The sequence below is a fragment of the Trematomus bernacchii genome, unplaced genomic scaffold (genome assembly GCF_902827165.1).
Source record: "Trematomus bernacchii unplaced genomic scaffold, fTreBer1.1, whole genome shotgun sequence".
Classification (NCBI taxonomy): domain Eukaryota; kingdom Metazoa; phylum Chordata; class Actinopteri; order Perciformes; family Nototheniidae; genus Trematomus; species Trematomus bernacchii.
This window is the reverse complement of record NW_022988043.1, coordinates 16,849,291-16,993,469: the sequence shown is the minus strand read 5'-3', so window position 1 is coordinate 16,993,469 and position 144,179 is coordinate 16,849,291. Positions and strand designations below refer to the sequence as shown.

General features: G+C 39.3%; 1 protein-coding gene across 1 annotated transcript; it reads right to left on the bottom strand.

Annotated features, from left to right (window-relative positions):
- Window positions 1-26,096: 26,096 nt before the first annotated feature.
- smarca2 (SWI/SNF related, matrix associated, actin dependent regulator of chromatin, subfamily a, member 2) lies at window positions 26,097-97,985 on the bottom strand. Its single transcript, XM_034117689.1, has 34 exons — window positions 97,868-97,985; window positions 95,964-96,221; window positions 95,121-95,250; window positions 94,509-94,901; window positions 93,583-93,684; window positions 91,336-91,585; window positions 90,114-90,240; window positions 89,020-89,193; window positions 88,495-88,668; window positions 87,801-87,971; window positions 85,258-85,305; window positions 81,939-82,069; window positions 81,072-81,129; window positions 80,703-80,812; window positions 79,987-80,131; window positions 72,667-72,830; window positions 69,144-69,210; window positions 68,945-69,055; window positions 66,521-66,763; window positions 65,256-65,369; window positions 63,878-63,982; window positions 62,564-62,650; window positions 62,046-62,092; window positions 59,621-59,787; window positions 50,830-50,993; window positions 49,168-49,395; window positions 48,782-48,859; window positions 47,488-47,706; window positions 44,536-44,759; window positions 40,196-40,301; window positions 39,440-39,541; window positions 38,221-38,353; window positions 34,898-35,031; window positions 26,097-28,142 (listed from the first exon to the last, which is right to left on the bottom strand). Exons 2-34 carry the CDS (start codon window positions 96,189-96,191, stop codon window positions 28,113-28,115), a joined length of 4,764 nt encoding a protein of 1,587 aa, XP_033973580.1. The 5' UTR covers window positions 96,192-96,221; window positions 97,868-97,985; the 3' UTR covers window positions 26,097-28,112.
- Window positions 97,986-144,179: the final 46,194 nt, after the last annotated feature.

Sequence of the window (144,179 nt, the reverse complement as noted above, 5' to 3'; positions counted from 1 at the left end):
TTTCACAGTCCTCATGTGATGTATGTGAACTCTTCCTTCTGCAAACCCCAGAGGATTGCAGGAATGCAGATAGATGGTTGCCTACATGCCTGCTGAATATTTAGCCAAGTGTGTGGGAATCTGCAACAAGAACTTCTGTCTCAATAAACAAAGGCATCCAGAAAGATTCAGCCGTCTCTCCCGATTACAAAGATTACCATCTTTGAATGGCGGCATACAGACTCGTGTTTTGTATAAAGTCAAATCACGACCATGGCCAACACCTCGTCATTGCTTAGTTAAATGTTCCCTTTCAAATAGAAACTCCATCCTGTACAAACAATCTCATCAAAACCGTCACCTCTTATCCAGAGTGCTATTAGAATTTAAGTGGATTAAAGTCCTTTTTTTTACTGTGGATGATGGACTAAATACTTGTTCCCCATTCACAGCAAATCTAAATGACAATCATCAAGGTGAAGCAGCCGTCTGAACACTGATGTTACCCTCCTTCAAACAAATGAAACCTTCACTTTCATAACTGTTGATGACTCACTTCTGATTATCACATGCACATCACCCTTCTACATTTTGAAAGGATGCTAATTGTTTCTAGATTTGAAGAATCTATTTAGATTTCAACAATACAGTACAAGTAATTTGATTTGATTCATTTGATTTAATTTTTGATTTAACTAACTTTTTGTAGTCTGACCATAATAATTTCAGCAATTATCCAGACAGATTTTTTAAATCAAAACCCTAGTTGCTGAATCGCACTGATTCATTTCGCAATGGGTCAAATAACATCTTCACTTTTTCGGTTGGATCAACAATATCCACCCTTTATTTATGGATGGCTCTTTTCTACTTTTGCCCTTTACAATTTACCATTAGTGGTGCCTTCCTCCTGCCCTTGCTGCTGCGCTTCAGTGACTGCTGGTGGAGTCAGATACAAATCCCAAATTGCTTAATATAATAATATAATGCCCCTTTAAGGAGTAGTCATCCTGTGTGAGAGTTCTGGTGAGGGTGGATTTAAATCCAGATTCACTTCATAATTGAGTGATCGACCTGAATTGGAGGTGATGCACGACCAGCTTCTTTCAAAATCGATTCCAGGTTACTGCCCAAGTTGATTAAGGGTATTTGTCTCTGATCTGCCCCACAGCTTAATGCTAAGTTATTATTGAGTAATTATTAATATCTCCGCCTGGTGTGTGTACTATACTTTAAAGTTGTCATGGCATTTAAACGACCGGCACACACATAGCAACATTAAGATTAATCTAAAGTCATGTAAAATATTCATTGTCCCTTTAGTTCTGTTTCGGTCTCTACACCTTAAGGTCTCCTATTATGCTATTTTTAGGCATATATTATGGGTCTCAGATATATACAAATATTTAAAAAACAGATCATGCATGTTAGACATCCCTCATATCCCTCTATTTAAAGGGGACCTATCATGCAAAATGCACTTTTGTACGTCTTTTATACATGAATATGTGTCCCCGGTGTTCCAGGGAACTCACCAAGTGTCAGAAAACACAACCCTCTCTATTTTCCTCCATACCCAAATCTCTAAAAAAGGGGCTGCAACGGATCTGATAAAAACTGATCCAGATTTGAACACTGTCCTGACGTCAGGACGGTGGCGCTACGGCTATTGGGCCAACTCCACCAATCAGGAGGAGACAGCCACGGCCATTGCCGTTCGAAAGCGCTGGAGACGCTGTAGTACATATGCCAGGCCTGTAGATGGTGCTGTTCTCACAGAATCAACCCTTGCAAAAACAGAGCTAGAAATTGTCAAATTGAGCAAAATGAGGCATGGCTAAAATGCATGATCTGTTTGGTATTTTGAAAAAAAAAAAGTATAAATATGCCTTATATAGGTATGGTCCTATACTATATTATTCAAATATAGCATGATAGGTCCACTTTAAGCTCTGTTAGAGAATGGCTGATGGGTCCTTAGCTTGAAAAACATAAAAGAGGAGGGGGAGCTAATGCCTGCTCAGAATTCTACTGGCAGATACTCAGCTAAATGCTCCTGTGATTAAATGCCATATCATGTTCCAAACCACATCAAGGATTATTTCTGAAACAGTATGGAGCTCAAACGCTTTTTCTCTTGCGGGTTTACCACAAGGTGAGTTATTTTTTTAATTTCCTGCTTTTTTTAAACATACTCTCTCCAGTACAGGTTAGCTCTGAGTGTTAGCGATGCTTGCTAATGTAAACAAAGACCATATTACGTCCAAAACACGTCGGGCATTGTTTCTGATAGCAATGTTTCTGATAGGGCCGTGGGTCCACATTTCCGATATTACATCATATCGGACGCAAATCTGGATCAGCTCCGTTGTACCCCCGTTTTTAGAGATTTGGGTACGGAGGAAAAGAGAGAGGGTTTTGTTTTCTGACACTTTGTGAGTTCCCTGACACATCAGGGACACATATTTATGTATAAAGGACATTAATAAGTGCATTTTGCATGATAGGTCCACTTTAAATAAAATCTCCCTTTAGCTGCTAGTGTTACGACTGGGGCACACACAAAAATGATAGGACCCAAATGCACGACTCCAGACAAAAGATGATTCCAAAAAAGGATTTACTTGTGGTGATTTTACAAGATAATACAAAAACGCTCAAAAGACTTCTCAAAAAGCTAACCTAAATTCACCGTAGCACAGAACACAACTGGCTGACAGGCAACACAAGAATCAAAACGATCTGGCACTTGGCACAGAGAAAACAGGGAATAAATACACACACAAGGGACTCCACAGGTGCAAACAATAAGGGCGGGGCAGGTAATCAGGTCAATTGGCACACCTGACCAGGTAGGAGTCAAACTACCTGAAATTAGAGAAGAAACTCACAAAGTAAAACAGGAAATGACAGACAACAAAAAAGGGTTGACAGACGCGGACTTGACAATATGAACTAAACAGAGAAATAATACTAACAAATCTGGCGAGACACAACAGTACCCCCCCCTCTACGGCCGACTCCGGACGGCCCAGAGTCCTGTGGATTTAGCCTGAAAAAGTCATTTATCAGGCTCTGATCCACAACGAAGCTTGCTGGTACCCACGACCGATGTTCTGGACCATATCCTTTCCAGTCTACCAGGAACTGTCGGCCACGTCCTCTCTTCCTGACTGCTAGCAGTTTCTTGACGTCGTAGATCAGACCGCCGTCTAACATCCGGGGGGGAGGAGGGGGCTTGGATGGAGGAACCAAACGACTCTCACGAACCGGTTTGACTTTAGCAACATGAAAGGTAGGATGAACTCTCAGGGACCTGGGCAGGCGCAGGCGAACAGCCACCGGGTTAATAACTTTGGTTATGGGAAACGGACCCACAAACCTCGGAGCCAGCTTCCTGGAGGCCACACATAGGGTTAGATCTCTCGTAGATAGCCAAACCTTCTGCCCGGGTCTGTAGGCAGGTGCAGGACGACGATGTCGATCTGCTGCTTTCTTCATGCGAGCAGCACTCTTCAGGAGAATCTGGCGGGCTCCTGCCCAGACTCTGCGACACCGCCTCACCAGGGCATGTGCTGATGGGACAGTCACTTCCTTCTCTACTTCTGGAAAAAGAGGAGGTTGGTAACCATAGGCGCAGTGAAACGGGGAGAGACCCGTGGCAGATGTAGGTTGGGTGTTGTGGGCATACTCCACCCATATCAGCTGTTTGCTCCAAGTTGTGGGATTCTGGGACACCAGACACCTTAAACACGTCTCCAGTTCCTGGTTGATCCTCTCTGATTGACCATTAGCCTGTGGGTGGTAACCAGATGTGAGGCTGGCAGTGGCTCCTATCAGGCTGCAGAATTCCTTCCAAAACTGGGAAACGAACTGCGGCCCACGGTCTGACACCACATCTCGAGGAAAACCATGCAACCTGAAAACATGAGATAAAAGAGCTTCTGCTGTCTCTTTAGCAGAGGGCAATTTAGGCATGGGGATAAAGTGAGTCATCTTGGTAAATCTGTCAACAACAGTGCAGATGGTGGTGTTACCTGCAGAGGGCGTCAGTCCAGTGACAAAATCCAGCGAGATGTCAGACCATGGGCGGCTTGGAATGGACAAAGGTTGCAGTAGACCCATAGGAGACTGGGTAGAGGTCTTATTCCGAGCACAGGTAGTGCAGGCTGCCACATACTCAGTTACCTCCTTCTCCATTTTAGGCCACCAAAACCTTTGTTTTATCATGTACATAGTTCTTTTAATACCTGGATGACATGTTAGTACAGATGTGTGAGCCCAGTGAATCACGTCAGAGCGGACAGATGGGGGAACAAAGAGACGGTTAGGAGGACCTCCGCTGGGTACAGTTTTTCCCTCTAATGCTCGGTTTACCTTAGCCTCAACTGGCCATGTCACCCCTCCTATTACCCGAGTGGGTGGTAGAATGGATTCGGTCTCCTTGGAAAGGGCCTCTGGGTCAAAAAGCCTGGATAACGCGTCAGGTTTGGTGTTCTGTGAGCCAGGACGGTAGGAGAGAGTGAAGTTAAACCTATTGAAAAATAAGGTCCATCGTGCCTGTCTGGAGTTTAACCTCTTAGCCTTGCGTATGTACTCCAAATTTTTGTGGTCTGTCCACACAATAAATGGCTGTCCTGCCCCCTCTAGCCAGTGCCTCCACTCATCCAGTGCTACCTTCACGGCTAATAACTCTCTATTGCCTACATCATAGTTTCTTTCAGCAGCAGACAATTTACGTGAAAGGTAGGCACACGGATGGAGCTTACTGTCTTTCTCTGCCCTCTGTGAGAGGACCGCCCCGATGCCCTCGTTGGAGGCATCCACCTTCACCGTGAACTGTCGTTGAGGATCCGGGATGGTAAGTATTGGAGCTGTTGTGAACACCTTTTTTAACTTCTGGAAAGCTTGGTCTGCCTGTGGAGTCCACACAAACTGAACAGAAGGAGAGGTGAGTACATGCATAGGTGCGGCAATAGAACTAAAATTCCTAATAAACTTCCTGTAGAAGTTTGCAAATCCAAGGAACTGTTGGACTTTTTTCCTGGAAGAGGGTGTGGGCCAATCAGCCACAGCGCTCACTTTAGCAGGATCCATCATTATCTGGTCAGGACCCTGGATGAAACCCAGAAATGAAGTGGAACTGACGTGGAACTCACATTTTTCAGCCTTTACATAAAGTTGATTGTCCAACAACTTCCTTAATACTTGGCGAACATGAGGAACGTGTGAATCCTCATCACGGGAAAAAATCAAAATATCATCAAGATAGACAAAAACAAAATGATTCAAAAACTCCCTCAACACATCATTTATGAGAGCCTGAAAAACTGCAGGTGCGTTTGTTCGACCAAAAGGCATTACCAAATATTCATAATGTCCGCTTGGAGTGTTAAAACCAGTCTTCCACTCGTCCCCCTCCCGTATCCTTACCAAGTGGTAAGCGTTAAGCAGGTCTAGTTTTGAAAAAACTCTAGCACCTTTCAAAAGTTCAACCGCTGAGGCCATAAGCGGGAGGGGGTACCTGTTTTTGATGGTTATGTCGTTTAGGGGGCTGTAGTCGATGCAGGGTCTCAGGGATCCATCCTTCTTCTCGACGAAGAAAAAACCAGCTCCGGCGGGAGATGACGAGGGACGGATGAGGCCCGTTTTGAGAGAGCCGTCTATGTACTCCCTCATAGACTCTCTGGAGCAGAGAGAGAGTACAGTCTTCCCTTGGGCAAGGGGGACCCAGGCAGGAGATCGATGGCACAGTCATAGGTGCGATGAGGAGGAAGGGATGTCGCTTTAGTCTTATTGAACACCTCCTTGAGATCTCGGTAGCAGCTGGGCACGTTCGAAAGGTCGGGGAAGTCTGAGTCTTGGCTACTTTCATCTTCCATGTCAGTGTCTATAATGGGCTCTCTCACAGTTTCAGCAGTTTTTTCCCTGAAACACGAATGAGAACAGTCGCTTCCCCACCCCAAAACTTTACCAGTCCGCCAATCAATGTGAGGGTTATGTCTACACAACCAGGGATAGCCCAGAATTACTGCATGTTGTGCAGAATCAAACAGATGAAAAGTCATATGCTCTGTGTGTTCATGATCAATAGTTACTTTAAGAGGCATGGTTCTATGAGTCACTTTGCACATGAGAGTACCGTCAAGAGCGCTAGCCTCAAGTGTCTGAGTCAAAGGCACGGAGGCAATTTTCAAACGTTTAGCTAACCCCCAGTCCATTAAATTAGCGTCAGCCCCTGAATCTACAAGTACTTTCAAACATATGCTGTGCTCATTATTACTAACCTCTACTTGGGTCATGGAACGTGAAGGAAAATCTGCGGTTGTCAGTCGGCTCACCAGCACCCTCCGTCTTACTGGTGAGCCCCGTCTTTTAACGGGCAGGCTCCCAGGAAATGTCCCTGCTTCCCACAGTAGAAACATAAACGGTCCCGGAGACGCCGCTGCTTTTCCTCGGGAGACAGCCTGGCCCTTCCGAGCTGCATGGGTTCCTCTTCTGTGGTCCACGAAGCAGGTTTCACGGTAGAGGAGGAATAGTGGGTACGAAATCCGGGCCGTCGTGGAGATCGTGCAGGAGGTGAGCTTCCTCGTTTAGCTAGCGGAGGTGACGCTTTCCTGGCTTTCTCCCTCCGTCGCTCTTGCAGCCGAGTGTCTGTGCGTATAGCCAAGGCGATCATACTGTCCAAATCCGGCGGAAGATCAAGAGGAACAAGAAGATCCCGCACACAGTCACTGAGTCCGCTGAGAAACATATCATATAGTGCGTCTTCATTCCATCCACTGTCAGTGGCCAAAGTGCGAAAGTCAATGGCGTAATCAGACACACTCTGATTCTGCTGGGAGATCTGTGTCAGGGCTCTGGCAGCTTCTCTCCCCGGTGTGGTTCGGTCAAAGATTTTTTTTATAGTCTCAATGAACAGTTGTAATGATTTACACACCGGAGAGTTCCGTGCCCACTCCGCCGTAGCCCAGGCTTCCGCTCTTCCCGTGAGGTGGGACACAATGAACGCCACCTTGGCTGAATCGCTGGGGAAAGCAGCAGGCAGGCAGGTAAAATGCAGGTCACACTGAGTTAGAAAAGGACTGCAATTACCAGACTCGCCTGAGAACTTCGCAGGAGGAGCAAGACGAATCATGGAATTTGGCACGAGAAAATCAGCTGTAGTCTCTGGGGCTGGGGCAGCCACGTCGGAAGAAGCGGCGGGCACACTATCCAAACGAGTGAGTATATTATGGAACTGTTCAGCCAGACGATTGATCTGCGTCGTAACCGCACCACGAAACTCACTCTGGCTGTCAGTCAGGGCCTTCACTCCCTGGTTTATGCCCGTCATGTCCTCCTCCTGCTGCCGCAGGCGTTGAGCCTGAGAACAGAGCGCTGCTCTCAGGGTTTGAAAGTCGGCTGAGTCCATTTGTTGGCCAGATCGTAATGTTACGACTGGGGCACACACAAAAATGATAGGACCCAAATGCACGACTCCAGACAAAAGATGATTCCAAAAAAGGATTTACTTGTGGTGATTTTACAAGATAATACAAAAACGCTCAAAAGACTTCTCAAAAAGCTAACCTAAATTCACCGTAGCACAGAACACAACTGGCTGACAGGCAACACAAGAATCAAAACGATCTGGCACTTGGCACAGAGAAAACAGGGAATAAATACACACACAAGGGACTCCACAGGTGCAAACAATAAGGGCGGGGCAGGTAATCAGGTCAATTGGCACACCTGACCAGGTAGGAGTCAAACTACCTGAAATTAGAGAAGAAACTCACAAAGTAAAACAGGAAATGACAGACAACAAAAAAGGGTTGACAGACGCGGACTTGACAATATGAACTAAACAGAGAAATAATACTAACAAATCTGGCGAGACACAACAGCTAGTTGCTCCAATATGCTAGTTGCTAGTCGTCACATTTTAAATCTGCCATTTGGTGGTGGACTGATTTTGTAGGGTTGTACAGTTGCATTGAACTGCTGAAAGGACGTAAATGGGAGCCGCGAGAGTTTAAAAAATATCCATAATGAATAAAGATCCAGCAAATCAAAACAACAAACTGAAATCATTACAAAAGCGCTTTGATGAGCAAATATGGAGCAACTAAGGGGACGATTCTTTCGTTTGATACTTTATGTATACATGCTTTGATTCCTTTTCCAAATTCTCTTTGTGCAGATTGCGGTTTGAAGAAAGTTTATTTGTACAGCATAGTTCCTACACAAATCCAAATCAATGTGATTTACATTACAAAAAGAATAGAGAATCACAAGCAAATAGAACAAATAATTACAACAAAGTTATTACGCTGCATTTATAAGCAACTTTTAGGATGTAGTAGCATCCATGGTGCTGCCAGCCCAACAATCTAGAGCATTTATGGGTTCAAAGCCATGCTCAAAAGCACTTCAATATGCAGACAGGTGGCTGGGAACCGTAACACCAACACTGGGATTAATGGACCTGCAGTGCAGAGACACAGCAGCCATCTGTCCTGGGACTACAAAATAAAGCGTAGCCTTGGCTCGCAGTACAGGGACCTTTGGGGCAGTATTCTAAGCAGACTTCAATGTAAAAAAATATCAAAAGCCCAGATGGTGCAGCCGCAGAGAAAATGTTATCAGAAGCTGAAAGGCTGAGCCAACAGGCTGAGATCGTCTCTTTCCACAATCCAGCCACCTGCTTCGGCGGCCGCATCTCTTTCAGATGTTGAATTCCTCCTGAGCACATCATGTTCAAATGGTTGAATACAGAGACGAGTTGAATGCTGTCCATTCGGCAGGCCTCCGCGGTTAGTCGCTGCTTTTCCTTCTTCCTTTGCTCGAAAATGCTCTCTTTGTACTCTCTAGGGTGAGACTTCGGACCGAAACATGAGTTTCTTTTGCAGTTCACTTTTCATACATTGCACTTAATTCATCGACAAAAATGATTTTCAACATTTTGAAATCATATTCAGTGTAAAAAAGTGCTGGTTCAGCAGACTGAATGTAGAAATAAAATCTGTTTCAGAGACGGTCACCTTGACATTGTTGAAATAAATGTGTGCACCCTCTGAATATTTTTAAAATGTAAATGTTCAATAAGCTTAGTTTGAAAAATGTTCTTGACCTTGGGAAACAGAGATTGAACATTTTTTAAATGGACTGCATTTATAAAAAGACTTTCCTAGAGAACACTCAAATCTCCCGATGACTAACACAAGCTTTCACCTATTCACACACATGCATACACTGTTTGGCAAGGCTACCATACAAGACATTTGTGTAGACAGACAAGGAAATAATCATCCCAAGGGCTCCATCGACAAAACCAATAGGATTTTTCTTTTGTAACATTGCAGAAAAGAAGAACTGTGGCAAATACATTCCTATGATAATGACAATCTTTGTTCAGCAGGATATGCGCTTGTATTTATGCATCCACAATTATAAAAGTGATGTTAATATGTGGAAGACATATTAACATCACTTTTATAATTGTGGAGTGCAACAAATATATAATGATTTTAATGCTATAAATAAAACATATGTATTTTATGTTAAGAACAAAACTTGAAAATCCTAAAAGCTTGTGTTAAGCAGGACATCTCCTAAAAAAGGTATTCACAAAACCATTGACTTTGAAACAAGGGCTAAAGTGCTAAAATGTTAACTGATTTCCAGTTCAGTCATTCCTGAACCACTTTATGATCAAGATTCTCTTGAAAGGGGTCACTTAATCTCTTTATGCTGCAGTCCGTAACTTTACTGTTTTTGTAATGTTCGCACATTTCATTGGGTCATTTTTGAAAAAGAGATATTTTACAACAGACTGTACAGTATAGTATACCTGCTCGAAAAGCCAGATTTTTCCATCAGGAGTAGACCCGTAAATAGAGCTAAAAGAATGTGAATATTGGACTGGAGACAGGAATAGAGTTTCCAATTTTTTTCAACATCTACAGCTGACTAAATTCCATCAAGGTCGTTATACAGTATTGCCCATTAGTTGATCTAAACATTGCTAGAGATTGATAAGCGCTTTCTTCGCAGTTGAAATGCTAACAAATCAAGGAAGATTGAAGTTTCCAATGCCGTTTTAATGGTATAAACTACATCTTTCCAGCCACAGTTGAGATATCAATGTCTGAAGCAAAATAAAAAAGTTCAGCCTGCAGATCTGAGGGTATATGTTTCAAGGAGTATGGTGTCAGAATGATGTAAGCTGTAAGTGGGTAATTTCATCATACAAGACACATACAATACTGAGAACATAAAAGCCCTTTAAAGATCTCGTTACTGCATCGTATTGCAAAGATATCAAGCTGAACATAGATATAGGACAGTGGGAACATAGATACGCACCCAACTCCATCTTCTGAGGAGGATTATGTGGTGGCTCATAGCAGCATTTAGATCTAGGACTGACGCCCAAAGATGTACCATGTTTCTCCCACAGTTTAATCTCAGACTGCCCAAAATTGCAATGTGAATGGGCCTTTCGTTAGCAAGTAAGGCATTAAGAAGCTCTGCTATTGATGTTTAAAATGTAATTGGCAGGAACAAGTTGTAGTACACAATTTAAAATGTATATTTCTTGCTTCGTTGCATTTGGATTTCTCTTCACACTTTATGTGAAGACAGTTTCAGGATGCATGTGATGAAACAATAATGCAAAGTTAAACATTCAGTGGGTGTACTTTCCACCATCGTTGTGTTCATTATCCAACAACTTCCGGAGTATATCCTTGCAACAACAAATGGATAAACCCACATAATCACCTGAGAGAAGAAATTGCCTGCCATAAGTTATTGAGGCGGAGAGGCATTGAGAAGCAAAAGTGGAAAAAAAACATAATTACACATGGCCAGGAGCTGTATAGCAGAAAAATAAATGCTGCTAACGACGACATACAATGGATTTTTCAGGTATAATGATGGTACAATTTAAAACATTAGTACATTCAGGCAGCTGCAATTTGAATTGGTCAATCATGGCAACAATCATCAAAGCTTGTTTCACTTGAGCACAGCTGGCTTGTTCTTACAGCACTTAGCTCCATATATTTCATCCGATACCAGCAACAGCAACCATTATTGAGGGAATTCCCATGAGATCTGCTCTACTTTCCGGACAAAGTAAATCAAATGCATTATTATTATTATTATTATTATTATTATTATTATTATTATTATTATTATTATTATTATTATTATTATTATTATTATTATTATTATTATTATTATTATTATTATTATTATTATTATTATTATTATTATGAAGTGGGGGCCTATAATGCTTTTTGAGGGTTGTCCCTTTCCTGTAGTGTATGTGCATGTCAATGGTCTGCAAAGGCTACATTTCTAAAGTTCCCTCCAGAGGGAGCTTGAAAACGCCTCCATTGGACACTTTTGTTTACTTTTACATTACATCACATTACATGTTACTTGTTAGACGCTTTTATCCAAAGCGACTTACATACTCAATACTGTGGACAATCCCCACAGGAGCAATTTGGGGTGAAGTGTCTTGCCCAGGGACACAACGACATGCTGACTGCAGTGGGGTTTGAACCTGTGCTCCCCTGATCCCAACAACAACGCACTAGTCCACTGCACCACAGCCTCCCTACTTCCGTAACATAGTGACATCACTGTGTAAAAATCGCATTTCTATTGGCTTGCACTCCAACACATTGTACATGATATGCTAAGGGGTGGGTGGTTGACCAATCACAACACAGCTGGGCCTGGGCTCTTGTTTCAGATAGAAAATCACTTTTTTTAACATTGAGGCGTGATAATATTGGTGCAGGATGAAACCAGTCAGAAGATAGACTACCTCTGTTAATTCCCATAATCATACAGATATTAAACACCCACCCCCACCTGTTTTCTCCTCTCCCTTTGCCAAAAGTCATACCCTTCAGACTTAATTATCTGATAGACTCCTACACATGGCAGCCTCATCCAACCGAGTTAATGGACTGCATGTGGGCGGCTTTCACACAAGCTGAAGATTGGCATTTGGCACGTATGTATGAAACTGAATGTGTATTAATACTCTAGTTTAGTGCATTGGCATGTGGAGGTCAAAGGAGTAATTTCTGGTGGTTTTGTTCAATATAAAATGTATTTCCCTGTCAATCTGAGCACCACAGAGGCTCAGTGGCCAGCAGAATCACTGATTATATCTTCACCTAATGCCATTTACTGCATTTTATAACAATTTTACTTCTAATTAAGAATAATTGCTGTATTATTTATACAATAAACTTAATGAGACCTCAAGCCTTTTTGATTTATAATGTATGTGCAATGCAATTCAAATTGATCATTTAGGAGAATATCACCTGAATATAATGAATATAATATCAATGTTTTTCATTGAAAATATATATAACAAAGCTCCAGAAATACAGTGGAGGAAATAAGTATTTGATCCCCTACCGATTTTGAAAGTTTACCCACTTACAAAGAAATTAGCAGTCTATCATTTTATTGGTAGGTTTATTTTACTGAGAGAGAGAATATCAAAAAGAAAATACAGAAATTGACATTATACAAAAGATAAAAATTGATTTGTATTTAACTTTGGGAAATAAGTATTTGATCCCCTTGCAACCAACAATAATTCTGGCTCCCACAGACCGGTTACATAAGTCCTCTTCTTTAAAAAAAAGTACTCCTAATATCAACTAGTTACCTGTATAAAAGACACCTGTCCACAGAATCAATCAATCAGATTAGGATTAGGATAAGGACCTCAGGGACAAGATTGTAGACCTGCACAAGGCTTGGATTGGCTACAAGACCATCAGAAAGCAGCTTGGGGAGAAGGAGACAACTGTTGGTGCGATTATTTGGAAATAGAAGAAAGACAAAATGAGCTTCAATCACCCTCGGTCTGGGGCTCCACACAAGATCTCGTCCCGTGGGGTATTGATGATTATGAGAAAGGTGAGGGATCAGCCAAGAAATACACAGGAGGAACTTGTTAATGATCTCAAAACAGCTGGGACCTGTTCCCTGCATCGAGGAGAGGATGTACGGGGCCATGTACCGTAAAATGTTGGCTGATAGCCTCCTTCCCTCAGCCAGGACACTGAAAATGGGTCATGGAGGGGTCTTCCAGCAGGACAATGACCCTGAACATACGGCCAAAGGCAACACAGGAGTGGCTAAAGAAGAAGCACATGTAGGTGATGGAGGGGCCTAGCCAGTCTCCGGACCTTAATCTGAAGCTTCCAGATGCCAAGCATCAGCCTCAAAGCCTTCAGGATTTGGAGAGGATCTTCAGAGAGGAGTGGACCACAATCCTTCCTGAGATGTTCACACACCTGGTGACCACCTACAAGAAGCGTCTGACCTCTGTGTGTCCAACAAGGGTTTCTCCACCAAGTACTAACACATGTTTTGCAAGGGGATCAAATACTTATTTCCCACAGTTAAATTCAAATCAATTTTATCTTTTATATCATGTCAATTTCTGGATTTTCTTTTTGATATTCTGTCTCTCATTAGTCAAATAAAACTACCATTAACCTGTTAACCCCTGAGCCTGTTTTTCAGGTCTCAGGCTCGAAAATGACATTCCCAGAACAAATGACCATATCTTCCCTTCTAAAAGGGGTAAATTAATCATCTTTTTTCTCAAAACAATGATAAACCTGTGAGTTGGATGTAGAAAAGTCAGAATCAATATAGATGTTTTTATTTTAAAGTAAATTCAGATTGAACATAGTAAAAAAATGTAAATTATAGTTTCCGTCCAAAAAGAAAACGTTACTTATAGTAAAAACCAACCTTGAATGATGGGAGAGTAGAGTGTTTCTGAAGTGAATTACCTACCCTACCTTTAAGTTCAACAGGTGGGGGTGCCAGTTGGAGCCATTGAACCATTGCAGAAGAAGAGGGTGCAATAATTTGAGATACTGAAAACAGAGCCAGTGAAAACATACATAAACAATGACGAGCACATTTGTTTCATTTATTGATTTTAGTAAAGTTCCTGCCTCCTTATTGCTGCTAACTTGTGCTAAGCATTTGATATAGGGGAGGGCAATATATGAAATACACTCGAATCCTGTCTTGTTGCAAGTAAGAACTGGGGCCTATTGCAAGTAAAAAATAATGGCATTTCTTAAGTAATTCCTGGGCATCATGAATAGAAACCTTCATGTCTTAATATATCGAGATACTGTATTGTGTGTATAAACTAGAAAATATTGATCTGAGTACTTCTCCCACCTCTGCACCCAGCCATACTGTGACCACCACACTTTGCTGCATATTGTTACCATCTGTAGGTGAACTTTTCCACCTTTGGTAAGTTTACACATAATTTATTTTCTGATTTTCTTTTCATTTCAACTCAGGATCCATTATATGCAAAGCGATTGGGCATGAAAAAGTGGATGGAAACACTGATAACCAATTAGGATTGAGGGATATAGCGAGGTGGAAATAACTTGTGTTTGTGCTAAAATGTGCTAAAGTAAAACTCTCAATAGGACTGGATGGAAAAACTTTAGAAAATTCCAACTTCATTAATCCTCATTATCATTAGATCAAATAAAAATAAATGTCCAGTATAAATCAACTTTGATTGATTGACTGTCTGAATTAATTGTGAAATTAACAGAATAACGGAAGTCTGTGACCAGACAACATGACAGATCAACTCCTTCACAAAAATGGGGGATAATAGGAAACTAATTCAACAGCTTTTGGCACAATGAGAGTATGATTCAGTGCTGTAGCAGAGTCCACCACTCCTTGTCTCTTTTCAAGGCTGTGCTCAGGGATTGTGTGGGCTGACTCCTCAAACAATATGTCTGTCTCACTTTAACACTTAAGTTTGATACTCTAAATATTTCATTTTCAGGTATATGTCAGTTATTTCATTTAAAAGTTTGGCAACAGCTGGCTTTTTCCCCCAGACCTTATTGAACCTGCAAAGCACCTGCCAGCTTACTGTACATTCAGTCGTCATCAATTCGGAGACACATAAGTGCTGTCAGAACAATTGATCACAGGCTGCATGGGGACCACTTCGGATTGGAAGATTATTCAAGTGTGAGACAAGAAAAATGAGCTAAGGGTCAAACTAGCTACAGATGCAATTGATTTCAACTTAATAGAAAGACAATTCAGTATGGGTACTGAACCCATGGACTGTAAATAAAGATGGACGACTTGACAGCTCCCCAACAGGGAAGCAGGTTGAGTATTTGTTAAAGAACATGCTTCAATTTCATTAATTGTATTTCAGTCAGACAACTCACGTGTTTCTTTAACATGTTTATTAGAAGCAGCATAGTTGAGTTTGGCGACTAGGCTCGGGCCTCATCACTCCATAGATATACATAGCACGATGAGTGATGATTACATAACTAACCCCCCCGAGCCTACAGGTGGAAGCTGGGGTGGAAGCTGGGTGGTGGTGGGGCAGGCAAGCAGCAGCGACGTGGAAGTAGCTGCAGCAATAGCAGCAGCAAGCAATGCATAGAGAGAGATCTGGCAGGTTCAATAGAGCGGCATATTAAGGAGACTCTGTTTGGTTGGTTGTAGAGTGGCAAGGGGCGTTATGTATGAATGCAGCATAAGTGCTCGAGTTGACTGCCTGAACTAGCTCGCAGGCTTCGCCCCATAAATGTTATGCTTAGTTATTGATTATTTTTAAGCCAAACACTACCATGGTCATAACACAACTCAGTACAACAGCTAGGCAGCTCTCATGCTAAGAAGCTAGGCAGTGGCTTCGGGAACGACCTCAATACGGGGGCTCAAATCAAATTAAATCAAAGCTCATTTTCAGGATATTTTGGCTTCACTTTTGTTTAATTCATTCACAATTGAATGATTTTTTATAAGTCTGTGTTGGTTTAAACTCAGACCTAAACATTTTTTGTACATGTTAAAGTTAAATGCATGAATTTGGAACAAAGATAATTTTTCTAACAGATTATCATGGTGAATTATTCGTGACTGTTCTATGAGGTGCAGAGTGTGGGAACGCTTTAAGACGGGTTTCTTTTTCTCCGAGGCCATTATGAAGAGACAGTTTAAAGATGTTACACAATCTGTTTGTTTATTGATGCAATAATAATAATCATTTTGCTGTCAGTGTGAAGAACTCAAGCTCCGAGGAGAGGCTCGTCTGATGGAAACAATGTGATGGAAGTTCACTGCGAAAAAAAGAGCTAGGTTCATTCTTGGGTGTTGACAAGATGACATAAAAGGTTGGCAAGGTAATGGAGGTAGATACCACAACACAGTTAGAATAATCCAGCTCTCCCTTAACCCTCCTGTTGTGTTCGTTTCCCCCCCCCCCTTACTTTGGTGTTCACGGTCAAATTTGACCGGTCCTGTTTGAACTGCTATTACATTAACACAAAAAATATTAATCATCACCAAATTTCATTTAACACCCTTACAAACTGTAAATATTGTATCAGACTACTGGTATACATGAACAACTGCAGTAAATATACAAAGAATAGACACTGAACATGTATTGCGTGTGCCAGGTGTGATCCATGTGGGGGGATGGGCACATACGAGCGGGAAATGTGTGTGTGTGTGTGTGTGTGTGTGTGTGTGTGTGTGTGTGTGTGTGTGTGTGTGTGTGTGTGTGTGTGTGTGTGTGTGTGTGTGTGTGTGTGTGGGGGGTGTGGGTGTGTGTGTGTGTGTGTGTGTGTTTTATCTGATCCGGATGGTTACTAATTCCTTTTCTTTATGGCGGTCATTTGGACCGGGAACACCATGGGTGTTACAAAGTTGACTAAATCATCCAAGATTCGATGAAAGTGGTGATCAGCAATTTTATATGTTCAAATGTCTACTGTGAAGGATATCATAAAGCCTTAATGTAATCGAATGTAAAACAAAAAAGTTATGATTGATGAAAGTAGTGAATCGGTTAGATTTGACCCGAACACAACAGGAGGGTTAAATGGAAGAAATCTGAGGAAACACAATCAAAATCATTGCAATGGGGAAATGAACAGATACATTGGGGAAGATTGAGGATAACTTGAATACATTTAAGAGATACAAGAACGTTCATGAAAGCTTAAGTCCTGCAGCCCACAGAGACACAGGGTGAACTTGTATGGCCTTGCACCAGGGGGTCCTTGCTGTCCTCATCCTACAACGACACACTGGTCACAAATTCTGAACCGGTCCGACAGCTCAGACTAAGAGGAGACCCGAGTTATACATCTCGGATCGCTAAAACTTCTATTTGCTCGGATGGACCACAATCCTTCAACTGATACAATTAGCTCTGGTAGACCATCGAGACCACCTCAAAACAAGAACTGCGAGCCTAAAAAATAAAGATTAAGCTCCATGGTTACATAAACATATGACCAGGATGTTATAGGATGCTCTGGTGTAGAGTCAAGAGTTCAGTACCGTATGTCTTTATTTCTCCAGCTCATGAAGAGCATCCCTGAGGAAAACGGTGAGACACTGAGGCAGTTGAAGAACAGTGAGAGGCTGATAACAGAAAAGCTTAGAGGGAAGAGAGAGAAAGAGAAAGAGAAAGAAAAGGATGAAGAAGCGCATGCAGATCTCTGCAGGACACCAAGAAAACCAGTGGGATAAAGCTCATGCCCAAACGCATCCCTGTTGAGCAGAAGATCAAAGTCAGCGATGAGGACAACATTCCTGCCGAGGATGAAGGACGAGGAGTAAAAAAGGAATCACCAAAGCATGCTGCTTGTATTGAGGATAATGTGAAGTCTTCCGTCAAACAAAAGCAATCACATTACCTACTGATAGTGTTGATGATTTATTCCAGAAAACGCTTAAGTGCATAATTAAGTCAAGACAATTCAGCAAACGTTGTTTTTTCACCAATTTGCAATAGAGTTTTGATGAAAAGATGAAATAAAGCCAGGCAGCACATGCCCTCGTATACTAACCTGCAAGATGGAAAAAACAATTACAGCAATTATACTAATTTAGGGTTTTCTCAGATGCTTTCAGGAATTTCAGTGCTGGAAGTTCAGAGGATCATGAATATATTTCAGAATCCTCTCCAGCTACCATCAGTCTGCTGTTCCTGCTGCTTGTCCCCAGGGACTGATGGGAAACTGAAGAGGGGAAGAGTGCGTGTGACACTTCAACAGGAAAACAACCAGCACTCACACGTAAGGACTGGATTTCAGTATAAGCAGAAAGATGATGTAAATCCTTGTAAAGGGATGAATTGATTATCTTAAAGAGGTAGGATTCCTTCCATCCAATTCCTGAAAACATGGCAGTCTTTAGCCCCGAGAGGGTTTCTGTGAAATGCCTCGACAACTATTGAATAGATTGCTTTCAAAATGTGTCCATGCTTTCCTCAGGAAGTAGTACCAATATCAGTGTTCTTTCAGTTTTTCATTTGGTAAGACATTATCAGGATTTGCTTGGATTTTTGTCAAATACCTTGGTTTACGAACGTGTACCTACAAGAATCTCCATCATTTAAAGGTCTCATGTCATGGCCATTTCTACTGATCATAATTCCATTGTTGAGGTCTACTAAAATAGATTTACATTGTTCAATGTTCCAAACTCACATTGGTTTCTCATACAGTATCTCTGTAAAGTATGTGTATTCACTCTCTGTCCTAAACGGCTTGTTGGAGCATGACGTCATGCGGTTCCCGGAAGAAACAAATGGAAAATGAGAAATCTCCAACGAGGCGTTCTGGGGCAGCATAGACAGGTCTTTTCTGTGTTAGAGTTTTACTCGCTACAGGGTGTACTTTGAGGGTTTGTGACTCTGCAGACCGTTTACATACAGTAAAACCTTCATAACACACAAGGGGACGGGTAATAACCGGAAAAGCATGACATGGGACCTTTAAGATGTTTATCAAGGCAAACATCATACCTGCTAAACATTAGCATTTTAGAATTGAGTCAAAACAAACCTCTACCGAAATAAAGGTTGACATTTGCTATGAAACACTTTTAAACACGTTTTTTTTCCTTTTAATAAATACATTAAAATAATAGGTTGTCACATAATATAATAACTATTTTAAGATCGATTTAGTGTCACCCTACTCAGCTGGCTGTTTGACACACCGGGCTTCTGATAAACCCGTGAACATGTGATTATATCACGAGTCGGTGAACATGTGATTATATCACGAGTGACACCGTGAGTCACTCTGCACGGGAGGCTCATCTACATCTCTTTGTATGATCTCCTGCTCTCAGTCACAATAACATAGCAGAGGCAGGAGGTGAGTGAGGGTCAGGACAAACACTGAGATAATTACAGTTATTAAGAGTATGTGTCTAATTATGCAGTGTGTCATTCAGTTTTAATGTCAGAGGTCTCTAATGTTTTTTGGACATGTGGAAAAGCTATTATATTGAGGGGAAATAATGGGGACAATTTTATTTAAATTACAAACAAACCAAATGGCATTCATTTTGACTAGGCAAAGAAGTAAATCGAAGTCCTTCAAAACCTGTGTTATGCTCTTTTGTTTATTGGGCCTACTCGAGAAATTTTAACATTTATTAATATGACCTGAACCACAGGCATGTTACATTTACAAATCAGATACAGGAAACCATACCCAGAGGTCCTGTATTATTTCAATGTTTTGTGTGTATCTTACTTATAATAAATAAGTCAATAGTAACTAAAGCGTTTAGAAAATTGGAAAGAAGTAAAAAGCTTATGCATACAGAAGCAATACAAGGAAGTATCCAAGTATTTGAGTAAATGTACCCAATTACATTCCACCACTGCTTTGAGCTTGAAAAGGACTCAGCACTGCAAAGAAAAATGAGCTTTTCCTCGATCATGCGTTAAACTGATAGTGAACCCCGGAATCCTAAGGGAGACAAAGCCTTTTCCCGCTCTTCCTTTTAAGTTGTGCAAGAGTTAGCATCGATCGGGCCCGTTTCCCGCCTTCAATGTGGACGGCTTGGATCAACTAATAATAGAGAGCACCTGGCTCTTTCATATCACCATCATGAGTCATTAGGAAGGAAAAATTCCATGAATCAGTTTGCGATTGGAGAAACCTGCATCTGCCGCTTGGAGAATGTGATGATGCAGAACAAAAAGTGACAGAAGAATAGCACAAATCGCAACTGGCACCTGACTTTTTCCAGCTGACATCTCTGGCACTCAGACAAGGATTAACATCCAATTTGCCCCTCTCTTCCTGGGCTCAAGTCTATCCCAACAGCTCGGCACTTCAAAGAGAGAGATATAAAAAAGAAAAGAGGGGCCGATGGATGGTCATTCTTCAGGGGGAATTGGCTTAGTCAAGCTCTGTTTAAAATGGCAGTAATACAAAAAGGAAAGCTGTTTTGATGTGCTGCAGAGTGTGAGGGGTCCGGCCAGATGTACAGTACGTCAGCCGGTCTTCTGCCCTCCAGTGTCTGAGCAGCACCATACAGCCCTGATGCCATAAATACAGCCTACAACCATGATACTATTATATTCAGCCCTGATGCCATAGAATACAGCCATGATTCCATTAAATGAAGCCATGATGCTATAATATAGCCCTGATGCAATAAGTACAGCCTACAGCAATGATAGCATTATATTCAGCCTTGATGGCATTAAATACAGCCTTGATTCCATTAAATGCAGTCACGATGCTATGAAATACAGCTATGATGCCATTAGATACAGCCATAAGGTCATGATGTAAAGTATGAATCTGACAGTAAACAGGTGTGTAAACGTTTTCAAGTTGAATTAAAATGATGTTCTTCTCCCATATTTCATAAGAAATCACATATTCTTGTGTGTATTTTGATGCAAGAATATTAGACTTGTTCCCATTGTAGTCATAGACTGTATCTAAGAAGACCAGTCACCATGAAGTCACCCATTGGTTTGTGGATTACACTTTTGACCTGGAAGTAATTAGAGAAGGTGGAGCTACGACACATTTAGGTGACCAAAAAAGTTAGGATTAATTTTCAAGAACTGAAAAACACCCTCAATTGCTAAAGGTTGGTGTGGTAAAGTCGTAAAGACAACCATCTGGTCATCATTGGGTGGAACGGCCCTAAAGCATTCCTTATATCTATCTTAATCTAAATGGCAAGACAGTTTATAAAATGACCATCATACTTTAACTTAAGTTTTACTCAGCAGGAAAATGTTGGTAATAAATCAAGCTCTGTCCTGGGGAGTCCTCTGGACACTGTGGAGGTGGTGGGAGACAGGAGTCCTCTGGACACTGTGGAGGTGGTGGGAGACAGGAGTCCTCTGGACACTGTGGAGGTGGTGGGAGACAGGAGTCCTCTGGACACTGTGGAGGTGGTGGGAGACAGGAGTCCTCTGGACACTGTGGAGGTGGTGGGAGACAGGAGTCCTCTGGACACTGTGGAGGTGGTGGGAGACAGGAGAATGTCAGCCAAGCTGTCCTCCCTGCTGGACAATGTGTCCCACCCCCTCCAGGACACCCTGTCCTCACTGTGCAGCTCCTTCAGCGATAGGCTGCTGCACCCCCGCTGTCTCACGGAGAGATACCGCAGGTCTTTCCTTGTCTGTGGCTCTTTTTCCTGCTGTAACTACGCACATTTCCCCTCCGTGGGACTAATAAAGGTATTCTGATTCTGAAGGAAGACATAGGGACATTTTCTCATAGACTTCTATAAAATCAGTATTAAACAAGGTTTTTGCCTTAATATATCCCCAACACAAACATCCAAATCCATGATATTACTCTGCAATCCTCTGTAGCCTGTAGGGATGACAGAGTTTGTTCAAAAGTATAGTGTACACTAAACAAACAAAAGAAAGTCAACAGGGAATACACAGTTGCTCGGCGCAGGTTATGTGAAAAAACAAGTAAACAAACCTTCTATAGCTGTGCTGGCACCTGTGCTGTAATGATCACTACACCAGAGAGCAAACGTAGGCGAACAAATAATGTTTGTTGTTTTTTCACAACTTAAAGTGGACCTATCATGCTATATTTAAATGATATATTGTAGGGCCATACCTATATAAGGTATATTTAATATTATTTATACGTTTCTGTTTTCAAAATACCAAACAGATCATGCATTTTAGCCATGCCTCATTTCGCTCTATGTGCTGTTTGCTGTCTATGGGTCTGATTCTGCTGACCACGCCCCCCTGCAGGAGAGGGGAGACGTGCTCTGATCAGCTGCTGGGCTGTCAGAAGAGGGGGAGAAAAAGAGATCTCCGTCCTCCGTGTTTTATTATATAGAGTCGTTATTCATTTGTTTTAAAGCTCAATAAATAACAAAGAAGACCTTTGACCGGCACTTTTCTAATTTTGTCCGGAAGATTTCAACTTTAACGGACATCTTGACCGGCGAAAGAAACTGAAACTGAAACTCTGCCGCACGGTCCCCTCGTTCCTTGGAAGAGGCGGAGAGGTGGGTGTTTGTCATCTGCTGGTGGACTAACCGGAGAGAATTACAGTGCTTGCCTCGACGGGGAGGGATTGCATTGAATTAAAGCAGCAGGAGCAAACGCTTGCCTCGGGGAGGGAGGAAAAAAGCCACAGCGGAGAATAAACAGAAAGGTAACCATGGTAACTATGGGCGGGAAGTCTTCTTCGCTGCTTTTGTGGCAGACTACAGCGCCACTTACAGGCCTGGCATATGTACTACAGCGTCTCCAGCGCTTTCGAGCGGCAATGGCCGGCCGTGGCCCAACCCCACATTCCCCTGATAGGTGGAGAGTTGGCCCAATAGCCGTAGCGCCACTTCTGTGACGTCATTGAAGTGTTCAAATCTGGATCAGTCTGTATCAGATCCGTTGCAGCCCCTTTTTTAGAGATTTGGGTATGGAGGAAAATAGAGAGGGTTGTGTTTTCTGACACTTGGTGAGTTCCCTGGAACACCGGGGACACATATTCATATATAAAAGACGTACAAAAGTGCATTTTGCATGATCGGTCCCCTTTAAGATATAGCCCCTTTAATATATCTTCTGAATATTGTGTAGACAGTTGTGTCAACAGATATAAATTGAAGTCTATTTTAGAAAAACATGTGTGCTCAAAATAAAAATTGTGAGAAATACCCTTCACAATAACAAAAGTGACACATTCAAATTTCTTTTTTTTTCCTAAACAATATTGAAACCAAATCAAAATATTAAATTCATTGTATTTCAATTTGGAACTATAACGTTTTTGCATGAAAATACTTCTGTATAGATAGAAATCAAAATAGCTGAAGAAATACATTATTCTGTAAATCATTTAATCTCTCCTTTGTACAGGGTTGTGTTTGTTTGTAACAATGAATAGTATGTTATAAGTACTGTATGCTTTGAATGCAACAAAGCCTATAGAACAGCACACAATTGAAATGCTATCTTAAAGTGCAAGTTCCGACACAAGAAATTCCATTTAGACTTAGTTATTGTTGTAACTCAGATATTGAAACACCAGCACATATTTTCTTTTCCTGCACTATAGTTCAAACATTTTGGGATGATTTCCAGTATTGGTTAACTTACAATGAGAAAAACATTCCGCTCTTAACATAGGACAATATAATATTTAGCCATTATTTGGGAAACAAAAAAATACTTTTGAATTAGTAATTTGATTATTTTAGAACATATTTAATCCACAAATGTCGTCTCCTCAAATGTCTGCGGTATGTATTGGGTTTTTGACATGGATCTAGATTCAAATAATCAATTGAATGTTGCAAAAGTAAAAAAGTCCAACCATTTTACCAATTTCTACACACACGTAATTCCTTATTGACCATGTGTGTTTTTTTCCCCTTTATTTGATGTTTCTGTAGTCTGTTCATAATGCCCTCACTGATGTGAACACCTTTTTCTGATTGTTCAGTAAAGTTGAAAAAAAACTTGACCTCAGCATTTGAGGCAAAAGTAAGTACTGCATTTTCACCACAATAAAAGACATTGCTGAAAGATAAAACAATTAATTACAACTTACAGTAATAGACGATCTGGAGTGTTATCCGGTTGCCGGTTCAGAAGTTCAAATGGTCTCCGGAGATGAGGCCAAATGTCTCTCCACCTGAGCAGTCCAACACCTCTTCAGAGGACCGGCATTTCCTCCGGTCCCTGCTGCTCTGTCTGACCATCAGACTGGGTCCAAGCTGACACTCGTCCGTGGTTTACTCATCTAGCAAGTTGTCAAACTAGCTTAATTTAAGAGGGACGCCATACTAGCTAAATACTTCATTAGCATCATAGCTTGGTGATAAGCAACCTTATTTAACCCTTGTGTTGTGTTCGAAAGCTGTTACCGTTCATGGTGTTCGCGGGTCAATTTTGACCCATGATTTATCTCAGTCCAAAACACTCAAAAATAATGACTATCATCCAATATTGTTTTAACTACATCATAACTAACTTATTATGCATTCATAACCGTACAATCCTGTTGTAATTTTATTTTATGGCCCCAAAAAACATTACACCACATATTTAAGTAAAACATGTGATTCAATTCACTCATTATATTCACTATAGTGAAGACAGTGGATCATTACGTTCTGACTATAATAGACTAATATTGGAATACAATCTCCCCAAAAAATCTATTGTTAGTACAGTGGATGAAGGAGATGGGGGTGGGGTGTCTAAAGTCAAAGATGAACCCTGATTGGGGCGAAATTTGTCCCCGAGTCACCCACATCAATTCTGCTGGGTCTTCCCAGACCCGAACACCAAATTATACACTTCTTTTTTTTAGAGACCTTCAGACTTGGCTAAAATGGTCAAAATCTGTTTTTGTGTGTTAATATATAGCTGTTGTGGAGGATATCATGAAGCCTTGTTCCGTTAAAAAAACTAGAGCGTAGTTATTATATAATTTTAACTTGAAACGGGTCACGGGAGACCCGAACACAACATAAGACTAGCATACCGCTACTGGGACAATTTCCAACAAGCTGCTGATAGCCATATTTTTCTTCCCGGTGTTTTGCGTGTCCCCGCCATCTTTGTTGCTATGCCTATACAACCAATTAAAACAGGTGAATCTGACTGACCAATGACCGTGACCAATAGGATACAACCATAAACAAGGTAAAAAAGACTAAAATCAAAAGGGTAAAATATAAAGGTACAATTTATATATATATATATTATTATTATTGACACATGGCTATTTAAGACTGTCATAATTGTAAATATACGAATATTATTGTATTATTTTAAGTAACTTGTTTGAGTGTATATGTATGTATATTGTCTGTCAGGTCATGAAGACTTTTCCTTTTCTCGACATACTGTTTCTAAACTCCATTATGAAGCAGCAGTAGTGTGACCGTTTTTATAACCAAACACTTAAAAACTAAACACTTAACATCACTTTTGTTACCTTTTAATTTATTTTCAATGTTTTTTTCCTCCCTCTCTTTATTAATTTCTTAAAGGTGGGGTAGGTAATTTTGGAGAAACCAGCTCGAGTGCGCTAGAATTTGAAAATACACAGCCGGAGAAAATCTGCCACTTCCTTATAGAGCCCCTCCTCCAACACACACGAACGCGCACATGACCAATGAGGGCACGAGATAAGTTTGTGCACAGATGGAAGGCTGACAGGCAGGTAGGCCATCCAGTTATTTTAGCCGGGCCGGCTAAAATGATTGGTCGTGCTTTTTACAGTATTACGGCTTCCACAGATGACATTTTTTTATGGATTTTTTGTCAAAGCACTTAAGATATTCATTGCTATCGGGATGTTAAGAGCGTATCTCGAGCTGGTTTCTCAAACTTACCTACCCCACCTTTAAGTTATAATTTCTACTCTTTAAAAAAATAAAATAATTCATGCTATATTTTAATTAAGTACTGCACTTTGGTCAACCAATGCTGTTTATAATGGTTCTTTATAGATTTATTTTGATTATATTAACAGTGTTTAGTAAGTGTCATTACTAAATACGTGTGTTTCTAATTTGATCATCTTGTCATGGAAAGGCTATTTACCTATGTGCATTTATCTGTTCAGAAAGGGAATTACAACTTAAAACTCAACTGCTGATACCTGTAGGCCCTCATCTTTTTACTAAACATTGAGAAAAAAAAGAAATGAAGGGTTTCCAGACTAAATGTTAAACAAACAAATAGAAATGGTTCCCAGTAAGAATGAAAAAATAAACAAGAACAGGTATTTTGTGCTGAAAATCGATGAGATTTTATTTGCCCTGGGCTATGACATACAACCACAAAGACACTGTGCAAAGAAAGCAAAGATTAAGTCACACTTATGAAGAGTCGGCAAGCACATGTTACACAAACAAACAAAAAATATATCTGCGTGAATACAGTATATTGCCAAAAGAGATCATGCTACAAACAACATATAAACTGGACTAAATGAGGGCTCTAACTAATACAGGAACACAAATGACCTTATTCAAAAGAAATCAATACATTGTTGAAATAAACTGTTATATTCAATGGCATCCAAATAAAATGTTTCAATCCAATAATACTGTTTTCCTTGTAATATTTTCCTTTGTTAACCAGCTTTTATAGTCTGTAAGAATCCAGCTAAATCTCGGTTCTTTACAAACTGTTTGCAACAGGAGCTAAATGTTTTTAGACACTTTATAAAGCTATATTTAGCTACGATAAATACCGGTTTCATACAATAGCTCCTTTCTGACTGAAAAAAACGTTCACAACAATTTCAAAGTTTCTGCTCTTAAACACCACAACTTGAAATCATAAGAGGAAAGGATACATGAAACAACTTCTTCTCTAAACAATGTGCCGCCTACAAAATGTAAAGTTACATTTATCTTAATAAAAGCAATTTAAAAAAAAGCATTCAGCATTTATGGTCACTTCAAGATTATATGTAGGTCAACGAGCAACAACTGACATATAGCTGTGCTGGCTGTAAGATATAGGTTAATATAGCGTCAGGAAACAGTTTACACTAAAAATATCCTTGTTGAGTGTTCGTTAAGCCCCGTCTCTCGTAGTTCATGTTGCTATGACTGTCAAGCTTTACATTTTGCGCCTTTTTCGCAGGTCGACTTACTTTCGAAATGTTGTGCTATTTTTATTTCAGGCAAAAAGCCGCTTCTCATTTTAAGCTAGCTGCCATCAATCAATCTGAAATGGCAGCTGATGCTAACAAATGTTGGCAGCTAGCTAAGAAAAATAGCCACCTTTTTTTCAGCTAACTTGTTTGAAATATATTTCAAAAGAAAAACTTAGAAAATAGTTTACATTCTCAAAATGTGCAAGTACAAATGCGACATCATGCCTAAAGACATGCCTAGAAGTTAAGCTCTTCCTGGCCTTGAAAGTAAACTACAGTATGTGTTCTTTTATTAATAATAAAGATTAAACTAATTGTAATATTATTTTATTTGTGTAGTATTTCTAAGCTGGACAGTCAAACATTTGCCGCTGACAACATGCTGTTTCTTCTATTTTGCTCTTTTATTTCTGGTTTTGGAAAGACACCCCACTTTAGACTAACAGTAGTGTCTCTCGTACCGAGTGTCTCTCGTACCGAGTGTCTCTCGTACCGAGCTTCAAAGGCGGAGAAATATAAAGCTTGACATAAAAGTCCGGTTGCTAAGCTATGATTGATCAATCGCTGGTTATGGGGAGGGGTTCAACGAACTACCAATTTCTCTGACATTTTGGCACTGCACAAGGTGAAACAATTATTCCAAAGTTAAAAAACTTGATTGATTGCCTTTGTTTTTACCACCGGTGGATATCCAAATTAGATAGGATGTCCTTGGCTTTCCATATATATTTAGTTTATAACACACTTTTTCTAATTTCGATCTGTTATTTTAATTTCAATATTTCATGTTCTAAAAGTGCAAGCAAGCAAAAGAATATAGCTTGACCAAATCTTTTTTTTTTCTTCCTTTTTTTTCATACAGAATTTAAATCGGCTTTTGAAGCAGAGTTAAAAAATATACTAAAAAATTGTCTTAAAAACAGGAATATAAGCAGATTGGTATTGCTGTAGCTTATCGAATACATGTAATACATTTCAAAGCCGGTAGGAGAAGGTACGACAAAACACACTACAAACTTACAAAGAGGACAAATGAAGTAAAAAAAAAAAAAGTACAGAATATGAACCTGAACAATGACGACGGAAGATATGTCCTCTGTGTTTATAAGTGTCATAATTAATATCCTCTTGTCCTCAGTCATCGTCACTCTTGTCTGACTGGTCCTGCAGACGAGAGAAAGACAAAAGGTATTAGAAGAGAGGGAGATTCAAAGGCTGACAAGGAGGAAGAGCAGGCGGAGGACACAGTATGCATCAGGTGCATTGTGCTTGAGAGGCGGCGCAGGTCAACAGCATTATATCAACCAAATAACAGATAAAGATCTCCAGAGAAAAGAAGTCTGAAGGTGAAGCTCTTATTAATCCTTCTCTCCCATCTAGTTTGTAGAAGCAGATGAAGAGGAGGATGAGGAAGTGGAAGGTTTTAAATCTGTGGTTAAGTTGCCAGAAAGATCTACTTTGAACGAGCAGCACACAAGACAGTAGGTCTTTATATGGATCTGTTTTACATGTTGTTTTTGTATACTTCTTTAGTTTTAATCCTTGCTCCAAAATACATTTTGGTTCACTTATACAGTGACAATAAAGGTTTCTTATCTTATGTGACAAATAATGTCAAGTATAAACTACGTTTTCAAGCTCTTTTTTTCATTTTCAAGGAGTGCAAACTTTCTTTTGAAGTGTTTTTTTTTATTAAATGTGTAAAATGATGGGATCAATGTCAGTCCCTCTCAAAACTAGTCACATTTTTTAAACTGAGCTGTCAATAAAATACTTTAAATATATTGATAGGGCTCCCACACCTCCTTAAAACTGTAATTCAAAGGCTTTCCAGGCCCAATTCTTCAAATTCAAGGACCTAACATGAAACATTTCAATTGCCCATTTTTTTTTTACGTTCAAGGATTGAAAGGACCCGTGGGAACCCTGTAGTCGGCTGATAGGTCAGTCACACACAACCAAACGGACAGATACATATAATCAAACAGACAGCGCTGAGGGCTCCAAAACCCCACAGCCACGCTTCTCAAGCTGTCAACTTTGATTCACTTTCTAGGAGAACATGGCCTCGGTTGGCGATGGTTCACAAATGTGACCGTGCCCTTACAATTCCCTGGAATATTAAGTGTTCATTAACAGGGGCATCAACAACAGTAGACCAAAAGTGTTAAGAAGAAAAATAAATTTCAGTTTCTGATTCCGAGGATTTCATTATAATGACTTGATGGACAAAACTTTTGTCTAAATATTTATATTTCAGAATTTCAAGGACTTTTTTGGCCTTTGTTGAAAAGGGAGCTATTATGTAGGTACTCTAGTACTTGATTTCCCACTTCAATATTCAAGCACTTCAAGCATTTGTGCTGTGATAGACAGCTGAGGAAATCACTCATACATTTGTATTCAAAGAGATTCATGGCTTCTGGCCACGCTCTCGAGAAGGTCTTATTTTGGCTGTTTGCATTACCTGAAACACCCTGCAGTTAACTAGCACTGCTGGCATGACGAGAAGCTGCCTCCAGCTGCCAACCTCTGCTGAATATTGATCAATTGGTATCAAAGTTCAAAGCTTAGCACTACAACAACATACTGTAGCGCTGACACTCACTGGTCCGCTTGTTGATACCTGATCAAAGTCAAAGTCAGCTTTATTTTCAAAATTACTACGTGTTATACATCCAGAAATCTTGAGATACCGTTTCCCGCAGTCTCACAAAACAAAAAGGGCCTAGATAAACGGGGTATACAAATGTTACCCAAATTGTCATTGGTCGGACAATAGCTGCTCGTGGTTTATCGATTCATAGGAAAATGTATGTCTTTGACAAAGGGTTATTTAATTGTACTGCTATTAAACACCAATTTTGAAGACTATATATATGTAAAAATCCTCGATAGGGGTTTGGGTTATTGATCAAACCATATTTTTGCAAGTTAGGTATTGGGGTTAGGCTTTTATATGGGTCGGTTGGGTGCGGGTAATAAAAATCACTCGCTGCCTCATCACATCTTGATAGGCTTTCAGTGTAAACATATCAGTATTGGCATTCGAAATGTCTGAAATTAAATTACTTAAATTACCTCTGTCTGAAATCAGAGACCAGTATACTCTGATTGGTTAGCTGGCTAGCTCTGCTGTGATTGATAAACCACTCAGAGATGTCCCGCCCCTTAGCCTATTACGTACAATGCATTGGAGCGCTAGCCAATAGAAGCACAAGTGTTGTTACACAGTGATGTCACTATGTCACGGAAGAAAAAGGAGTTCAATTGAGGTTTCAGGCAGGGAGTGTGTGAGAGAAACTCACTTTGGCTTGAACTTTGGGATTTTAGCCTTTGCAGACCCTTTACATGCCCAAAAAACGATATTATACACTACAGGAAATGGAAAACCCCAAAAAGCATGATAGGGCCCCTTAAATAAATAGCCTAACTTATTTCTTCAAAAATATGACTGCATGCAAAAACTTTGAGAGACTGTTCTATTTTTCAGTAGTTGCGTGAATAGAGGCACATCGGCCTCGAGCCTGTTACTGTTAAAGTATAAAATAAAAAGGTCAAAAATAAGTTTAACATGCTGCAAATAGATTTGTTGTGTTTATTTATAACTCATTAAGGGCTCAAGGTAGAGTGTTGTTAGTGCACTCTGTGGCTAATTCATTAATCTAGAGAAACATGGAGACTTAGGTTTGGTTGGAGAGTATCAGAATTTGAATAGACTAAGACTTTCTTCGGTGCCTTTCAACACTAACTTTGACAAAGAACAAGGACAAAATGTCCCCCTGAATTAAAAAAACGTCCCAGACTCTGTGTCATGTCACTCTTTTGATTGACATCCGCAGCTACAGTAAATGACACAAAACATCTTTCACATTTTCTCTCACTGCTTTTATTAAATCTGCAGGTCGTGCCTACAAAGCGCCCATTGAAATAAACTTAATTTGGAAAGAGAATATAAGAAATACTACATTTGTGATGTTTGCTTGTAGGTGGAACAATGATCTATTAGTAATAATTACTTGAAAATGAGTACTCAAATGGTGGTTGCCATGGCTCTAATTTCCCATTAGTGGTTTGTTAAGCAGTTTGAAGAGGAGGATAACCACAGAAGAAAGAGCATAATACAGTCAATTACAGTCACGACTGAGAGATGTGCTTTTAATGGAATATTTAATGGCCCAAAACCCCACAAGTTGTATTAATTTAACAATAAATGTAAATGTAACAAAAAGGCATAAAATCCATTAAGGGAATCATAGATTCCCTTAATGGATTTTATGCCTTTTTGTTACATCTTAGACAAATATAATTGTGTGTTGTTTTCAAGTTCATTTAATTTGTTGTGGGTCCGGGCTGTGTTATTCACTTGAGTTCCCACTCCGCTCTGATTTTGAGGATATGGGGACGCTTGCTTGTGGTTTTAAGCCGCTTGGTTGGCTTCCTGCAGATTTTACCTTCAGTGTACAGATTTCTGGGCTTCACTGACATTTACTTGAAAATCAGGCATCGGTTTTAACATGAAAAGCAATCGAGGGAACAACTGATGCCCGAGGGAACAACTGATGCCCGAAAACCGATGTAATTACAGTAATGTCAGACTTCAGCTTTTGATGGTTGCAGAACTGATTATAGAGAAGTCTAATGACAGCTAGCTAATCTTGGCAGTTGGTAACTGTTCAACGTAGTCATTATCAAGTAAATGTTCACAGCTTCCAGCTTCTCCAGCTTGGTGATTTTAACATCCATGTTGACAACCCCCAGGACAGAGGGGCTAAAGAACTGTTTTGTGTTCTTGATAACTATGGACTGACTCAGCATGTGGCGGAGCCCACGCACAATAAGGGGCACACTCTGGACTTAATTATCTCAAAGGGTCTGAATATCTCAAAGGTTGTGGTGACTGATGTTGCACTCTCTGATCATTCCTGTGTTTTCTTTGAGAGCTCTATTTCTGTTCACAAAAATGTTCAGAAAGAGGTAACCACAAAGCGATATTTAACTGAAAATACTAGGGAAATGTTTACTCATAATTTCTCATCCACACTTGCCCCTGCTAACATCTCAGTAAATGAGCTAGTAGATCATTTTAATTCAAAAATTAAAAATGTTATAGATACCATTGCTCCAACTAAGATAAAGGAAGTGATTAGCAAGAAAATATCTCCATGGAGAAAGGCCATGACCGTGAGAACAGAAAAAAGAGAGTGTCGAAAAGCTGAACGTAGGTGGCGAAAAACAAATCTCCAGGTTCACTTTGAAATCTATAAAGAGAGACTTGGCCTTTATAATTTGGAATTGAAAAACGCACGACAGTCTTTCTTCTCTGACATCATTACCAAAAACAAAAACAACGCACGTGCCTTGTTTGCTACCGTCGACAGACTAACTAACCCCCCAGTGTCAGTAGCCTCTGAATTTCTATCCACCAGGGCGTGCAATGATTTTGCCTCCTTCTTCACTGACAAAATTCAGAAAATTAGACAAGCAGTCAGTGCCTCTACATCAGGTACAGCAAATGTTTTGTCCCTATGTCCACCTAATATCAATTCAAACACCATGACACAATTCCATCAGATTAATGGTAAAAACTTAGAGGACATTATTCAACTTCTGAAATCCTCCTCCTGCTGCCTTGATATTATTCCAACAGGATTTTTCAAAGATGTTTTTCCTTGCATGGCCTCAGATCTACTTCATATAGTAAACACATCTCTTCACTCAGGTATTTTTCCAGAGGCCCTGAAAACTGCAGTCATTAAACCGCTCTTAAAAAAGAATAATCTAGATGCCTCAGTAATGAACAATTACAGGCCAATATCAAACCTGCCATTTCTAGGTAAAATCATTGAAAAAGTAGTATTTCAACAGTTGAGTAACTTCTTGCATTTAAATAACTGTTTCGATGTGTTCCAGTCAGGATTTCGTCCAAACCACAGCACTGAGACTGCTCTTGTAAAGGTCTTCAATGACATCCACTTAAACACAGACAGTGGCAGAACTTCAGTGTTAGTATTATTAGATCTCAGTGCTGCATTTGACACTGTTGACCACAACATATTACTAGACCGACTAGAAAACTGGGTGGGACTTTCGGCAACAGTTCTAAATTGGTTTGAGTCCTACTTAAAGGACAGAAAAAACTTTATTTCTATAGGTAAATACACATCTGAGTTGACAAATATGACATGTGGGGTACCTCAAGGCTCCATCTTGGGGCCTCTTCTCTTTAACATCTACATGCTACCACTGGCTCAGATAATGAAAAACAACAAAATAAGTTACCATAGCTATGCGGATGACACACAAATTTACGTAACAATTTCACCAGGAGATTATGCTCCAATTCAAACACTGAGTAAGTGCATTGAACAAATCAATGACTGGATGTGTCAGAACTTTCTCCAATTAAACAAAGATAAAACTGAGGTAATGGTTTTTGGAGCCAAGGCAGAACGTATAAAAGTTAGCGCTGAGCTTCAGTCTGCAATGTTCAAAACAACAGATAAAGCCAGAAATCTAGGTGTAGTCATGGACTCTGACCTGAGTTTCAACAGTCACATTAAAACAGTTACTAAATCAGCCTACTATCACCTAAAGAACATATCTAGGATTAAAAGACTAATGTCAAAGCAGGATTTGGAAAAACTTGTCCATGCTTTTATCTTCAGTAGACTCGACTACTGCAATGGTGTCTTTACAGGTCTCACTAAAAAATCTATTAGAAAGCTGCAGCTAATTCAGAACGCCGCTGCTCGAGTCCTCACTAACACTAAGAAAGTGGATCACATCACTCCTGTTCTGAAGTCTTTACACTGGCTTCCTGTGTGTCAAAGAATAGATTTCAAAATATTGTTGCTGGTTTATAAAGCTTTGAATGGTTTAGGCCCAAAATACATGTCTGACCTACTGCTAAATTATGAACCATCCAGAACCCTCAGGTCTTCAGGGACTGGTCAGCTTTCTGTCCCCAGAGTCAGAACTAAACATGGTAAAGCAGCATTCAGTTATTATGCTCCGAATATCTGGAACAAACTCCCAGAAACCTGCAGGTCCGCTGCAACTCTTACTACTTTTAAATCCAGGCTGAAGACTTTTCTTTTTGCCGCTGCTTTTAATTGAACTATTCACATCTTAAACTGCACTGTAACTTTTAACTTTTATCCATGTATTTTTTCTTTTAATGTTTATTTTATTATCTTTCCTTTTTAATGACTGATTTTAAATGCCATTTTTAAAATGTCTTCCATTTTTGTAAAGCACTTTGAATTACCTTGTGTTGAAAGGTGCTATATAAATAAACTTGCCTTGCCTTGCCTTGCCTTCTCAAATGTGAGGATGTGCCGCGTTTTTGCTGAAGAAACTCAAATCCTGACATGCACATTTATTGGGATTGGATGCAATAAGTTTGGGAATCTTGACAACTTTTGAAGTTATTCTCCGATCGTCTGTTCTAATAAAAAAAAAAAACTACTTTAAATATTTTAATAATCCTTAATGTGCGCTTTAAAGAGGCCCAAATTTGCTAGAAAAGAGTTCCTTTTCTTTAAAAAGAGTTGATTTTGATAGGAAAAACCTAGCTTTGAATTCACCTACTTCAAACCTATACTTTTTAACTGTCGGATTCTCCTATTTTAACAAAGATTTTGTAGATCATTTGGTAGGAAGCTCTTTTGGTGCTTCTCAGTTCATGTTCTGGATGAAACAGAGTGCTACTGTTTTCCATGTTTTTCCTCCTGCCTAAGCTGTGGTTACGAATTATATGAAAACGATTACATTTTTGAAATTGATAATCAGTGTTATTCCTATATTTTTTTGTTTCCCTGGTTGCGGTCAGAATTATATTAACATGAACGAGACCTTCTGAGTTTGAAACAGAGAAAAAAGAATCCAGTCAAATGCAGTGAGGTGGAACGACCTACATTGTCATCCGGGTCTTCGTCGCTGTCGTCATCGCTGACCACAGGCTTGGCCTTCCCTCGGCTCTGCTTCTTCTTGCCTTTGTCGTGGCTGCGCGCCTCCTTCTTCCGCTTGATCTTGACCCGCACAGACTTAGCTGAAGGAAAGAAGTAGGCATGATTCAAAGTCTTGGCTTTGTCATCGTTTGCTTATTCAGAAATCATGCTCATCCGAGTTGATATAATTGTGTCTCTGGAATCTTATTTTGAACTGAAAAGCTGCAATCTACATCAATTAGAGCTTGACAAAATTGACAGAACAAGCTATCTTTTAACCAGTTAAGCCCCAAGCCTGTTTTTCAGGCCTCAGGCTAGAAAATGACATTCCCAGAACAAATGACCATAACTTCATTTCTAAAAGGGGTAAATTAATAATCTTTTTTCTCAAAGCAATTATAAACCTGAGAGTTGGATGTAGAAAAGTCAGAATCAATATAGAATTGTTTTATTTTACAGTAAATTCAGATTGAACATAGTAAAACAAATTAAATTATAGTGTCCGTCCAAAAAAACATTACTTATAGTGAAAACCACCCTTGAATGATGGGATAGTAGACTAAAAGCTTTAGGAATCCAAACTATAACATATAATAAGTACCCTGTATCAAGATTGATGCAAAACAAGTGACATTTGACCTTTTTAGAGAGATTTAGAAGAAAAAAAAAACACATTTGGGTGGATTTGGGTTTATTTGCCGTTTCTCTGGAACCCATTGGTCGATTTTGGTGATTGACATCTCTTTTTAACCGTTAGAGTCAATAGAATCGAAGGGGAAGTTCCACATACACACACACGTTACCATTGACAAGTGAGAGCTATGCGCACGCAGTCGAAAGCAATGTTATGCTCTGAAAACTGAAAACTGAAACCTAGGCTCAAACTAGTAAATATGAAGATGGATTATCGGTAATCATTTCAAAGTGACACAGACACATTGGATTAACCTTCAGCAGCGTTTTTATCGTTTTGATGCCATTGAACACAACTTTTGATCAGAACAACAGCTAAGGTAAGAAGCTTCCTCCGTGAAGCTACGTGTTGTGATGTCTGTTTTCGCTTCCCCTGTCGCGAGTTCGGATCACCCAGTGATGATACTAATATTTCTGGAATCTGTGGAATCTCAGCTTGCTAATCGATATCTTGTTTTTGCAGATACGATAAGTAATAAGGGTATTTAAGCTGTGACTTCTGTGCTAAGTGCGATAGCATTTTTTCGCCCAGGGCTCATTTAGACGCTTCTTGTGAGACTTGTGTTTTGTTTCGGTAAAAATGGTTCGTATCGACAGGTAGCTGAGCTTCTTCTCGTTAGTTGGGTATGACACATTCATAGGTTTTTAAATATTAAGAAGCCCTCAGACGCTGTTTCTTGCAGTGATGCGTTTTTCCCCCCGCCCGTGGGGGAATGGGGCTTAACAACAGGTTAATTGATCTTAAATCATTTTTCAAGCAAAAACAGCAGCTTGTTAAATCAAGATAATGAGAGTTGTTTGACTGTCTTCATCTCATTCCTTGCGGTGCTTTTGAAGAAATTCCTGTGAAAGATCGATAGAAAGCTCCTAAAGAGCTGTAGAATTTACTCTTGTGTTCCCCGTGTGTTATAATTGTGTTCTCCTGTCTTTTACATCAGGGGTTCCCAACCCCCGGTCCGCGGACCGGTACCGGGCCGCAGAGGTGTTACTGCCGGGCCGCGAAATAGCTGTGAGTTTATCGTAATATTTGCAGAATTATAAATATATAAAAATATTTTATCATAATATTTTTTCAAAAAGTGTTTAATTTTCGCACCTATGCCACCAGTCATATTATTTCATCCAGTAGCTAGTTAATCTTTCACCAGAAAACCGTTGAAAATGGCTTTTATGATGAGGGATTCGGCGGCTCAGCCTTATAAGGTCTCCTCTCGTGCGCACGAGCTTGTTACCGGTGCGCCAAGTAGGAAGAGGAGCGCACAGGAGACAACCGTTTGATTGCAGACTGTTATGTTTATGTGGGGAAATGGTGGTGCATACATTATTTGAGATATATTTCAAACTCGGACTTCATTTTAAGGACATGTCGGCCAGGGGTGTAGAGCTATTTGTTTAAGCACCGGATTGGCAAAACAGAAGAGTAAACCAGTCTGCCTTGATCTATGAATTAATGTCCGGGACTCTCACGATCTGCTGCCCGCAGCTGCTTTATAGAAGGAAACCCTCCTTCACTTCTTAAAACGGCTGCAGCATCCGGAGGCAGCGGGACGTATACTCCGCTTCTGAGAAGTGCAGCACCAGTATGACTGTGTTTAACTTCATCAGAACAGCTTAAGAGTGACTGCAGGCTGCTACGTGTTAACCACACACACCTATACACACACATCTACACACATCGAACTGCCCGATTACTCCCCCTTTTATTAGTTTTATGAAGGAGATGTCCAGTCAGTCACCAAGGCGCATGATGTGTGTGTGTATGTGCTCTGCTCAGCTCAGCTCTGTGTGTTCGGTGTGTTTGTGTCTGTCCGACACCGGCATTTGTTTTCAAATGTTTATGAACAGTAATTTACACACATATGGCTAACTCCATATATGCGGCTGTTCCCAAAATAAATTAGTTTAATCTTAATCTCGATGTAGTGCTAATGCTGTCGGAGTGCACCGGAACGAACGACACTATCATAATATCTTCTGAAAACAAATGCCAGTGTTCATAATGCGGCTTTTCCTCGTTTTCCCAGCATTCACTGGATTATCCGTAAATCATACAAACAAAACCAAAACGTTAATTTATCTGTTTTCCCGTTTTGGTTTAAAAACTGAATAACGTCGGTTTTTTGGTTTTCCGAAAAACCAAAAAATGACACCGGTTCTTTTTTAAACTTTGTTAATATGTTTTGGATGCATATTGTTCTAGTATTTGTTCAGGCTGTTACATACAATTAGCCTCTGTTGCTACCTGCTGGTGGTGAGTAAATATTAAAATCAGTTAAAATTGACAACCGGTCCGCGATTTTTTTTTAATGTATCTGCCGGTCCTTGGCACAATAAAGGTTGGGAACCCCTGTTTTACATGATATCTTTCTTCTGGGCTACAGCCTGAAGGCAATAATAGTCCGTAGTAAAGGATGGGGGAAAAGCGTATCTCAAACCACAGCTGTGTGTGTGTGTGTGTGTGTGTGTGTGTGTGTGTGTGTGTGTGGGTGTGGGTGTGGGTGTGCGTGCGTGCGTGCGTGCGTGCGTGCGTGCGTGCGTGTGCGTGCGTGTGCGTGTCTTTGTATTTGTATGCATGGCCTCTAAACTGTGTTTCTTACCCTCAGTCTCTGACTCGTCCTCGTCCTCGTCATCATCATCTTCATCGCTGTCATCTTCACTCTCTTCATCCTTGGCAATCTTCTGTCTTGCACTCTTGAACACAGATTGAAGGACAATGGAGTCCTCGTATATCTGAGGGAAAGACAAAAAAGAAATAATGCAAGCAGATGTTCAAACAGCATGAATGACATGCTCTACTGGGAATATGGGAGAGAAGAACCTGCTCAAAGGCTGATATGATAATAAAAGAGGAAGGATTAAGAATTGATGAAGAGGAAAAGGGAAGAAGAATAAAACTAGGGGGGGGGGGGGGGGGGTTGGTACTACACACAGAGTCAATTATTAATTGATAGTTAGTATGTGACGACTGAAAGTGGCAATTCAAAACATAGGAATGAAATATAGACCATGTCTTTAAAAAAGCCTTGTATCTCCCCTGGTTGCTATGTATACAGGCTGACAAAGTCAAATCAAAGAAAAGCCCAGTCGCAGAAAAATTGAAAGAGACTATAGATTCAAAACCATCTGAACTGGAGCATGAAAATTGAGAGTTAACAAAGACAAATGTTAATTCATTTAGGTACTGACTTTCTGATTGGTTCACAATACACCTCCAAGAGTGGGTTTTTGTATATCTCCATGTGATACATACGCCTCCCAAATGTTATACGTCTAGGTGAATGTTATATGTGGGGGGGCTCTTTGTGGTATTAACCAGTACTTGCTGCCGGTGCTTGGGCCCTAATGAGAGGACTTCAATTAACGGGGCCGTATTATGCTTTTTAGGGTTTACCCTATCCTGTAGTGTGTCATCGCAGTTCTCTCAGGGGGAGTTTCTCTCCCACACACTCCCCCCCTTCCTGAAAAAGCTCAATTGAAGTCCATTGTTTAATTTCATAACATAGTGACATCACTATATAACACATGCGCTTCTATTGGTTATCGCTTAAACACATACGTGATAGGCTAAGGGGCAGGAGATCTTTAAGCGGTTCACAACAGCCAACCAATCAGAGCAGACTGGGCTCTGGTTTCAGACAGAGGGTGAAAAGAGGTGCTGCAGCACAGGCAGTATGAGAAAAATAAAGAGCTTTTTGAACATTAAAGCATGTAAACAAGTCACAGTAGAGACACTACATACAAATATGAATCTGAAAATGAGCATAATAGGGCCCCTTTAAGGAAATGTCAGTTTCACACGTGGGTTGGGGTTCTGACCTGGGATCCCTCCAGGTTGAAGGTTTGGGCGTTGTGACAAAGCAGCATCACATCCCTCTCCAGGTCTCCCACTCCTTTGTATTTATGGTTCCTCACACGATCCTGTCGACGGAGAAGACATCAGCGTGATTCACACTCATCCCTCTCAGTTTCTGAGAGCTCCCACAACCTGTGGTATTCAATGCTCAATGCAAATACATTTCAAACATTTAAATGATTACTTGTACTGAAGTGAATTATCGCTGCAACTAAGAAAGATGTTGTTACTGTTAGTCTGTTGACTATTGAGCAATCAGTTTGTCCCTAAGATGCGAGAAACACTAATAAAAACATGGTTTCATAGTTTCATTAAAAGCAGAAAGATGACTAATTAAAATAAATTGTTTTAGGACTCAAAACAAATGTACCTTGATTACAAAGATAAGGAAAACATTCAATCATTCACATTTTTGCTTAAAAAATAAACCAATTGTATACAGTTTCTGCAACCCACATACTGTATGGTAAAATATACTGTGCATCTCTGATGGTTTACAAAGATACAGTTTAAAGAAATATTATAACTATAAAATAATATTTGTGTTTGTGCTGTTCACTGTATAATAATAATAACTTTAATGTATATAGCGCCTTTCATTAAACCAAGGTCGTATATTCTGTATCATATTTCATTCTGCTCCATGACCCCCCTTGTTTTCATTATAACCATCATATCCATCATTCATAGGTTTTGCTGAGACACAGTAATTGACAAACCTTGATCTTTTTGAAGTCCACAGGTTTTCTGATCAGCTCGTAATATTCCGGGAGCTCTTTCCTGGAAGGTAACTGGACGAAGACCTCGCTCAGTTGTCTCCCTGCCCTGGTAACAAAACAACAATCACATCAAACAGCTCCAAATGCTACTCACGGCTGATTACAAAAATCAACACCACCACATCAAAATGTAAGGTGAAATGTTCCTAATAACAACATTAATACCAGTAATACTTAAATTGTGAGTCATGTTTTCTGTGAGAACCACAAAGCTTTCCTTGGTGATTACATTTGGAATAACAAGTAAAAAATAATAATGGAGCACAATTAATATTAAAGTGTTTATGCCCGGGGCCAGTTTCTATGTAGACGAGGAAAACAAAAAGCTACTGAGCAGACATAAATAATTGCAATATGGAAAGAAGACTGAGGGTAAAGTAACAACAACAAATCATAGCAGGAGTATAGAGAATTGTTCCATCCATCTATTTCTCTGGACAAGTAAATACCAAATGTTAAGACTAAATACTCTGAATACTTAAAGGAATCTGCTCCTGTCAATTGAGGGATGCTTTAAACCAAAGAAACAGCAAAGGAAAGTTATTATATGCAATTTCCCCCCAAATAATCTCATCAGAGTTCGAGAAAATGGGGAAAGATGCAAGTCAGTGAGAGGAAATGCACTTTTGTGTAATTTACATAAAATGTCTTAGGTCAATAATATAAATTGCTGCTCATCTGCACTGCTTCCTCCCACAAAGCTGTACTACGCCCACACTAAGATCTCTGCCACACAGAACCATCTGCTGCATATGATCAATGCCTGATTACATTATTAGGGGTTCAATTTGGCCATAACAGATTTCTTGCAGTTGTGCTGTGAGACTTTGTTTGCTTAAACTCTGCTTAACTAGCAACCTTGAGATGGGAAAAAACAGGAAAGGAGTTCTAATCCTTGACCAGCTGGGAGATGTTACGTGTTGAAAGGAGAGGACATTTGTTTCTCAAAGTAAAACAACAACACTGTTGTTGTGACCTTTAATATGCAGTGGATCATTTATAACCACTAGAGGGCAGAGTGTGGAGCTACAGGGAGTGACAAACAAACTTAAGGTAAATAAATTAGAGGCTTCCAGTAAATGTGGGTCTGTTACCAATGTGTGCCCACAAGATCAATTCAAACTAATCCAGACCCTACGAGGAGACACAAGGATGTATTTCTGTAATGAAACATAATCTAGGTTCTCCTATTTGTTTTCCCTCATTTTTAAAAAGCATATCCATAAACTGCACAGCTGCTACACATTTAAAACAGATATTTGTGTATACAATATAGCTGTATAACTAGATATTTCATTTTCAAGCAGATGCTTTACTTTTTACCCCACTATGTTTATTTTATAGATTAATACATTAGTTACTTAAAAAATTCAGATTTTGACTGACAATAATTAGAAAATACTTTTAAAATAGGATTATTTGGTGCAAATTAAACCATCCAACATGATATTTATGTAACTGAAACCATGAGTGGGTTAACAGAAAATGTATTGGCAGCAAATTTGCAAAGAAGTTTTTTGTTATATAAATTAATATACAAATGTTAGATTATTCATGTTTAAATATCTTTTGAGTACTTAAATACTTGTACTTGACTTTAGTACCATTCTCGATGCAGTACTTTAACTTAATAATGAGTATTTATACAGTTTGGTACTTTACTCAAGTAAAGAAGCTAAACCTTTTGCCACCACTGGACAGACCACATGAGAACACACACACATCCCAAGGCAATATAAAACAAGGTGAGAAAACAGCATGGCACAAAAGTGTTGACCTCAGTGCAACAGCACTAGTTTCTCTTTTCTATTTTACATTTTCATATTCCTTTATAAGTATATTGACCGTGTTTATAGTACTGCCACATAACCTCCAGACAAAGTCCTTGTATGTCTGCAAAACTGATTTTGACTCAAACTGATTTTCATGTCTGTAAGCATCTGTCAGAATGTGCTGTGTTTTGCACAGAAAAAATATCCAGATCAGCACTTTACAATAACCAAGGCTACAGAACATAGTTTTCTTGTAACATAAGGAAAATAGGGTTAAGTTAGAAAAGATGAATGACTGCCAAGTGTAGACCTCAGTGCATGCAAGAGAGAGGAAACTCAAAAGAAATTGTTAATTCAGATTTATTTATTTACCAGATTTTAGATCTTCCATTATTATTTATAATAATACACCCGTGTGTTCATCTTTAAAAAGAAATAGTGAGCTTTAAGAATGGACAACTGAACTGCCTACACTTTTTTCAGTGTAATCTTAATGCTGATCCCAGAGGACGTATACTCGCTGAGTGGGGATTGTGAACGCGCTGAACCCACAAAGGTGGATGAGGTGTTACAATTGGGTTATACATCTTCCATGCCTTCCAGTCCTTTATTATGACAAAAAGGATCTTAAGGAAAGAACCCAATAGTTTTCTCTCCTAAAAGACACATCGCCAAGGCTTCAATACTTATAATGGCTTGTGGAAGAAAGACGGAACAGACATCAACATCTGTCAGGAACATACTGTGCTGTATGTACACCTCAGTCAGGAAACGGAGCCAAAACAGTTGCTTAGCTCCAGAAAATATATATATCATTTTTTTGTATTCTAGGAAGAGCCAATTCAGATTACGGTTGCATTCATGTTTAACAACATGTACTCGTTTTGGGTAAATATCACCGAAACCATGAATTTCAAAAGTCCGGAAGTAGGAATTCCAAAATTCTGTCCAAGTCCAGTAACCGGAGAGGAGTGCCAGAGCTGTGAATGAGATGCTCTGGGACTAACAACCGTCAACAGGGAGAGGAAAGAATTTGACTTTTGGAAAGGCGGGTAGCATTTTCCTGGAAAAAGCTTTAGTGTAGTAGTCAGCCAGTGCATATTTGAGTAGTTGTTTCATGCACGGGTGAATATTACAGGGACAGAGACATGCATACTTTTGATATTGCACATGGTTGAAAAGGAAAAAATGCAGACACAACAGGACAGACGACACACTCAAACTTTAACTGTTGGACTGAGAGAACACAAGGATGTTTATCAAAGTGTGCGTCCCCAAAGACAAGGCTGTCTGTTCACTTATACACATATATACTACAAATAACTACTTGCTACACTCTAATCTTGGTTTTTGTGTTTAATATTTCCCTTTTATTTTGAAAAGTATTTTCTCTTTCTGCCATGTCTATTTTTACTTCCAGTCTTAGTATGTTTTCCCAGCCTTTGTAATTGTTTTGCGCTAATTCTCTCCACCTATGTAATTGTCTGATTTAAATCATCTGCTGCCCTTGGGTTTTTTGCTGCCTCCTCCAGCTGTGTCTTATCTTTGTGATTATTCTTGTGTTATGCCTGTCTTTCCTAAGACCTTTCTCATTTCTAATGTTCCCCTCCTCGACTCCTATCTTCTTCTCTGAGCAGTCATTTAAAAGAGACGTCCATTAATGATGACAGGAGGCAAAGCAGCACTCTGATGTGCAGAACTAATTTCATAAAGCTTGCTCTTTGTTTTATACACTTATACCCGCCTCCCCTCTTTCATTCTGCATTTGACTCCTGATTTTCTTACCCCCATTACACAAATGCCTTTCCTATTTAGATATATACCATAGGGACAGTAGAACTACACAGCCCCTTTCTTCCAACTTGTCAAAAGTTTATAAAGTCACTTCTTTGGGTTAATCAGTCTGTGGATGCTTCATAAGGTAGTTGGCGTTAAACGGTTGTAGGGCTAACATCAATTACATGACATGCCATCTGCCCCCAATGTCTTTTTTCTCTCTAATTTATTTATAGAGAAAAAAGATAATTAACTTAATTTCGGCTAATCAGAGTGAGAGAGAAGAGAAGAACAAGAGGATTTAGTGTCAAAGCAAAAGCACCTGTTTTACAATATTCTGGATTTATACACCACACTAATAGGGAACCTGGAAATAAATGAAACGCAACTTGTACCAAGTCTTTTTTCGGCATTAGCTCAGAAGGTAACCATCAGGATGAATTGGAGATTTATGAACATAATATTGATATCATTGTGTATCGGTTTGTGACTTTGACTTCCCTTTTGTATTCCAAAGTGTCCAATTGTTGTCGGAGCAGCTGAAAACAGCAACACCGAGAGCCCTCTGCTAAAACTCGATTAAAGTTCAGCAGATCATACTCGTTATTTTACGAAGACACAGAACTGCTGTGCTCTCAGAAACAAGATGCCAACTGCACGCTCAATGTGATGATGTGCTAGTTATAAGAAGTCAGATCTGACACCTAACACGATGTAACTATATTTGCTTACCCATCCCTGTAGTTGATGACCGTATCGATGATGGTGTTCATTTGCTTGGTGACTTTGGGGTGGTTGGGGGAGTGTTTATCAGCTGGCGGACGTCCACGTTTCTTCTTGGCCTTGGAGCCCCCTTCATCCCTGCTCGACGAGTCCTTGTCCTGGCGTCTCTTGCGTTTGCGCTTCTTCAGGCGGATCTCCTCCTCCATCTCTTCCAGGTTTCCATCCTCAACAGCCTGACGTCATCAAAATAAATAAAGAGAGAGTTAATCCTCACCCACGTCAACAGATTGAAATATGAAATGTGTGAAATCTACAATCATTACAAACCATGGCAGTGTTTTTAACTCTGACTGTCAAGCCTGTCTAGATATGTTACTTTAGCAGTGCATACACGTCTCACATGTTTTCTCCTTTTAAGTAGAGCCTCTCTGAACTGCAGAAATATTTTCTCTGTTCTATTCTTGTTTACCCTGAAACACCTAAGACAGAGTCAATAGAATGGATCGTCCAGGCCTCAGAAGTCTCTCTAGGGGAGTGTGTCACAGTCTATTTGCTGTGAGTGACCGGGCGCTATGGGCACCCCACTGTGCTAAACCTTAGCTTTACATCCAGCCATGGTAAGGGCTCGATCTACAGACCTTGGCAACAAATAGTGTGTGTGTGTGTGTGTGTGTGTGTGTGTGTGTGTGTGTGTGTGTGTGTGTGTGTGTGTGTGTGTGTGTGTGTGTGTGTGTGTGTGTGTGTGTGTGTGTGTGTGTGTGTGTGTGTGTGTGTGTGTGTGTGTGTGTGTGTGTATATATGTATACAGTGGAGGAAATAAGTATTTCATCCCTTGCAGATTTTGTAAGTTTGCCAACTGACAAAGAAACCAAAAGTCTATCATTGTAATGGTAGGTCTATTTTAACAGTGAGAGTAAGAATATCAAAAAGAAAATCCAGAAATTGACATTATATAAAAGATAAAAATTGATTTGAATTTAACTGGGAAATAAGTATTTGATCCCCTTGCAAAACATGTGTTAGTACTTGGTGGAGAAACCCTTGTTGGACACACAGAGGTCAGACGCTTCTTGTAGTTGGTCACCAGGTGTGTGAACATCTCATGAAGGATTGTGGTCCACTCCTCTCTGAAGATCCTCTCCAAACCCTTCAGGTTTTGAGGCTGATGCTTGGCATCTGGAAGCTTCAGCTCCCTCCACAGATTTTCTATGGGATTAAGGTCCGGAGACTGGCTAGGCCCCTCCATCACCTACATGTGCTTCTTCTTTAGCCACTCCTGTGTTGCCTTGGCCGTATGTTCAGGGTCATTGTCCTGCTGGAAGACCCCTCCATGACCCATTTGCAGTGTCCTGGCTGAGGGAAGGAGGCTATCAGCCAAGATTTCACGGTACATGGCCCCGTCCATCCTCTCCTCGATGCAGGGAAGTCGTCCTGTCCCCTTAGCAGAGAAACACCCCCAAAGCATAATGTTTCCACCTCCATGCTTGACGGTGGGGATGGGGTTCTGGGGTTATAGTCAGCATCTCTCTTCCTCCCAAACACGGCGTGTCAAGTTGATGCCAAAGATCTCGATTTTGGTCTCATCTGACCGCATCAGCTTCTCCCAAGCCTTCTCTGAATCATTCAGATGTTCATTGTCAAACTGCAGACGGGCCTTTCATGTTCTTCTTGAGCGGGGGACCTTCAGGCGCTGCAGGATTTGATCCATTATGGTGTAGTGTGTTAGCAATAGTTTTCTTGGTGACTGTGGTCCCAGCTGCCTTGAGATCATTAACAAGTTCCTCCCGTTTAGTTCCTGGCTGATCCCTCACCTTTCTCATGATCATCAATACCCCACGGGGCGAGATCTTGTGTGGAGCCCCAGACCGAGGGCGACTGATTGTTGATTGATGCCCATTTTCTTTTTCTTCTGTGGACAGGTGTCTTTTATACAGGTAACAAGTTGATATGAGGAGTACTTTTTAAAAAGAAGAGGACTTATGTAACCGGTCTGTGGGAGCCAGAATCCTTGTTGGTTGCAACGGGATCAAATACTTATTTCCCAAAGTTTAATGCAAATCAATTCTTATCTTTTATATAATGTCAATTTCTGGATTTTCTTTTTGATATTCTTACTCTCACTGTTAAAATAAACTTATATACTGTTCATTTATTTGTAAGTGGGCAAACCTACAAAATCTGCAGGGGATCAAATACTTATTTCCTCCACTGTATATATAAATATTTGTTGAGTTTCTTCTTGAATTAATAATACTTTGAGTACATTTTCCTAATCGTACTTAAATACTTGACTTTAGTTCCATTCTCGATGCAGTACTCTAACTTAAAATTGAGTAGTTCTACTGTGTGGTACTTTTACTCAAGTAAAGAAGCTAGAGCTTTTGCCATTGACATTTTCATATTCCTTTATAAGTATCTTGACCATGTCCTTGTATGTCTGCAAAGCTGATTCTGAATGAAAATGATTTTCATGTCTGTAAGCATCCTTCAGAATGTTCTGCTTTTCTCCACAGATCCAGATCAGCACTTTACAACAAAGGCTTCAGAACATTGTTTTTTGTAACATAAGGAAAAAGTGGTTAAGTTAGAAAAGATGAATGACTGCTAAGTGTTTACCTTGTATTACACGGCTTAGAGGAACACTCTATTCTGATTGGTCAATTTGGATTTTTCAGAGGTTTTTACCACTTGCTAACACACCTCTGTTAAGCATAACATGACCGTGGCTAAGGACGATCAAGGGAATATTTGCAGTAATATCTAATACTGATGTAAAAAAAATCACAATAACTTAAATTAAATGGCACATTATATTTCCAAAGATTGCTATAGGTAACTGCAGGGAAGAAGCGTTGCAGGTGAATAAAGACATTATGGGTTGTTAACCAATTTCACTTCAGTTACATTTATCACTATATTTGTTAGAGAAATAATAGCTTAGTAAGTATGCTCAGACTTTACCCGCAGCCACTGTTTTTCAGTGAGCGTGTCGCTGTAGTCCACGTCCCGACGGCAGCGAGACCCCCGGCCGAACATCTTCTCCTCCTCCTCTTCGTACGTGAGGCGGTCCACCTCAGCTTCGTCTCTGATGATCCAAGAAGGCAACTCGTCCTCCTCCATGAGGCGAGGCTTGCGCTTTGGGTTCCTGGCGTCCTCCCGCCGTCGGTCCATGTCAATGCGCTGCAGAGAAGAAAATACAGATGATTCAAACTGGAATAAGCATTGGATTTCTACCTTGTTGATATTAACATCACTATATGGACGCATCAAACATCAGGCCATATTTCTGCTTTAATTATAATTATAATTGAAGTTGTCTGAAGTCCTCACCACCAGCTGCTCTTGCAGTAACAAGTAGTGTACTTTTCTTACTGTCCTAATGTGCACAATGTAGTGACTGCTTTTTCGTCTTTTGTTTTCTTAGTTATGTTCTCTGTATTTTATATGTTTGTGTTATGTGTTATGTGTAACGTTGCTGCCTTCTTGGCCAGGTCAGCATTGAAAATGAGATTTTATCTCAATGTTTTTATCTGGTTAAATAAAGGTTAAATAAAAAAAAATAAAAAAAAATAAGGGTTTTGTGTTTACAGTACTTTATATGCTTTGTGTTAGAGAGCAACAGCGGGCTGTGCATATACTAATATAACTAGATTTACAAACCAGGGGATTATCTCACCGTATCTCATCACAAACACTAAGCCATGTTGTCACTTCTTAAAACACAACTGCAAATGCAACTTTAGTCTTGGTGACACTAAATGCACCTTTGGACGAAGCCCTTCTACAAGTTACAAACTTGCTGCCAGCCCTAACCTATTGCTTCCATGTATATTTAATATCTTGCACCCAGACATCATGGAGCAAGTCAATAAGAGCTGGGTGAAAAGAAATATGAGGCGACTCTGTGAGGAGACAGTGAGGCTTGAGGCTCTGTGAGGACAGCTATTTTTTCAGTAAAAAACTGTGTATACTGAGTGACATGGTGACTGAGGCCTTTATCCATGGCAATTTAGTTGTTTATTATGCATGAAGAGTTGTCCGCGGGACAAACGCGCCATTCTCAGATGCCTGAACAAAAAATAAATGTTAACCAATGAACAATAGTCTCGACATGATGGAAAACCTACAATTATTTTGTCGGTAAATGTAAGAGAACCAGCTGTCAGCGTCTCCTCTTTAGGACGGTTGCTTTTGGAGTCTTACTCTGCAATTTAAATGTCGATGAGATCTCACAGGAATGTGTGCCTTTTCTTACCATGAAGAGCTCAAATTCGTCTTCATTGCGGGCTATCATCTGGTTAAGAGTTTCATCATCGGGTATCTCATCTTCTTCCTAGTTTGGAAAAACAGCAAAACACAGGCTGAGTTAATGAATGTTTCGGCACAACAGGAGCCTTGCATGGTCAGTTCAAAACAAACTGGTCAGGTACTGCTTTATGATTTTTATCAAATACAAATTAAGCTGCTGAGATTGCATTTCAAAAACATGGAATATTATAAGTGAAGGGTGGCTACATCCCTGATCGTATCTAAAGTGCTGTGTATGCAGGAATTCAATCAAAAGCAGCATGCACCATTTAATAAAAAATGTTTAAAGACCCCTACATTTATCTTCTTATTGCAAAATAATTCACACCCGACCTCATTCTGCTCCTCAGTCAGTAAAATGGCCTGGAGGAAAGCTTGGCGCTCGTTGCCTGAGGACTTCTGGTCGAACATGCCCGCCTGGATGACCTTCTGATCCACGTTGAGTTTGTATTTGGCAGCTGCCAGGATTTTCTCCTCCACACTGTTGACGGTGCAGAGACGAAGCACGCGCACCTCGTTCTGCTGGCCGATGCGGTGAGCCCGGTCCTGAGCCTGCAGGTCCTGGAAACACGGATTAAAGAGAAATATTAGTTCATTTAAGTCGCATCAACCTAAAACACTGTCAGTAGCAGAGATGGCAAAAGTACACACATCCTTTACTCAAGTAGAAGTACAGATACTCGTGTTTAAAAATACCCTGGTAAAAGTAGAAGTACTGACTAAACATCTTTACTCAAGTAAAAGTAAAGAAGTATGGGCTTCGAAATGTACTTAAGTAAAAAGTACCCATAACTACCAGCTGTTTTAAAGAGTACCTGACCTCCCTTTATATTAATAGAACAATGATGTCATTGTTAGCTAATGAATGTTTCCATGCTGAACAACGGCAACATGACAACGTTTTCATTGGTCCCTCTTCTTTAGAGAAGACCAGGAAGTGATGGATACACGGATCGTGTTCAAATCAATACGCACGCAATGACTCTAAATAATAATGATCACGCCACCAAACACACATTCAAACTAAAGTAACGAGCCTGTTTTTAAAATGTAAGAAGTAGAAAGTACAGGTATTTGTGTTTAAAATGTAAGAAGTAGAAAGTACATGTATTTGTGTTTAAAATGTAAGAAGTAGAAAGTACAGGTATTTGTGTTCAAAATGTAAGAAGTAGAAAGTACATGTATTTGTGTTCAAAATGTAAGAAGTAGAAAGTACAGGTATTTGTGTTCAAAATGTAAGAAGTAGAAAGTACAGGTATTTGTGTTTAAAATGTAAGAAGTAGAAAGTACAGGTATTTGTGTTCAAAATGTAAGAAGTAAAAGTAAAAAGTCGTCAGAAAAATTAGTAGTGGAGTAAAGTACTGATAGCAGAAACATGTACTTAAGTACAGTAACGAAGTATTTGTACTCTACTACTTCCCACCTCTGGTCAGTAGGTACACCTTTAAATCTGCTTTGGAACTACCACTACATTCTCTAAAGTGTACATGTTTAAAATAATGCTAGTCGACAGTAAAAAAGCCATAACGAAAAAATGGTTAAGCCAAGTACCACCTACTCTAGCAGACTGATTTAATGTGATTCACAAGATTGTTGTTGTGGAAAAATGAACATTTACTCTGAGACTCAAGACAGACACATTTGACAGGTGTTGCAAGGGATGGATTGAGTTTGTAAAACCGTATAGATCAGACTTCAACTAAAAACTCTATTTGTAATGTAACCCCCCTGGTTCTCTGCTACACACAGCTGTTATTGTTGTTGTGTTTCTGTCTCTTCATGTTCGTATTTCTGTATGCCTGATTTGTAATATTTGTTATGTTGAATAAAAAATAAAAAGTAAAATGTAAGATGGCTTGTAACTCTTAACATTTATGTAAATAAAAAAGAAAATGTAAAAAAAAAAGGAATATACATTCTGTAGTCAAAAGTTCACACCATGAGCACATTATTATAACACACTATTTTTACAGTGTGTTAAACTGCGGGACGTACCTGGTGTGGATTCCAGTCGCTGTCGAAGATGACCACGGTGTCGGCGGCCTGCAGGTTGAGGCCGAGGCCCCCGGCTCTGGTGCTGAGCAAGAAGATGAAGTACTGAGATCCTTGCTCATTAAATTTCTTCAGCAGCATTGCGCGGTCGTCAGCCTTGGTGCTTCCTGAAATGCCAACCATACGTTTTTTAAGTGTGAAAAAAGTGTCAAAGCAAACTTAAAATCAAAATGTCACCCGATACCCTGCCTCATGTCTGATGAATTAAACTGATTCAGATGTGTCTGTAGGGGCATGTGGCAATTTATTACACAGGGTTCATGGTTTTGAAGTCTGATTAAATTATGCTAACTTAGAATGTTCACAGTCCACAAGTCTATTTCTAAGTTGGTTTCTAAGTGCGGAGTAGATAGTGTTCATTCTGATCACCAAATGATTCCTTCTAATACGGTAATTCATTATTTGGTTGGACCAAAATAATACTGAATAAATCAATTGAAACATTTCATGTCAAGTAGAATGACTAGACATGTTTATGTTATCGTCTGCAGAATAAGGAGTAATCCTGGGAAGAGGCCCCACTTAAAGGTAATATACAGTAATATGCTAACTTTCTTTAGGTTATACTATAACATCTTTACATGCCTTAATGTCCAAAATATATTATTTTTCTCATTACTGTATGTCTCATTCAACATATCTGTAACGCCAAGAAGTTTGGACATATTGTTAAAATGCACAGTTTTAAAATACGCGCTGTGTACTTTTTTCTGTGGATTGAGTGTTTAGCTACTTTTACAGTATTCATATAGCACCAAGACATCTGAAATATATGGAAATATCACTCTTCTCAATTTATCTTTTGTGCCTTTTCTTCCTGAAGTGTGTTATATTGTTTTTTGTCCATGTAAATGGTCTGCGAAGGCTAAAATCCTGAAGTTCAAGCCTATTACAGGCAATATTCTCATTAGGATTCTCATCACGTTATGTTTGCTGAGCATAATACCCCATACTTTGCATTTTAAACAAAAGGAAATCCTTTAAGTCACTAATGGCGCGTTTCCACTACACGGCCTCACTCGGCCCCGCTCGGTATGGCTTGGCCTCGTTAGGACTGGCTCACTTTATGGCGCATTTCCATTACAGTTTAGGAACTGGGGTAGTAACTATAGTAACGCAGTGTAGGCGGAGCCGTGACGTCATCTTCAATGAGAACCCCAGAAAAACAACACAGCCGTTAGCTGTTAGCACTCAGAGCTCACAGCTCCTCATATATGTTCAGAAACTAGACAAAAGTTAAACAAGTACACACCACAGACTGCCTGTGTCATGACGAATACAGTCGCTGCTTTATTTATGTGTGTATAGGCCGTTGTTGTGAGTGTGGACGGTCGGAGCATATACTGCGTTAGCTTAGCCGATCTCCATTTAAAAAACACGCATTTTAAAAGGTTTTTCGCCTGCCGTCTGTCTGCAGACTTGTCAAAGCATTAATTCATGGTTTTTACTAACCGGTAACAGTATGTTGTTACTTCGGCATCATTTTGAAACGTGTATTACAATTAAATCACGGTCAAATATGTCCATCTTGTTGTAGTTGTAGCCCCCTTGCCAGCGATCCTCTCTCTAGTTTAGCATACTCAGCCCGACTCAGCCTCGTTGTCTCTGGCCCTAGACCCACGATTTTATGAGGCCAGAACAACTGTGAATTAGGACCCGCCGGCCGGTACTAGGCCAAGTGGAAACGCAACCAAAGACGGGCCGCTGACGTCACAGCCCTCTTAAACCGTGCTCCGCGCTGTAGTGGAAACGCGCCATAAGTCTGGAATCAGAGAACTGAGTTAATGCATCGATTGGACTCCTTTGTTTTGTGTGACATCACTACGTAACCTCGCGCTTCCATTGGCTAGTCCTCCAACACATTGTCTGGATAGGTTAAGGGCCGGGACATTTCTAAGCGGTTGACCAATCACAACAGAGCGGACCAGCTAACCAATCAGAGCACACTGGGCTCTGGTTTCAGACAGAGGGTGAAAAGAGGTGCTGCAGCAGAGGCCGTCCGAGAAAAATAAATAACTTTTTCAGCATTAAAGCATGTAAACAAGTCCCAGTAGAGAAATACAAGAAAAATACAAACCAGAACATTAGCATAATAGGTCACTTTTGAATAAAAAGGACCAATTGTGTGGCTGCCTGCAAAGAAAAGATTCTGATGCACTTTTCTAGTTAATCACATCAGCCTAGTGAGCCTGAAGGCACTGACAGTCTGTGTTTCATTCCCAGCCAGTCTCTGCTGAGTGCCTGTTACTTTCTTTCAAAATCCAGAATGAATTCACTAATCACACATAACATTCTAAACTGTGAGTTGCTGCAAGGATGTGTGAGGCTGCATGTTCATCACAGATTTCTTTGGAACAGGTCCCTGCTCCCTTCAAACTGAAGACCATACAAGTACGAGACAAGCTCTTATTGTTTGCCATAATGTGCTTCTTTTAACTGCGAAGACAAATGCCTCAATCGTCACTCGCACACAGCAGTCAAGGGGAAATGAGGAGAGAGATCACATTGCACATTTTGTTATGTTTCAAAAACTGCACAAAAATGAATCTCCTCGGGGAACTCAGGTCTCTGATACCAGACTTAGTGGCTTAAAGGATTGTCTGTTGTTTGAAATGCAAAGTGTGGGGTATTATTCTCAGCAAACATGATGTGATGAGAATCTTAATGAGAATATTGCGTATTATTATTTTAGTCTGCGTCCATTTGAATTACAAATGAGGAATTGATCTTTTTAACACACCAAATACATAAAGGGAACAAAGAAGTAAAGTACTAACACAAGATCGGACTTAATCTCAGATAATGATCATGTTTGTCTTTGGAAGTTGGAAAGAGCTTTTAAATTCTCTAGTATTTGTCTGTTGTGTGATGATGCATTATGGTAAAGATAATTTGTGTTGTCGACACAGATGATAAACCCTCATCATCCTTACTTCCACTGAAATTGTAAGCAATAATAGACTACATGATTCATAATATAACAGTTTTCAGAGGAGCATATCCTTCGCTTCTTATGAATTTCATCTATTGCAAATATATCCTGAAGTTCATAAAGATCATCCAAATGGTGTTTAGGGCATAGACTGTATATATATATATATATATATATATATATATAAAGGTGTAGGGTCTTAACCATGGTTCTAGTCCTTTAACATAAAGGTATCTGCCAATTCCAAGGCCCATAACTATGTTTACCTACCATATTGAATACATATGTATCTGACTCGGCTCTTTCTCAGGTTTCTTCCACTTAAGTCCTGCTAAGAGGTTACCTACTCAAAATGAGGGTCTCTAAGGAGAGGGTGTACTATATAAAGCCCCTTGAGGCAAATGTGTGAGACTGGGCTGTGTAAATCAAATTGACTTGACTAGAAAGCTTCTTATGAAATCGGTGTGCCCCAGAGAAGAGGTCTCACTTTGTTTGAACTGCAGAAACAGAACTCAGTAGAGCTGTTTCTTTCTTTACAAATGATCTTTGAGAACAGGCACAAGGCATGCAGAGAACACTTGAACCAGACAAAAGAAGGCTGAGGGGGACAATACTCAGTAGACTGCAGGAGAGGAACCATTGGATTTTGCTTTATTTAAGCCAAGGGCTTTCCAAAGTCAGAGACTGGAGGCCTTCCAACACTGATACACAAAAGAGGTTTGTCCTAAAGCATTTGTTAGCTTATTATACTCTAGGAAAATGGGCGGAGAAACAGTAAAATTACCTAAAACTACTCGAAATAGGAACTTCTACCTAATAAGACACACCTTCAAGCCTTTCTATTTCGTCTTCTTTTGATAACTTATGTCATATTTTTTCACTTTGATTGAATGAGCCTCCCCTGAAACTGTTTGCGAAGTGCCCACCTTTAAAGGTCACCTATTATGTAAAATCTTTTTTCCTGTCTTTTTTACATAAACATGTCCCATGTGTTAAGAGATTTCGAAAGTTTCAGGAAAAAAGCTTCCCTCACTTTTTGTACTGATCCATCAACATAAAACCTGTCCGAAACCTAGCTGATCCGATTTTGGCCACTTTGTGATGTCACAAGGTTTTTTTGGCTTGTGTAACCATTAGCCAATAACCAACCAAGGTAACACCCCCCACCTTATCACCTGAATCTCCTCCTAGAGCACCATTGTGGTATTTTAAACCAAACACTTCACAGAGGCGCGTAGCCAGCGGCGGCTCGTTTGCATTTAAAGCTACAAACACAGAATCAGCACTTTTAGAACAGGGCTGAAACAGAGGGGGTTATGGGATGCTACAATGCATGATCTGTTTGGTATTTCGAGCCAAACACTTCAGAGACATGTTTTTTATATAACTGAGAACTATAATACATTGTTGAAAAAGAGTATAATAGGGGACCTTTAACCCTTGTGCCCTCCTCGAATTTTCAACCTTTCGACCCCTTCGTGGCAAAAATGTACACGCCCATAATAACTGCTACTAAATCATCATACATCAACATTTCTTTCTACTTTTTTTTTCATGAATCACTTAAACAACTTATAACGTACTCAAAACTACCAAACATTCAATAATTTTCTGGATTTTAACCCTTTAAATGCCTGTTTAATTATTTGAATTATTTCATTATTTATGACAAAAAACACAAAAAATTAATTTTTTTCAATATAATAATTAGTAGAGGGATGGAACTTTGGTGGTTACTAGAGTCTTGGATGTGTCAAAGATTAGCAACAAAATTGATTTCACTGCATTATTATTTTGTACGTAGTGTCAGATACTACCTCTGGACACCTTCGTGGCAAAAATGTACACGCCCATAATAACTTCTATTAAATCATCATATATCAATATTTCTTTCTACTTTTTGTTTCATGAATCACATAAACAACTTATAACGTATTCAAAACTACCAAACATTCAATCATTGGCAGGATTTTAACCCTTTAAATGCCTGTTTAATTATTTGAATTATTTCATTTTTTCTTACGAAAAAACACAAAACATAATTATTTTTCAATATAATAATTAGTAGAGGGATGGAACTTTGGTGGCTACTAGAGTCTTGGATGTGTCAAAGATTAGCAACAAAATTGATTTCACTGCATTATTATTTTGTACGTAGTGTCAGATACTACCTTTGGACCCCTTCGTGGCAAAAATGTACACGCCCATAATAACTTCTATTAAATCATCATACATCAATATATTTTTCTACTTTTTGTTTCATGAATCACATAAACAACTTATAACATACTCAGAACTAGCAAACATTCAATACTTTTCTGGATTTTAACCCTTTAAATGCCTGTTTCATTATTTGAATTATTTCATTATTTATTACAAAAAAACACAAAAAATGAATTTCTTTCAATATAATAATTAGTAGAGGGATGGAACTTTGGTGGTTATTAGAGTCTTGGATGTGTCAAAGATTAGCAACAAAATTGATTTGACTGCATTATTATTTTTTACGTAGTATCAGATACTACCTCTGGACACCTTCGTGGCAAAAATGTACACGCCCATAATAACTTCTATTAAATCATCATACATCAATATCTTTTTCTACTTTTTTTTCATGAATCACATAAACAACTTCTAACATACTCAAAACTACCATTTTCGGTTTCGATTTTAACCCTTTAAACGCCTGTTTCATTATTTTCATTATTTCATTTATCTAAAAAATGCCTCATTGACTTCCATTCAGACCACATTTGTTGATCTCATTGCCATTGCAGTATAAAACCATGCATTTTGTAATGTCAGCATTTCATTTAGAAGAAAAGTAGTGATATTTGATATTTCTACTCTATTCCAACAGATTACACCATTTTCCCACTGTAGGCCGATGCATTAAATTCTTACATTTTTGCCAGTTATATTATGGAGCCGTGTGACTACCAGGGGGCCCCGAGAGTGGTGTGTGTGTGTGTGTATGTATATGTATGCGTATGCGTGTGCGTGTGCGTGTGTGTGTGTGTGTGTGTGTATATGTGCGTATGTGCGTGTGTGTGTGTCATTTCCAGCAGCAGACTAGCAGGTCCTGCAGCATGTGACCTGGTGCTCTCAGGTGATAGAACAACATTTTTTTAAGCCTGTGCACAACCAGCACACACCTCTCCTCCCTCTCCGTGTGTGTGTGAGAATCTGTAAGCATGCACAGATCATTTCATGGGAACAAAAGGCCATCTTTTGAGGGATGTGTTTGATGTGTCTTTGAAGAGCTGCTTGATTACTCAAAAACAAAAAACAACTGTTAGTGTGTTTATGCACCTGGATGCCAAAGATAAACATGCAGTTTGACCAAGGGCTTATTTCATTAGTGAGCAGAGAAGGAGAAAGACCTGGAGCAAAGAGAAGGAACTCAAATGAAGAAGCTTTTCAGTGCAGAAGAGACTTCAGAAATAATCTTGCAGCCTTCTTCTGCCAGCGAGCTGCAGGACTCATCTGAAGAAGACACAAGGTTCGAGCTGGGGTCTGACACTGAATGCTCTCTGGGGTCTGACACTGAATGCTCTCTGGGGTCTGACACTGAATGCTCTCTGGAGTCTGACACTGAATGCTCTCTGGGGTCTGACACTGAATGCTCTCTGGAGTCCAGCATTTCTTTGAGTTCCTCTGACCCTTCATCTGAAAGTGGAGAGGACACTGAGGGTCCGACCCACAGTGAGGGGACAGAGAAGAACGGAGGTCATTCTCCCAGGAGCTGGGGAAAACCAGGGTGTCCTCACAGGTTGTGAGAAGAAAGCCCCCCGTGGTGGTGGATGGTGGGCCGGACCCTCAGTGTCCTCTCCACTTTCAGATGAAGGGTCAGAGGAACTCAAAGAAATGCTGGACTCCAGAGAGCATTCAGTGTCAGACCCCAGCTCGAACCTTGTGTCTTCTTCAGATGAGTCCTGCAGCTCGCTGGCAGAAGAAGGCTGCAAGATTATTTCTGAAGTCTCTTCTGCACTGAAAAGCTTCTTCATTTGAGTTCCTTCTCTTTGCTCCAGGTCTTTCTCCTTCTCTGCTCACTAATGAAATAAGCCCTTGGTCAAACTGCATGTTTATCTTTGGCAGCCAGGTGCATAAACACACTAACAGTTGTTTTTTGTTTTTGAGTAATCAAGCAGCTCTTCAAAGACACATCAAACACATCCCTCAAAAGATGGCCTTTTGTTCCCATGAAATGATCTGTGCATGCTTACAGATTCTCACACACACACACGGAGAGGGAGGAGAGGTGTGTGCTGGTTGTGCACAGGCCTAAAAAAATGTTGTTCTATCACCTGAGAGCACCAGGTCACATGCTGCAGGACCTGCTAGTCTGCTGCTGGAAATGACACACACACACACACACGCACATATACACACACACACGCACATACATATACACACACACACACACGCACATACACACATACACACACACACACACACACACCACTCTCGGGGCCCCCTGGTAGTCACACGGCTCCATAATATAACTGGCAAAAATGTAAGAATGTAATGCATCGGCCTACACGGAAACTTGTGTAATCTGTTGGAATAGAGTAGAAATATCAAATATCACTACTTTTCTTCTAAATGAAATGCTGACATTACAAAATGCATGGTTTTATACTGCAATGGCAATGAGATCAACAAATGTGGTCTGAATGGAAGTCAATGAGGCATTTTTGAGAGAAATGAAATAATTAAAATAATTAAACAGGCATTTAATGGGTTAAAATCCTGCCAATGATTGAATGTTTGGTAGTTTGGAGTACGTGAGAAGTTGTATATGTGATTCATGAAAAAAAAGTAGAAAAAGATATTGATGTATGATGATTTAATAGCAGTTGTTTTGGGCGTGTACATTTTTGCCACGAAGGTGTCCAGAGGTAGTATCTGACACTACATAAAAATTAATAATGCAGTCAAATCAATTTTGTTGCTAATCTTTGACACATCCCAGACTCTAATAACCACCAAAGTTCCATCCCTCTACTAATTATTATATTGAAAGAAATTCATTTTTTGTGTTTTTTTTTAAGAGAAATTAAATAATTCAAATAATGAAACAGGCATTTAAAGGGTTAAAATCCTGAAAATTATTGGATGTTTGGTAGTTTTGAGCACGTTAGAAGTTGTTCAAGTGATTCATGGAAAAAAAAGTTTAATAAAATATTGATGTATGATGATTTAATAGCAGTTTCTATGAGCGTGTACATTTTTGCCACGAAGGGGTCCAGAGGGTGCAAAATGCATCACGAGAGTATACAAAACATGTAAGAGTAAACGACATTGGATTTCAAAAATTTGACTCAAAAGAAGACTTCTTGCAAAAATCCATGCCAAAAGCTGTAACACAGCTGAAATGAACACCAAATCAAAAAAAAAAGTCAGGAAAAATGTACAAAAATGCCCGAGGAGGGCACAAGGGTTAAAACCTTCTGTTTTGGATAATATGTAGCTTAATATATTCTAGGAAAGTGGGGGAAAAAACTGCAAAATTACCCAAAACTACTCGAAATAGGAATTTCTACCTAATAAGACACACCTTCAAGCCTTTTTATTTGGTCTTCTTTTCATAACTTATATCATATTTGTTCACTTCGATTGAATGAGCCTCCCCTGAAACAGTTTGCAAAACGCCCACCTTTATAACCTTCTGTTTTGGCTGATATGTATGGATTAATTGGTAAACATGTCAGGACATTTCTAATACCTATTATCGATATTGATACATTGTAGATTTGATGATCACAGAGTTTAGAAACATAAGTAGAGGTGAGAGCTTACCGTCGAGACGTAAATACTGGAAGTTGCGGTAGCTGAAGTAGTCCTCCATGATGGTCATGAGAGTGGTCATTTGGCAGAACAGCAGCACTCTGTGATTGGTGGCAAGCAGTTTGGGCAGGATGCGATCGAGGAGCTCAAACTTCCCCGAAGCTCGATACAGTTCCAGCCTGGATGGGGGTAATGAGGTAAAACCATAGACTGGTAAAACGTGTCACACTATAACCAATACAGGCGTAATGATGACTAAAGTATGGCATCTATTTTGACAGTTTATCAATTGGCCAATAATGCCCTGAAGTTCTTTTTAGTTTTTTTGTTTGGCAACCTCTTTGATATGTTTCTGTGACATTGGTGTTATTCCATGCTAGCTTTGATCTTGGTTTTTCTGTTGAATGTTTCTTGTTATAGTTTAAATGTAATTGTGCTTTAGGCTTTCTTTTTTTGCCTTTGGAATTGTTTTGTGCTGATTCTCTCCACCTGTGTGTGATTGTCTGATTGAGATCACCTGCTGCCCTTGGGTTTTTTCCTGCCTCCTCCAGCTGTGTCTTGTCTTTGTGATTAGTCTTGTGTGTGTATACGTCCGTTTTCCCTAGTGTTCCCTGTCAGTTCGTTGTCAACGTTTCCCTGATGTGGTTCAGCCTGTCACAGTTCCTGGTTTCCTGTCCTGTTATTCTGGTTACCACCAACAGTTAGTAGTAGCTCACTTCTCTCTAACTCCACAACTTGATATTTTTTCAATTTCCAAACTTGTCTTCAGAATTAACGACTTTGCCTCAAGTCATTTTTCAGATTCCATAAAGCTCTGTCTGGAGCCACAAAATGTTTTATAGAACTTGTTTTTTAGTTGAAGCTCAATAGGTCACTCTTTCTGTCCCTAGGTCTGTCCAAAGATACCTATTTAACCTTTTGGCTGACCCCGTTTTTGCCCCCACACTTGACCTTTTGCCGAATTAAATTTGAAAGTGTGGGTTTTAAAGTGTGTTTGTGCAAATGCAAGACGGAGAAGTTGCACTAAGGATTGCAACCAAATGGCCAAAAAAGTTAACCGAGGCATAACTGCACTATTTCAGACATACTAAGATTAATCAAACAATTAAATGGATTGAGGTGGAAAAATATATTTTAATGCTTAAAATCAATGTAATTCACTTGTTTTGAATGGTTCTGTGCTGTGGTGCTGAGGTGTGTTGTTCCTGTCATCACATCGGTTTGTTTTGGGTTATATTAAAGCAATGATGCTTTGTTTGTTTTACCTATATATGAAACAGCAACCAGAGAGGTGAAATTGGAAAAAACATTACATTCAATTGACAATGGAAAAGTAATGCGTAACAGGACAGGCTATGAATAATTTAAATCTGCTGCCAAGTACCAGTAAATACTGCATAGACACCTGACACACTGGCTTTTTCACATTTCAACTTCGATTGGATACTCTTATCAGGTGGGAAACTACTGTACTGCTTCACTGAGCTTCAAACAAAGTCAAAGAGAAAAAACGTTGACTATGCCGCTGCACACAATGTTGTGAATAAATGTCAGACCTGTTGGTTGTGACTGTGTGCATTTTGTTTTGAAAGAAACACATGAAAAGATAAAACTGCATTTCTGTAAACAGCTTCTTTTTGACAGAATGTTCAGAAAGTTAAAAAAATAAAATGGAAGCCATATAAGTCTGTTTGTTGTCTGTATGCTATTGTTTGAACTGAAGGCACTGCAGAGGCTGTGTTTACCTGATACCACCAACGATATGTACTCCCCTGTTAGCATTTATTAGCAGTATATAAACATTTAATAACTGGTTCATAAGAAACTATTCTTTAAGGAAATATAAGAGTTTACTTTTGTATTAATCCCTAATTATCAATCCTTATTATGGGCACCCAGAAGTAAAGGCTGGTTTTTAAAAAAAGATAATAGACAATAAAGTTAAATTCAGTTTAGTGGGAGAACATATATATTTGTAACTAATACTGTAGGATAATAAACACTTACTTAGTGTTTTTCAAAATGTCAAATGTTTTATTGTGCCCATAAATGCTTCATATGTTAAAGTAAAGTTTTAGCAAAATACAACCAATTGTTGGAGGCTGTGCTCAGCCGGGAATCTGTTATGTTGGCATTATGTCATGGTCCCGGCTGTGCCTCTTTTCTCACACACACCTTTTCCCTGCTCCGTTTACATTTTATCGTGTTTACCTGAATCTATTATTACTGCGTTTTGTGCCTCAGGTTAATTCCCTTCCTCTCTCGCACAGCGCCTCGTCAAACTGCCTTTCTATGAAACTCAGTCAGCCTCCACTCTGACTAGTGTGATTAGTCTTCGCTTTTAACGCTTAGCTGACCAGGATTATGTTCAAGATCCTTTAACTCAGAAAATATGACAATGTGGTTTTCAAGGAGGGTGTTTTTTTGTACGACTTACCCACTGATGACGCCATTTGGAAAGCCCAAGTGCTCAGAAAAAGACTCCTACAACAGAGAATATGAAGTAGTTTAAATAAGGGTAACAACATCACATATTTAAATGTAGCTGACCTAAAGATAACCTTCCAAACTATTATCTGAGCTGTTTGAAAAGATAGAGACAGGACTCTATAAATTCAGACTGACTTTTAGTCGAATTAAATCTGTATATTTACAATTGTTTTCGTATGTAGAACTTAAAGTATAGCCCAGCAAATATCAAACTCCCCACTAAAATACAATGATTTCAGAAAAGAAAACTTTCGTGACGACAACATCCCAGAAAAAATGTTTACCGGAAGCCATTTGGATGAATTAATATGACAAATATTCCTTGAAAAATGAAACCCATATCTTTGAAGGTAATGAATATGCAATTAGCTGACAATTAGAATATGTAAATGATAGAGACATGCACAAGTGGAACCCAGTGTCATATTTTCCACTTCTTAGTATTCACAGGCTTTTCACACTCACCTCAATGTGCTGGAAGATGTAGGGATGGTTGCAGATTTTCTTCAGCTGCATGATGGTGTTCATCAGGGTCTTTGATCCTCCTTTGCCCTTGGGACAATTGAAACATATAAAATAAATGAAACGCCAGATCAAAACAATGATATTTGTCTTGATGTGAGTTTAAACTGGAAATAACAGTGGGTCTGTCAGCGTTTGTGACTGATTAACAGCTGCCTGCAGCGGTAAAACTGAAATATGAGATTGGTAAGAGTTCACCAAAATTGTTGGGGGTTGACAGCTAAAAAATAACATGAAACTGTAAAGCTCTTCAAAGTCGAGGGGAGCTAGTGATTCAGCTACTTCTTTCACATTGTCGCATAGCTTTCATGTTGTCATTTCATAGAGAGGTGCAGAATGCGTCACAAGGGCTCCCTCGATAAAAAGTGATGGGCTTTTTCCATTGGATCTTGGAGAATTGTTGCACATAAGATCTCTGGTAAACACGTTTAATATACGTAGATGTTTAGTTCAGCAGGATACTCTCCAAATATTAACAAAACGTTTATGATTTGCTAAAGAGTAAACCCAATTACTAGAAGTAAAAAGCTAACGATAGGCTGTAAACAACCTACACCGTGGTCACATGATGTGTTTAACTAACGTCACCACCTCTAAGCTAAAGACAGCTAATGGTCAGAGTGATTACGTTTAGTTGTCTCATTTAGTCACTTGGTAGCAACCGCCATTTTTGAGGACACACAGAGGCTTCGGACATTCAGGGGTGGGGTATCTACTGATGTCTTTTATGGAATAGAAACATGGACTTTAATCTATGCATTTAATCAAAAACAAGCAAAAATAATTGACTTCAAAACAAGGGAGCCAAAAGTGGTGAAATGCTAATTTCTTGATTTAAGGACTCATTTCTGCATTAAAGCAGTTTAACGTGTCTTTAATATTACTGAAGAACCTCAGAGAAAAATCTTGCAGGTAATACAGTTTTTTACCATGGTGTACTTATTGGTTTTTGGTTATTTGTTCATGTGAGCAGTGTACAAGTATACTCTTTTTCTTTCCACCTTTGCTGCTGCAATGACGTAAATGTTCCCGCTGCGAGACGAATGAAGGAATTCACATTCTGAAATATACCCTTTATCTTTAGCAAAAGCACGGGGCAACTGTATCTACTCTAACACAAGCTCCTCTGGAGTCAAACAGCAGCACGATGTAAATATCTCTAAGCCATGCTGCTCAGTTTGACACAGCATGTCACACACTGGTATTAAAACAAAGCGCAGACATGCTGTGAAGCCGGGGGGTTCTGTGTATATTTACCTTCTTGTCTTTCTCTGAGCCGTCAGTGAGGAGGATGCCTCTCTGCATGTGGCGGTACAAAACCTTCTGTATGGCAGACATGTCACATTTGACGACATACTCCACCTGTGTTGAATGACAATAATAAAGAATGCTTCAGTGAAACAGTGGTGCCTTCTCAGTGGCAAAGATGTTTGGAAGTAATTGAAAACAAGAAAAAAAGGCACATTATATACATTTACAACTGGTGCGACCTCTATAGGTCAAATTCATTTCATTTAAATTGTAAGATTATTAAGTTATTTAAAGGCTTTTTTAAGAAACTGGTTCTATTTTCCAACAGTAATTGATGTAGTTCTTCTTAACGTCAGCTATCTGTGATGCCGAAGGCAATGCTGGATACTTGTATAAGTAACTTTGTCTGTCCAATTCTCTGCCCTTTATAATTATCTTTAAAGAAAGTACACATTGATTGGTTTTGCTGCTGCTCAAAGTTCAGTTCTTTAAGTTCAAGTGAAGTTCTTAATGTCATACGCTCAGTGGAGCAGTCTTTGCCAATACAATTCTTAGATTGCAGGCTCCCTCCAACAGCGCTCTTACAGATTTGTTTAACAAAGTATCACAGAAATTCATTTGGAATTGAGAAGTTCCTACATGAAACTGCTTCCAACAAGGTCCGTCAATAATATAACTTAAGTATTACATAATTTGAGGATAAGTAACTGGGTCATGATTTCTAAAAATAAATTTCTATTTCTGTTGGGTTTTTAAAACGTAGTTTTGGCGACAGAAGCACAAGCTGAGTGCCTTCAACTCTTCAACTTTAGATTTGCAGTGCTACTGGTAGGAGAAGAATATTTATTTTTTGGGTCAATTTTCCCTTTAAGATGCTTCTGGAAAACAGCACAGCTTACCTGGAATAAACTATCTATATGAAAGCAATTAGGGCAAACAGTGTAAGGGCAAACAGTGTAACGTAGGGTCCCTTATGGTCCTTGTGGCTCAAATTGCGTGCGTCATACACCATAACCAGCCTGGGCTGACAGACCACCGAAGTGCAGCCCAAAGTATGTGAGAAGGTTTACCGTTTTAACCATTATTCAGATGGATATGAATTGTCTGGAATTACAGGAAAACAAAGGCAGCCGAATAGCGTTGGATGGGTAAATGTGCATTAATGTAATGCCAGACAAATGCAGACCCACTATTTTAATATGAATGAATGTTATGTTGACTGAAGCAGTTTGAGCATGAATCATTTGCTTCTTGTATTAAGAAAGCAGGGCCGCCAGTGGACAAATACGGAAGCAGGATTTCGTTCAAAATATCAATATCAATGATACTCAAGTGGCAGGTCGTATGTATTATTACATCAAATTACGTTAAACTGTAATCTCACCTTCTCTGGCAGCTGGGACTCCACCTCTTTCTTCAGTCTGCGAAGCAGGAAGGGGCGGAGCACCTTGTGCAAACGCCGGATAATCAGGATGGTCTCCTCCTCATTTAGGTCGACCTAGAGAAGACAGGATGAAAAGTGACAGAACATTACAGCATGTTGTGTTTTATAAACTGGGCAGTAGGATTCAGAATCACATTAACACTACATTAAAACCCCAGGACAACCTGATATACAAAGAACACATAACAATTGTTTCTCACTCACTTTTTTGGTTCTGCTCCATATTCACAATATATACTTATAAAACACCTTTTTTTTGCCTTGTTCTTTTTGTCATGTCACACAATGTATTAAGTCCTGTCTTATCTAGTCTCACCTGGTAAGTCTTGATTTACTAAATAAAAAAGCTTTCAAAAAGATGTACCCATTGATGTTTAGTACAGGTATTATACAACCCATGTTTTATAAGCAATAGGGCTAAGTATTCCCAGGGAGGCAAAACATATTTTTGAACCTGTGCAAGCTGCTTTCCTGATGGGAAATTACGTATTTTTTTAGATTTGATTAGATTAGATTCAACTTTATTGGCATAGTACACCGAAATGCAGTTTGCATGAGGTTAAAATATATGCACATATTGATTACAATATCACAGTTGTTGCAATTGTGAGGAAAGATACAGACACTTTTATATGAATATGAAATAAATGTACAAATATGAAATAATGATTTACAAAGAAAGGTGCAGGGTTAGAGGGATGTACAGATAAGATGCATGGCTCAGGCACATATAAGTGAAATACAGTTGTATAAAATATGAACACAGATTTAATAATGATGTCACAAAGCAGTGTACGGTTCAATTCCCTAGAGATCTTTAGTCAGAGTTTAAGTTTTGTCTTGTGAAACACAAAATAGTTTAAAAAATCACGTATCAATATCCTGATAAAGGATCACATCTTGTAAAAAATCTAGAATTGTTAGACTAGTTTGCTTTCAGAATCAGAATCAGAATCAGAAACAGGTTTATTACCAGGTAGGTTTACACTTACGAGGAATTTGACTAGGTGTCGTGGTGCATACATAAAAGTAAAACAACAATTAAACTTTGTGATATGTGATTCTTGTACTTGGAATAAACCCCGGACATACGAAATGAGTGTATTTGCACAAAAAATCTATATGACCCACGTCCACCTTCAGATGTTAATCTTACAGCAAATGGAACAGAGTTAAGAAAGCAGGCAGTATTTGGTCGTACGTACCCTCTCTCCTGTCATGGCGAATGGGGCGTTGAACCACTGCTCGAAGGTATTGCAGCTCTTGAAGATGGTGGGCAGCAGGAAGTTGAGCAGGGCCCACAGCTCGGGCAGCTTGTTCTGCAGGGGGGTGCCGGTGAGGAGGAGGCGGCGCGGGGCCACATAGTGAGTGTTCAACACCTGGGTCAGCTTACAGTGGTGGTTCTTCATCCGGTGACCCTCGTCCACAATCATGTACTTCCAACGAATCTGTATGAGGGAGGGGAGTTATTATACCCTTATTTTTACACTTTGAAACAGTGAAATATTTTCATTTAAAACACTATTGATCGCGAAGTTTGATTTCCTGCAACGACTACCCTCAGGGTGTACAACACTGCTGCATACAAATCAGAAGTTTCTCCTTCCCGATCTCATTTCATATGGTATTAAAAAAGTTTGAACCAAAAGTTTTTAGACAGACAGACAGACAGACAGACAATCATACTTTATTCCTCACAAGTTGAAAAATGACTTTGTCAAAAAAAAATGACATCAAATAAAGATAGATATTTAACATTTTAGAATAAAAACATATATATATACACATTCTCTAAGACCTATATTCAGAGGAGTATCTCACATTATAGAATATACAGAATAAATTAGAATACTCCCTTATATACCAATCTACTGAGCATATAAACAGAGTGTACTTAAACATTAAAACATGATGTACTGTTGCTTGAAATTAAGAGTAAAAAAGTGATTTAAACAAATAAAAACAGCAAATGTTATTATTTAGAATGAATTATTTCAGATACTTGCCACCAAAGTTTATTAGACTTACGGCAGTTTTATAAAATGTAGTTGTAATACAAAGCTTTCTGAATTCAAAAACTGAAAATTCTCCTGAAATAAAGTCATTCAAAGGTCTACTCAGTTGCCAATATTGACTGCTGAGTATAAGTCCCACTCTTCCCTCCAGAGAATACTTCAAACCATGGACTGAACAACGTGCTGTGCACACTTCGGGCATTACAATGGAAGAGGAGTCTGACAAATGTGTACGTGTGTGTCTGGGTGCTTGCTCCTTGAAGCGCCGAACAGAAACCTTTCTTTCATGTACCGAGGCACAAACACACAGTACACCAAGGCAAATATGAAGGGTTTTCTACATTGTGTGGGGAAGTTAAAAAGAATGTCTGCAGCACTGAGTGTATAAACAAAAAACAGCTCATTGTCTAGAAAATTAAGGACATATGCAGCAATGTTATTATGTCCAACATACGCCTAATGTCTTCTTTATCTCCGCCAAAGGAAGTAGTCACGTGTGAGTCATTGTGTGTGTGTGTATAAGCGAGTGTGTGTAACATCTTTGTCTATGTAAACAGCTTATCTTGCATAATACTGAGCCAATCAGCCCTAGATTTGTGCCTTAGCTTTAAATTAGCTAAGTTATCACTGTATGATCAAAATAACAAATAAACAAAACAACTGTAGTTGTGTAGTGGGCAGCTGTGGCTCAGTGGATAGAGTGCTGGACTTCGAATCAGGGGGTACCAAGTTCGAGTCCCACTGCAGTCAGCATGTCGTTGTGTCCCTGGGCAAGACACTTCACCCCAAATTGCTCCTGTGGGGATTGTCCACAGTACTGAATGTATGTAAGTCGCTTTGGATAAAAGCGTCTAACAAATGACATGTAATGTAATGTATTGCCTATTTCACTGTCATTGTCTGCTGACTATAAAACCACACACACAGCTGAATATGCAACCTGTTGTTGTTCTATCAACTCGGTAATTAAGTGGTAAGTTGGTGGTGGTTTGTTCCTCCCTAGTTTGACTAACATTAGTTTCACAGGTTTATTTTTCTGTTTCATAAGGGAAATATGTGTGAAGAGTTCATTTATTGACATTTTCTAAGTTTAGAGAGGCTAAAACAGCTGATCTCCCTGCTGAAACTACACAGCACCACCATTAGTTACAGTGCTTTTCATATACTGCCATTATACCTAACAACTCTAGATATTAAAATGGTTTTAAATAAACATTTCGTTTTTGGGACGGTTAACATTCAATGTAGGACTGTTAAATGTTTGCAGGGGCTGTTTTGCCACTAAGGTTAGATACAGATTTCTTCTGCTGTGTTAGACCCAAACAACACTCAATCTTGATTTAGGTACTTGCTCTGTTATCACCATGTCCTTGAATTCGGCAGTAAAGTGACTTTCAAAGTATTTCTGGCACTTTCCTGATGAAGTGTCAATCATTTAACCACAGATAAGAAAAGCTGTAGAGAAAACGCTTTAAGAAATGTAAGTATATAAAAGAAGATATATCTGTAATTGGTGTGGGACAGTGTGGGTTTGCATGAGTACGAAGGGAGAAAATGGCAGATAGAGTGCAGGCGAGAAATTGTAGAGCTGAAAAAAGCTTTGATCTGCTTCACCTTGGCCAGTATGTTCTTGTCCTTGATGATGTATTCATAAGTGGTCAGCAAGACGTTGAACTTCCCACTGCGAAGTTGAGGCACAAGCCCACGGCGCAACACAGGGGTCCCCTACCACGGGATAGACACAAAGAAAGTTTAGACAAAAGCAATCAAAGGGGGGGAAAAAGGGAAAGTCACATCAAAAACTGACATTTACCTTGTAAGCAACCTTAACCACAGAGGGGGACCACTTGTCAAGTTCATACACCCAGTTAGACAAAGTCCTGGGGGAAGAAAAAAAGAAATCACCACACAATTTTACACTGAAGAAAGTGGTCTTCAGTAAAGAGCCAGAACGTGTAATGTGATCACACATCAAAAAGGGGAATCATTAAAATGTAATCTAGGTTAAGACATCATTTGCTGGATAATCTTTAAAAGAAAAGAAAATCCCTTGAAGTGCAAAATATTTCAAAAGGGTCAAATAGATGCCGCTCACAATGTGAGAGGACTTTGTTTTACTTTCGGCCCCCCCAGGCAGACCAATCTCTCTCCTCATTAACTTCAATTTCCCAACACACAACTACGAGTGAAAGAGGGCGAGTTTAAGGCTTTCCTCCACATCGGTTCCCTGTGCACATTAAAGAAGAACATTTAACACAAAGGCTGAGCTCAAGCCTCTGCTGTGCACAGTTTGACTACAAACAGCGACCCCTCAGTAATGATTAAAAAAAGGGTGGTGTGCAAAAAAAAAAGGGTTCGTTCTAATCCTAGCAGTAAATTATCATGAAAAAACAAGTACTAATGAGGGGAAATGTTTAAAGAGGCTGAACATAACCCAGGAGCATTAACCCAATTACATGGTTTTTGGGGGGGGGAGTGGGGTTGAAACAAGCGTAAGCCTGGTCCACCTTGGAGAGGTGCTGATCCAAGCCGTTTGAGTTGGTTTGTATTTGATTAATTTAAATGGATTAATTGTGGGAAAACAGCAGGAGGGAATCAAACATGTTCACATTTAAATGAATGCTTGAAGGGATTCCAATATCTGTATTTAAAACAAAAGAAGGTGGGGAATAGTGAAATGAAGGGATAGCTGCAAGAACAACATTGACCTAACTTTGTGATGAAGTTTATAGGTTGGAACAATTTAATGGGTCCTTAGTTTTGCAATTTGTTTTAGCTAGAGGGTTTGCTTAAGTTTTGTGAGCACAAATACGCAGAAAACTTCCAAACTATAAGAACATGAGATTATTTTCTAAATAACTATGTTTGAGGGGTGTAGATTACACCATATTCAGAAACTCTACTCGTGTAACAAAGACTCCTGCAGGATGATGCATTATGGGTTGTTTGTAGCCTTAAAGGGACCCTATTGGGTCTTTTGGGTTTTTTTCCCTTTGCTGTAGTGCAGCGGTATTCAATAAAATGTAGAAGAGGTCCAGTTACTGAAATGTCCTCCCATCAAAGGTCCAAACAATATGTCCGTCAAATAAATTAAAACACAGTATATTCCCTTACCATACAAATGTTCCAAGTATGATACTCTTAACATACAACAAATGGTGGCACTTGAAACCAATATAAATGAAATTAGTCCTATAGCGAGTACCCTCCTTTTGTGTATCTCACCCAAAAGGTCCTCACAGACGTCTTTCTTCTCTTTGTGAAAAAATCTCAAATAGACCAGAACCTGGTTATTATCCGATACAGCTGTAGACTCATCAATGGCTAAGGATATGCATAGTGAATCTTTGCATACCTCTGAACAGCTGCATCAAGCTGTGACAGTACATCGTCTGCTCATATTTCAGATGTTCTGGTTTTTCTTGTAGCTGACATTGGGATTTGCTTGATTTTGTCACGCAATTCTTGTTTTTGTTTAGATTCAATGAATTTGTCTGCAGCGGTAAGGTAATCATTCCTTCACAACTGTCCCGCCGCTTAATATTATTTGACGTTGCCCCTAAATCCATGCAATCTTCAGTGAACAATCATTTGCACATTGCTGGGCTGTATTTATCAATGCGACGGTTTAACAACGTACAGTATAAGGCACATTGGTACTGGCTGCTGGAAGAATCAACATATATATTGGTTTGTCCATTCATTCTAAGTTCTATCTTTGAAACTCCATCGATTGAACCTGATGGTTTATTTCCGCGACATAATGACATAATTATCTTACACTTTCGCTTCTATTGGTTAGTAGTCCAACACATTGTACATAATAGGCTAAGGGGCGGGACAACTCTAAGCGGTCAACCAATCATAACAGAGCCTGCCAGATAACCAATCAGAGCAGACTGGGCTCTGGTTTCAGACAGAGGGTGAAAAGAGGTGCTGCAGCACAGGCAGTATGAGAACAATAAAGAGCTTTTTGAACATTAAAGCATGGAGACATGTCACAGTAGAGGCACATAATACAAATTTGAACGCATAACAGGGCCCCTTTAATGTCGCTGAGCTAAGAAGTTTCTGTTCATGCTGTGCCTTTTTGAGTGAATCAGCATTCAAAGTGTTTAGAAAGAAATGTTTAACTTGCAGGAGTTTTGGGTGGCTCATGTAAAATATATTGCCCCCCACAAGGAAACATTTAAAACAAGTCTGTCGAGGTCATTACTACGGAAATGGACCGGGACCAAATCATCTGTCAAGCAGCCAAGAATGAATGTACCAACTTAAGAACAGACATTATAGTAACACCAAAAAAAAGAATTCTGATCACTTCAATAAGCGGAGACAGAAAAACAAGCTACACAAATGTAAAGATAATGTAATAATTCACTAGACTATACCAGTCCAATTATTTACAAGAGAATAATAATAAGGACTCTCTTCTACTTGGAGGAAGGGTAAGTCTGAGAAACTTTCCCAGTTGGAAAATGTGCATAAAATGTTTACAACACACTGGTGTGCAATAACACTTCTTATGTGATATATGTAATCAGTAATTCATTTGTGTTGTTACTGCCACTCCACTCCCTTGACACTTCTGTTAAAGACACATCAGTGTTATGTGCAATGTACACTTTTTATTCATTTTTCTAATGTTCTTACTGGCTGCTACTTTAGCTGATTATTATGTTCACTTACTATGTTTACCATGGATGTGTACTTATTTGAATATATTTTATTAACATGAGTTGCCTCTATATTTACTTTTGTTCAATAATGATAGTCTACTTACTTTTTGTCTTCGTATCTTATCGAAGTATCGAAAACCGGATCTGATTTCGGTACGGTATACCGTAGCCACCAGTAACCGGTATTTCGGTAATACCGGGAACCGGTATGCACCCCTAAGTGTAAGGGTCATTTTATAATCCAATAATACTTGATTACCACTTAAGCTTCAGCGCCTATCATTTATATGATGGGATGTATCCGCAGCCCACTCATGTCTACAAAGAGAGTTGGTTAGTTTTTGTATTAACAGACATTAAAAACTGAAATATAGCACTGGTGAGGGAGTGAAACTCTGGTGTTTTAGAGACTGATTGTGTTTGCAGACTTTGTAGCAGACGAGTGTGCGCACCTGTAGCCTGAATCTAATTTGAGCAAACAGGTGCATCAATCAGGGGCGGGAATCCTCACTCACCTCTTCTCCATTACAGCCCTATCTTGTCATTTAGACTAATTAGGTTGGCTGTTTCAATTTCTAATATTTTCTGAAAGAAATTGTAAAAAATGTTGTACTGTTTCATAACACTGCAATATGAGAGCTGTGACGGAGTACTGACGAGAGAGGAACGATGATGAGGAAGGGCCCGTTGATCCTCTTGTGCTCCATCAGGTAGGTGATAAGGCCAATGGTTTGGATTGTTTTGCCGAGGCCCATTTCATCAGCCAGGATGCCGTTTAGATTGTTGTTGTACAGAGACACCATCCACTCCAGCCCCTGGACCTGAAAACACACAGAGAAATAGAGGTATGCCTAAAAATATGCTTGCAGAGAAATATCATTCACGCTGCTTGATTTAAAAGTTTATGTCTTTAAGACCAGAATACATTATTATCAGAATCAAGTAGGTTTACACATTCAAGGCATTTCGATTGGTGTGTATTTGTACATAAACAAACACAGTACGGAAAATAAGCTGTAAAAACGGAGCCAAAATAGGACAAGCTATAGAACTTTTTTTAAATACTAAAACAGTTAAAAAATAAAGAGATATGTTTACAAGTAAACAAATAAACAAAAAACGAAATTAAAGTATAAAAAGAGAAGGTAAAGAACCTTGATAAGGGCAGGCATGACAATCTGAATACAAATGACTCAGATGGGTCATATGCAAACGTCACTACTTCCCTCGAGTTAAATCTCTCCTGTTCGCTAAACAAATAGTGCAGCAACTAAAACATATCTTTGTTATTGATAAACCTGCTGATTATTTTCAGTTTAAATTGTTTAGTCATGATCAGAAAATAATGACAAATGCCTATTTGCTAGTTTCTAAAGCTGAGGGCGGTCTCTTTAAATGGCTTTTTTGGCGACACAGTTAATCCTTACAATTGACTGAAAAAATGAGAGTCGATTTTATAGAAATAGTTGCTGATGTATTTTACTGTTCTATGGCTTATTAATTATTGAAGAAAAAGTTAAAACTGTATAAAAAAAAAACAGAAACTTTTTGTTCCTTACGCCGGCCTTTATGTTATTGTAAAAACCTTTATATAATGGATGTCAGAGTAAGTTTTGCAAATGCACTTTGATCTCATCGCCTCTTTGGAATTGTATATCCCCAGTGATTCAAACGTGGAGGCAAAATGTCAACTGTTTTACCAATTATGTGTCTCGCCTGGGGAAAACAATCAGCAAAAAGACAGAACTGAGGAAAGGGAAGGGCGCGAGGGCACCGGCAGCCGGAAAGGGGAAGCCAACCAATTATCTACCGCATTACCAGAAAGCCTGACAGCAGGTAAAGGGTAACATTTATGAGGAATAAAATACTGTGCTATATAAATGTGAAGCTTCTAAATGCAGGTGTGTTACATAGACCGCTGTTCGCACCACGGCTTTAATCGCTGTCCATCATTTTGACGGACAGGGTCGTAAAATGTCTCTTGTAATCTTTTATTACACGTCATTTTCACTTAAATCTTTGTATGGTGGTGAAAGTAAAACATATTTAATAGCACATCATTTTTTTTTTAAATAATCAATATAAAAAACAAGCTCGTAGATGATGCTTTTACAAGGACATGGTCCTTAATGTTCATGTTAAAGAGGCTCTATAATGCTCATTTTCAGGTTCATATTTGTATTTTGATCCTCTACTGGGACATGTCTCCATGCTTTAATGTTCAAAAAGCTCTTTATTTCTCTCACAATGCCTGTGCTGCAGCACCTCTTTTCACCCTCTGTCTGAAACCAGAGCCCAGTCTGCTCTGATTGGTTAGCTGGCCGGCTCTGTTGTGATTGATCAACTGCTTAGAGTGGCCCTTTAGTCTATCACGTACAATGTGTTGGAGCCCAAATAAGAGCATGAATGTTACATAGTGATGATGCTTGACAGAAGTAAACAACGGAGTCCAATTGAAGCGTTTTCTCTCCCAGACACTCCCTCTGGAGGGAACTTTGGGATTTTAGCCTCTGCAGACCTTTTATATGCACCAAGAAACGGCTGAGCCTGCTGCCAAACTGGTGACAGGAATTACCAAACAGGGCCACTTCAGACAAAGTCATGAAGTCGGGGAACATTTCTCCCAGATGAGCGATCAAAAGTTGCCCACACTCTCTGAACATGGGTTTTTATTTCCCAATACTGCAAGCACTTGCGTCATAAAGAGGAGAGAAAAGGAGAAAGGAGGCTCCAAAGTCTTTAACGTGCCGTGAATTATTTAAAGCTACAATGGATCGCCCTCATTGTTTCAACCTGCTTAAATGACGGACGACCATCAGATTTTTTTCGTCAATAAAGTATTCGGTCTCACAGCCGACGATTTGTCAAATTATTACACAGCTGACGTCGCTCCAATTTCCCCAAAGAGCTGCCACAAGATCTCATTCAAAGCCTGCCAGGCCATAAATCAGAGGATTGCCAGGATTGGAAGAAAGGAAATGTTAGCTGCATCCAATTGCCAGTTCCCTATCTCTTGTAATACGCCATCTTTCACTGCCATCCACACTCACTGGGTGTTTCTCAATGTCGAGGACGCTTCCTTGGTAGGACATGTCCCTGCGAGTCAGGTCTTTCAGAGGCTAGGCAAGAATCCTTCCTTTCATTCGGAGAACGAAGAATGGGACCGGCTAGCAAGTGTGCAGGTGTGCGTCATATGAGAGGCCCCGCCTTAAATTTTCCGCCAAAGATTTTGGAAATTGGTCCGTGCGCAAAGCATTGTGGGGATTTTAAGACGGCGGAGGATACACTGGTGCATCCTCGAAATTTCCCGCAACGAAGGATTCTGTCCTCGGTAGAAATCCAAGGATCCTGGACATTGGAACAGTCCTTCGGCGGGATTCGATGACGTAGCATCCTTGAAATAGTGGCTCTGGAGGAGCCTTCCTCGACATTAAGAAACACCCACTGCATTAGAGACAGGATTATGGCGTCTCACTGGAAAACAATGTAGGTGCATTGTTACGCGTTACGAACAACTGTCTCTAAAAGAGAATGAGATGATTCAGCAGATGTATTTCTATATCATGTAAAATACATGCAAAATATATATGTATGAAATGAGTGATCAATTAGTCTATCAGCAGAAAATTGATAAACAAAAACTCTAGCTCTGGCGGGTATTCGTAAAAAACAAAGGAACTTTCGACCAAGAACACTAACTTTTTTCTTTTGCACAGAAAAAGGATTGTGTCCGCCATCATTCACAATGGAATAGGAAAACTACAGCTAGAAATAACAATTTGATGTGCCTGCAAGTCTTGTTTAATTGTGTATCATCATTTTAATTTATTCTTTCTTTGTATTTGCAGGGGCATTAAAAGTAATTACACCAGAGATAGCTAGAAGCTGATTTGCATCCATTGCCTGTGGCAGATTGACAAACAAACAAACCCAAAACAACAGACACGGTACGCAAAAATAAAAATCCATCCGTTTGGAATATCGAACAGAATCAGTGTGACAAATAATGTTGTGCTGACGTTAGCTTGCTTTGAGGATGGTTTTAAAAAATGTGAAGCTTCCTGATTGTTGGTGAGAATAGAGCGGTGCTGGAATGAGTACTACAACAGGGAATGAGTTAGCATTTTTGCCTTTCCAGGCCCCCTCTTCTCAAAGTCAAGTTCAAGTCAAAGTTTGGTTGGATCCCCGAAAAAAAGGTCTGTGGTTAACACAATGTTACGAATGTTTTTTGTTTTAATAGATACAATACATCAGAAAACATCCCACTGGTGAATGTCTCAAGCTTTTAATAGTCTTAAAAACACCAGATGCTACATGTGATTAAATGAGACCCTCTAAAGCAGGGCTCTCCAACACGTCGATCGCGAGCTACCGGTAGCTCGCGGGCAGCTTTTCAGTAGCTCGCCGCTCGATTATCGATTATAGCGTAGTAAGGTTGCTTATTGATTTTTCGGCCGCGGCTGGACAATAACGTTTTTTTATTTTAGAATTGTTTCTGTCACACGAATATCAAATGGTCGGTGACGCAGAGATCTAGGAACAGACGTGACAGCAGCACAGCGACACCACACACGGAGCAGTCTGCTTTCTCCACCAACACCAGTCCAGAACCAACAGTAGAATGACCCGCTCTGAATCAGGCCCTGTCGCTGCGCCTCAGAGACACACAGGGAGGGATTTGTGTTTTTTGAAAAACACTCGTTATCGTCATGTCAGGTTTTTGGTGGATTTAATCAAGTCTTGGATTGCAGAGTATGAATGTCCTCTTGCTATTTTCAGTTGATAAATACTTGTGTAAAGTTTGTGAAGGCAGGAGGAAAGCTTCCGCGATCACCGTCTCCTCTCCGTTCCTCCAAACCCCGCCCCCTCCCTGAAAATAATGAGTGACAGGCTGATAGTGACCCGATAGAAACTTTATTATTCACTTAATCACTGATTGAGATATGATGAAGCTAACTTAATCTCATACATTCATGGGATTTATGTAACAGTAAGACAGAGAATGTAAGTGTGCACCCACAAGCACTATTTTTGTTTTTATAATGCTGTTGTAAATACTCCTGTTGTCTGCTGTGTTCAGACTCAAGTCATGTGTGTGATGCCACATTCAGGACATTCAGTGTCTTTTTTTTAACAGAAGACCGTAGCTAGAAGCTGCAGCTAGACTGCAGAAGCATTAGTCTTTTGTTTTTGAGGATGGAACCATTTTCACACACAGATATAGGGAGGCTAGACCTATACAATTAATTTATTATGGTTTATAATTTAATGTCAAGACGAAGAAGAAGAAGAAAAAGATGGCTGAACAACTGTTCAGTGTCAATCCTGTGGAGATCTCCAAAATAATGTTCAGCTTAAGTCTCAGCAAAACTCACAACATTTCTGGAGCCTTGTAGACCCAGAAAACTATAGAACATTCACCAAGCAGCACTGAAAATGTCTGCTTTATTTGGTTCTGTTCTACATACCTTTGTGAAGCAGCTTTTTCTGACATGAATGAAATCTAAATACAGAACAAGACTGACTGAAGAACATTTAAATGACTCTATTAGAGTGAACCTAATGGGTACACTCCAGCATACACCTGTATGGTGGACTGCCAGTGCCATTCATCTCACTAACAAAAGAGTGAAATGCTTGTAAGGTGGTGATTAAGGACACTTATGTGAATGTTAAGTGATGTACTTATTACGTGGGCCATAATAATATGTGAGAAATCTTCGTTTTCTTGGACCTTGATGTGAAGTTAAGATTTTTGATAAGCTTTAGGTATTGCAATTTCACACGTGTACAAAAGTATAGCTTAATTCAACTGATGAGGGCTATGTGAATAAATGTAAGCGATGTGATGCAAGTAGCTCTTGGCCACTTTCATTTTTTGAAAGTAGCTCTCAGATGAAGAAAGGTTGGAGACCCCTGCTCTAAAGATATCATGCCGAACATTCGCAGCCTTTAGCTTAGCGGTTGTTATGCTTGAGGTAGTCTGTTTATAGCCTAGCGTTAGCTTTTTACACCTGCCGATTGCGTTGACCCTTAAGCTTCAATCAAAATAGTGTTGATATGAAACGTGTGTTTGCAACAGATGTTATTTTCTGCCATAGGTCAGAAAAATGCAATTGCCCTTGCAATGCTAACTTATGGTTCGGCCTACGAAAATATACACATTCTGCATTTTTCTACTACTTTAACCATGAAAGCAGATTAAGCATTTATTCATTGCACGGGCTTCCAATTCGGTTCCGAATTGATTTTAAACTCCTTTTATTTGTTTATAAAGCACTAAATGGGCTGGCTCTGGCTTATATAGCCGAACTCCTCCATCGCTACACCCCAGCCAGAGCTTTAAGGTCGGCTGACCAGCTGCTGCTGGTAGTGCCCAAGACCAGGCTAAAAACCCGAGGTCACCGAGCCTTCTCAGCAGCTGGCGCTAGGCTCTGGAATAGTCTGCCCCTCCATGTGAGGTCGGCCCAGACCCTAGGGGTTTTTAAATCAGCCTTCTAGTCAGAGCGGAGCACGACTCATGACATTTCCCTGTGTTTGATTTTTATATTTGCTGTTGTAATTTATTGTCTTCTGTTTGCTATCGCAGTAAAGTGTTTTTTATTGCATGTACAGCACTTTGGCTCGACCAAAAATTGTTTTTAAAATGTGCTATATAAATAAAACTTGATTTGATTTGATTTGATTCAATCATTATGCGCAAATTGTAGATGTTTTGAAAGATAAGTGGGTTTGTAACCTGCCTATACTTCAAGCAAAAGAGTTTATCACTTAATAACTATATATAATAACTATATATGTGACCTGCTCTATCGAAATCAGTTGCATTGACCCGAAGACACATTTTGAGTTGTATACACTGTTGGAAAGAGGAGATTCCTAGCTTTCTAATGATATCAGGATTGTTGTTGTACTCCAAATATTAAGCAAAATATGTCACATTATATAATGACTGTCACCGAGTCATCATTTTGAGAAAAACGCCTTTAAAGTTTCCTCTTCTCTGGAATCCATCCGTATTTTTGCGTTTGTGTGTATTGTTTGTTTCCCGGGGAAAACACTCACGAGAAACACCGGCTGTTGTTATGCCTGCTGTGACGTTAAATTACTTGTAATTATGCCGTTACAAGCTTCAAAACTCGCAAGCTGATCAAAACAAATCAGACTTGTCTGGTGTTGGAGTCTCTTGGCAGCGAGGACAAAGACTAACTGTTCAAGAATGGATTGAGTCTCAAAAATGTCCTTCTGCTGAGGTTGAACACAGTTTTAATTACAGGAGAAGCCTTTACGCTTCCCTACTGGTTAAAGAAACACTCCCAAAAACACTTGAACTCAGTTTGACATTGTGGCATAATTTAACTACTGTTTATGCACATGATACTGAAGGATTACAGTGATTCTTTCTCTAAAAATGACATGTGTTTTACTGAAATGTAATTCATATTTTAGTATTTCTTACATTCACATCAGCTGCCATGTCAAATTCAGTTGCACTTTTATAATACCTAACTGATGAGTCGTGGTTAGTTCTAAGAAAATAGGTGATATTTATAGAAGTAGACTGTTTAAGTTTTATTGTGTTTATTGTTTTATTTGACATGTATATACTCCCATGCTATGTCTGTGTAGCTTTCAGAGGCTAAAACTTACATTTCATTCTGATCATTTCAAATAAATAATGTTGAACCTTTAAGATTTTGGCAAAGACTTAAAATTACTTTTTTGATATAAAGCGAAGTAATAAGTTAAATATAAAATGTGCATGTCTTTGCTTCTTTTATTAAAAAGTTGTTTTGCAGAAAGTGAAAATAGCCAAAAGCAGTAACGAAATTAAAGTGTGTGTGTGTGTGTGTGTGTGTGTGTGTGTGTGTGTGTGTGTGTGTGTGTGTGTGTGTGTGTGTGTGTGTGTGTGTGTGTGTGTGTGTGTGTGTGTGTGTGTGTGTGTGTGTGTGTGTGTGTGTGTGTGTGTGTGTATACCTGGTAATGTTTGAGTGTGCCGTTGATCAGCAGCGTTGACTGCTTCTCCACCCTCTCAATGACAGCATGGGCGGCACCGTAGTAAGACGCGGTGCTGGTTTGTCCGGTAGGAACACTGTACTCATCGTCCACCTGAATGGCCGACCTGAATGTGTCATGTAAAAGAGAAGAGAATCAAAAAAAGGAAAGAGGGTATCTTTCCCTCATCTCAGTGTCTACTATTTGGACCTCTTCCCTCCTAAGCACCCGTTGGGAATATCCGAAGACTGTTATTGGTTTTGTAAAAAAATCGATCTTTTAATGTTTACTTTGATTTTAATTTATATTTTCTCGAATTAGATTTAATTGCATTTTGTTTTGTTTTTTATTATTGTTTGTTTGTTTATATTGTTAATTCATTTATATTTGTTGTATGAAACTTGAATGAAGTGTTTTTGGAAAGTGTCTTGGAGTACCTAGAAAAGCACAATAAATATGTAAAATGTGTATTCTTATTCTTAACAATAACAATAACAATACAAAGAATATCATCCTCGTCATTATTGTTATTGCTTCTTCTTATTAATCATATTATTATTATTGATATATTTTTTAATAATTCCACTTGGTAAAAACAAAAACAAATGTTTACAACAGAAACACTGAACTAACTAAGTAAGCTAAAGATTGGACTTTGGACTGACAAAGTGTGATGTATAGTAACCATAATACATTACAGAATAATATCCGTGGTATCAGCGACAAACTCCTCAATTCCACTGGGATCGATTATCTTCCTTTCTTCAATTTCTTCTTTTCTTTCAGCTTTGGCCCCCTCCTCTTCATCCTTGTATGATAAAACATGACATGAGGGAACACTTAATATATTAACAACAGCAGAGACGGAAGTAGCTCTGAAGATGATTACTGAAGTGCATACAGCTACAGCCCCCTGGTGGATGTTGATGTGTGTTCAGTGTGTGCAGTTGTTCTGACGTGGCTGAAATGCTTATTAATAAGGTTTGAATGATTTGAATCAGTGCAGCAGAGTGATGCTGATCTGACATCATCCTCTGTGGGATCTCACTAATGAGAAAGTGACTGACCTCCTCCTCAAACTCTGAGCTGCTCTCCTCACTGTCCGACCGCGGCGCCACCTCATACCTGATATATAGAGGAGAAAACCAATGGAAAAAGAAAGTACAGTTACTATATTTATTTTCTGTCAGGCACACATCAAAATAATGAACACGGCAGAATTACCAAGCAGCAATCTAAACCTGCCAGGAAAGGGGCTTTCTTACTTTATTTAGGGTGTGGAATCCTCACTTACGCTTGACATACTATATATGACTTTAAAATGTAAGAACCTCACAATTCTGTCCTTATAAACATGTTAGATCACAGCATGTCTGCAAAGATGTATCCTTATTTAAAAGAAAAAAAAGGCAAAATAGTGCCATCTGACTGAACTCACAATATTCACTCATTGACTAAAATGCCTTCGACATGCCCTTACACATTCATAAACTAAGCCTGTTTTATTTATTATAAAGAAGTTATTTTTAGGGATTTGTGCTCATTCAAAGTTAGTGTGATGAAGAACTGAAAGGCGGTTCATTTAAAAAAAATGTTATAGGCAACCAGTGCCTTTATTAAAGTGTCAATGATGAAAGGGGGAAACAGAGGAGAACACACACGGCAAATGGTCCTACGCATGGGGACCGAGCCCGAGTACACGCCACATCTACCAACTGAGCTATACAGCAGCCCGCAGTATAATAATATCTTGATTAAAGATTTATTTGTTTCCCTGAAAGATCACCAGAGAAGATCAGTATCGGCATTTGCCACATTGTTATTCTAAACATCGGTGTTGGGTATTGGCTGACAAAAGTGAATTTGTTGCATCCCTTCTAACATCCCTTTAATTTGTCAGAGGTTGACAACAGTAGAGAGTGCTTCTTCCTCACCCAGGGTTCATCTCGAGCCAGGCCTCCAGCTGGCCGGATTTGGGAGCATCCGTTCCCTGCAAAACTTTCCCGGTCTCCGTCTGAATCACTTTGACCGGCAGCTCACTCGTCTGGCTGCTCTCGTCCATAGGCTGCAGGAACAACAAACCACAAGGTGAAACATGTTGTAAACAATGTTTTTAGCATTTTAACAGAACCCTTCCATTTTCAAAACATACTTGAGTGTTCTCTAAAGCAGTGGTTCTCAGATGGGGGTATGCGGACCCCTAGGGGTACGTTGGAGTACTGCAGGGGGTACGTGAGATTTATTTTATGTTAATGAAAAAAAACAACATAAGTAATGCATTTAAACAAACTACTAATAGTAGATTAACTACTTTATTCAAAAGTTTGCAGTAATTCTGGATAATAAAATGGGAAAAATAAACGGGGTGCTCTCTTTTCCTCTCCCTCTCCTGACAGCCGGTCAGTCTCGTGCAGCTCGCTGAACCTGTACTAAGTGACCCGACAGTAAAGAATAAATATATGTATAACTAGTTTAGCTAGTTCCAGAGTAGATAAACTAGCTAAGTGTGTTAGGTCTAACTCTTAGTGTCTTTTGCTCCGCTCAACGGTCCGTCACAGCGGGGGAGCTTTGATCCAGAAGAGCTGCGTGTTTTCCGTCAGCAGCAGCTGATCTGATCTCTGATCTCTCTCTCGCGTCCGGTTATACTTCACTCGCGTTTATGTCCAAATCTATCAGATCTTGCTAGTTCTAGATAATGATATGACTGCCGGCTTATCAAAGGACCTAAACAATAAGCGTTGCTTGGCAACGGCGTGTGGCCGCAAAGTATAGCGCAGCATAGCGCAGCATAGAGTGCCACAATCATAAATCTATCGATCATAAATCTATCGATTACATTTATGATTCGAAAATTATAAAAGTAGGGTAGACATGTGGAGATTATCCGACTGAACAAAACGTGATCCGTCTCTTAAATGTGTGTCAACCACAGACCTTATTTCGAGCTATTTTCCAAAATCCTATGGAGAAATCCCATTGCTTTTTTGTCGAAGGAACCCATGCGCAGCTTACTTCCGGGTTTTAGGACACGTCACTGTGGCACTCTATTATGCATATGTTTATATGAGGGGTCAAAATCCCATGCTCATAAAATTATCATATATTTGTTTCTCTTCATTCCCCACGCCTCAAAATAAATAAATAAATAAATAAATATACCAATTTTAGGAAAAGTAACGAAGTTTGAGCAGTGTGGGTTTTATATTAACAGAGTTACACATATTTAAAAACGCGAAGTGTAATAACTGCAGTTTGCCTCATGATCCTCAGGGAAGCACAAGCCCATGTTTCTCACTAAATTGTAAGTACAACTTATTAAAAAGATCAGTTCAATGTCGTCTTAGTGTTATTGCATGATGTTGAAATTGGTTTGCCATGAATTTAGTGATGGATTGTAAACATTTGAAATGTAGCATTTAAGTGTTTCTCAGTTACAATGTTGTTGTTGTAATAAATCAGACACTGATGGTGCAGCGCTGTACTCTCCCTTTTTATGCTTTTATTCCCTAACACATTGTTTCTGCGCTGATCAGGGGGTACTAGGCTGAATTTCTTTTTCAAAGGGGGTATATTATTGAAAAAGGGTTGAGAACCACTGCTCTAAAGCATGTAAGATGTTAGGCTTTAGCATAATGAATTGAACGTCTCAGTCATCCAGACATACGAGCAATAAACTACATTATCTCAACAAATGAAGGTGAACTCTTTATTTCATAGCTGCTGATCTTTTGCTGTTTGCATGGCTGCATATGCTAAAAAACATTTTGTATAAGCAATTTATAACTTGATGTAAATATTGGATGATCAGATCGACAATAGAGGAAGTAGGAGAACATCGCCCCCTGTTGTTTCCCTGAAAAGAGGAACTAAAAGTTATAAAACAATAATCAGAAAAAGTAACTCTTTTAAATTGAAAGGAACATTTCACGTGTTCTTTGCCATTTGACAAAACCCCAGACGTCTATTTTCCTTATGTCTTTATCAAACATTTGCTCGGCATTCTTCCCCTTCTTCTTCTAGCTTAAGGCACTGGGTCTATATTTGCTGGATTGCCTTGCGTGTGAGCATTGAACTCACTTGAATCAATGTATATAAATGCTCGTTATTATTGAAAATTGGCATTTGTTAATCATGCATTTCATAATTTCAGCAAGTTGCCGTGATGATGATGAATTGATCTGGACATTTGCCGTGTTTTAAGTTCTGTTCCTAACTCACTTATTCTTGTTTGAAATGCTGCAAGGAGTGATAATATGATATCATGATTGATTAGCATGCAACATTTAGGATTTCAACCACTGAGGGATTCAATGAGTGTTTTTAAACTTTAGCGTATCTATTCCTAACAGGAGACAAAGGTAGCTCAATTAAAATCTGAGGCAGGCTGTAAGGGAGAATAAACAATGGAGTTTGTTTGTTGCATTATTTACAAGAGGTGGATTTTCTTTGAAAGTACCATCACCTGGGGTTCAGTCAGCCTTTGAAAGGATTATTATTGTTTGATATGATTTCTCTTTTCATTTCTGCCAGAGCACATTTAGAATGCTGAAGTCAAGTGCGGGTTTGGTTTCCGCAGCCGTAATAACCTTCTCAGTAAGCAGCAGAGCAGTAAATATCACCAGGAGAATACCGCGATAGTTATATATCTTCAAGAGATCCATCAATGAATCAGGTAGGAGTGTGAGATTAAAAATGCTGTTTGAATGACCTTATTACTGTTCTGTCTTCTTATAATTAAGGGGGGAAACAGAAAATTGACATTTAAACTATTGTTTTATGTTATTATGTTGAACTTGTGACTAAACAGTAGCATGTTTACACATCCAGCACAAAATGAGTAGTCATTTAGAGTTAGGTCCATCTGATGAATAAAAGACAACTATTCAATAGCTTTTAGCTCAATGTTGGTCACCACCAATTTCCACAGGAGTATCCGGCTCCTTTTCTGCTAAACACTCCTGTCTACCAGCTCGTTTTGTTACTGTGTCCATCTGCTGTTTAATGCTGAAAATGCTATGAAAGCTGTAAGAGCGAAACAAAAAAGTCAAGTTGTGGGCTAGATTTGATAAAGCTTTGTTAAAGTGGAGATGCAGATCAACAAACTCTTCTACATCGTCACATTTTTTACCTGGTTATTAGAATAAGATAATAGCAGATTCAAACAAACGGATACACAGTATTTTATGACCAAAAATGTCAAAAAAAATACAATAAAAAAAGCAACAAATAACAACTTAAAGCTCTGCAGCTCACCTCTCCATCAGGTCCAATAGCGCTGGTGCCCTCACCGTCTCCATTCACCTTCGAAACATGAAATACAAGCAATTAGCTGACATATCATATTATGGATCTCAGAGAATAACTCTGTGGCAAACACGTTTTGATACTTGTTTGCCAGAAATAAACAGCTGAGATTCATAACTTTGCGTCACCATTGCTAAGCTAACAGCGGCTAATAATGTGATGACGTTTAGTAGCCTCATGTAGTCCCTGGTTAGCAACCACCTTTTTTAAGTAAAAGCCAAATCTTCAGACACTAGTAGAGGGGTATTTACTAACGTATTTTATATCGTAGGACAAAAGGTGAACATCTTGTAAGCTTGTATTAACCACAGCCATTTTTTCAGGCATCCAATCAACAATTTAAAACATGCATTAAAAAAACATTGACTTCGAGACAGAGGAACCTGGAAGTAATAGATTCGTAACTCATTTCCAAGATTAGGACTAACGGCCCGTCCACACAGCAGCGTTAAAAAATCTTGAAACGCTTCTGCCCATTCACTTTGAATGGGGTGACGTCATTTGCCTCACTTTTCGCCGAACTGCATTGTGGGCAGGCGAGCGGAGATTTTCAGGATTTTCAGGATTCAAAGTTGAGCAATGTTCAACTTTTGAAGCTGAGGTGGAAGCGTCAGCCAATCAAATCCCGTGTATGCAAATCTGACCGTTCAAGCGCTAGCCAATCAAACCGCGTGTATGCTGGGAGAGACATACCGCAGGTCATTTCCTCATATTCCAAAAAATGGAGGAGAAATTAGCGGTAGGGAATCACCCGGTGCTTTATGACCAGTCCCTATTTACCTACCGGGATACAAACCGGAGGAGCCAGGCATGGAGGGAGGTGGCAGAGACAGTGGTAGGTTTTCGCCTGTTTGGGGAGTTTATATCCAGTTTACTTCAAACTTTTTTGCTTCGTATGTCGGGGGCGGGAGATTCATGTGATAGGTTGTTGGTGCCTTGCTCGCAAAAAATCCCCAAGCTTCAGATACGCCCACCTCCAAGATTTTTTTAACGCTGCTGTGTGGACGGTCCGTTACTCTAAAATGCCAACCTTCCCTCCATTACTCCGTTAAAGAGCAAAGAAGAGCTCTCCAATGGAATGATCAAGAATCATGTAGGGTTATGTGTTTATGTAGGTGATACTCCTAGGATCGTTATCCCACATACTCAACTGAGGTGGCAACATATGTGTTCATACAAAAGCCTTTTGAAATGAATAACATTAGTGTCATCTCAGACCAGGGGGTCAAGAAGGGCTGAGAGTCTGCAGGTGGTCGTTCCAGTCAAAGACGACACCAGAGGAGTTCACTGATTATTTCTGCCTCTCAACGAAGGTGTGAAATGATGTCGGGTAGTGTGTACTCTCACCCCACAGTGTCACTGAGTCTGACAATCACCTCAGTGTTTACTGGAAAATAATGAACCATGAGATAAAGGTGGTTATAAGGCATGACTCACACCACAGTAACACTGTTGTGGTTGGAGCTCATAGGGAGGAATTCATTTACTTTATGTAAGGACTAAAAGATTATACCTAAATCAATACACTGTGTTTTGACCAAATAGTCATTTTACTACTGGGGATGGTTGATGGGCTAGACATATCAGTAATTGGCTCAGTACGATTATTTTTGTTCATTTTTACTCATTTAATTTCCACACAAACCTGCATGAATATATCAGCAATTGCAAGTTGAACAATGTAAACACATCTTCAAACATTCTTCACTGCTTTGGTCAAGCTCCAGAAAATTATATCCTGAGTTTCGACCCATATTACATTAAAATATTTAAAGGGGACCTATCATGCAAAATGCACTTTTGTACGTCTTTTATACATGAATATGTGTCCCCGGTGTTCCAGGGAACTCACCAAGTGTCAGAAAACACAACCCTCTCTATTTTCCTCCATACCCAAATCTCTAAAAAAGGGGCTGCAACGGATCTGATACAGACTGATCCAGATTTGAACACTGTCCTGACGTCAGTACGGTGGTGCTACGGCTATTGGGCCAACTCCACCAATCAGGAGGAGACAGCCACGGCCATTGCCGTTCGAAAGCGCTGGAGACGCTGTAGTACATATGCCAGGCCTGTAGGTGGCGCTGTTCTCACAGAATCAACCCTTGCCAAAACAGAGCTAAAACATTTCAAATTGAGCAAAATGAGGCATGGCTAAAATGCATGATCTGCTTGGTATTTTGAAAAAAAAAAAGTATAAATATGCCTTATATAGGTATGGTCCTACACTATATTATTCAAATATAGCATGATAGGTCCACTTTAAAGTTTGACGTCTGCTGTTGGAAAGAGGACTTTGACGATACGATTAAAGGAGTCAGAAGGTGATGAGAGGCGCACTGTTGGTTTTGCTCTTTTCATGTTTTTCTTTCTGACTCAGAGAAGGTAAAACCTTGGGTCTTCAGAACCTAGTAGAATACAAATCAAATATCCATAGGCATTTAAAGAAACTTTCTGTGAAAAATAACCACCTGACCTTTTTCTATTCCTACCTTCTTTTTCTTCTTCTTCTTTTTCTTGTCCTTGGCAGCCTGGGCAGCTTTGTGTTCGTACACCAGGGTGGTGAGGTTAGCCACGTATTCATCCGTCTGCTGCAGCAAGTAGGCCAGACGCTTGTCTTTCTTTTGGTCGATTAGCTTTCGGTAGCCTTCCTCATCTTCTGCCTGAGTGGGGGACAGGATGTTCATTATTGTGGTGTGTTATGGACAAGTTCCTTACATCAATCTAACAAAAGCTCAAATCCATATAAAACCCACATATTTGTTCTAGTTGATCATAAAGTAGTTCTTATATTTTGATGATGAATGATTGCAATGAATTCCTCAAAATAGTGATATAAACACATTTTGGATTGGAAAAATATTTCTATTTGTAAGTTTCATTGAAAAAGTAATATGATAGATAAAGGCGCTCTATAATGCTTTTGGGGGGTTTGCAGTGACAAATAGCTTTGGTTTTATATATGAGTTGATTAAATTAATTAATGTTTAAGTTAAGATTTACAAGAAATATTTGAACTGTGTGGTAGAAAGCTAGGGTAAGAAGTGCTTTGAAACTAATGTATTTATTTAATGCTTGTCCAAGTTGTCTCTCTGTGTGTCTTTCATCTCCAAAACTCTTAGGGATATAAAGTATTTACTTCTTAAAGGTGTGATATAATATATATTTTGACTTTCAGGTCCTTACCATGAGCCTCCTCATCCTCTCCTTCTCAATTCTCTCAGTCTCCTTCTTCTGCTCCCTCTCTGTGTTGGTGTGCCAGGTGGCGATGGATCTGGTGACCTTCTGCATTTTTCCAGAAATCGAGCGGTGATACTCTTTGAAGTCCTTTGCATGCTGAAGGATGCTGTTGAGATATTCCTGAAAAGCAAGTAACAAAGTGTTAGAAGGACTTTCACAACATTGCATACTAGTAAAAATAATGAAGCATTGTGATGCCAGACTCCACTTTCTCTGTCATCACGCAGGTTTAGTTGTAACTGTCGATGTTGACTTTTAAGAAACAATCTTTCTCATAGCTGTCGTGTTTCTCTTCTTTATCTTTAGTTATCTTTAAACATCAGCTCTAAGAATAGCATTTTCAATCAAAATCTTAGTTATGATGATACCTCTTGTTTCGAGGGCATTCACACGAGACTACACAGGACCATTTATGTTTTTTGGAACCACTCCTGCTCCTCTCTGAACATGTTTACGAACACTGTGGATCACCTGGTGTTTCTGTCTGCGCTTCTTCTCCTGCTCCAGCTTCTGCTGCTTCTCCAGCTTCTCCGTCATGCGCGCCTCCCTCAGCGTCTGCCTCTTGCTGCGTCTGTAAGCCTTTGAGTTGAGGGCCGTCTCCAGGGTGGTGTCTCGCCTCATGCACGCCACCACGTCCTGTCTCAGCTGGAGATAAGCATGGATTAGATGTATCAATAATGTCAGAACTGTACATGTGAGCAGTAAACTTATATCGCAGGCAGAATTGATAAAAATCAAATCCATCAGAAGCTTATGAGACATCATTACACGTGTAATAGCCTGAGATATTCAATTAAGTTAGTTAGTAAGTTATTTTGCTTAACAAAGTTAAAGATTTAGTGCCGTGTGGCACAGAGCAAAACGAGAAACACTCAATTAAATACGGTTTCCTTTTCTACAGAGAATCTTCCAGGACATCTTCCTTGATGGTGCAGCTGGTATCACAGACAGGAAACACGCCATACTTGAATCCATTTCTTTACCTTTACCTAGATAATCTAGGAGTTCATTCTCAACTAAAGAAAAAAAGCCACATGTTTAAATAATTTCCAAGGTCAAAATTCTAATAATTTGTGTTTTCAATGACTGGAAAATGGTAAACCATTTTTCAGGTTATTTAGGATTTATGGCAACCCTGTAACTAACTATTTTATATTACGTGCATTGAGTTATTCTGTAACACAATAACACACAGCTGTAACTGCAGGGACTCATAGCAACTACGGCCAAGTAAATGAAGGTGTATAAACAACTTAACTGTCTAGATATCACTAGAATACAAATAAAATTGCATAATTGTGTTAATTACAATATTATACAGGAAAAACGAATTTGAACTATCTTTTTTACCCTTTTGTATCATAAGGAAATAAAATGTCATTAAAAGTAAACTCAGACAACTAACGCCTACTGTTTAGATTTGATGTAAGGAATCAATAGGGAACTAAGCAATGTGTCCTGACAGGGTAAATGTTGGACTCCATCAACTGTGAGTTATACATCAACTGAGTAGATGAATATTCTGAGCGGTCATGTTGAACATGAGTGGAGCCACTGCTGTGTACCTGCCGCTGGAAGTTGAGCAGACGCAGGGCCTTGAGCTCCACTGTGGCTTTATTCCTCAGGTCGGGGGCGAGAGAGCCGGGCAAACTTTCCAGCTCCTGGATTCGATGAGCAATCCGAGCCTGCAACCTGGGGAGCATTAAGACAATGGTAAATCAAACAGTAACAACCACCCTGGAGAGAAACTCACCCTTACTTATTACATGGCTTAGTTGAATACTCGATTCTGATTAGTCAATTCAGAACACGTGGCACGTTGTTAATCCAGAACAGACAGACCGCTGTCAAGGACTTATTGACCGTTGTTAAGGACGCTCACATCTGCACAAACAAGTCCGTTCGATTTAAATGTATACAGTTTGGCCGAAAAGCAAACTGCATGCATCTTTGTTCAACTTCAATTCAACAACACCGGCTTCCTTGTCACTAAAGTTGTTCAGGAGAGTCCACACACAGGTACTATTATGTAATCAGTAGTATTCTCATGTAGCTTACCCTCAATGCATACTAGCCCGAGGGGGAACATCGGACAATAATTGATAAGCTCTGACAGTATTGTTTTGATCACTCAACTGTCAGGTGCCTCAGATGTGTATCAATAAGTAAAGGCTGCTGTGTTTTTTCCCCGACAGCATGTTCAGATTGCATAAGTGGACAGACATTGTGAAGAGAGGTCAGCTTTCACATCTCCATCAGCCGTGTCTGTTTTCAGAATAGGATTCAGCCTGTGGGCTTTTATCTCAGGGGAGATTGGTCATTTGTGTGTACAGAAGCTACATCAAAGACCATATGGGCTCACAAACAAATGTTATTCACACTATCCATTTCACAGGTATAAGGATACCTGGGCGGGATGGGTACTGAAATCTGGCATTTAAAAGGATTGGTGATCTCCAACGTTAACTGTTCTTTCATCAGTTCTTTTGAGCGTTATGTTGTTATTTATTTTCACGCAGCAGCCAATACCCGTTTACGAACATAAACGTGTAAACATGTAAAAAAATCAGCATTTCCATTTGCTCTGTCTGCAGCCTCTCATTCACCCTTCTGATGTTTTACACAAGCAGAGTGCGTTAGCTCTGTTAATGGTTACTTGTAATAAAAAAGCTAACACAAACGGTCCAGATTTCTTTTGACAAGAGCTCAACGTTCTTTGTAGATCCCACCTCAGCAAAAATGCTTATGAAGTTAAGATAATAATAATAGCGTGGTAATGATAGATACCTGTACTCTCTCTCTTGCAGGATCCCCACTGGGTCCAGGCCCTGGGGCTTCTGGATGGGCGTGATGCGGTTCTGTTTCTGCATCTGGACCATGGGGGACACCTGCTGACCTGGAGGCTGGGGGGTCAGTGAACTGCCTGGCATGGGCCCGGCTGGCACAGCAGAGGCCTGGGGGGGTGCAGGGGACGGGCGTCCACTGGGAATAGGAGTGAGGTGCTTCTGGGCGTTGGCTTGATTTTCAACACCCTGACCTGGAGACCAAACACTTTGTCTGTTATTGGGTCACAGACATGGTGAAAATCTATTTATAAAAAGTAAAAAAATAACAAAACAGATGCTCCTGATGCAAGGAAAAGCAAAACACTTCCCACAACACAGATTATAGATAAGTCACCCACATTTTTTAAAACCCTTAAACCGTATGATCCTAATAATTAAAGGTGAGCTGGCAATACAGGTTTGATCTTGGAGCAATGACAATAAAGGCATGCTTTTGAACTTTTACAAAATAATGTGTTTTCTACCACCAATACAGTTGCAGAATTCGCAGGTCTACAATGGGGCTCTACGTAGACTGATCTGTAAAGGAATTATTTTTTTCCGGATAAGCAGGTACACAGCACGGAGGGTTTCTTCAGTTCAGTGGAATAAGTACCATGTATTTTCTAAAGGGGCCCTATTATGCTAATTGTCAGGTTTCGTAATTGTATTTTGAGCCTCTACTGTCTCTATGCTTTAATGTTCAAAAAGCTCTTTATTTGTCTCATACTGCCTGTGCTGCAGCACCTCTTTTCACCCTCTGTCTGAAACCAGAGCCCTGTCTGCTCTGATTGGTTAGCTGGAAGGCTCTGTTGTGATTGGTCAACCGCTTTGAGATGTCCCACCCTGTAGCCTATCAAATACAATCTGTTGGAGCACTAGCCAATAGAAGCGCGAGTGTTATATAGTGATGTCACTATGTTGTGGAAGTAAAGAAAGGAATAACATGGAGGTGTTTCAGGCAGGGGGGGGGGGGGGGAGAAAAATTCTTTCTGGAGGGAACTTTGGGATTTTAGCCTTTGCAGACCATTTACATGCACAAAAGCCTATATCACACACTACAAGAAAGGGAAAAACCAAAATGCATAAAAGGGCCCCCTTAAGACTAGCTGCACACCAGACACATACATATGATGGAAGGGGCCTTTCTCCCCCCATGCCAGGCTCCATCCAGGCTTCCCCATTTTCTTCCGCACACTCTTTAATCCAGACGTAGAGATTTTTGGATCGTTCTAAGTCGGTTCCCTCCCCTGGGACCAATTTGCCGTCACACCATTTCCAGGAGCTTTTGCCGTTTTGATTACCTCATACCTTAAGGAGTTAACATGTTATTTATTTAGTTTTAAATTGGCCCCAGAGGGAGATGAAACGTTTTTTATTGGGTTTTTTGTGTATCTCTCTTTATTGTTGTGTATTTATATTATTGAACTAAATATACATAAATATAATTAGTTAGATGGCCTGTTTCTCTTCAGTCCTGCTGCTAGCCTTAAAAAAGCAGCTATGACGAGGCACAGTGGATTTGTGAATGTGAAATGAAGTGTCATCTTTACGCCATCATCTCATTAAACTTCACAAAACCTTAAAAAGGTGGCTGCTGCTATGATTGTCTGTTTTTTGGTTTTAAAAACGTATGTATATGTGAATGCTAATTTAGAACATTGTTGACAGCCCAATATCTCTTCTACTTTGCGATATCTTCAAACCCTATTTTTCATGTCATTTCAGTGCGAGCTAGAGGATAAAAGGAATGATATAAGTTGTCATTAAAAACACTTGTTGCATTTGTTAAGCGCTAGATTTCCTATATGTAACACTTGCATATACAGATATATGAGCGCATGGCTTTTCACTTGATGCCTGTTATTAGTGGAAATTATAGTAGTCCAAACAGGAGCCCCCAGATGACTTGTTCAAATAGTTTTTTGCTCGATTTGCCTTTTTGCAGGCAGTGCTGTTATACTGCATATATGTTTAAATCAACCTTGGATTCCATCATCTTTCAGCACTTAAAGCTTCAAAGACTTCACTTTAGCCTGATTTCAAAGAGAATCTGACATGAGACCATACATCAAACATCTGAGAGCAGAATGGTCAAACAGTTCATATAATAAATGATGAATGCTTGGAATGAAAAGATGTATCGTAAGTCAAAACTAATACAGCTCACTTTGACAGTTAAATGTCCACATATGCAGGTATTACTTACCCTCAGGCCAAGGCTTGGGTCCTGTGCTTTGATTGTGTCCTTGCATGGTTGGGGTGGGGCAGGGGCTTGACTGCAGCCCACCCAAAGGTGCCATTGGCATACCTTCCAACACAAAATAAATACATATGTTACTAATTGTGAAATGAACAGATGAGACCGTGATGGGTAGGCATCTTCAGTTTGATAACACCGTTTTAATGTTTGAACAGTTTTCTGCTTCTTCAAATATTTAGAGATGGCAGCTTTTCTCCGTTTCACATTGTTAACTGAATAAATGTAGGTTTTTGGCGGTTGGTCTGGTAAAAAGTTATTTGAACATGCCATCTTAGGTTCTATAAAAACGATATTGGGCTTTTTGACCTTGACATTTTATAGACTTAACGGTTATTCAATGAATTATAGAAAATAGTAAGACTATTTTAGGGTTAACCTGACAGTTTAATCTTATTACAGTGAAGAAACCTCTAACACAGGTCATTCTCAACAAAAGGCCTCCAAACAACAGTGCAGTAATAATTCTCATGATATATGATGTTATTATTACATGTGGATTAAGGATACATCAGACACTAAAACTTAGTGCACAGTAATACCAATATCTTACATAATAATACATGTATTATTCTTCAACATAACCACACAAGCATAATGTGCATTATATCAATGGTTTACATTCTTTCTTTACACTTTTAACGGAACATAAACACTGCTATACCAGGGCATTTGTCAACCAAAGGTGTGGATGCAGTTGGATCAAAATCTTGTTGCTTTGAGATATGAACCATCTAGATTTGAAGGTCGCCTCACTCACATATCATGGAGGACACGCAGCTCATATAAGAGTGTCAGATTTGTTTGGATCCGTTGAATGGAAACACAAAGTGAAAAGATACAAGTAAACATTCTGTATGAGTGTGTCTTCTTACCTGGAGGCCTGTTGTAAGGACTAGCACTAGGTGCCTGCTGCTGCTGCTGAAGCTGCTGTTGTTGCTGCTGCTGTTGCATTGTGGGTAGAGTTCTCTTGCCCTGAACAGCTAGTTGGAGATTTTCTGGCAGGGGTTGGCCTCGGCCCAGGATCTTGTAGGCCAGGATCTGCGCTCTGAGCTGCTGCAGCTGCACCGGACTGAAGGCAGAGGGTCCGCGGCCCTGAGGGCTCATGTTGGACATGTTGGGCCCGGCTGACTGAGGGTCCGTGGGCATCATAGGGCCGGACTGGGAGGGAGGTGGGGGTTTGGGTCCCCCACCACCTCCACCTCCTGACATGGGACTAGAAGCATGCTCATGGACCCCCATTGGGGACGGATGTGGGGATATGTATCCTACAGGAGAGAGGAAGGAGTATAATGGTTTTAAATACCCAGATTAGTAACCTAAAGTCAGAGCCCAAGGGGTAGTATGATTAGTAACCTGACAGAAAAGCAGAAAAAACACAAAACAAACTGAGTTTCCTCCTATCTTTTCTTCTTATTGACTGGGTTATTTTAAGTTAATAGAGCAATACAAATTCATCAAAATAAGCTTTGCTAACAATAAGATACCTTGGCTGTGCTGGTCCATCGGACTCTGTGGGGGCCCCATGCCGCTATGCAGAGATCTCATCCCGACACCTTTCATGTGACCAAAGTGCATCGCATCTGCCATGGTCTTTTCATTCATCCCCTCCATAGACTGACAATACAAAAATACAGATTCAGGATTAAGATGTATTCATTGTATACAACAGATTCAAATCTGGAATGAACATCTACAAATCTTAAGGCTGGGATAACAATAGGCAAATCATGCTATAAATATGATTCTCTTTCTATTCATCTTAGAAGACATTACTAGGTCACACGTTTGTCAGAAGGTGCTTATTGGGCTAAAGAGGTTAACATCTGTCTAAGCTATATTTCTTAGGTGCTATATGCCAAAATTGTCGAGACACTACAGCTTAATGTAAAGAATATGAAAAAACACAGCAGCACTGGTATACTGCCACTTGTAGATTTCCACAAAAAAATGTTTATTACTTGCCTTTTCTTTTTCTTATGTATATATATTTATGTATATATGTATTTATGTGACTTGTGTGGTCAATAAATAATAAGGAAAACTGCAGCCCAAATACTATTTTTTGACTATATTATTTCTTAAAACATAACATAAACCAATAGTTCTTAAATTCAATTTAAAGAGTAACTTGTAATTGCTCTAGTGGACAAGTTATGCCTTAGAGAAATGTTCTAAATCACCTTAAACATATATTTGTTATTCTAAATTGGTATCTCCTGTTATTTATCAGGCAATATATATATAATTTGAAGTATCTGCAATAAGCAATACAGGTATAAACTAACTACTACACTGTCTTTGTTCTGTAGTAACAACAAAAGACACACCTTGTGCATAGGATACATGCCGTCCTGAGAGTATTCACTTTGTCCCTGCATGCCATGCGGTGCATTGGGTGTTCCAGGCCCAGGGCTGGGTCCCATCATACTGTGAACAGAGCCTGGGGAGGGGTCAGGTCCAGGGCTGGGGCCCAGGATAGGCCCTGGGGACAGACCTGCCCCCGGAGAAGGGCCAGGATGGGACATATCACCTGATGTGTCTAAAGGGGTGGACATCTACTGTAATGCTGGGAGCATACCAGGCAGCTTCAGGGGGGAAAGGAGGGACAAGATTTAATGCAATGCAATACAAATTACAACCATAACATTTATTCTGTAATCTAATGTTTAACTTTTGCCCTTTACATTTTTGAGTTGCATTTCATGTATGAAGAATATTATTATAAACATTTAAATAAATAAAATATGTATTGTTTGTTATTGTTTTATTATTATCTAAATGTAAGCATATGTTCACACAAATCAACAGCTTATTGTTATTCTGGCATTGTTATTATAGCCACTGCTTAATATTGGCAAAGGTATGCATATTAATACATGACAAATATTGACAGTACCTGTAGAAAGAAAGTACAAGTCTTGAGTAACAGAAACATTGAGATATAAATCAGACCTGACATACAGCAAGTATTTCAACTACAAACCTGCAAATAACCACAGTTTGAAGACATCCCCATACTGGTGTTTGATCATTCTTATTTATTATATTTTGCCATATCACACAGTACTTGGTTTTCAATTAAATTCATCTTATAATGCTATACTATCTTACACTACCCGGTACTATGTTATATTATTGTACTATATTAATAGTGTCTAATATTGTTGAACAATTGTATTATATTATGCTGTAATATGTATCATATACCATAGTATATCATTTTGTATAATGTTATTTTGGCTAATTTATTATATTAACACAGACCAATACATATCATATCACACATTTTTCTGGTTTATAATCACTTATATTGTTTAATAATTTTGTATATCTTCTTACTTTCACATAATTTTGTACTGCCTTTGTTTATATATTCAATATTTTTTATTTTACTATTTTGATGCATTTGTATTATGTTTTAAAAGATGATTTCAGGATTAAACGTATTATTATTATTACTATTATTATTATTATTATAAGTCACACCACTGTTTATTTCTCTACATCCAATTGAGCTTGCGTATTTTTTTAACATTGGTTTAGGTTAATATACCTCTTGTTAATCATTCCTCTTCATATCTATATTCATCTGTATTAATGTTGATGTTACTGATGCAACCATATGTTAATCAATAAAAAGGTGTGTGACGTGTCTTATGTAAGCTACTCATAATTAGCACACCTTTTTATACTGCGCTATAACATATATCTAAATAGGTACATAACCAATAAGATAAAGAACATACAGCGTGATAAAGTGATATAACCAGGTTGGCGTTTGTTATCGTTAGCTACTGACAAGCCCTGTACAGCTACAGTAACGTTAGCTTTCACTCTGTACAGCGTTTACTCTGATTGGATCATGGCTTCCCCAAAAACTGGTGGCCATCACGGATATGCAGACAAACCCGAATTTAGGATAAAAGTAAAGCCCCCGACGTGACCTTAGCGACCATTTAATAGAACAAAATCCACTCGAATAATACAATTAGAGGCACGCGGTGTCACAAAACAAAGCAACGAGGATGCGTTATGTCTGTCTGCTTCGCTGGAGCTCTCGGGAGCTTTGCTACCTAGCTGAGGTTAGCTAGCATGTCTACAAGCCTGCAAGCTAGCTCCGGGTTCACCATCTACATCAGCTAACTGTGTCAGAAAGTTTGGACAGTTAGCTGCACACTGAGTAGTAACATGTAAATATTTATCAAAAACAAATCGCCGTTGGTCAATTTACCTTTCGGCTGAACTGTTACTGCACACCATTAGATGAAAATATTGTGATGTTTCTTCAAAATATGACTGCTCTCCGAAAGTTCCCTCCCCCTCGATGTTGTTTTGCTGACATGTTAAAGTGGTTCTTCTGTTGCCTGTGCTGATTTGTCAATGTCACCGGAAATACCCGCCTACCTCTACAATGATTGGCTTTTCCCACGTCATTCATCCACATTTTCTTCTGTAGTCATTGCAGTAACTTTTTGCTGTAACTTTCTTTGTGGTTGAGTGGCCATAACTGTACACAAGACGCTAATCTACTCTCGTCACTGATAACACGTATTCTAATTTAATAACATGTTTCTAATACTGTGATAAGCAACAGTACACATGTGAAATATGTGTTGATGTACTGTTAATGTTAAACCCTGTCTCTGCTTTTTAAAAGTGGATAAATAATCTTATTTATTGTGTTGCTTTTACTTTCAAGTATATAGTAGCATCTGTGTTTGGGATGCACATAAATAAGAGAAACACATGTAAATGCTGACGCTGTCCACCTGTGAAGTCTCTTTGTCTGCACAGGACACTAATGCAAGTCAATGCAAGCCTCCATCTGTAATGTGTTAACAATGGCTTTAAGGAACCTGCACCTTGTTGTAACCTTGAACACATTTATTCAATACAGGCATTAAGGAATGTTAAAAAAATATGCTAAAGGATTTATTGTTCAACAGAATAATACAAAACTTGAACAGCTATCTGATTAAAATTCATTAATCATTGATCATTCTTTTTAGTCATTGTAGAGCCAACATGGTGACCATTGTGTCATTCCCAAGCAAACAGAATTCCAAACACAACTGGAGTTTAAAAAAAAAAAAAACTCAATTAGCTGTATTCATTTTGACTGTCATATCATTAATATCCTTTAATCTTTCAGCAGGCCCTGATGAAATCAATGCTATTCTTTTGCTGTCTATCAAATAATGTATCTCTTAATAAGTTAACCCAGTCTATAAAGCTTTTAAGCTCAAAGTTGTGGTAAAAATGTCATCGCTAAAGCAGCACGTCACTGATTTTACAGGTCAATATATTAATCATGAGCAATTTTCTTAACTTTTTCCCTATTTTTACACCTGGACTCTAATGTCCATACATTTACATTTTAACCTGCTTTATGTAATGTCCATATCTTGAAATGTGTACACATTAGCACATATGTAATGCCTTGTTTACATATTTAAATATAACTTTCAATACATGTTTTCCAAAAAAAATGCTATAAGTATAGTCAACTTAAGTTTCATGGTGATCTCTAACATGTTTTTATCCCATTCCCCTGCAGTGTAGTTTGATCGGTTTACATTATGCGTTATAATTTCACGATTTGTGACCTTCATCATACTCCGTACTGTGAACCTATGCTCATAATTTTATATATATTTTTGATTAGGAGAATACAGGTTGAGAAATACAATTCTTGTTTTTTTTAACATAGTAGAGTCATTTTTTTTTTTTAACGTTTTCCTTTTTACTAGTCTGAAAGAGGACATGTAATGGATGCAAATTAGCCATTGACCACCAGTGCATTAATATGCAATGTTTTTCCTGTGGGGCTTACTTACTTTGTGGACTGAAAGCATGATGTCTATTTCCCCCTTGTCAGCATCATATAGGATATACAACTGGGTTTAAATAAAAAATACAAACAAGCACTTGTTTTCAATCTTACTTTAACCCTCCTATTGTCTTCGTTTTCCCCCCCTTACTTTGGTGTTCACGGTCAAATTTGACCGGTCCTGTTTTAACTGCTATTACATTAACACAAAAACCATTAATCATCACCAAATTTCATTTAACACCCTTTCAAACTGTAAATATTGTATCAGACTACTGGTATACATGAAAAACTGCAGTAAATATACAAAGAATAGACGCTGAACATGTATTGCGTGTGCCAGGTGTGATCCATGTGGGGGGATGGGCACATAAGAGCGGGAAATGTGTCAAATTGTTCTGTGTGTGTGTGTGTGTGTGTGTGTGTGTGTGTGTGTGTGTGTGTGTGTGTGTGTGTGTGTGTGTGTGTGTGTGTGTGTGTGTGCGTGTGCGTGTGCGTGTGTGTGTTTTATCTGATCCTTACTAAATTCCTTTTCTTTATGGCGGTCATTTTGGACCGGGAACACCATGGGTGTTACAAAGTTGACTAAATCATCCAAAATTCAATGAAAGTGGTGATCAGCAATTTTATATGTTCAAATGTCTACTGTGAAGGATATCATAAAGCCTTAATGCAATTGAATGTAAAACAAAAAAGTTATGATTGATGAAAGTAGTAAATCGGTCAGATTTGACCCGAAGACAACAGGAGGGTTAAAGTTTCTTTAGGGAACTGTTAATACTCCACTGTATGTGCTCCTCCTTGCAATCCCTAAAGTGGACACAAGATGGAAGCCGTGACCAGCAGTTGCCTCAATAAGCTGGCCTGTGCAGCTCTGTGCTGTCACACAGAAGCACCTGGCAGGTAATGAATTACCACAGACATCTGAGCTCTAAACAAACTTGCCAAGTCCAGAGTGATTGAGTGCCAGCCGTCATTTACATACACTAAGTTAGAAAATCTGATGATAGCAAAGTGGAGTTTCAAAGGCAAACCATGCAAAACGATACACAGGTTTAGTCAGGCTTCATTTGCATCATTCTGATATCAGAAACTTTGTGTAGTTTTCATTATGAAAAGATAAAGCTGTTTTTACTGGGGACTTGATTGTTTATGCATGACTGAGCTATTATTTTTTCTGCTCCTGTTTTTTCCTTTCAAAGTACAGTTCATCATTTGTCTGCATTTACATAAAGTGTATCTTATCCAAATAGATAAAAAATACATATTGAGATCTGTTTTAGGACTGAGAAATGTCAATATTCAAAATGTTTCTTGGTAATCTTTACATATATTTATGATACATTTAATATTAAATGTCTTGTTTGCACCATTTTACACACCCAAACTCCACGATGGATTTTGAAACAAGAACAGGAAGTCTTCAGCTTTAAAACACACATGTGCTAATATACAATTTAATAATGAATAGAAACAATTAACCATATATTAATATTATTAATATATTTTTCGATATATATAAGATGTACAATATAAGACAAGCCCACGTTTCATGTGTGAGCCATATTCCATTATACTTTTAGAAATTGCTGCGGGACAATTACAAATGGACCACAGGCCTCATTTGCCCCCCAGGCCGTAGTTTGGATACCCCTGGTCTAGAGCATTTGTATTATTTTTTACACACCCAAACTCCACGATGGATTTTGAAACAGGAACGGGCAGTCTTCAGCTTTAAAACACACATGTGCTAATATACAATTGAATAATGAATAGAAACAATTAACCATATATTCTTTATATTGGCAATTGTTAAGATGCATCCATCTATCTATCTATCTATCTATCTATCTATCTATCTATCTATCTATCTATCTATCTATCTATCTATCTATCTATCTATCTATCTATCTATCTATCTATCTATCTATCTATCTACTATCTGTCTGTCTGTCTGTCTGTCTGTCTGTCTGTCTGTCTGTCTATCTATCTATCTATCTATCGATCGATCGATCGATCGATCGATCGATCGATCGATCTATCTATCTATCTATCTATCTATCTATCTATCTATCTATCTATCTATCTATCTATCTATCTATCTATCTATCTATCTATCTATCTATCTATCTACTATCTATCTGTCTGTCTGTTGACACTTCAATGACCTTGTAAAAGCACTCCAGCCTGACAGCCCATCATTTGAATACCTCACATCTCAAAAAACAAAGCCTCACATTAAAACTTTGATCCTAACTTCCCCTCCTCAACAATTCTGCCCTTTCTTATATGACTCCATAAAGGATGTTCTCAGGGTTCCTGAATGTAAATTTTACCCAAATAAACAAACCTAATTAACTCTGTGGTTCAAGCCGCCGCCCCCTTGAAATTCACCGAGCCAGGAAAGGGCTCGGCCGCAGTCATTTGGCAGTGAAAGGGCTAGTGGTTGTGGCTTCCATTCACCTTGAAACCCTCCGTAAAAGGCTCCGGTGAACCACTGGCGTGACATCTTATTCAAAGTCTTCAGGTTTTTTAAATGGGTGGGCTGAACAATGGATCACTCACCTACTGATGCAAAGAAGGTCCCTTGAATTGATCCTTCTTCCCTTTCTTTCTTTTTTATAAAGCCCTTTTTTTATTTCTCTCTAAAAGGGACACTTAAAATAAACCCAAGCAGAATCAAGTACTGTAACAAAGTACCTCCCTTTTTATTGGTCTGTCTTTTGTATTTTCACATTATTGTACATTTTCACTTAAAATAAAAGTGAATGATTAAAGTAAATAATTACTTTAATCATTACCTAATTTTAGCAAATACAAATGATTTGACAGCTTTAAAAGTTACTAATAACAACTTTGAAGTCTGAAAAACATGTGTTCCATCATTACTGTATGCTCCTTATTCTGGAATAACTGCATTCTTTGTAATTTTGTAAAAAAATATATTTTTTATTTATTTACATTTATTTATTCTCTTACAAAATACATCTCGGACTTCTGTACACTGAAAACAATCTTTGCACAGTATACATTAAATAACAAATAAACTACCAATAAAGGACATTATTTATTCTCTTTAAGACATTTCTGGCAAAAATAGTCTGGCATTATTTATTTAACAACTATATAGTTTAACCATAAGGTATTGAAATGTATCATATAATGTTTTGCAATAAATAATATTTAGAAGCTTATCTGTTTTAGCAGACCGAAAACAGGTCTGTAAAAAAAAAAGCATCAGACACACATTTAGACAACAGGCAGACACACACACACTTGATTTTGTGCACAGCCTGGCTCTCCAGGTGTGTGCAAACATGGGGAGTGTTATAATTAGTTTTACATGAGCCACATTTGGCAGCGAGCTGTTTGCTTTCTGCCTGTGTTATTTGAGAGTCCCATTTGAATAACCAATGTTTACATTGTGGTACACTTATTTTATTTATGAGTCAGGTGATGAAGTGAGTGTTTAAACAGGGAAGACAGCCAACATCAAAATAATAAGAGGCTCTATTTGCTATGAGTACATTCGAGGAAAGATGTTTAATCACTTTGTAAAGCCCCTGTCACACTGTCCCGAAATTGACACCAGATGGACACACGATAAAGGAAATGTTCAAATTCGGCTCTGATCGTAACAACATCGGGCCATTCGTGAGGGCATCTTAAGCCATCGTATGACCGCCGGTGGAGTTTCTCAGGCTCCGTCCCCCCTGGTGCCAGGACCAACAGATCCAGTTTTAGGCTCAGCAGCCCTGTCCCCCCCCCATAAGGCTTTGCAGTCTTGCCATGCTGTCCATTGAAAGCCAGTTGGCTAGAAAGCTGGACTTCAAGGACTTGATCAGTGACTTTGCCTGTAAGAAGGCTATGGGCTCTTGGTGAGTAAGGCTGAGCAAGGGCTCGTAATAACTGTTAAAGCGCAAGGCTATGGTAACGATATTGGATCACTACACACAAGATGCATGATGAGAAAAAGACTGAGAACAGGTAATAGGCTCTGATTTAGCACCACCATCAGGCCTTTTCATTTCCATTTCCGTTTTGTTGTCCATTTACACTTTAATACCCGCTTATTTTGTAGTTGGTATGTATATTTAATAAAAAAATCTGCTGCTTATGTTATTTTTTGTGTTATAGCATTTTATAAATGATAATATTGGTGTTAATGTTCACTTTATTTTAATTTAAGAGGTCATGTATATTTAAGTTATATTTATTTGGATTTATGAATGTTCCATTCAAAAATGTTATTATTAAAAAGGCATTTACACCATAAAAGATGACTATTGAGGTCTATAGAGTAACGCGTCCTAAAACCCGGAAGTAAGCAGCGCATGGGTTCCCTCGACAAAAAAGCAATGCGATTTCTTCATAGGATTTTGGAAAATAGCTCGAAATAAGGTCTGTGGTTGACACACATTTAAGAGACGGATCACGTTTTGTTCAGTCGGATAATCTCCACATGTCTACCCTACTTTTATAATTTTCAAATCATAAATCTATCCATCATAAAACTATCGATTAGGGTTTTAGGACGCGTCACTTTGGCACTCTATTGTCAGGAATGTTATGGCGCATTTCCACTACACGGCCTCGCTCGGCCTCGCTCGGTATGGCTAGGCCTCGTTAGGACTGGCTCACTTAATGGCGCATTTCCATTACAGTTTAGGAACTGGGGTAGTATCTATAGTAACGCAGTGTAGGCGGAGCCGTGACGTCATCTTCAATGAGAACCCCAGAAAAACAACACAACCGTTAGCTGTTAGCACTCAGAGCTCACAGCTCCTCATATATGTTCAGAAACTAGACAAAAGTTAAACAAGTACAAACCACAGACTGCCTGTGTCATGGCGAATACAGTCGCTGCTTTATTTATGTCTGTATAGGCCGTTGTTGTGAGTGTGGACGGTCGGAGCATATACTGCGTTAGCTTAGCCAATCTCCATTTAGAAAACACGCATTTTAAAAGGTTTTTCGCCTGCCGTCTGTCTGCAGACTTGTCAAAGCATTAATTCATGGTTTTTACTAACCGGTATCAGTATGTTGTTACTTCGGCATCATTTTGAAACATGTATTACAATTAAATCACGGTCAAATATGTCCATCTTGTTGTAGTTGTAGCCCCCTTGCCAGCGATGCTCTCTCTAGTTTAGCATACTCAGCCCAACTCAGCCTCGTTGTCTCTGGCCCGAGAACCACGATTTTATGAGGCCAGAAAAACTGTGAATTAGGACCCGCCGGCCGGTACTAGGCCAAGTGGAAACGCAACCAAAAACGGGCCGCTGACGTCACAGCCCTCTTAAACCGTGCTCCGCGCTGTAGTGGAAACGCGCTGTAGTGGAAACGCGCCATTAGTCTTATATTGAATAGTGAATTCTACTGCAGCAGAATGTTGCACGTCTGCACAGTGTTATATTTTCACAGCTCAGTGTCAGTAAATATTGTGCAGTTAGTATTGAACTTCAAGATAGATGCAAGCCTGTAAAGGTAGAGTTATTTAAAGCATAAATGGGTCGGTTGGGTTCTGGAGGTGTTTACAGCAATTGTGCTTGGTTGGCGTGGCCTGAGCCTGGTGGTGGGGCCCAATGTGATATTTTTTCATGGGGCCCATAATACCTGGCGGCGCCCCTGTCTACATGTACATGGCAAAGCTAGGTCAAGTTAGCTCGTGATAGCAAACTCATAAGGTTGCCTGCTATGGGCTTTTCTCACAGCAGACATTTAGTATTTAGTCTTTTGTTTTTTCACTGAGGGCCACATACAGAAAAACATACGAAAGGCTGGGCCACTGGGTGAGTTATTTTGCCTCATAAGTTAAGTTCTAAGTTAGCAAAATCAATCAAATGTAGGTGCTTGATAGCTTAATATGCTTTAAGAAAAAAAACAGCCTACACCACAGCTTTCCATAGTGTTTTATTTATTTAGTTTGCAGCCTATTCCTTAAAACAGAAGCCTCAGATTGCTTATCATAAGGGGAAATAGGAAGTCTATATTTAAAGCGTGTTATACTAAAATCAGTTTAACAATTTTTTTCAACTTGACATTTGCAGAATTTATTTGAAAATTGGGCTTATTAACACATGTAACATATTTTGTATATATATTTAAGATCTACAATATGAGACAAGCACAAGTTTCATGTGTGGGCCATATTCCATTGTACTTTTAGAATTTGCTGCGGGCCAATTCAAAATGGACCACTGGCCTCATTTGGCCCCCGGCCCATAGTTTGGACACCCGCTAGAGCATTTGTATGTTTGTCATCAAAGACGTTAGCAATAAATAAAATAAAAACCATTGGTTGGACATAATTATTGGATTATTATATATACAGTTTTTAATACTGTCAAAATGTTTTGTAGTTGTAAACAAAGTCTGATTCGTCGACAGACTCAAATTGCTTGTGAAAGATCTGTTCAATGATAGTATTAGTTTCAATTGTATTGACATTAAGGTCAAGATGTCATAATTGAACTTTGTTGATACTGTGAGCTGACATTCTATAGTTATTTATGTTTTACACGTGGCTTCTGTTAATCATCCTCAAAGTTGTTGGGTATAACATCAAAAGAGCAAGACCCTCTCAGACAGCCTGTTAGTGTCTGCATGATTGACTTTTAGATCTCCAAGGTGTCCAGTGTGGCCCCTGCTCGTGTGCCTTCTAAAATAATCAACATCTTTCTTGACCATCGGCTCTCCCTCTCCCTCATTGCTTTAACCCCTGGCCCTCCGACCACTGTTTGTTATTTCTCTCTTCAAGTGCTTCTCGTGAAAGGAAAACTTCTGCAAGATTTACGGGCAGGTGCACCGTGCCCTTTCTCCATCACTCCACCCTCAATTTCTGCCTGTCGGTGCTCAATTTGTGAAAGCTGCTTTTGAGCTCTCTCGAGGGACCGGCGTCTGATCCAGAGCAACAAACGCTGAGATCTTTTTCCAAGATGGTGCCGGGGTCATGCAGGAGGCTGAATAGAGAGGAAATGCTGTCAGAGGAAAGTCTCTTTGTAGTTGCTTTTGTTGCAGGTGTTCTGTCATTCATTGTTAAAGGTCTCTGTTTAATATTACAACCTGCCTGACATCTGGTGGCCGGACCAAGCTGCAGCTCATGATGATCAGGAATAACCCCGTCTGATAATATCTTTTGACAGACTACACATAAGCACATATGTTGATCATCAGCAGGTGATGTGTAAGCAAATACTGCTCAGTATTTTGACAGAAAAACTGATAACAGTTGTGTTATAATCGTTCTACATTGCTTTGTGCTATCACAAAGTCCTTCAAAATAAACTTCAAAAAATGTGTCTGCCTCCCAGAACGACACATATATATGATCTGATGCCCTATTGGCAGAAAGATCTTGTTGGTGCCTTTCAAATTGCTAAACACAAATTGGTAACAACTTTATTATGATTAAGGGACCTTTGCCACATAGTAATATATTGTCACATCAGGATGTTTAAGGTTAGGGAACAATCACAGTTTAAAATAACTTGACAGGCTGTAGGGAACAGAAAGCACTCAATCAATCATTAATGTCAAAGTTAATTTAAATAACCCGACATTACACATTTTACATTTGTCCCAGAGGACTTTATATGTCTTTTGTGTACATAGAAAAAGCCTTAGATCTTCGATTTCAGCTCAGGAAAAATGGGAGCAAAAACAAAAGTGTTGCCTTTATATTTGTGTTCAGTGTCGTTGAAGGCAGAGCTTGTTTTTCTAAGTAAATAATACTTTTAAAAATGTTTATGTTTAACATCACCACAAAATGCATACAAAACACAATGAAAAATATCTAAATTAAATGGCAGACCTTACTTATATAAATAAAATGTTCTCTTCCAAAAACAAGGAAACCAGACTGAAAAATACCTAATGAGGGAATGTATCATATTACTTCCTTATTTGTTCCCAATAAACAAGAGTCGTTGTGGGCTGTTTGTTACATCAACGTTTGTCAAACATTTGCTTCTGTCTTTCACAGTCGCTATGGAGACAGGTGCATCAGTAGCAACCATACAACAACTTCCATAGCTGAACAATACATGTATAAATAGAGATGTTCATACACTGTCTTGCAGCCAATTTGTACTCATTCAGTACAAAAATCTTTTTTCGCATGGACCAACATTATAAAACTGTAAACAGGTAAACTGGGACTGTAAACACGTCCAATTACTCTTTAAATGTTTATTTTTCATTAATAAAGGCTTTATATTAGAATCGTCCCAAAGCCTACTACATTTAGACGCAAACATTGTACTTTTTGCTGCAGATTTAGTTACAGGTACTTTGCAGATAAAAATTACAAAGTATAATTAACATTAGGATTATGATCTGATTATTAAATATTTTACCAATACAGAGTGTTTCTATACTTTAGAATTGCTACTTTAGTTTAAGTAAAATATCTTGTTCTTTCACACCAGTCGCTCCAATCCCCCATGTTTTCACTTCTTAAACTTTGTGTTATGTATTTAGGAGGGATACATTCCTGGTTGCTGCTGGATATTTTTGGGGGCTCTCTCAAAGAGAAAAGTCTACTTGACCAACTTCTACTTTATAGATCTAACTGCAGAATCTCAAACTCCATCAACAAAGAGAAAGACATCACAACTCTGCCGTTTGATTGACAAGCCAAGTGCGAAAAAAAAACGTTTGAAAAATGTGTTGAACTTCAAAAAGGTAACTGCTTTTGATACACGCCTGTTATTGACATATGTAATTGAGCTGTGTCCTCTTCTTTCACCGCCGTTTGGAATTGGATGAAACAGATGAAACAGGGCGAATGGTTAGTTTGGCTCTTTTTCATCCAAATGTGTTTCCAGCCCCTTTCAACTTGTAGCTGAAAGTGCAAAGCCAGCATGTGTTTTGAACTTGTCACAGTGAATCGCTGCAGCCCAGGGAAGGAGGGGGGGGGGGGGGGGGGGGGGGGGGGTGAAGTCAACCCTGAATACCTGCCCACCATCAGTGCATGGTGAGCATCTGTGAGCTGTTAAGACCACTTCATCTTGGCCACAGGAATGGGGTTAGTGGTGTTAGGATGTAAAGAGGGGTACAATGTGTCTATCGGTATTTGTAAAAGCAATGTGAGTACCCAGTGTAGAAGGGATAGTGTTTTATGTTGAAGTTTCTCTGCATGTGGGTCCAGAAAGAAAATTAAGGGAGGTCTGGGATGATATACTGTGGTATGTGCGGCATGCTTGGACTAATTGCTTATTTCCACGCTCGAAATGTAGGGTTAAACAATTTAACGGTTGGACACTTTTGGTAATTTTCTACCACTTAATCACCCAAAATGTAGTAAGTCATGTAGAAAACACTCTGCTACCTTTCTTCAAGGCGCTAACACTTTTTTTGAGAGCCTATATAAAGTGTGCAATGAGCCCTTACTTGATCATTCCAATATACATTTATTCGTTTTCAACCAGTTAAGCCCTGAGCCTGTTTTTCAGGTCTCAGGCTTGAAAATTACATTCCCAGAACAAATGACTATATCTTCACTTCTAAAAGGGGTAAATTAATAATCTTTTTTCTCAAAGCAATGATAAACCTGTGAGTTGGATGTAGAAAAGTCAGAATCAAAATAGAATTTTTTTATTTTAAAGTAAATTCAGATTGAACATAGAAATAACAATGATAATGTCCGTCCAAAAAAACAACACATTACTTATAGTGAAAACCACCCTTCAATGATGGGATAGTAGACTAAAAGCATTAGGAATCCAAACTATAAGTAATAATAAGTATGGGGTGTTATCAAATGCCGTTGCCATGGCGACAGACCACTCGCCATAAAGCACGATGTCGCTGTAAGTCCAATGGACACGGTCCGATCGTCCCCCAAACTTCGCTTGTATATCACCGGTCCAGCCCTCAACAGCTCAACGTCAATTATGGGGTTTCTTCAAATGCCGTTGCCATGGCAACACAATGCTCGCCATGAAACACGGTTTTCTCATAACTTCAGTGAAAATGTTCCAAACGGCCCAAAACTTCACAGGTTTGGTAACGATGCAGCCATCAACGCATCTAAGCGTATTATGGGGTGTCATCAAATGCCGTTGCCATGGCGACAGATCATTCACTATCAAGTTAGTTCAAAAGTTTGCAGTTCAAATATTCTGCTGCTTTTCCAAGCCTTTTTACTTTCTTTTCTTCACTCATCACACATTCAAGCCCCCAGTGTTCATGTATCATTTCAATCTAAATTCTTCACTTTCTTCTTAAACATTACATTTCAGCATAGCAGTTTAGCGTCAGCTTTTCAGCATAAAGCATTCCCACTAGCAATTTCTTCAGGAATTGCATTCTCTAGTTGATTTATATTATTTCATATTTAAACATTTATTTTCCTTGCAGTTATAGTAAATGTATTATTAATTAGTGCAATTCTTTTAGTTAATACATTGTATTCTTTATGCTTACATTTAAGGTGGTTTTGGGCATCGGGTGATTATGTATTTATTGGAGGCAGGTGGTGGTTGGAAAACCAAATGCAAAAAAGGATGTTCTTGCCTGGAAATTGACTATTTCACTGCGTAAGATTTGCGATCTGGTTCCCCAGCAGTTATATTTTTGAGTGAAATATCATTTTTTTTTTTTTAAATAATTTTGCAGCTACAAAAAGCTTTCCATTACATTGAACCCTGATGCATTGTGGCCATCTTGAGATACTCGGCACGATACAAGAACTTCTTTTAAATTGAGAGTACATCCTCCAAGGTGCTTTAAAATATTAACATTGAGTCACAGTCATCTACTGGCAACAGGAAGTCAGACTTATGTTACAAACACCATCAGATGTGCATGCAATATTACATTGTGTGGTCCACAATGAATAAAATGCAATAAAATGTTTGGGAAGCGTGTGTTCTATCATGCCACATAGTGGACAGGGGAAGTTGTGCAAGATTTGTTAAATGTCATTTCCAGTGCATCACACATGCAAGAAGTAATGATAACGTGTATGACCGGTCTGCACCAGTCATGGCAATGCACCACAAACAAACAGCATCCAACCAGTTCCCACAATGGTCGTTTGAAGACCCATTTATCTCTGCTTGCAGCTTCAAATATATCTACAATTTATTGGCCAGAGCTTGTTAGAGTAAATGTTTGCCAAAGAAATAAGTGTGGAACAAGTGGACGTGAATCTTTGAGAGAGACTCAGACTGTATTTGGACAGAGCATCAGAACATCGTCTGATACTTTCACTAAAGATTTGGCAATCTCTGTTTGACAATCTTGACAGAACTGATTTATTGTGGCATTATGTAGTATATTTTCACATGGATTCTGACCTCTGAGTAAACTCTTCTCCCTTTGTCTCTCTGTGTACTGAACACGCCTACGTCATGTTTCTGTAGTCTGTCTGGCTTTAGATCTGCTTTTCTCAGTCTCTAGTGTCTTTAAAGTGTATTTCTTCATCCTCAATTTATCTCTTTACCTAACATAGAACGTCCAAATTGTATATTAAAAGACCATTTTAACCATCAAGATGAACACAGTATTATTACATTATACATTACAAGGATACATATTATACAAATTACAAGGAATTGGCTAAAAGATAATGATTTAATAAAAAAATGGGTAAAGTATAGAACACTATAATGAAGATTTATAAGGAACATGAGGTAAGAATTGACAATTAATGTATACCTGAGTATTCATATTGTGTCCATTCTTTTATTTGTATTATTATTATTACTATTATAATTATTATTTCATTTCGGATTTGTCAACTGTTATGTAGTCAATTTGTACCTAGATGTGTTTATTTTGTTATGTATGCTTTGTGAATAATTTCTTAAAATGCAAAAAAATTAAAATAAAAAGATCAATTTTCATACTTATTTATGTTTGTTATTTGTTATCACACTGAATTTTCCATGCGGATTATAAACTGAACAACAAAAAACTAAAAAGTGACATTTTGGTGATTCTTAAACATACACATTTTCTTTGTATTGAGTATTTATATTAGGTATTCACACAGGTTATCACTTGCTGTAATGCGCACCATTCATATCGATGTGTAAGAAGATGATGTATGTTTTGTTAACCTTGACAACCCTGTTTTGGGGCTTAACCCATTACGGAGGTAACGACAGACATGTTTTTGACACGGCGCTGCCTTCAGATACATCTTTTCACTCCGTACTCAGCACTCACTTTACGAGAACAATGTGTGAGTTAAGTATTTAGTCGTTGAATCCATGCCTGTGGTATTTCACCTGGCTCTGCCGACGTAAAGCCCATTGACAGTGGAGGCAGCCGCCCTTGCGTTGCAATTAATGTGTGATTCCTCCGCTCACAAAGAGCCTGTCAAAGGGCCCCGCCTCGCTCTTCTCAGGCCTTTCACAATACAAATCCCCCCGCCATTCTGCAGGCTGAAACTTTAAGGCCTTCCCCGCTCAGTCAGAAGGCTCCTCTCTCTCTCTCAGTCAGAACAGATGTGTGTGTAACTCTTTCACCCTGGAAAGGAATCTTGTGATGACTTGTTGTCGCTCGCAAACAGATTGACCTGTCATATTTGTCAGGCTGGGGTTTTGTTAAGGCATTAGGCAGGGAGGCACATTCACAGGACTCAGAGATTCTTCTTCTCCTGTGTAACCTGTAAGTGTGAGCTGATACATTTAGCTTTGATTTCCATAAGAGGCTTCCTCTATCTGTGTTACAGTCAATTCTTTATCTTCTCATTTGAGGCTGTTTGTCAAGAGACAGTGGTGGAAACTATCCAAGTACATTAATTCAAGTATCAACTTGAGTATTTCCATTGTATGCCACTTCTTCTCCACTTCATTTCAGAGGAAGATCTACACTCCGCTACTGCTCCACCACATTTATTCAACAGGAATATGAACTAGATACTTTGCACTTGTGCATTCCTCAACTTGAGTATTTTTTTACGTTGTGCCACTTTATAATTCTACTCCACTTCATACAAAATATACTTAGGTACAAAATGATAAAGTATGTTATAGTATTACATTCTAATTGTTACTCAAATGCTGCACTTGTCAAAGATAGGAGAACATTTGTATTACTGTGCAGTTGGGATGTTAAATCTTCAGAATCACAATGAGAAATACTCTAATAATCCCAGGGGAAAATTGGTTTTTCGTGACATTTGTTCCATTTTGGAATGAATAAAATAGAATAAAATAAAATAAAATATGTTATATAAACAAGTGAAAGTGTTTTTTAATGTATAAATGTGCAATTAAAGATAAAATAACATATGTAAACATTTAATATTAAAGTTATATGTGCAACAAAGATTAAATGAAATACAAATAATTAAATATTATACAAACATAGGAAGTCATGGGCCAGCATATCGACGGGGCCTGACACTCAGAGGGAGGAGTTTTATGGCGCGTTTCCACTACACGGCCTCGCTCGGCCCCGCTCGGTATGGCTGGGCCTCGTTAGGACTGGCTCACTTTATGGCGCATTTCCATTACAGTTTAGGAACTGGGGTAGTATCTATAGTAACGCAGTGTAGGCGGAGCCGTGACGTGATCTTCAGAGAACCCCAGAAAAACAACACAGCCGTTAGCTGTTAGCACTCAGAGCTCACAGCTCCTCATATATGTTCAGAAACTAGACAAAAGTTAAACAAGTACACACCACAGACTGCCTGTGTCATGGTGAATACAGTCGCTGCTTTATTTATGTCTGTATAGGCCGTTGTTGTGAGTGTGGACGGTCGGAGCATATACTGCGTTAGCTTAGCCAATCTCCATTTAGAACACACGCATTTTAAAAGGTTTTTCGCCTGCCGTCTGTCTGCAGACTTGACAAAGCATTAATTCATGGTTTTTACTAACCGGTATCAGTATGTTGTTACTTCGGCATCATTTTGAAACGTGTATTACAATTAAATCACGGTCAAATATGTCCATCTTGTTGTAGTTGTAGCCCCCTTGCCAGCGATGCTCTCTCTAGTTTAGCATACTCAGCCCGACTCAGCCTCGTTGTCTCTGGCCCTAGACCCGCGATTTTATGAGGCCAGAAAAACTGTGAATTAGGACCAGCCGGCCGGTACTAGGCCAAGTGGAAACGCAACCAAAGACGGGCCGCTGACGTCACAGCCTTCTTAAACCGTGCTCCGCGCTGTAGTGGAAACGCGCCAAAAGAGTCTGATGGCCACCGGCAGGAAGGACTTCCCGTGCTCTGTGGGCATCTCAGTGGACCGAGTCTCCAACTGAAGCTACTCTTTTGCCTGACAAGTGTTTCATGGAGTGGGTTGAGAATTGTCTTAGGGGATCCTTATGTTGGACAGCGTCAAATCCTCTCTTACGCTTTTATAATAGCTAATCATTTAGTTGCTTTATATCAAACAACTGTGGTGTGAAAAAGTACAACATTTGCGCTTAAAATTCAGTTGGGGAGAAAGAAGCATGAAAGATACATTTCAAGTTAAGTACAATTACAGCACCTCAAAATTGTACTGAAATACAGTACTTGAGTAAATGTGCTAAATTACACTCCACTACTGGTTACTAAAAGCCTGCTTCATGTTTCCTCACTCTATATTAGCAATGTAAACATGTGCATCACAAGCAGCCAGCGCTGACCAACTCTGTATCTTTAGACCGTTCGGGACTTGAACCGGCGTCCCTTCGGTTCCCAATTACGTACAGACTGAGCTACTGCCACCCACTAAGCATTCCTTGTTCTGTTTTTCATGTAAAACTTCCAATCTCCAATCTAATGAATAAATGTCTGTTTAGTCACTTTTAATCACTGAATGATGTAACACAATAGTTTGGCCCACTGATGAAAGCCACAAAAAAATGCAAATATTACTAACCGCCAAAGAGAGCAGACATTTTAAAATGTGGAACTTTACGTTAAAGCAGCTTCACCAAACCATAATATTCACCATTACAAGTAAAAATGCTCAATTTGAAATGTTATTCAAGTAAAAGTGCGGAGTAAATTATCAGCAAAATGTATGCATTATGCAGAATGACCTGGAAGTTAGCATTGCAAGGGCTCCCTCCACAAAAAGCAGTTGGACTGCCCCATCATGGATTTCGATAATGAGCAGAAAATAAGCTTTGTTGCCAACACACGTTTATGATACTTACACGTGTCGTTCAGCAGGATAATCTCCACATTTTAACACCACGTTGAGGATTTTGAAGCGTATGCAATAAGCAGAAATAAAAAACGAACGTACTGCTATAAACAAATTAAATCACGGTTGCATGGCAGCGCGTCACCACCGCTAAGCTGATGTCGGTTTCGTGTTGGGGTGATGACGTTTAGCAGTGTTTTTATGACACACAGAAGCATCCCACATTTTATTTATACGTGCAAATATCTTCAGCTTGGGCTAACCACAGATCTCATTTTAGGCTTCTGTCCAAAAACACCATTGACTTTGAGACGAGGGAACCTGAAGTGGTAAAATGCTAAGTCTTTTCCAGGTTTTAGGACTCATTGCTGCACCACTCTATAGAAGTGTAAAGTAGGTTAAAATTGAAAAAACTAACTGGATTAGTTGAGTAAATGTTATTAGTAACATACCACTTACCAAAAAAGTTGACAATATCAGACTCCAGCAGGTCAGAAAATACATAGCTAATTAGAGAGCCACAACGTCAAACTCTCAAAATCTAAACCGTGTGTTCCGTCGAATGGAAAAATTATTTACGATGGTGTCGCTTGTAATACATTCAGAAGCCTTTATCAGCCTGCTATTCATTCCTTGACAGGTTTCCGCTGAGTGTTACTAAAAAAGGAAAAAACTCACACATAAGCCGAATCTCTGAGGTGTGCTGACATAAGTCATTTTGCTTTTGTTTTAATTCTTACTCAAATAACGCAAGTTACAGGAAGGAACATCTCTGAAAGCCAAACATGCCTGTAATTGTCCCAGTGATGCGTTTTCCAGAGGTTTGGCCGTACAGCTGGGATAAGTTTGTTCAGGCAAATTGCTGTGCTAGTCCATCAGTGAAATGTAGACAGGGCTGGCTCAGAGCCAGGAGAGAGCAGGCCCACTGCAGTCATCAGGAGGAATCCACTTCTACAGTCAGAGCAGTGGTGTTGGTGGGGGGGGGGGATTATGTTACCAGTAGAAACCTGTTGGTGAAGTGTGATCACTGCGAGTAAAACACGCTTTGGCCTATAGACACCAAAACAGCAATGTCAAAACATTTTTGTCAACTCAACAGTTTTTTCTATGATCTTTTTGATCCCTAGGATGCTGGGGCAGATATCTTTAGAAATGCTTCAGAAAATGTTTTTAGAAAAAATTATTAAATAATACTATGCCGGATAACGAAAAGTGTCCATTAGCACTCTTCACAAAAAGAAAGATAGGACACGAGATGAGAATTGGCACACTTCCTTTATATTATTAATTTAACCTCTGACCAAATATTGTTTTATTCCTTTGGACAACAAAGTTACATTTGATTTGTAGTAAATAGTAGGTTGCCTAAATGTAGCTCCTAGCCTAAATCTAGCATTGGCACATTCATGTTCCAGAGCTTGCCTGAGCTTCCTATACTAAAGCTGAATTTTAACTAACAGTATTTAGTCTTCTCCCCAAAGCTCTGACGAAAACTGGCAAAAGAATATAACCAGGACTGCGTTAACATTCATGTGTTTGGTTGATATCAGCCACAGGAGGTAGACAAAATGTTGCAAAACCTTTTTGAGTGGTCAAGTTTAAATACAAAATATTTGGTTCAACTTAATATCATTGCTTTCATAATCTAATACAGTTATGTGAAATGTGTTGACATATTACATTTAATTAAAGTCAACGTTTCAGTTTTTTGGGCCCGAATTAGGCTGAACTATTCCATGTATTGGATAATCATACTCTTTTGAGGTAGTATCATTTCAAACCATTTCCCTTTTACATTTTACATTTTCTTGACTGTTAACTGATCAGGGGTCTAAAGAACAGATTATGTGAGTTAAAGTGAATGTATAATAGGAAACCATAATGGAGAAGTTCATGACTATTGGGCAATGTCCATCAAAATATGTTTTTGAAAGTTAATTTGATTTAAAATATTATACAGTTTTCAAAACAGTACTAACGGAGCTCCAAAAAGGCAATGTTTCAAACCTCTAGGTGCATGTTTTAAAAAGCTGCTAAAATATATAATAAGTTATGACAACAAACCTAAACAAACTATAAAATCATAAAAGATGATGCCCTCGAAAACCCTCCTCTAATCGGTTGAAACTTACAACAGTTTGAGGCTTGAAGCGATTTGGGACGCTATCCGACATTCAAACTAATGTGACTCACCTTTAGAGGAGCAGTCAAGTATTTACATTGGAAAAGTCACAACAAGTTATTCTTATTAAGTGTTAATAATATGCTTTGAACCCCCTGTTGACTGATTAACTACAGTTATAACAGCGTCTGACTGCTTATTCTGACAAGATGAATTATGTCAGCCTAATGGGAATGTGTTCCTTCCAAAAGAAATACATGAAAATACTTTGGCATCGTGCAGGAAAAATGATATTCAAGTGAATTTAATGATTAAAAACGAAAATATGATTCCCCTTCCTGGAACTTTATCCAAGCATGACAGACTTGTTTCCGTAGTTTCCTTTCGTGGTGTTAACACCGAAGAAGAAAGAAACACCTGAGTGTCAGGTCATTTCTTTTGGTTATTTTTCTTTAGGATGAATAAAAACACATAAGAATACAAAATGAGTTTGATTTCAAGCTAGCATGCTAACACATGCTCTACTGCATGGAAGTGCTCACCAGATGCTCAATACAGCTCAAAGTGAGTGCGAAAAGAACATTTTAATCTCCCATTTTCTCGTCCCGACATGAGCGTTGAAGGGTTTTCACTCCACTGCAACAACATGGCATGAAATGACCCCCTCCTCATTTAAAAAAACGGTCTGAAATTATTTTCACATTCATGATGCTATCCTTTTCATCAGCTTTTTGACAAATACTTCCAAGTCTTTTAGCCTACGTAATCTTGTTTGCCTTTATAACGTGTTAAGAGGAGAAGCATCGTGTTTTTCTTTCTTTTTAATGAAACCTTTAACCCAAAAAACGATTGGAGCAGACTCACTGACAGCACTGATTTTGTGTTAGTTTGAAATATCCCGATTTAACAGCAACATGGTATGACTTAACGGGGAACAGGTGGACCTCCTTAAGCCGTAAGAGAATAGCAAAGCATAACAAGGCCCCTGTGGTTTCCTAAGTGTGCCCTCATTTACCATATATACCCGCACATATCAGGGTTATAATCATTAACAAGCAGTTCAGCAGGAGTTCAGTGTGCACCGAGAAGCTTGTGGAAGCCTGCTCTGAATGGGATATTTTGGTTTCCCCTCAAACCACAAGAGAGACGCTGACCAAATGTTATGGTTTACTTGTTTCACAGAACTCAATGGGAACTATTTGCTTTCACTGAACAGACAAATCAAATGGGATTGAGTTGCAAATAATGGCTTATTTCTCAGCGGCTTCTCTTGTGGGTAAAGCCCGGTGCTGAAAATTGCAAACGATTTAACATGCATGACACTTATTGGAGTTTTAAGAAAGAAATCGGTGCTCCTGCAGGCGCCATCGTCCCGTTCTGCCCCCAAATACAGATTAAGGTTTCTATCAAATATCAGCGGGGGATGTTAAGTGGCTCTGCGGCGTCACGTTGTCTTCTGCTCGCCTCACCTCGGTGCAGAAACGTGATCACGCCGCCCTAAGTGCGGCTGGGGAAAAAACGTCTACCACTTTTGCGAAAGTAACCATTAGACTTTTTAAAACATCAAATCTAAATGTGCTTCTCTGACATCAAAACCTTTGAGGGCCACAAACAAACTCAAGAATTGAACAGCTGGGCCAGTTCTAAAGATTGACACCACTTTTTTTCAGAAATTGCACCTAAACAAACACTCTTAAAAAGTTGAGACACCCAGCTTTAGACGGCCCTTAACAGCCCCCCCCCCCCCCCCCCCCCCATGCAACAATTACCCCTTTAAGGATTGGCTAATCCTGAAATATGGGCCTGTGACTAATGGCAGAATTTAGCAAGAAATCAGCTCCAGTTTCACCAGCCTTTATTGACTCAAATGCATGATGCAGATACCTTCAGCTATGATGAATGAGCGTGGGGATACTGTCACCCCCCCCCCCACCCCCCTTCCTCCTCCTCTTTCAATGTTGCTTTTGTGCAGGTGATAATGAAAAGTGTCAGAGAAGCATGCAACAGGCCCATTTCACTAAGAATAAGCTGTCATGTCAACAATGATGTTGAATGGGAACACTTGAGATGTTTTATTCCTTGTTGTTTTACGGGGCGAGGTGGCCTATGAGAGGTTTTTCTTATTATTATTTAAGTCATCAATAAACTGCAATATTGTATCTTATTTTTGTGCATGTGCCAGCCTGCTCTGACATTTTGCTACAGGGGGGAATCGAGCACAAAGCCACGAGAGAGAGGGCTTTATCGTACTTTACTGCACAAACAAGGCATCAATCAGGCTCTGAATGAGGATTGCACTGATGTTATGAATTTGTGAAACGCTTTTATTCGACAGTGACAGATATTGTGCCAATGAATTAGTGCAGATTGCTCGATAAATCAACCACTCAAATGTTTCAGACATTCCATACCCGGCTGGTTTTACTTTGAAAGGACCTGAGTCAACATTTCCATGCTCGCACCTGCAGAGTGAAAACAACATGGATAATTGATGTCTTATAACTAAATTGTGGGAGGGAGGTTGTAATTCTGGAATTATGAGTATTTATATATATCACTGATCCACAAAATAAACAATACAAAGTAGCAACAATTTCAAATGTAAATACATCTTGGGTTTAATTTAGCGTGTGTTTGTATTGGCAGATACAGCTGCAAAGAAAGAAGAAGTGGCATGTGACAGTTATTTTTCTCAAGTACTGCAAAACTATTTTTTATAAATGGTACAAATATGTGACAAAACAAAACACATCTGAAGGGCTTCACCACTGTGGGATGCTAGTACTTAGTTTAGTTACTGCTCAGTGAAACAAACAGACTTTTATTCATCCCTGAGGAAAATTCTGGGTTTAAATCTGGTGTTATTTACATTACACACATATACACACTGAAAAACTGAAACGTTGACTTTAATAAATGTATTATATCAACATATTTCACATAACTGTATGAGGTTAGTTGAAAGCAATAATATGTAAGTTAAACCCGATAATTTATATTTAAACTTAATATTATTGCTTTCAACTAACCTAATACAGTTATGTGAAATCTGTTGAGATAATACATTGAATTAAAGTCAGCGTTTGTTCAGTGCAATAATAAGAGATTTTTCCCGGGATAAACAATTTGACATTAAGTTATTTTTGTATATTTTTCAAATTATTTTCTTTTATGTAAATGTCTTTGTCTGTGGTCACACAGTTAACTTTTCAAATGTAATGTTTCAAAGTTTTCTTTTTGTGGATACTGTTGAGTTTCTGGGGATGGAAGTGTTTTTTTCATATTATCCCCGATGCTTTTCATAGAGTAAAACACAACTTAGAATTATTTTCTAATTCAAAGTTTTTATCCAATCTTTCGTATGTGCTTCCATTGTATGATCACTGATCTCTAACACTGCAGTAAATGTGACTCAATGAGCAGAGCCCGCGACACATATATTCCTGAAAAGCTTGAATGCATATTTACATAACACACAGACAGCATTCGACCGCAACAGCCACCTCTGCCACTTGTTTGATGTCAAATAGGAATTTCCGATTAAAGGAACGCTACCCTTTACAAGTGTTGTACAAGTGAAACCCGCACTATGGGGATTTTATTGAATGAATAAACAAGTGTATATATTATTTAAACAAAAAAAGAAGAATACAAAATACAGGGAGTATTGTGGCATCAAAGAGAAGAAACACTTGCCAAGAAAAGGTTGATCACAGACTTTATTAACTATAACATTTACAGTGTGTCGGGGTTAGATGCAGGAGTTATTAAAGCAGCAGACATCAGAGAAATTATGTCAAATGTATTTAGCGAGAGAGAGAAAGATGACATCTTGGCAGTTGCAAACCCAACTGACTGTCTGATGTGAAACACAACAACATCCAGAGACAACAGCAAGAAGTCACGCTCTTGAACCCAGAAGGCAAATAGGATCAGGTGTTATTTTGAAAGAGATGCAAATCAAGTAAAAGTGATACATGTTGAAAGAGCTTTGGAAGCAGAATGATTCTTTGATCAGCAGAGCAGAAAATAAAGCCCTCTTCTCCTGCATGTCTTCATGTTTTCACGTGTTAATCTTCTGTGAAGTGTAAAATAAACTACAGTCTAAAATCTTATTATGCATGAAGGGTGTGTATCTGCCAAAAAGTGTGTTGTATACCCCCCGATTAACCTCCCTCTGTTTCGAGTCCGTCAGCGGCCTCCTCTGCTCAGAAACAGTTAAGAATCAGCAGTGGCGTTTAATGACACTGGATCCCCCTTTATTGGTGATGTTAAGTACCAATATGAAGTCGGGAGCCCCGTAATGACCCCCTGGGGATGGAAGCACTTTGGTGAATGGGGGGAGATCATAAACTCCCGAGTATTGAAGTGCTCCAACAGCTGCAGCACTCTCTTGACAAATGCTCCTCTGAGCAGCCATTTGTCATTATTCAGTCATTTTAAAACACAACAATCCAACATGGACAATTTAAAGAGGACATATTATGCTCATTCTCAAGTTCATATTTGTATTTTGTGTCTCTACTGTGACATGTTTCCATGCTTTAATGTGCAATAAGGTCTTTATTTTTCTTATACTGCCTGTGCTGCAGCACCTCTTTTCACCCTCTGTCTGAAACCAGAGCACAGACTGCTCTGATTGGTTAGTTGGACAGCTCTGTTGTGATTGGTCAACTGCTTATTGGTCCCGATGTGTCATTAATGCAGTAAATGAAGGGGAGAGGATGCTGGCGCTTGTTTGTTCGCCGCTTCTCCTACGCCTCAGAGTTTTGTATCTGCTTTTAAGCAATTTTATCTGCTTTTAAGCTATAGTTACATGGCTAAACGTTTAGTCTGTTTTACAAGTGTTTTTATATCTTAAACCTCGTGAATATTGACGGTTTTGGACCTGACGGCTGTCGGGACTCACCTGCTGTATATCGCCAAACTCACCGACTATCTCCGGCTGACTGCTTGCCTCTCTCCCGCTACTAATGTGATAGCAGGCAGACTCCCAAGCCTCTGTTTCATTGCTGGACGTGAGGTATACTAACGGGATAGCCTTCCAGCTGTCCCGTTGCTGTTAGCCCTCGCTGCTAAGGACCGCTACCAAACTTCTTCGGCGCCCGACCTGTTGACATGTTGAGGTTTTCCATTCCCCAACTCCTGAGTTTCCACTCCAACGCTCCAACCTGCATCTTAGGGTGCATTCACACCTAATAGTCCGCTTCTCTGGTGCACACCAGACCACAGTTTGTTACATTGTTTCATTTTTCAGAAGGTTCGGTTTGCGTTCACACGGGCAAAACTCAAACGGACTATAAACTTTAAACACAAGTCATGTGCACGGAAATGCTGTTCAACCATTGGTCAGACATTAAGGGGGTAAAAACGCAAATCCTGGCAATTTCTACCGCAGCCTCCGCCATGGAGCATCGGCACTTTCGGCAGGTTATTCTCATGCTGCTGTTAATCTGGAGATCAACAGACTCTAGCGGCCCGCGCATATGATTATATAATCAGACAACGTCCGTTAAAAAACATTATAACACATATAATGACAGACGTTCTGCAGTAAGGAGGCGAGGTTCACCGACGACAGGTGTTCTTAATATTATGTAGGCTAGTTGACGGAGCATTTTTACTTTACACGACACTGTTCAACACTTAATTCTGCTTCACTCTTTAACTAAACAACCGCGGATGTCTTGAAAGACTCTTTCGCTAAAGATTTTTGAAGACATCCGCATTCTTGTGATACGTAAATACTACGCTTCCTATGTTTTGGTGCGGACTGCGTTCACACCAGCAATGAACCGCTCCAGAGTTCGCAAGCAAGCGTTCCGAGACCACCTATTTTAGTTGTTTAGTTAACTTAAGAGGTCTCGGACTGTGTTCACACCGACCCAAATGAACCGCACCAAGCGGCTAAACGCACCAGGGTTCGATTCAACCGGACTATAAAAGGCTGGTGTGAATGCACCCTAAGTCATTAAACAACTTGGACTTCTTCGTCGGCATCGCTATATCCACCGAAGCCAAAGAAGAAGAAAAACTGTATATTCCCAGCACGGAGATGCAGAAATTCCATCCATCTACTCTGTCTGCCGTGGTGTCGCACATTTGACGCGTCATCAGAGCCTGGTCACGACGGGGTCAAAGCGCGCCAGAAACATTGCGAGACCGCTTCATGAAAACACGGAGAGCATCGCGAGATCGCCACACACGAAGGAGTCTGGAAAACGTGGAGTGGATTTCAGCCTCCTCCGGCTCCTACAGAGACTCACCACATCTTCCAAAGCCAAAATAGAACTTCTGAATACACAATCCCTCAGTAATAAAGCATCCTTCATTCAAGACCACATCATTGATAAGAAAATGGACTTCATGTGCCTCACGGAAACCTGGCATCAGCCAAAGGTTTACTCCACCCTCAATGAAGCTTGCCCTCCTGGCTACAGCTACTTGGAGAAAGCCTGCAGCACTGGTCGTGGTGGAGGCCTAGCTGTTATCTACCGAAAGGAATTGGAACTGTCACTCCAGCCCCTGCCTGTATTGTCCTCTTTTGAATGCCTTGCATTTAAATGTAACCCCTCTTCCCCCTGACAATACTTCTGATCTACTGGCCACCCAAACCCAATTCAGCTTTCATCCCAGAGATACAAGACCTTCTCACTACACTATGCACAACCTCTCCCAATATTATCATACTTGGAGATATTAATATTCACGTCGACTCCCCCTCCTGCCACTCCGCCACTGAGTTTCTACTACTTCTGGACTGCCTCAATCTCACACAACATGTTGATGTCCCCACACACACCAAGGGCCACACGCTCGACCTGGTCAGCCTATCGTGAACACCAGAAGGCCTACGCACAGTCCCTCAGAGATGCACGGTCCCAGTACTACTCGTCCATCATCAACAACAGTACTGGAAACTCCAAGCAACTCTTCTCCACCATAAACCACCTCCTCAAACCCCAAAGTCCTCTACACTCCGACTCCACTGAGAAGCAGTGTGGCAACTTCACCGCCTTCTTCAAAAACAAGGTTGACACCATCCGCTCCCTCCTCTCTAGCCCCTCTGCACCTCCAGTTCCACCATCTGACTCTCTGACTCTCCCCTTGACTGGTTCAGATCATACCTCACCGGGAGAACAGAGTACGTCTCCTTGGGCGAGGCAGAGTCGGGTACCCATGATGTCATCTGTGGTGTCCCTCAAGGATCAGTTCTCGGCCCCACCCTTTTCACACTCTATATGCTCCCCCTTGGCTCTATCATCAGCCGACACGGAGTATCATTCCATTGTTACGCTGATGACACCCAACTGTACCTCAGGATCAACCCTCCTCCTCTGCAGCATCCTTCATCCACACTCACTGCCTGCCTGGAGGACATACAGGCGTGGATGAAGCAAAACTTCCTGAAACTCAACAGCTCCAAGACCGAAGCCATTATAGTTGGCACCCCACACCAGGTTCGGTCATCCACCATCACCACCATCACCTTCTCCGGCCAGGACATTACCCTCTCCTCAATAGTCACCAACCTGGGTGTGAAAATGGACGCCCATCTGACCTTTGAGGCTCACATTAAACAGTTGTGCAAGAACTCCTTTTATCACCTCAGGAATATCGCCAAACTCCGCCCCACACTCACTCTGTCTGACGCCGAAAAGCTATTCCACGCCTTTGTCTCCTCCAGGCTGGACTACTGCAATGCACTCCTCATCGGGATCCCTAACAAAAGCATCCAGAAGCTCCAGTACATTCAGAACAGCGCTGCTAGGATCCTGATGAGGATGCGCAAATATGATCATATCACCCCCATCCTGAAATCACTACACTGGCTCCCCGTGGAACTGAGGATCGAATACAAGGTCTCCCTCCTCACCCACCAGTGTATCCATGGAACTGCCCCTCCCTACCTCAAGGAACTCCTCACCCCTCATACTTCCTTGCGGACCTCCCGCTCCAGCAAAGCCAACCTCCTCAAACCCCCCAGGACGAAGCTCCGTACTATGGGAGACCGGGCTTTCTGCTCGGCTGCTACCAGTCTGTGGAACGCTCTCCCCGACCACATGAGAGCACCACAGACCGTGGATGCTTTTAAAAAAGGCCTCAAAACCCATCTGTTCAATAGAGCCTTTCCCTAGACCTTTTATTTTATATATTACTACCCTTTTATTTATTTTTGTATTGTTTGTTTTTACTGCTTTTTGAACTCAAATATGAAGTGCGTTATAAATGAAACCCATTATTATTGTTATTATTAGAGATGTCCCGCCCTTACCTACCGGGTATACGTGTTGGAGCTCTATCCAATAGAAGCAAGTGTTACATAGTGATGTCACTTTGTCACAGAAGTTAACAAAGGAGTCCAATGGAGAATAGAGAAACTTCTTCTGAAGGGAACTTTGGGATTTTAGCCTTTGCAGACCATTTACATGCACAAAAACCTATATAACCAGGGGTGCACATAACTGGTACCCAGGTACGCATGCGCGGCAACAATCTGAAATGCGTACCGTCACTTGTGTCACAAAGCGCATTTGCGTACCGACGTACCTGTGAAGCTTTTCCAGAAGGCGGTTAGATCACCGGACGACAGAGTCGGTCTCCGTGTGCACAGACAGGGCTGCTGTTAACGTCAGTCTGTACAGCAGCCCTGCGCTAAAACAGCTGATCACAACGTTCACACGCTCTGCGGTCACAGAGCTCTGTACTCCACTACCCCCCCCCCGTTGTCAATATCGAAGCGCTGTACCCCACTACCCCCCCCCCCCCCCCCCCCCCGTTGACAATCGTGAATTCCAGGTACTCATCTGAGTAAAGTTGTGTGCACCCCTGTATATAACACACTACAGGAAAGGGATAACCCCAAAAATACGATTGAACCAAATACATAATTTATGAATGCAACATGAGCATAGCTTAACTGTTAGTGATATAAATCACTAAGAGTTTTGGGAACGACTTTTTGGGAGCACTTCATAATTTAAATGAGTTAGAGAGTTTTCTATGTATTTGTGATACATAAACACTGTGAAAACATCAGAACCCTCAAATAATGGAGATATGCACACAGCCGGTCTTCAGAAAATGGGTGTGTAAAGAGAATTGGATCCTACGTTGGAGACGGGCTGTCGCTTATAAGTCCAAAGTTGCTAGATAGGGCATGAGTCCAAAATGGCAAAGAAAACTGGATATTTTGACTATCATCTGCATCCATGGGCTTATAGAGCATGCACTAGAGTTTCCTTTAACCCTGCCTCCCAGACTCCCGATTATTGGAATAATGACCATACAAGGAGCACACAAAATAATTTTCGATTCATTTAAATGAGGACTATTCAAGAGTTAGTCCTGGGAAGTACAAAAATACAATACCTATGTATTTTTCTATGGAAAAACGCTTTTCAAATTGCATCACGTTATGGACCCAGAAGTTGCAATTCCATGATTTGTAATGTGACACAACTTTACAACCCATAGGTAAAAATTGCAGCTTTAATAACATTACATTAATTCCCAGGCTAAAAGGAAAAGAGAGACCAAGAATGCAGATACAGAAGTCTTGGAAACACGGACCAATCAGAGCAGAGTCCTTAAATGCATGAGTTAGATTTAAATGTGAACTAAAATAATTAATCTTTGGTAAAGTAACAATGTGTTTGTAGAATTTTAGATGCATATCTTCCCTTAAACCTTCGTTATTTTCAGTTTCAGAGAGTTATGATGACCTAGATATATTATCAGTTACATCTCATTCACAGGTTTCTCCTTATTCTCACACTAAAGTTACATTTTCTCAGCGGTTTCTCCTGGTCTCCTTGTTTTTTTCCCACAGGTAATTTGGTCATTTATTTTGCAGGCAGACATTGCAGTCTATCAGCGCTGGTGTTGATAGACAGCCAATGGAGCATAGCCAAACAACATGGACGCAGGTGTTGGTGGTGTACATCTGAGATCTGAGGAGCCATCTTGCTGAGGTCGTGATCAAAGCAAAGACCCTGACCGGGGGGAATTTTCCCATCTGCAAATCAACGAGCCAGTTTATCGTTCATGCTAAAATTGATAGGATGATGGCGTTTGGATAGTTTGCAAGTCAGATAAAGATCGCGGTCGTCCATCAAAATGTTAACACATTTCTAGACACGTAAGCGTGTAAATTAAAACATTGTACCCACCCAAAATATTGCCGCATCTTTTGCTATCGCCTCTATCAGTGCAGGGTCTTTTGTTTGGGCGTGTTATCAGCACTAGTCACAGTCAACCATTCTTCTCTTCACCTCAATCATATCTGCCTTGGTGGTGGTTTATGACTATCGTTATATTATGTAATCCAAATACCTGCATGCCCGTAGTGGAGAGTGCAGTAGCACAAAGAGGACTTAAGTTCTGACTTTCTTCAGTTCAGCAGGTTCACGGAGAAAAAGATTATCTGTTGATGCAACTCATAGCATGACACCCCAAACAAAGATGTCATGTTCAAATAATGCCTGGAAAAAAATGGAAAAAGCCAAGGGATTAAAAGGCATCATTTTTATGTAAAATGTATTGAAATACAATTTATATACGGTTTCAGATAAACTGGAAATCCAATCCCCTACATATATTGATTTAATGGATTTAATTAAAAATGCCAACAAATCACATGAAAAGAACAAAACCACCATTCATATGATCTGCTAACAAATCTCATCTGTGTGTCAAGGCCTAATATACATGTTCTTCTTCTGTATCATTATTATTTATTATTTATTTTATTATAATGTTTGTCATCACTGATTTTTTATATTATTTAGTTTGCTTTGGTCTCCATTGGAATTTAGTTTTTAGTTTTTTCTTGTGTATTTTTGTCTTCACCTGTCCCGTAATTACTAAATCACAAAAAATAAAGATGATAAATTATATAACCATATATTCACTTTTCAACCAGTTTAGCCTTGTCTTTACCCAGGAATCATAACAAAGTGATTGTGAGTCAGAACAGCAGCTAAGTTTAAAAAAAATACTTTTTTGGAAGGATCAAATACAAAGGAGTCTGCTAAATATGATTCAATCCAAGGTGTGAATGAGAGAAAAATGGGACACATTTTGCACACGTGTTCAGGGAGGATGTGTCCGTGGACTCGGCCGTGCTGCCTACTGTGTGACTGATGGTTTGGTATTTCTACACGTGAAAGACGAACGCTTTATTGATGTGTGGAGCCTGTCTCGCTCTCCTCTGGTTCTGGGAGGCTGTGCCATGTGTAGATCTGAACAGCCTTACTCTCCATATGACCACCCATATGGTGCTTGAAAAATGCAAAACTGTTCGGAAGCCCTGAAAGGCAATGAAGAAAAATCCAAAACCAAGTGATAAATAATATGGGGTGTTTTCATCTCTGAAAAAAACACTGTTTTTGGCAAGTTTTCATACAAAAATTAATAAAATGGTAAGATTTTAAAGGTCTCCTATTATGCTATTTTTAGGCATATATTTATGGGTCTCAGATATATACAAATATATAAAATCATGCATTTTAGACATCCCTCATATCCCTCTATTCCAGTCCTGTTAGAGAAACGATGATTTTGGGTCCTTAGCTTGAAAAAAAAAGAAAGAGGAGGGGGAGCGAATGCCTGCTCAGAATTTTACCGGCAGATACAGCTAAACACTGCTGTGATTAAACGCCATCATGTTCCAAACCACTTCAAGGATTATTTATGAAACAGTATCAAATGCTTTTTCTCTTGCGGGTTTACCACAAGATGAGTTCCTTTTTTTATTTCCTGCTTTTTTAAACATACTCTCTCCAGTACAGGTTAGCTCTGAGTGTTAGCGATGCTTGCTAATGTAAACAAAGACCATATTACTTCCAAAACACGTCAGGCATTTTTTCTGATACAGCAACTTTCTGATAGGGCCGTGGGTCCGCATTGCCAATATTACGTCATATTGGACGCAAATCTGGATCAGCTCCGTTGTACGCCCGTTTTTAGAGATTTGGGTACGGAGGAAAAGAGAGAGGGTTTTGTTTTCTGACACTTTGTGAGTCTCCTTAAACACCGGGGACACATATTTATGTATAAAAGACATCAAAAAGTGCATTTTGCATGATAGGTCCCCTTTAAGATTGTATGTCCTCACTGTAAAATCATTCTGCAGTGGAGTTAAGGGAGGTCTTTAAAGATAACACCAAAAAGCTTTGATTAAAGTACTGTACCAATCTGTTCTGCTTTATACGTTTATTCCACTATTGCAGAGAGCTATATGGTTCATTTTACTGCACTACATGTATTGGACAACTCAAACGTTAATCATCCCAGCAGCAGCACATAAAGTAGTACAATCCAATGATGTCATATGATACAACATCTAACATTCGGCACAATGTAAACTTTTTGTACTTTAAGTATATTATGACACTTTTGTACTTTATTTGTTCATTTTTAAATTGAGGTTTTTCATGCTATACTTTAGCTTGTCACTAAGTATTTTGACACCATACAACTAACTGTAGCTGAATACTTATTCCACCTATACTTAAAATGACTACCTCTCCCATAATGTACACAGAGTTGGAAGAAGTACTCAGATATTTTACTAAAGTAAAAGTAACAATACTACAGTGTTTAAATACTCTGTTACAAGTAAAAGCCCTGCATTCAAAAATGCTACGCAAGTAAAAGTATAAAAGTATTAGCATCAGAATATACTCTAAGTACAAAAAGACAAAAATAATACTTATCATGCAGAAAGTCCCATTTCAAAATCATAAATATTAAAAGTCCCCTTTTATACTGTTTTTCATCAATATATAATAGGTCTCAGACATATACAAAGCATGTCTCTGAAGTGTTTGCCTCGAAACACCAAACAGATCGTGCATTGTAGCATCCCATAAACCCCTCTGTTTCAGCTCTGTTTCAAAAGTGCGAAAATAAGGAGCCACTCCCCACGCCCCTCTGCAAGATATTTGGTTAAAAAGAACACAATGGTGCTCTAGGAGGAGATTCAGGTGATAAGGTGATAAAATTATGATTTTGCATAATAGGTGACCTTTAAATAATTGCATAATAATGATTGATGCATTTATGTAATGATCCCTTAAAGGTGGGGTAGGTCATTTTGGAGAAACCAGCTCGAGTGCGCTAGAATTTGAAAATACACAGCCGGAAAAAATCTGCCACTTCCTTACAAAGCCCCTCCTCCAACACACACGAACGCGCACATGACCAATGAGGGCACGAGATAAGTTTGTGCACAGATGGAAGGCTGACAGGCAGGTAGGCCATCCAGTTATTTTAGCCGGGCCGGCTAAAATGATTGGTCGTGCTTTTTACAGTATTACAGCTTCCACAGATGACATTTTTTTATGGATTTTTTTGTCAAAGCACTTAAGATATTTATTGCTATCGGGATGTTAAGAGCATTCCATGGAATATAACAAAAAGTGTATCTCGAGCCGGTTTCTCAAACTTACCTACCCCACCTTTAAGCATTGCTCTTGGTAAAAGGAGGCATTTATTTGAATTACTTGATATACTGATGTGTAATTTGATTTATAATACAATTAATTTTGAAATAATAATCTAATCTGCAAAAGAGCTTTATTACTAAAGCTGTAATATAAATGATGTTGAGTAAGAAGTACAATAATATTTGCTAGTTTTTTGTGCACTGATATTGAACATGTTTCTCTGGTCAGGAGCCGCTAAAGTGTTTTTGTTTGATTGTTGTGGGCCGGTCTGGGCCTGTGTGTGTGTGTGTGTGTGTGTGTGTGTGTGTGTGTGTGTGTGTGTGTGTGTGTGTGTGTGTGTGTGGTGTGTGTGTGTGTGTGTGTGTGTGTGTGTGTGTGTGTGTGTGTGTGTGTGTGTGTGTGTTGTGTGGTGTGTGTGTGTGTGTGTGTGTGTGTGTGTGTGTGTGTGTGTGTGTGTGTGTGTGATAACTGATTAAGGGGAAAGGTCAAACTAAGGATCACTCAGAAGAAGCCTGAGGGTATGAGGGCAGTTTGTTTTACTTTTTGCATAAATAATGACTGAAGTTAAGCACCACTGTTTCCCTGTTTATGAACAATTTGCATAATAGTTTTCAGTTTTCTCTCCTGGCACTGAGAGTGAAACAAACGGCCAAACTTTATTTTTGGGTGTGAAGCAAACTTGCATTTACAACAATGATCTTTTTTTACATTATCTTGTCCTGTTGTACGGTTTGTGTCGCAGTTATGAGAGTAATTGAACTATTCCAGTTTTAAATGAAGGAAATGGAGGATTTGATATCGGATCATTTTCTTTAATCGTCACACATGAACACAGCCAGTCTAGTTTAGACTTTGCATTTAACCCATCCTATTAGTGGCAGTGGGCAGCTGCCTGTGGAGCAGTGTGGGGGTCCCGCGCCTAGCTCAAATGTACCTCAACAGTGGCTAGGATACAAACTGTTCGTAGTGACAGTAGCTACGGACTTACTGTAGCCCTACACATACTGTTAGTGTTATTTACACCGCCCGAGCACGATGTACTACCATGACATTGAAAACGGTTTGAAAGCATGTCTAATTGTCGATATCTTAATTTATTTGTTGAATGTTTATTGTATTAATGATCTGCAAAGTAGTCAGTAACTGTAGCCATCAAAATAATCATAGTTGATTAAAAAGTACATTAAATCCCTCTAAATTGTAGTAGACAGTACAATATCATGAGATACTGTATCATGAGAGTTCCTCAAAGTTGTAGGTAAATAAATGAAGCATTAAATATGCCTAAGCACCACATTTATTCCGCTGAATTTTGAAATAATATAAATAACATATTAAGGCATTTAACTTGTGTATGTACTGCCGGGTGGTTTGATCTATAAAAAAGGTGGTAATATTTTGTAATGACACATTTAGTGGAGTAAAAAGTACAATATTTGCTTCCAAAATGTTTCAATATAAAGTCAAACTTAAGCTTTTCCAGTAAAGTACAAATATATACAAATTGTACTTGGGTAGCAGTATTTAAAACTACCTAAACCAAACCGTAGCACCAAGAAATCCTTTTATGTCATTATTTCTAATCCTTTTAGCTGTTTTTATGAGAAAGAGGATAAAGATAGTATTAATCAAAGTGGTAATGATCTCCCACTAAGAAGAGAGAAAACCATAGAAAACATATGAGCACAATAAATCTCCTGCTTGTTCCAGGACGTCCCATCATGGTGCTGTTAAAGCTCTGTCTGTTTCATTAGTGTGAAAGGTTGCCAGGAGGAAAGTGAGGCTCTAACACCTGAACATGTAAAGAGTTATTCCTCTAGTTTAAAGAATAGAGAGGCGATGGTTAAATCCTCAAGAGTGTATGCCTGTGTGTCCAACTCATTGAGTTACACTGACTGGTGATGAAGAAGGAAGAGGGGGTGAGAAAGGGGGGGGGGAGAAAAAAAACACCTGCCTCACCCCTCTGTCCAACAAAGAGGTTATGTTCCTGTGAAAAGCCACCATAAACCTGGACACGGGCACGCAGGCTCTAATCGACCTGATCCGAGGTGTCCAGTCTTCTCTGATGTTGCTGCCAAAAAACTCTTCCTCCCCTCCAGACCCACCCACCCCCTCTATATACCCCGCCCCCCCGCTGAGCTCAGGCCTGCTGGTGTTTCAGGCCGTCACTTCAAGAGTCCCAACAAAAAACTAAAAAAGAGTGTGCACAAAAAAGAGTATGTGCAGCAGTGGTGGATTCAGATCCTTTACTTGAATAAAAGTACCACACTGTGAAAATACTTAAGTAAAAGTCAATGTACTCGCAGTATCAAAAGTCAAATGAGTCATTGTGCAGTAAAATGTTCCCTGGCATCATATGATGTTTCTGGAATAATATAACTGCTGCATTAATGTGTAAGAAGTGTTTTTGTACTCCTTTATAAACAATTGGATACTCCTATTGACAGTAATGCATCATATTCTATAAGATCATCATATGTTTGAAGCTTTATAGCTGTTTTGAAAAACAACATATCTCAAAAAAGTCAACTTTTAACAAACTCAACAAATATAAAACCATGTGTGATGGTACATTTTCCCTTTAGCTAAATAAGTAGGATAGTTTCTTCTTTAGTTCAACACAAATATTTTAAATCTAAGTCTCTGGGGATATACATGGTTTTCAGTGACAGGAAGGGAAGTGCAAACTGTAACGTCGATTTACAAGTAAAATATCTTCTTCTGAGATGTAGAAGAGAAGAAGTACGGCTATTGGATTACTTTATATGCTACCAGGTAACAAACCCTAAAATAATCCATCGTAATTTGTGATCATTATTCCTCCACTCCCTTCACTGGCTGCCAGTGGATGCCTGAATCCACTTTAAGACACTGGTACTGGTCTACTGTGCTCAGGACCTTCCTACATTCAGGACCAGGATGTGGTTAAACCATACACTCCAGCATGCACTGAAAAAACTGAAAGGTTGACTTTAATTAAATGGACAGATTTCACATAACTGTATTAGGTTAGATGAAAGCAATACATTTAAGTTTAAATAAAAAAATGTATGTTCATGAAATATTATAGCTTTGAACTAACCTAATACAGTTCTGGGAAATGTGTTGACATACATTTAATTTACATTTCAGTCTTTTCAGTGTGTACACTTCGCTTTGCATCGGCCAATCGACTTGCTCCTTCACAGTGAGTGGGACCCAGGTACCACTCAACAAAAACACACCTGTTAGCTATCCTGGCCCCAAAATGGTGGAACAAGAGAGCCTACACATCTTCCGTTCCAGACTGAAAACTCATCTGTTTTGACTGCAACTTGGCCAATACAAACATTTAAAAATTAAATCTCTCTTCTTTACATAAGACTGACTAAGGTTTGGCTTAAAGTGAAGCTAATGCAGTAGCACTTGATCTGTTGGGCTTATAAATAAGAAATGTACTGGCAGGATTTTTGCTTTTGAGTTTGTTTCTTCATGGTTGAATGCAATTGTTTGGATAAAAGCATTAGCTAAATGAAATGTAATATATTGTAATAATAGTACAATATTTCAAACTTATAAGCATTAAAATATGTTTAGTACCAAAAGTAAAAATAACTTGTTAAGGATAATTTATATTATACTATTATTACTGCCAGTTAGCTTAATCCATAAAACACATTATAATAGTTACATTCACTTTATGCTGTAATAATAATCAGTTACTGCATAGTATACCTTAAATGTGTACTAAAGTACCATCCAGTGCCATTCCAGCACTGATTAAATGAGATTCCTCGGCCCAACGTCTCCTCCTCAGGAATATCTTTAAAATGTAAATGACAGTGAGGAGGCTGTCCGGTGCGCACCAGCAGGCGTCTCTGTTGGTGGAGAAGAAAAGGGCGGAAAGAAGAGCAACGGTCTCCAGGGAGCAATCGGTCTTGTACTGGAGCTCTTGTGAAGTGCTTTTTAGTATCAGGTGCATCATCTTGAGAACACATCTCACATTCCTGACTGAATTAGTCTGAAATTCCCACATAAAAACAAAAAAAGACAACGTAGCCGAGCCAGGTGGCGGACCATTATTTGTGCATGCTGTGTAGAACTAAAAGGTTTTGCATGTCTCTGTAGGAGGAATGTTTGGGTAATTTTAAAGCGAGGTCATTTTTTACTCTCTGCCACAGTATACTTTTAACTGGAGCTGTCAGCATTGGCACCATTTCTCACCGAGCTGCTCGCTGTCACACAGAACTAATTCTTTATCTTCATAAGAAACATGAGATCCTTTTTCTCTCTTTATCACATTTTGAGGCAGAGCAGCATTTAACTTCAGCAGTTCAAAGTCAAGATTCTGTAACATGCATTTCTTTAAATGTTAACATACTGCATCAACAATGGATATTCACCAGGTTTTCAGATTGCTTTTACTAACAATATATTACACTGAAATATATATAAAAAGATTGTACCACCTTAGATTACAACCATATGTAATGCATCTATTTTGTACCGTAGATTGATCTTACATAACTTCAATGACAATTTCACAAGGGACAGAGCTGAATTCATATACATAATAACAATATCTAGTTAAGCTCCAAGTTCAGCATTTTCTATTACAGCAAACATTTAACTAAATAAATTGAGATTTTTTTAATATTGACCGTTGACCTGAAAAGTTTCTAAACATGTTTTTGTGCAACACTATTTCATAAACGTGGGCATGCATTTTGATTGTATCGATCAAATCTACTGCAGCTATGTTGTACTAAAGATCTCAGAAAAACAAGTGTTTAGTAGTTTCAAATGATAAAAACTACAAAAGATTGCACTGAGAATAATGCAAATTAAACAACAGTATCTATCTGAAGTTTGCCAGCGTTAGTAACTGTTACAGAAGCTCCTACTTGAGTTGCACTAGACCAAGTAACGCTGCAGCAGGGAACCCCTGAGTTAGTGGAATTGCTTTTGAATTAAACTTTTGAATTGTTAGATTGTATTTTCAAAGGTTTGTAAAAAATATTTTTTTGTATTGTCCATGATGTCCAAACTGTTTTGGGCCCTAACCCCAACCCTAATCCCATTTTTTGGAATATTTAACTAGCACTGTAAATATAAGGTTGGTATCATGAAAATAATGTCATCATATGAGTGATTCTACAAAACAGGTGATATTTTTAATGTCTTCTTTTGGTAGAAGGTCACAAGGTAGCACATTTAGTGAACTAAGTCTTGGTTGGCCAGTCATTACAAAACTCATACTGTGCAGCCAAACCTCCTGGATATTATTTAGAATTTCCACATTTCCCAATAATAAAATAATAATACCAAATATATAAAATTATGTAAAGGAAATGTTCATTTGAACATTATAGAACTTCAATATAACAAGCTTATCAAGTAACAAGGACACTGGTGACAATTGGTATGGTAAATATTCATTAATATTAATACTTTTTTCCAGTTTCCAGACACTGTTTCAGTTTTTCTAATAAAGTAAAAGCTGTTATCTCTCTGTTAGCTGCCTGTCTGTTTTTGGTTTTCCACCTCCATGATGGTAATTGTCCACATGTTGTTGTTCTCGAAGGCGTTTCAACATGACTTATGGCTTGATCCTGAGATGGGACGCCTCTTTTGGGCCCTCCAGAGCACCCCCCCCTCCTCCTGTCCATATGGTTTGACTTGGTTACAGCGTGAGTGTGGTAAGATACTTGTTAAAATGTGGTATGTGGCGGCTGCTGCACTTGCTGAGACTCTTCTGATGTTTTGTTCCTGACTTCAGGGGGATACGATATCCTCCTCGTGCAGGGTTTCGCTACAATAAGGTCAAAACGTTTTGAAAAATGAGCATTAAGCTAGAAAAATGATACACAAATCATGTGTAAAGTCATTTTGAATCTATATTAAATTACAATAAACAGTATACGGCACAGCTCTTTCACCTAATGTAAAGGGTAAAACAGATGTGTTAGGATCAGGTAGATAAACCTTAATGTTAATTATGAATATAAATAAATGATCTCCGAAGATGGACACATGCACTTCCTTCAGATTATCAAAACTCATCATCATGTCAACAAGAAGAGAACATTTTGTATTTCCTTCTGGGAATTAATAAAGTGATGTCTTTAATTCAGTAAAAAGTTAGAAACTGGATCCAATACATTTATTGTTCAAGTGAATACATATGCACATTTATACAGTAAGAAGTGTATATTCAATAACTAGATTGTTTCTTTCATTCTTTTCGATCAGAATTAACTTCATGAAAATGCTGAGTGGACCTCTGCCAAGAATTAAATGTTACTCTCATGTTGTTTTACAAGATCAAGTTGTCATTTTTAATCAAAACAATAATGAACCAACCACCAATAAAACAGCTTTTTGCTATTTAAATATAAGCAGATAATCTGTATAACTATTGTAAGATATGTATGCACTTGTTAAACAGTTTCTCTCTTCTTCTATTTCTTCTTGTTCTTCTACCCCCTCTTTAAATGTGCGGTGAATCACCTTATCGTTTTCCTGTTTGATACCTAAGATATCTGGGAGACAGGAGGGACTTCTCCTTTTTCTGATCTCTTCCCAGACAGAGATGCGTACACATTTGAACCAGGGCCATAAATGAGTCAATCCGATATGACATTTGGTCTGAAAGAACATCTGAGTTTCCCATTTCTGCAGGACTTTGGCAAGACGCGCCCTGTCAGTTGGTCTGCAGAGACTAATTGTTTTAGGTCTAGCTCTCCTCCTTTTTCTCACTTTTACCCTCATCTCGAGGCCAAGCAGCCGCCAGAAACCTACTGGCTCTGCTCGCTGCGATCACCTCAGACGGGCAGATCAAATCGCATCGTCCCATAAAAAGTGTAATTTATGATCCATTACCAATGTTTTCTTTTTTTCCTCCTCTCCCACCCTCTGTCTCACATCAGCTCATAATATCCTAACAAAGTCATTCTTTGATGGCGGCGGTTCTCATGACTCCCGTAAAGTGGCTGTGCAGCGAGGAAGAGAAAGAAAGCGTGAAGGCCAAATGCGAAGATGGAAACTGAAGAACTCATCAAGCTCATTCATCTTGTCGGATGTGAAGTCCGAGAACGCCAAACGGAGAGGATTTCACACTCACTCATCTTTCTCAACACACTCTATGAATCTTATCACATGACACTGACAGGCTGAAGCGACCGAGGACTCCTCAATAATTACACCCGCTCTCCTTTTTACTCCTTAAGGGGATGGCGATTGTTTAGGCATCATTACAAGCTAAACTGAGATCCAGTTCCCCTCCTCTCTTGGCATCAACTATCAAACAGCTAGTTCAGGAGATTGATGTCTCTTTGTCGCCCCTTGCCACACAGCAAATGGGACAGGAAAGGAAGAGTGAAAGGCGATACCACTCTGAAGACATTATCTTTGCAGAAGACTTGCCACAACATGCCAAACATTCTCAATGTTTGCCGAAGTCAGGCAAATGACCCAAACTGCTTCTGTTGTACGTTTATACGCCCCGGGCAACGGATGAGAGAAGGAGAAGGATGAACACAGGATATGATAACAATTGTATTTGTATTGTTGGTTAATCTTTTATTCTGTAGATTCTGTTAGATCACTGGATATTTAATGTGCAAGCTGCTACGAAAGAAAAATAGTTTTAACACAGTTTTCTTGTTGTGTTTTTGCCATGCACTTTCCTGGGTCAGCAGATTTAATAAACATGTTATGATCCTTTGCTTTTTATTTGTCTTGTTTACAAAGTATGATGTTATAATAAAGTTGATTTCATTTATTTGGATACTTTACATTTATACTACTATTATTGAACCGTCGACGTCTTCTGTCATTTTTAATAAATATATCATTTTATTCTCATGTCTGATCCATTATTATATCATCCATCTCTCAAAGGTCTATTGAAACATTTCAAATATTTGAGCTCAACCAGCATACAATACAATACGATGGTGTATGTAATGTTACTAATAAGTCCTAATAATTTAGAAATATAATGTGGTCACATGATATCTTCCTAAATTGACGCTTTTACGAGGAGCATCTGAACGCCCCATTAGTACTAACCAGCACCTCAGTGGGACACCAAGTGTTGCAAACTGTTTTTGTTTTTTTTGCCAAGAAACACTACAAATCCTGTCTTTTTGAAATGGGACATTCCTTTTTGAAAACCCTTAATCCTACGTTCTCAAGTAAACACATTTGTTGATGATCTCTCCAGTGTGGCAGAAAATGTAACCTGTTTTAAGGTCCATTTGTAAAAAAGCAAAATCCTGACACATTATGGGCAACAGATGGAAAAAAAAAGACGTGTTAATAGTGACTATGTCTTTTTTCTAATCTGACAAGGCTGGTTGATTTGTTGCCATGATTCAAAAAAGCAGATATCGAAAGATCAATTTGGGATGCAGCATGAAGGATCGCTGTGTTGTTTCAGTGCGATGATGGAGGTATCTGAAACTGAACTAAAGAGCCAAGGCGTTCTGCAGAACACAAGATAAAGTGGTCTAAATGCAACACAGGTGCTTCAGGGTCTTTCTCCACTGTGCGTGCTGTGGCCCTCTCCCCTGTTATCTCCTGGGGCTCGTAGTAGCAGTCCATCTCTTTCATGGAGAAGCAAATCAATCCGCCGCTGTCACTCTGAGGATTCCACAGCAGAAGGGCTCGGCGGTGTGAAACGACACCTTGAGCTGAGAGGGAAAACACCACAGCTCGGCCTCTGATGTGTTTCACCTCCCTCACAGCAGTTGTTCGGAGGTTTCAACACACACACACACACACACACACACACACACACACACACACACACACACACACACACACACACACACACACACACAGGCTGCCCCCCCCTCCCATGACCACATCATGACCTCATTCCAGTCACCTGCTGCCGAGACCGTGGCTAACCTGCCCTCCTAACCGTAAAATCAGCCGCCTTTTTACAAACACTCACAGGTCAACGTGCTACTTGGACGGATACATACCTTAACTCTTCTGACATGTTTGTGCACCAAACCAGGGGGGGGAGGGGGGGGGATTGTTTTTCCAAGACAAGAAGCTTAGTTGCATGCAAATGTGAGCCGAGAGTGAGAGAGTGCAGGAGCTGGAGCTTGAATGAAAACCAGCTTGCAAAGTTACTTCCTGTCCGAGGAACAAAGAGCGATACCGAACAAGCCCCACGGGATTCCCTGGCCACTCTTAAACATTTGGAACATTTATGCTGCTTTAAATTTCTTCTCTTTTTTAACATCTTCCCCTTGATATTTGGTCCGTGGAATGAATTCTGTTTGCCAGAACAATTAAACTCTCTGTTGTGAATACCCTTTAAGTACATATGGGAATTTTGTGGTTTGCAGTATTATGTTTCTACATGCGATTTATTACAGACTCAAAGAGGACGCATGAAATAAGTCACTTTAGCATGGGAATGACTTGCTCTCACATTGTTAAAGCTTTTCTTTCTTTTTTAAAGGGGTGCAGTGTAAATGTTATGTTTCCATGTGCTGAGAAGTTATGGCTTCAGTGTGATGATGAAAACATTCAATCCCAGCGCTCCCCCAGCAACAAATATCCCACAACATGAAGGGCTTTTGTTGGAGCTGTGTTTCAAAATTATCTTTGTGTAACCATAAGAGGAAACAGGCTAAAGCTCCAAGTGCTCACTGGCTATTTTAACTGCTAATAGCAGCGTCAGGCAGCTCAGGCCATAGTGGCAATTCCCATGAAATCTCCCGATATTTCTTTCATTTGTTCTCCGTCCACAATTAGTCGTGGTCAGGCTGATCAAAGGCAGCGGTCGGGCGGTTGCATGTGAACCGGCCTTCACTTGCATTGACATCCACAAACCAGAATGAAATATGAAATATCAAGTTTCCACGGATGTAAGGACTTGTAAAAGAGAATCTGAGGAATAGGAGGGTTTTCACACTGCGTAATGTGAAACATTTGGTGCGGATTGTAGGCCTCGGTAGAGGGAAGACGAGAGCCAAAATCTGTCTGGCAGTAAAAACCAGAAGCAGCGGAAAGTTAAAACAACTGCAGTCCTGTTGATTTAGACGTCATTACGCTTCATGGTGTACGGGATCATCTGCGGCCTTTTATGAAAGAAAACTCATTACATATTTTTCTTGTTCTTACAAAAACAACACATGTAACGTCTTATATCATTTTTGGATGTTTTTTTTTTCTATTTCCAACTAAAATGATTTCTTAAACAAGGTCAATTTTCCTTTTGACATGAGTAAAGGAACTCCATATCTTTACCAATATACGGTCAGATGATGTAACATCTAATGTAATTCCTCAAAAGATTCCTTCCAAATAAAAACAGGAATTAATTTTGTTTTGCAATGTAGCATTTTTCCTAAACCTTTTGTTTAAGTTTTCATTTTTTCATTTTTTTTTCATCCATTAATGTTGCGTAGAGTATACCATCCGCATACAGTAGTCAGTAAGGGTTGCAGTCATTCTATCTTAATCAAAATGCATTACCAGGAGAACACCATTTAATCGCACCAGTCTGTCCTATAGCTTATTCTAATTTAATTTATTATTTTAGTATTGCAAGAGTTTTTTCGTTTTGTGACACTTTTTATTTCCAATGTGGTCGGACGAAGAAGCCGTTTCTGACCTCAATGATTTGGCTAAATCAAAGCTGTTAAATACACATAAATACTGTATGTACTTTTTGGGTCAAAGGTGGTCTATGCTGATGGAGACCATCGTATGTGTCCCTATGAGAGAGGGACTTCCTGCTGAATGCTCTACATGATGGATCTGCAGGCAAACAGAACAAAGCCTGCCTTGGATAAATAGTGTATCTGAACCAAATGGGCTACTCCATCATTCCACAGCAATTGGCAGTAAATGTGGTGTCGGGTTCCCTTTAGTCTACCCACATCAGCCCTCCATAAATACTGCAAGAAAGCAGACAGGTTCTGTATGTGAATGCAGAAGAAGCAGAAGAAGACGAAGAAGAAGAAGAAGAACTAGAAGAAGTAGAAGAACAACAATAACAACAACAACAACAACAACAACAACAAAACAATAAAGAAGCAGCCTTTGTTTCAATTAGTGTTGACTGAGACAGGTGCTGTGTTGGTTATTGACCTTTAAAGGGCTCATTTGGAAAGCTGTGTAAGCAAATAAATAGCCGTCCGTTAAGCAGGGCGGGGTGAGGGTTGGGGTCTTGAGGGTTGAGGTCTCTGTTGTAACAGAAGCTGAAGAAAGAGAATCTGTTTAGCAGGCCTCCTGCTACTGAAGTGTCGGGGGAGAAGCCTCTGTGTTACGGACGTCCTCAAAGCTTTTAATTGCTTCCTATGTTTTTCCCATCTGCAGGGGGCAACCTTTCTTTCTCATACATCTTAAAAAGTTTCATGTGAGTTTCTAATACCCTGGTGACATCACTTGAACTGGAAGTCCTCATTTTCATTTTTCTTTTTTATTGCTGGGTTATGTTTTTTCTGCACACTGTTCAGGGAACACCTGTCAATCATACATAGATGGCAGTGGTGGAATGTAAACTAGGAATGTTTACTCAAGTACTTTAGTTTTTTATTTACTCATACTTTATTTGTATTTTAATTTTCCATGTCATCTCAGATTCCAATATTCTTCCTTTTACTCCATTTAAACATTTGATCTGACCATTTTTCTGGGGTTTGTTGGCACGCATTTCAATGTAGTAAACAATTGAAGGGTTTTCCCTTTGCTGTAGTCTGTAATATGTGTTGTTGTGCATGTAAATGGTCTTCAAAGGCTAAAATCCCGGAGTTCCCTCCAGAGGGAGTTTCTCTCCGAGACACTCCCCCCTCCCTGAAACGCCTTTTGACTAGCGCTCCAACATATTGTATGTGATAGGCTAAGGGGCGGAACATTCCTAAGTGGTTGAACAGTCACAACAGAGCCATCCAGCTAACCAATTAGAGTACATCTTCATGTACGGCAGATGTGGAAGGTTGTATTAGTTATTCATTAAAGACTCAACAACTCCCTTTCTATCCCACCCCTTTAGTTGCATTTAATCTTTATTAACAGCAAGTAAAAAACAAAATTGGCGACAATATACAATACATTTTATCCCCTGTTGTTTGATGATTATAAGATGCACTGAAAAATACCACCATGGTAACATTTGCCAGCCTTGTGAAGCTTATAAAAACGAGATCACGTCGACAGTTAAAGGTCTATATCTGGATTGGATATGCAGTTATAACCACCATCTTTAAAAATAACAAACTTCATTGGAACCACTCAGGGATTCCTTACATGGTACGACTTTGGATACAAAGATCTGTGCAAATCTTGTGTTGTATCCTTTTATGTAAAAACTTTATATGTGGTTTGAGTTTCTGCAAAATGACATCAATGGTCATGAAAGGTATCTTCATATTGAGTTAATCTGTTACTATGGTTGCACCACTTAGGAAGTCATTAAACGCTTTTGGCTAATAAAAGTTTAATATTGTACTTTTGCAGAATAGGGGCTCATATTCCAATTGCTCATCAACTTTTTGAGGCAATTTGCCGATCTTCACAAAAGTGAATATTTTACTGGAGCAGCTTTTTTAGATCAAAAAGAGCTTGAGGTTTTTCATTAGAGCAGATCCAGGGAGCAAAGTGTTACAGTTGCCTTTGGAGACTCGACTCTGTCTCCAAAAACATTTCTCAGGAAAGCATTGTGAGTTCAGAGTTGTGACAATTAGGATATAAGAGTGCAAGAGTGTTAACAACAAATGAGCATCACACATCATTAAAACTTGGGAAGTAGGGTGGGAATAAAGTGTCCGTCTGCATGTTTTCCCTAAGTCATGACATAGTTACTATACTATACTTTATGTTTTCACCAGTTTGAAACTATACACATGTTCATATTACAATATACTGTATGTTTTACATTACCAATGTGAAAACTACTTCTACCTGCACTTGTATCCAATCAGCTATCAGTTTGATAAAACCTTAGAAATACCTAATAATATGTACAGAAATGATTGCATTACAACATTCATAATGCAGTAGCTTACTCATGCATCTCAAACCTTTCTCAGAATAATATATTATGTTATTGGATTACAATAATTTATGTATTGATGTGCAACCATCCTCAATGTTGCAGCTAATACAGTTGCTGTTTAGTTAAAATAATTCATAGTAAGCAAACTGCATGGTAGTTCAATCTAAAATAATTCATAATATTTTATTAGTTAAATTATATATTTGTAGTGAGCTAAAATGCTAACTTAGCTAACTACATTTGGGTTAGCAGATGTTAACTTAGCTAACGACTCATGTAGCATCATAAATGTAGTTAGCTACTGTAACTTGATATGCTCATTAGCCTTGGCGGTAACATTACATTAGCTCACTGTAGGTTGCCAGGTTGACTCTTCAGACTCTTGCTCGTACAACACCACACATCACTGTGACAAGAGTAAATTAATACTTTACCAGTTATACGATTCAGTGGTCAATTGCTGTATGATGCCGTTGCATGTTCTGTAACTTTACACTGAACAATTCATTGGAGCGTCCGATCGGAGATTCAGTTCCCTTCTTTTCAGTTTAACAACACCATTAACATTAGGTCCAGCTCAACCTGGGAAAGCCACGTGAAAACATTAAGTTGTAGTGCCGAGAGAAGGGAGTCGGAGGCGGTGCATCGAAGCTGCAAATCTGGCTTTAATGAGCGACAGAAATGGACATGCTGTCGGGTCGCAGCCCGGGAAGACAAGAGAAAGCGAAAGGGAGGACACACAGTAGGTACACAGTAGGCACCGTCAACATATGTGTCCGTGCGGAAACAATACCCCCAACCTGTAGTTCCATGAGTGAATTATGTAACCTAGTTAATTAGTGATCACTACAAAGTAAAGATTCAAGAGGCACATTTCCATAACTTCAAACCTCGCTTTTTGCAAACTTATTGCCTTTCTTTCAAAAATTGCCCATTTTGTGGTTCCTTTAAGTAACATTTTATGCATCTTCAGTATCCGCAATGTGGTAAGAGCAATTTAACAATAATAAAGTATCTGAATAATTCCTCCACCATTGGCAAAA

Bases quoted from the DNA above. Each gene is read 5' to 3' on its own strand.
- smarca2 (XM_034117689.1), bottom strand. From the start codon at position 96,191: ATGTCCACCCCTTTAGACACATCAGGTGATATGTCCCATCCTGGCCCT. The intron at 39,542-40,195 runs GTTTGTCAATTA...CTCCGTCGACAG, and splicing joins TGGACTTCAAAAAGATCAAG to GATCGTGTGAGGAACCATAA. The intron at 35,032-38,220 runs GTAAGAAACACA...TCTTTCCTTCAG, and splicing joins GGACGAGTCAGAGACTGAGG to CTAAGTCTGTGCGGGTCAAG.